The 142,308-nt window shown below is 41.9% G+C and overlaps 5 protein-coding genes and 1 long non-coding RNA gene across 8 annotated transcripts; 5 read left to right on the top strand and 1 right to left on the bottom strand.

The window, feature by feature from the left end:
- Positions 1 to 17,525: 17,525 nt before the first annotated feature.
- On the top strand, positions 17,526 to 18,906 carry LOC146753064 (obscurin-like protein 1). Its single transcript, XM_085531081.1, has 2 exons — positions 17,526 to 17,655; positions 18,572 to 18,906. Exons 1-2 carry the CDS (start codon positions 17,568 to 17,570, stop codon positions 18,904 to 18,906), a joined length of 423 nt encoding a protein of 140 aa, XP_085387207.1. The 5' UTR covers positions 17,526 to 17,567.
- Positions 18,907 to 29,174: 10,268 nt separating this feature from the next.
- On the top strand, positions 29,175 to 50,800 carry LOC146753063 (AF4/FMR2 family member 4-like). Of its 2 annotated transcripts, none has more exons than XM_085531216.1 (18): positions 29,175 to 29,248; positions 34,461 to 34,497; positions 36,218 to 36,266; positions 37,579 to 37,599; positions 38,152 to 38,206; positions 39,219 to 39,256; positions 39,595 to 39,757; positions 40,273 to 41,208; positions 41,890 to 41,978; positions 43,070 to 43,307; positions 45,182 to 45,279; positions 45,852 to 45,915; positions 46,064 to 46,200; positions 46,603 to 46,674; positions 47,783 to 47,876; positions 48,391 to 48,434; positions 49,273 to 49,493; positions 50,070 to 50,800. In XM_085531216.1, the coding sequence occupies exons 5-18, from the start codon at positions 38,153 to 38,155 to the stop codon at positions 50,186 to 50,188; spliced, it is 2,367 nt and encodes a 788-aa protein (XP_085387342.1). In that variant the 5' UTR covers positions 29,175 to 29,248; positions 34,461 to 34,497; positions 36,218 to 36,266; positions 37,579 to 37,599; position 38,152; the 3' UTR covers positions 50,189 to 50,800. The 2 variants fall into 2 exon arrangements, with proteins under 2 accessions (XP_085387342.1, XP_085387343.1); XM_085531217.1 differs by lacking the exon at positions 29,175 to 29,248 and adding an exon at positions 32,382 to 32,604.
- A 5,057-nt stretch (positions 50,801 to 55,857) lies between these two features.
- On the bottom strand, positions 55,858 to 56,931 carry LOC146753062 (uncharacterized). 2 transcript variants are annotated; one of them, XR_014940254.1, is made up of 2 exons: positions 56,503 to 56,931; positions 55,858 to 56,238 (listed from the first exon to the last, which is right to left on the bottom strand). It is a non-coding gene; the product is annotated as an uncharacterized LOC146753062 (long non-coding RNA). The 2 variants fall into 2 exon arrangements; XR_014940255.1 differs by having other exon boundaries at positions 56,524 to 56,931.
- Positions 56,932 to 66,446: 9,515 nt separating this feature from the next.
- Positions 66,447 to 84,997, top strand: LOC146753061 (kinesin-like protein KIF20B). Its single transcript, XM_085531244.1, has 18 exons — positions 66,447 to 66,467; positions 66,678 to 66,969; positions 67,927 to 68,193; positions 68,674 to 68,975; positions 69,746 to 70,012; positions 70,642 to 70,876; positions 73,076 to 73,343; positions 73,839 to 73,900; positions 74,104 to 74,223; positions 75,451 to 75,646; positions 78,088 to 79,291; positions 79,732 to 79,870; positions 80,600 to 80,722; positions 81,120 to 81,180; positions 81,422 to 81,547; positions 81,811 to 81,950; positions 83,170 to 83,590; positions 84,866 to 84,997. The coding sequence occupies exons 6-17, from the start codon at positions 70,712 to 70,714 to the stop codon at positions 83,308 to 83,310; spliced, it is 2,745 nt and encodes a 914-aa protein (XP_085387370.1). The 5' UTR covers positions 66,447 to 66,467; positions 66,678 to 66,969; positions 67,927 to 68,193; positions 68,674 to 68,975; positions 69,746 to 70,012; positions 70,642 to 70,711; the 3' UTR covers positions 83,311 to 83,590; positions 84,866 to 84,997.
- A 918-nt stretch (positions 84,998 to 85,915) lies between these two features.
- LOC146753060 (kinesin-like protein KIF20B) lies at positions 85,916 to 88,719 on the top strand. Its single transcript, XM_085531243.1, has 4 exons — positions 85,916 to 86,009; positions 86,738 to 86,861; positions 87,402 to 87,544; positions 88,559 to 88,719. The coding sequence occupies exons 1-4, from the start codon at positions 85,971 to 85,973 to the stop codon at positions 88,637 to 88,639; spliced, it is 387 nt and encodes a 128-aa protein (XP_085387369.1). The 5' UTR covers positions 85,916 to 85,970; the 3' UTR covers positions 88,640 to 88,719.
- A 3,456-nt stretch (positions 88,720 to 92,175) lies between these two features.
- Positions 92,176 to 98,771, top strand: LOC146753059 (uncharacterized). The gene is made up of 6 exons (XM_085531079.1): positions 92,176 to 96,163; positions 96,836 to 96,913; positions 97,336 to 97,407; positions 97,499 to 97,600; positions 98,309 to 98,452; positions 98,707 to 98,771. The coding sequence occupies exons 1-6, from the start codon at positions 96,073 to 96,075 to the stop codon at positions 98,769 to 98,771; spliced, it is 552 nt and encodes a 183-aa protein (XP_085387205.1). The 5' UTR covers positions 92,176 to 96,072.
- Positions 98,772 to 142,308: the final 43,537 nt, after the last annotated feature.

Here is a 142,308-nt window from a genome sequence, read left to right as displayed (position 1 = left end):
CGTGTGGAAACCTGAGAGTACAACCTAAATAAAAAGGGTTTTTTTAGCCTGTACAATGAATTAAACATGGTGCTGTTTGTAAAATTGCCTGTTCCATCTGGGATGCAAGTACTTGTAAGATTCGCAATTCCATCTGGGATGCAAGTGTTTGTAAGATTCACAATTCCATCTGGGGTGTAGGTGCCAAAATTCTGACCATACCACATCTCATAAAAGTACCAGGCAGGTGTCTCCATCAGTATCCACCTTATTAGGCTATATACCTGCACAATTCCACAACACCAAATTATGGTGTTAATAGTTGACCAATACTTTAAGAAGATCATAATTGCTTTCAATCCCTTAAACAGAGCAACTGGGATGAAGAGTGGATTCATAGCTGGCAGGCTCTGTAAAAGTCAGAGCTAGCTAGCTTTGCTCTAAGGGAGAAAGAAATCCCTTTGTTTTCTACACAAAAGTTAGATAGCAGTGCTGAGAATGTACAGCAGCCCTTAATGCTGACAATTTGTCTGGTATTTCAAGGTCACGTTCTCAGTGAGCAGCTACGAAAAGATAACACTCCCCTAACGAAGCTCTTTAAGAGTAAAGAGAGAGTCGTTCTAAAAGCTAAAAAGCTCTATGCCCGCATTCTCCACCAAAAAATCTGTCACGGGTTACTTAGATTTACCTATGCCCGTGACAGGGGAAGCCACCCCGTGGCCCCACCCCCCCCCGGGGCCCGGAAAGGAGGGGGAAAAAGGGAGTGGGATAAAACAGCGACAATCTAAGGAGGAAAAACTTATTTTACTAAATATGATACCGAAATACAAGATAACACATATAATATAATTGAGGCTAACAAATCGAACGAAACAGAGAGAGAGAGAGAGTCCCCGAAAACCGAGAGGCCTACTGTGAACTCTAGGCGACACGGCTGTAACGCTTCCCACTCTCCGAGAAGTTCGAGAGAAGAAGGAGGGCACTCCAGCCTGGAAATGAGATTATATAGAGTCCTGGTCCCGTGACTTATCATTAACCCTGTTGTTCTCTGGGATATGTAGTCTTCTTCTGTGGACTGCACATTCAATAGAAGTATCCATACTTTACATGATGTTATGATGTGGAATACTGATAGCAAAATTACAAAATTACAAAACCATGACAACTGGTCATTACATTTACAGAACATGGAACGAATGGTCGTCAACGTGGGATTCAACAAGCCAAAGGCAAGTGCAATGCCTCTGACTAAAAGTTCTTAGGACACCAACAACCAAACCTCAGTGCACCCACAGTAGAGAACTGTAACTACTACTGTTGAAATATCAACTGGTAGAGCAGTGTTGCACATTGTATAAATCACAGTTGGACATCTATGGACAGCTCATTATAAAAGTAGTCGTTGGGGAAGAGCTGGATGAAACACTGTTAAAAACAAATAATCATTTTAGCTGCACGTTTGTAAGCATTTCTTTTCATCCTCCCAAAAACAGTTTCATGGCAGAATCAAGAGGACACATTCACACAGACGTTTCCACAGCCAGACTATGGAATAATCAAAGAATATCAACCAAAATGTGTTTCCTACCAGTTACATGAATCTTGAAGGTGAGTTTCTGGCCAGCAGCCTCGCAGCTGTACTCCCCTGCATCTTTCTTCTCCACCTGGCTCACCACCAGCCGACGCTGTTTGCCCTCTGACTCAGCCTTGAACTTCTTGCTCGAGGTGATCAGTTTCCCCTCCTTGTACCACTTCACCTCTGTCTTCTCCTGGGCCACCTCGCAGCTCAGCGTGGCATTTTGAGTCAGTACAGCCTTCACCTCTTTTTGTACCTTGTCCTTGTTTGTAAACACATCTTCTTTCTCTGCAGGGACATCACAACAGTCACACCGTTTTGCTGTAGTCTGCTGCAGAGCTAACTCCAGTTCCCCGTTTTCACTATACTTGCCCTTCACAGAGAGCATCGTGATGCCTCATTAAGACAGGAAAATACTTTCCCCTCTATTTTGCCTTGGGAAATGATAAGCATATCATTTCATATCACATCATATCACATCATATCACAAAGCTAAACATTTCTCAGTCTGATAGCAGATTTGGACATGAGATTTAGAACACCTGCATGCACTGCTGAACCTCCTCCCTTCTCTTTTTTTCTTCTGATGTCTCTCTACATTTCCAGAAAATCAGAAGGGAACGGCCCTCTAGAACAGGTTGCCCAAGGAGACTGTGGATGCTCCATCCCTGCAGGCATTCAAGGCCAGGCTGGATGTGGTTCTGGGCAGCCTGGGCTGCTGCTTGGCAACCCTGCACATAGGAAGAAGGGGGTTGGAACTGGATGAGCACTGTGGGGCTTTGCAACCCAGGCCATTTATGAGTCTGATTAGTGGCATTTTCCACCTAATTGTGTCATTAAAATTTTGTAACCAGACCTCTTCAAACACCTCCCCTTTTCTCACTCCTTGCATGCCTGGTGTGCTCTTGCACTGTAACCCTGCAGACACCAGCTGACTACAAGAACTGCACAAGTTACCCTCCTTGCCTATTGTTTGTTGCAGTAATTCATTCCTCGATGGAAAAGCACATGTAGAAAAGAGTTGCTATGACACTAGATGACAAAGAAAGTCCTATAGCCAAAATGTTTTGCACCAGAGAGGCTGTCAGTTGATCCTCCCAATGCAAGACACACCAAATGAAGCGTTCCTTTATCTCTGGGATTCCAAGCATTTTCTCACCTCTCACTTTCACTTGGAATGTTGCTTTGTCATCTTTTGTTTCACAGCTGTAGCTCCCTTGGTCTTTCAGGGTCACATATTTGACCATGAGCTTGAGGTGCGTCCCCTGGGAAATGATGGTTGTCCTCTGGTCCTGCTTCACCTCTGTTTGATCTTTCTTCCATACGACAGCTCCGCTTGCAGCTGACACCTCACACACCAGCTCCAGGTCTTCAGAAGGAGTGACTGATATTTCGGGAGTCGTTTTGGACTTGCTGACAAGATTAATGGCTTCATCTGAAGAAAAAAAGAGAAAGTGGTTTACATCCTGACTCAGGCTTATTCAGCACAGCATGAAGATACAGTTAGAACTGATTGTAATGTCTCTGCTCATTACATTTGGGTGATTGAGTTTCACCTCTGGAGGTACTCACATACAAACATCTGCTTGATTCTCCTGTGTAAGGAAAGAGTAAGTTCTATGCAGACAGTTCTTATTTCTTTTAATCAATTCTGTATTCTGCACATGTTCTTCTGAAGCTAAAATGAAGGCAGCTAAGTAACCTGTTTGCAATACATGAACAAACCTATTCAACACCTTGTCTCTAAGCTAACAAGCAGCGTTTGATGAGCACATCAGTATTTCATGCCCTTCATTCCATCCACACAGAACCTGCCTGAGGAGCAAGCTGATGGCTGTTAGCTACAGGCAGACCTAGCTTAGTATTGCATTTCTTAGAGCAACAACTGTCGCTTTCAGTCACTGAATACACCAAGGCCAATTGCTATGCCAGGCACATTTATGGCATCAGTGAACAAATAATTCGTTAAAAATTGTAATAGACAGGAGCCATGTATTCTTTTAAAACTAGATGACCAAAGAAGAACAGTCCCTCTAGAGTCAAGCTGTGAAGAACTAATAGCACCAACCAATATCACATAGATAGATTACTTCCCTGCCCTAAACCATCTTGTGACCATTTGGTGCTATTAATTAAGCCCTCTTGATGGCATTTTGTCTGAGCCATGTGACATTTTGTGATAGGAGTTACTGCTAGTGTTCCCTTAACCCAACACCAAAGTAGGAGGCATCCATTCTCAGGGAATCATGCAGGCTTCCTCTGTATTTGATGCTCAGAGACAGCCCCAGAACTTTTAAAATCTTAGCTTAGCTCTCATCCAATAGTGTTCATCAAACAGTGCAACTTGTCCTTTGGGGATGCCTTTGTTCTGCATCAACCAGTTCCAACGGAGTCTTCTTGGCTTGTTTTAGATCAGTTTTTCAACAGATAAAGCCAGGGTCTTTGAATTACAAAGTGAAATTGCAGAATGCATGATTCTCAACCAAACAGAACAGCAGGTGGGATGCAGGGTGAACACCTGAGCCAATACCACCTGCAAGCAATCCTTCAATATCTTAGGAATCTCTAGCCATCCCAAATCCAGTGTTGTGCTTGATCTATCATCTCTGCTGAGTTTTTAGCTAGCTGATGGTGAGCATCATGGTGGTGATGGGTGAGCAGTCGGACTAGAGGGTCTTAATCAACCTTAAGGATCCTGTGATCAGAGGAATGTGAATGTGCTGTTAGAGGTCACAAGCGCTGTACTGCAGCATGAGCATACACAGCGAAAGGCTTTCAGTAGCGCTTCAGTTCATAAATGAAAACTGGGTTATGGAAAAGAGGCTCAAGATAGAAACCAGAAAACAGATCTTAACGCCAGGTTCTGTGAATGCAGCCAGCTGAATTTCACAGATATTGAATTTCAATGACAATTTCTTGTGTTATTTTACCCTCCAGCTCCACCCTGAACAGGAACATGTCAGTGACAAGCATTACTCCTCCAGGCTTGACCTGACAGTGCTTTACTTGTACTATGAGCTAATGCCAGGAAGAGCAGGAAAAGAGTTTCATCCACGTGCCTTCTCCTTCCTTAGTAAAACCAGTGTGAAACTGCAGCCATGTCAGGCTGAAGGAGACGTCTCAGATGTCCTGCCCGGATGCAGGAGGTCACGTGTCAGAGGATGTCTGGCACGTCAAGTCTCATGGCAGTGCAGTGCATGACAAACTGCAACAACACTTTCCTGTGGGCTCCTTTGGGCACGAGGCCCAGCGGGTGACACACCTATGGCTGCAGCTCTTCAGAGCCTCCCAACAGCCACGTGATGCCCATGGGAGAGACACAGCTGACCCGCACAGCAGATGATTTACCAGCTAGCTCTGGTTTACAGCAAGAGAAGATACAAGTGGCGATGCTGAATGGTGAAATACTGCGAGTGTGTGGCATGGGTATAAGATTGGTGAGCCTGAGGATGTTCAAAGTCAGGCTGGACAGGGCTCAGAGCACCTGATGGAGCTGCGGTGCCCCTGTTCATTGCGGGGGAGTCCAACTAGCTGACCCTTCAGGGTCTCTTCCCTATCTATGAGATACACGAAAGCTGATTCTGCAGTAACCAAGCTACCAACAGCAGTTGTTTGTCTTACAGCTTGCCAACACAGGTTTTAAAATAATAGCATTGATTACTCATTTGATAGTCACATTACAGTGCAAAGCACATGGAAACGTCCATCAGCTAATTCAATTAATTCTGGGGGCAGACCTGCCAGTATGAAATATTATGCTAACATGACCAAGAGAGAGAAGAAAAACAAAATTAAGACTAGCTGACAAGCCTTGGCAGGAAGTTCTGCTCTCCATCAATTTAGTCCCATTATTCAATTCTGTTGGGAGCTGTCTCCATGCCTCTCTGCAGTTCGTTCTTTGAGAAGAAGCAATTAAGTAAGCTCTCCAATGCCAAAGTGCATACACTACCCTAGGGCTTTGTTGTTTCTCCATGGACCAACAAGGGTGACAAGCCAGCAGAATATGATGAAGAGCCTCATGCATACTCAGTGTAAAAAAAAAAAAAAGGCAATTGTTGCTGGGAAGAAGGTGCATTTGCATTTGTGTCATCTGCAGAGGGTACTGCAGAAATGGAAAGTCTTCCACTGGAGCAAACAAAGGGCTCTCATTTATTGCAATCAAGGCCCAGCGTGTGGATCTCAGAGATCAGACCTACACCCTGCAGCAAAACAGAGACCTGCGTGGGAAAGTTCAGTTTCTCTCTACATCTGTGTAAGAAAAAGCCCACCATGGAATGACAGCTAAGTAAACATCCCTGTGACTCTTCACAGGTCTCTTCCACATTTGGGATCATTGCTACAAAAAGAGCTGTTGACATCATCTCTTGTGGCCACCCTGACTGAAGAGCAGGAAGGCTGGGATGCTCTTTTTCCTATCTTTCCCTTCATTTCCTCTATATCTTAGGGACGAATCACAGGACAGAACACAGAAATCAAATGGCTCTACAAAGCAGATTGGCCAGTTCAAGTCAAAACAGCCACTGAAAACACCCCAGATGCTGTCTGACAACAGCTGGACTGTCGGGGACTCAGGTGAATGCAGTCTGCTGGCCCTGGGCAGGAAGAGGACAGCCCAGACTGTCACATACCTTTCACTGAAAGCTGATAGAGCATTTTATCCCCCAAACAGATGCACTGACAACTTCCAGCATCATCCATTGAGACGCTGTGAATTTTCAGGGTGTGTTTCTTCCCCACAATTTGCAGTTCCTATTTTTCACTGGCCTTGAGCTCTTTCCCATCCTTCATCCACTCCACAGTAGCACCTGTGTCTGAAAGCTCAGCCTGCAGTTTGGCTTCCTCACGCAGCCGAGCGGAGATCTTTTCTACATCTTTGCTCTTCTTGGTAAATCTCACTGCAGCACCTGTCAGGAGCAAAGGCCGCGTTATTTCAATTTATATCAGGCTAACGTGGTCAATGTTTGCTGCAAGATCTCTGAAAAAGTATCACCTTCTGTTCCTGCACTTATCATTGTGTCAGTGCTGAGCAATTCAAGATATTTCATTTGGTCTTCCTGCCGGATTTACCAAGTAAAAATCAACCAAACATCTCCTTCTACTGATTAATAATGCTCTAAACATGCTTCTGCAGAGGTTTCCACCCAATGACAAACAAGTCCTCCCATAATGAATGTTTATTTGTAATATTTTGTCATGCAAAGCTGATTGATAGAGATATTATTGGAATGATTGCTCCTCTACTTCTAAACTATTCCAGTGCAATCAGAAAGGCTGTCTGAACCTGGAGCTGAAAGTACTGCTCTATGGTGATGCAGTGGTAAACCTGCTGACTGAATGCACTGGCCAATAGCTGTGAACTGCAGACATTCATCAGCTGGCATGAAGCAATCTGGTTCAGATACCAAGCAGCTGGGTAGATTGGCTTAACCCTACACTCAGTGCTATCGTGTTTAGGTCATTACCAGGACTCACGTCAGTCCATGGGATGCAATTTCAGGTATTTGGTACAGTCAGTGAATGCCTGCAGCCCCAGTTCTAATCATCAGATCACAGCAACTATGCCTTGACTGTAAGAGGAAAGGAGAAGGATCAAAGCAAATACCTCTCACTCCCATCTTGGTGCTGACATCAACATTTTTGGCAACAAATTTCACTTCTGCTCCATCATCGTTCTTGGTGACGTTCTTTATGATTAGGCTGGGAGTAGTTTGGGTTCTCTTGATGATCCAGGTCTCGCTTTCCTGTAAGACTTTACCACTGAGGTACCAAGTGCCGCAACACGTTGTTGTAAGGTCAATAGTAAACATGGCATCCCCTCCAGGTACAGCTTCACCAGTTGTTAGGGGGGATTTCACAACCAGGACTGGTCCTGAGGAAGAACAACATGGATGTCTTAATGCTCTTTAGATGCAAGTCTGGTATCTCATTTAGAGATGGAAGATTAAATCATAGAGGCACTTCTACTTCTCCCTTTGCATGAGTGCTGGAAGAAGCACTTCTGTGCTTAAGATCTGTTACAGAAAGTTCTGCCTCTTGCACATGTGAGATATCAAAAGATAAGGATATTCATGTCTCTGTCACAGAAATAGAACTTGTATCACTTTAGTGGTAGCTGGAGGTTGATATGAGATTGGAGAACTACGGATAAAGGAAAGCCTTTGGTGTGTTAATGCACTACTATCCTTAAAGTCAAAGGAAACATCTTGAGGGAACCAACACAGCTGCTCAGCACACACTGACCCATTTCCATTGGGGTTTTTGTGCTTACCAAGGTGCACACTCCCTGGGAATTCCAGAGACGGGCTCTGTCCATGCGCATTGACTGCAGACACTCGGAACTGATCATCAGCCTCTTCAGACAGATTGCTCACCATGAACTCTGGGACGGGGACATGAGACTCGTGGCACCTCACCCAGGTGAAGCCAGTTAGTTTATTGGGTTCCACAATGTAGCCATCAATTGGAATGGGGCGGTGCATCTTCGGAGGGGACGATGCCAGCGTCACTGAGGTTTTTGTTTTATTTTCCACCACGGGGTCAGCTGGGGGCTGGGTTGGAGCTGAACAGAAATAAATTTCAGAAATATTAGCAGAAGGTCATGTAGGCTGGAAAAGACCTTCAAGATCAGCAGACTCAACTTTCAGCATGACCTACTGAGTCCCATCATTAACTACTGTGGTACCTGAGGACATACATGACAAGCTTATTCCTGCAGGTATTTGCATAGTGAATATATTGACCCTCTGGTTGCTTTGGAACATTTTAGAGGCTAAAATCCCATCAGACTTTTTCACTGTGTGCAGCCACTGATACAGGCAGGAGGCTGGGAATTACCTGATGGGCTCTAGTTACAGACTACTGACACAGTAAAGGATTGATTTCATTTAATTTTGGCCATCAGAAAGTTTGGTGTCTGGTTTGAGTCAACCATCTAGACTCTGATTATAATCACATGGAGCACAGCACATTCAGAAGAACTCATCTTAATAAACCTGAATGAAATCACAGAATCATAGGATCACAGGAGGGCTTGGGTTGGAAGAAACCTTAACGATCATCGAGTTCTAAACACCCTGCCATGGGCTGGCTGCCCACTAACCAGCTCAGGCTGCCCATCACCCATCCAACCTCGCCTTCAACACCAAGGACAGGCACCCACAGCTTCTCTGGGCAGCCTGAAATGGAAGCAATGAGCCACATGTTGAAGATACTCAAATATTCATGACTGTAGAGAGAGCCAAATACTCCATACATATTGCCTGCCTGGTCAATGGTATTAAAATGCCAACAACAGACTCATCCAGCTCATAGAAAATGGTGTGAACATGGCGTACAGGATTCTTCCAGCAGCTAGTTAGATCTGCAAAGAGAAAAAACAGGAAATCTCAATGCGATACAATTTTCCCTCATAACATAAAGAGACACATAACTGCTTTGGGGTGCACTGTTACCAGCCTGTCAGTTGCTGTTGGTCAATGCTAGATGCCAAAGGTCCCACTAACATAGCATGAAGCCGAAAGCTAGACGCTGGAATCAGATCTCCTGACCTTACCATCAGAAATTGAGATGTCATATTTTGCTCAGAGGTGCTTGCTTGTAGGAGGGACAGCTTCCGAGCTTTTTCTGCTCCAGGAACCAGCTCGAGCTTCAGAATTTAAACAGCAGTCAGAAATTAAACTGAGCTTTGTCACCTCCATCAAATAGAAGGAGTGGTTGGGTGGTACAGCTTTCCAAATCACTTAGAAACTGTCACAACAATCAGATGCCTACCTTTTCTTTTTTAACTTGTTAATACATAGAGCTTAATAGCATCAGAATGCCCCAAGCACTTCAGACAACAGGACAGCTGTAAACCCTTCTTTAAGGATTCCTTTGTTTAACCACTGAGTAACTGTAATTCAGTGGTGCTGGTGGGAGAAGGGAAGTCCTAATCTTCCCAGATGGAGAATAGAGTTGATGTTCACATGCAGACTGGTGCTGAAGCAGAGCCAGAAACCACTCATCTGGGAAACACAGCACCAAGAAAACAATGTGAATAGCTTCATAAAATCAGGCAGCTTCACCCAAATTTCATGTCAGGTCCATTATTCTTCCTATTTTCAGGAAGAAATGATTTCCCTTTTTCTTGTAGTTTTATTTTCTTTTCCTTTCCAGCAAGCAGCTTTGTAGCTTACAAATTGTTTTCTAATCACCTCCTGGTGTGGACAAATCACACAGGTCTGACTCCATGTTTTACATAGTTAGCATATTATATTTGTTCCAGTATGGAACTGTACAGTCATAGAATGGCCTGGGTTGAAAAGGATCCCAAAGATCATCCAGTTCCAACCCCCTGCTATGTGCAGGGTTGCCAACCACCAGACCAGGCTGCCCAGAGCCACATCCAGCCTGGCCTTGAATGCCTGCAGGGATGGGGCATCCACAGCCTCCTTGGGCAACCTGTTCCAGTGCGTCACCACCCTCTGAGCGAAAAACATCTTCCTAAGATCCAACCTAAACCTCCCCTGTCTCAGTTTAAAACCATTCCCCCTTGTTCTATCACTGTCCACCCTCATAAACAGCCATTCCCCCTCCGGTTTATACGTTCCAATCACGTACTCAAAGGCCACAATGAGGTCTCCCCACAGCCTTCCATTCTCCAGGCTAAACAAGCCCAGATCCCTCCACCTTTCCTCATAGGAGAGCTGCTCCAGCCCTCTGATCATCACAGTGGCCCTCCTCTGGACCCCCCCCAACAGCTCCACATCCTTCCCAGGCCTGGACACAGTGCTGCAAATATGGCCTCACAAGAGCTGAGCAGGAGTGGACAATCACCTCCCTCTCCTGCTGGCCACCCCTTTTTCAGTGCAGCCCAGAACACACATGGATCTATCTTTTCCATACGGATATTCCCATCTGTGTACATATATATACCACACCTACACCCCCACAATCTGCTACAACTCCATAGAATTTTCAAGGTTGGAAAAGACCTGGATGATCTTATGATCTTATGATCTCAGATCTTATGATCTGGATGATCTTATGATCATCCAGTCCAACCATCACCAATACTTCCCAGTTAAATCACATCCCTCAACACAACACCCAAACTTTTTGTGAACTTCCCAGGGTCGGTGACTCTACATGAGAGAAAAGGGCACTCAGATAAGGGATTCTGCATTTGCTATTAGCAGAGGTGGGATGAGACCGACCACTGCCCCAGCTCCTGGGATAACGCAGAAGGGCTGAGACCTTCCAGCTGCTTCCACCCAGGGTCACACAGCAAAGCCGACCCTGCAGGAGTCTGCATCATTCTTTGCATGGCATTGCTAAGAGGAAGATCCCCCCCCTACCCTTGGCTCTACACTCCAGCTGCTGTCTGCCATCTGTAAAGCCACCACAGCTCTCCTACTGGAGTTCCCATCTGCACAGTGACAGCTTGGTTTCTTCTTACTGTCAAAGCAGCCACAGCCTCAGTGCTTCTAAAATCTCCCCTTTTCAGCTGATTTCCTCTTTCTAGTGGCTGGGCAATTCCTCCCTCTCACAGTCATCCCTCTGCCCCACTCTGTGCCCACAGACCCACAGAGGGCACACAGAGCCAGCCCTGTCCCAGCTGCTGCTGCTTCACATCTGACAGTCTCAGGAGCTGAGATCCAGGCCGAGACAGCAATGCCCAGACATGGTTTGTAGGACGTTTGTGATAGGAAATAGGGAGGTTTGTGATTAAACCTGCCCCCTAAGGAGGAAGGCAATGCTGCCTGCAGCCCCAGCAGGCATTACAAAACATCCCCATTTACAGGAGGGTTTTAAATAGCACAATTCAGGAACTACACTGCACAAATTCCCGCATGCCCTGCAATAACTTTGGGAATGGACAAGGTTCTACCACCTGTGCAATGCCATAGAAAGAACAACCATCCACCTGTAAACCTCCATCCTCTCCCCTGCTGCACAAAGGGAAGCTCAACAGCAGTGCACAAATGTCCCAGCAATGTCTGAGCACTGCTCTGTGCATCCCAACCTGCTCATCCCATCCACTCCTGGCTGGGCAGCAGGATTGGGGTGGCACATTGCAATGGGCACAGAGGAACATGGAAGCCCCACACATGTGAGGAAGGGGCTGGCTGTGCTCCACACTCACGTTATCAGACGTGATTTGCCCTTCTGTGGGGAGCCTCTGCTCTTTCCCAGCTCATCCTCCAGCGTCTGGGACTCCAGGATCTCATTCAGGCTGTTGTTGGCTGCGGGGCAGCTCCATGAAGAGCCGCCCCTCCACCGACCGGCACACAACAGCCGCTCCCGCGCACTGCGGCTCAGCCAATCGGAGCCGGCGGAGCTGCCGCTGCCCGATGGGACCCCCCCCCCCCACGTATTGACCCCCCAGACGAGGAAGAGGAGGAGGAGAGCGACGAGGAGCTGCCGCAGGAGCTGCCGTTGGGGCGGGGGGGCAACGCGGGGGGGGGTCGGCAGTGGGGGGTGGGGTAGGGGAGGGGGTGGGGCAGCATTACCCCCGGACCCCGTGGACCCCCCCCCCCGCCAAAGTGCTGCTCTCCGACCCCCACGGGCTCTTTGTGCAGCCGCTGCCCTCCAGTTAAAGACCCCTCCCCAATTTGTGCCCACCCCACCATATTGCGCTTTGCCCACCCCCCCCCAACCCCGGAACCCCCCCCTTCCCCACATCGCCCCCTCCCCTTCCCCGGGTGGGGTTATGGGGGTTGGGGGTGGGGTCGACGATGTGCCGTAAGCCGCGCCGGGGTTGTGTTACAACCCCCCCCCCCCCCCATCAAGATGAATGGGGAGCTGTCGGGGGGGGGCTCAGCCGTAAGGATAAAGCGGGGGGGTTAATGACGGGGGGGGGGCAGCGCTATAGGGAACGCAACTAATCTAAGCCCCCCCCCCATTAACACCCCATTGTGTGTGGGGGTGGTGGGGGTGGGGCACACAATAACCCCCCCAAAGGCCAAACAGCCCCAACCCCCCCCCTCAAAGCCGCTGCCTTACGCTGTGCCCCCCCTGCATGAAGGGGCCCCCCCCCATCGATTGAGCCCACGCCAATCCCATCTATAGTTGAGAGCTGTGCTTTTTGTAACCCCCCCCCTTTTAAAGCCCGACCCCCCCCAATGTTGTGCACGTTGTGCTGCCCCCCATGAGCCCCTGACCCCCCCCCTTAAAAGATGGGGTGTGGGGGGGTGGTCTAGGACCCCCCTCCTTTAAACGATGGGGTGGGGGGGGGATTGTCACTGCCCCCCCCCCCACCAAAATGGACACCCCCCTTTTAAGGGCTGGGGGGGGGGGGTGAAGGTGGTCTCGCCCCCCCCCCATTAAAACAAACCCCCCACCCCTTTAAAGGATGGCTGGGGGTCGGATACGGGCCCCCCCGGTGCTGTGTGTGTATGTGGCCCCCTCCCTGTTTTGCCCCCCCCCCGTGTCGGAGTGTGCTGGGAAAGGATCTCTGTGTGGAGATTGCTTCTACTAGAGGTAGTTCTATAAGACTGTTATATAGAGCTGTGCAGGGGCTGTAAATCTGTCTGCAGAGGCTGATGATCAGTTCCGAGTGTCTGCAGTCAATGCGCATGGACAGAGCCCATCTCTGGAATTCCCAGGGAGCGTGCACCTTGGTAAGCACAAAAACCCCATGAGTAGCTGTGTTAGTTCCCTAAAGATGTTTCCTTTGACTTTAAGGATAGTAGTGCATTAACACACCAAAGGCTTTCCTTTATTCTTAGTTCTCCTATCTCCTATCAACCTCCAGCTACCAGTAAAGTGATACAAGTTCTGTTTCTGTGACAGAGACATGAATATCCTTATCTTTTGATATCTCACATGTGCAAGAGGCAGAACTTTCTGTAACAGATCTTAAGCACAGAATTGCTTCTTCCAGCATTCATGCAAAGGGAGAAGTAGAAATGTACCTATGATTTAATCTTCCATTTCTAATTGAGATACCAGACTTGCATCTAAAGAGCATTACATGTTCTTCCTCAGGACCAGTCCTGGTTGTGAAATGCCCCCTAACAACTGGTGAAGCTGTACCTGGAGGGGATGCCATGTTTACTATTGAACTTACAACAACGTGTTGCGGCTCTTGGTACCTCAACTGTAAAGTCTTACAGGAAAGCGAGACCTGCATCATCAAGAGAACCCAAATTACTCACAGCCTAATCATAAAGAACGTCACCAAGAACGATGATGGAGCAGAAGTGAAATTTGTTGCCAAAAATGTTGGTGTCAGCAGCAAGATGAGAGTGAGAGGTGTTTGCTTTGATCCTTCTCCTTTCCTCTTACAGTCAAGGCATAGTTGCTGTGATCTGATGATTAGAACTGGGGCTGCAGGCATTCACTGACTGTACCAAATACCTGAAATTGCATCCCATGGACTGACGTGAGTCCTGGTAATGACCTAAACATGATAGCACTGAGTGTAGGGTAAGCCAATCTACCCAGCTGCTTGGTATGTGAACCAGATTGCTTCATGCCAGCTGATGAATGTCTGCAGTTCACAGCTATTGGCCAGTGCATTCAGTCAGCAGGTTTACCACTGCATCACCATAGAGCAGTACTTTCAGCTCCAGGTTCAGACAGCCTTTCTGATTGCACTGGAATAGTTTAGAAGTAGGGGAGCAATCATTCCAATAATATCTCTATCAATCAGCTTTGCATGACAAAATAGAACAAAGATTCATGATGGGAGGAGCTGTTTGTCATTGGGTGGAAACCTCTGCAGAAGCATGTTTAGAGCATTATTAATCAGTAGAAGGAGATGTTTGATTGATTTTTACTTAGTAAATCCGGCAAGAAGACCAAATGAAATATCTTGAATTGCTCAGCACTGACACAGTGATGAGTGCAGGAACAGAAGGTGATACTTTTTCAGAGATCTTGCAGCAAACATTGACCACGTTAGCCTGATATAAATTGAAATAACGAGGCCTTTGCTCCTGACAGGTGCTGCAGTGAGATTTACCAAGAAGAGCAAAGATGTAGAAAAGATCTCCGCTCGGCTGCGTGAGGAAGCCAAACTGCAGGCTGAGCTTTCAGACACAGGTGCTACTGTGGAGTGGATGAAGGATGGGAAAGAGCTCAAGGCCAGTGGAAAATATGAACTGCAAATTGTGGGGGAGAAACACACCCTGAAAATTCACAACGACTCAATGGATGATGCTGGAAGTTGTCAGTGCATCTGTGAGAGGGATAAAATGCTCTATCAGCTTTCAGTGAAAGGTATGTGACAGTCTGGGCTGTGCTCTTCCTGCCCAGGGCCAGCAGACTGCATTCACCTGACTCCCCGACAGTCCAGCTGTTGTCAGACAGCATCTGGGGTGTTTTCAGTGGCTGTTTTGACTTGAACTGGCCAATCTGCTTTGTAGAGCCATTTGATTTCTGTGTTCTGTGCTGTGATTCGTCCCTAAGATATAGAGGAAATCAAGGGAAAGATAGGAAAAAGAGCATCCCAGCCTTCCTGCTCTTCTGTCAAGGTGGCCACAAGATATGATGTCAACAGCTCTTTTTGTAGCAGTGATCCAAAATGTAGAAAACACCTGTGAAGAGTCACAGGGACTAAATTGATGGAGAGCAGAACTTCCTGCCAAGGCTTGTCAGCTAGTGTTAATTTTGCTTTTCTTCTCTCTCTTTGTCATGTTAGCATAATATTTCATACTGGCAGGTCTGCCCACAGAATTAACTGGCACAGGCTGCCCAGGTAGGTGGTGGGATCCCTGGCGTTGTTCAGGAGCTGTCGAGATGTGGCCCTGATGGATGTTATCAGGGGGCATGGTGGGGTGGGTTGGGGTTGTAATCAAAGGAGGACCCCCATGTATTTCATCAGGAAGCACTACTGGTAATAAGACCTTTGGAGCAAATCCTGGTAGGGCCACGCTCAGCTGGTCCAGTCCGGAGGCTGTTTCTCCTTACTGCAGTATCTGCAGTGAAAACCAGCAGCTGCTTTTGTGTGGTTGGGCTCACATCCAGCAGTGGTGACGGGACTACAATGATAAGAGACAGTTCCTGAAAAAATGAATGAAATTTGACTGTATGATAGGATGGAGTTAAATGTATTGACAGGATCTCAGTCATCCCAGTGTCCATCAGCTGGCTCTCGAGCTCCTAAATACAGGCATTCTGTAGAACGTTGTTGAATTTGTATTATACATGCGTGTTCTTGGAACTGCAGAACAAATGCATGCATAATCCAGACTTTGATTTTAGCAGCTCTGACTGCGCTGTCTCAACAGACCCAACTCAGTTGTGTGCGCTGTTTTGAAATGATATGTTAACAAGAAGTTGGAAAACAAGCTCAGTTACCCTCAGTAAAATAGGACCGTGGACTTAGGCTTAAACTTTTGGCTAAGACAGTGGTGAGATTTTGAATCTTTGAAGTGAATTATTCCACTGTGTGTTAATAGGGGCCAGTTTTATCATCTAACTTTTGCGCTCCAATTAATTTCCATAAAGGAATTCTGTTTTTCTTTTCAGTCCTAAGTGATATCTCTATCTTTTAGGCTCGATTTGTTTGCCAGGGGGTTACAGTGCAGTAATAGATACCCCCTCCATTGATTTCCTTCTAGTTTGCTTGTTCCAATTCTTTCCTCAGTTTTCCTATTTTAGACATTTTCTTGAAGCCTTGGGCTTCTTCCTTTGGCTCTGTCCCCTGTACAGTGTATGTCCTTCAACTTGTGGAGATAAGGTAATCTGGTACGTGGTTTATAAAAGCTGCCAATTTGCCAGCTTCTGAATTAGAATCTAGCAATTAGAACTAGGATTAAACGTGCACGTTTGATCTTATGATAAATGAATGCCTCATGGTCACCAATGTCCCTGCAGTTCTTTACCATCATATGTATTTTGTGTGTCCATATTTTGTTTCAGCACTGGCAGACTTCGTAATCAAAGAGACAACTGGAGGAGTAATCAGGGCCGTTGCTGGAAAACAAGCTGAATTTGTTTCTGAGACCTCTGAAGCCAATGTCATGGTGAAGTGGTACAAAAATGGCAAAGAAATCACGACCAGTAAGAAATTCACAATGGAAGATAAAAAGAAACTGCATAAGCTTGTGGCTTCAGCTGTAACGAAAGAAGACGAGGGAACATACATCTACACAATTGGAGATGACACTCTGATTTTTGATTGGAAAGTCTCAGGTAAGTTTGTGAGGCAAACATAGGATCACAATCCATGTAAAGCACTTCAGACTTAATTCATTTTATTTGTCCAACGCTGTGGGTTTCCAGTATTTAGGACAAAGATTGCATAGCTCTATTGAAGCAATTCTGACCTTCCTGTTGTCCCTATGCAAATCCACAGTATGAGCAAATAATCTAACTGTGTTGTGATGAATTCAAGACAGCCTTAGCTCCAACTGACGCTGGAGTCACGACTTGAGCCCTGACATCTGGGCTTCATTCATCTAGTTCATGTATTGCCTCAGCACTTACATCATCTTTAAACCTATGACTGAAATGGTCCTAAGTTCTTAGCATGGGAATCCTGTCCTTCTTTGGACAAATTAAACTCCACATTTGGAGAGTTGAGTGTCTCCTGCTGTACCCGAAGGACACTGTGATCTCTGAGGTGTCTCCCTGAGGTGCTGTAAGCACAGCCATTAGCTCACAATACAAGTAAAGCACTGTCAGGTCAAGCCTGGAGGAGTAATGCTTGTCACTGACCTGTTCCTGTTCAGGGTGGAGCTGGAGGGTAAAATAACACAAGAAATTGTCATTGAAATTCAAGATCTGTGAAATTCAGCTGGTTGCATTCACAGAACCTGGCGTTAAGATCTGTTTTCTGGTTTATATCTTGAGCCAATTTTCCATAACCCAGTCCTCATTTATGAACTGAAGCTCTACTGAAAGCCTTTCGCTGTGTATGCTCATGCTGCAGTGCAGCGCTTGTGACCTTTAACAGCACATTCACGTTCCTCTGATCACAGGATCCTTAAGGTTGATTAAGACCCTCTAGTCCGACTGCGCACCCATCACCAGGAAGCAGGACCAGAGGACAACCATCATCTCCCAGGGGACGCACTGCAAGCTCATGGTCAAAAATGTGACCCTGAAAGACCAAGGGAGCTACAGCTATGAAACAAAAGATGACAAAGCAACATTCCAAGTGAAAGTCAGAGGTGAGAAAATGCTTGGAATCCCAGAGATAAATGAACGCTTCATTTGGTGTGTCTTGCATTTGGACGATCAACTGACAGCCTCTCTGGTGCAAAACATTTTGGCTATAGGACTTTCTTTGTCATCTAGTGTCATAGCAACACTTTTCTACATGTGCTTTTCCATCCAGGAATGAATTACTGCAACAAACAATAGGCAAGGAGGGTAACTTGTGCAGCTCTTGTAGTCAGCTGGTGTCTGCAGGGTTACAGTGCAAGAGCACACCAGGCATGCAAGGAGTGAGAAAAGGGGAGGTGTTTGAAGAGATCTGGTTACAAAATTTGAATGACACAATTAGGTGGAAAATGCCACTAATCAGACTCATATATGGCCTGGGTTGCAAAGGCCCACAGTGCTCATCCAGTTCCAACCCCCTTCTTCCTATGTGCAGGGTTGCCAAGCAGCAGCCCAGGCTGCCCAGAACCACATCCAGCCTGGCCTTGAATGCCTGCAGGGATGGAGCATCCACAGTCTCCTTGGGCAACCTGTTCTAGAGGGCCGTTCCCTTCTGATTTACTGGAAATGTAGAGAGACATCAGAAGAAAACAAGAGAAGGGAGGAGGTTCAGCAGTGCATGCAGGTGTTCTAAATCTCATGTCCAAATCTGCTATCAGACTGCGAAATGTTTAGCTTTGTGATATGATATGATATGATATGATATGATATGATATGATATGATATGATATGATATGAAAATTAATGAAATGAAATGATATGCCTATCATTTCCCAAGGCAAAATAGAGGGGAATGCATTTTCCTGTCTTAATGAGGCATCACGATGCTCTCTGTGAAGGGCAAGTATAGTGAAAATGGTGAACTGGAGTAATCTCTGCAGCAGACTACAGCAAAACGGTGTGACTGTTGTGATGTCCCTGCAGAGAAAGAAGACGTGTTTACAAACAAGGACAAGGTACAAAAGGAGGTGAAGGCTGTACTGACTCAAAATGCCACGCTGAGCTGCGAGGTGGCCCAGGAGAAGACGGAGGTGAAGTGGTACAAGGAGGGGAAACTGATCACCTCGAGCAAGAAGTTCAAGGTGGAGTCAGAGGGGAAACAGCGTCGGCTGGTGGTGAGCCAGGTGGAGAAGAAAGATGCAGGGGAGTACAGCTGCGAGGCTGCTGGCCAGAAACTCACCTTCAAGATTCATGTCACAGGTGAGAGAAATGTATTCGACTGTATTGAAGCCCCCAACAAAGAAGGAAGGGAAAGTTAAGTGGTTTAACACATTCAACCCCAGCATTCAGTGATGTAGACGGTGCTTAAATTCTGTTTAATTCGTGTACTTTCTGTTTGCCTTCTGAAGCTATGAACGCAGAGGACTTGGGTAGCCTCAGCTTAAGACAGGCTGGAAATAATTGGGGAATTTCCCTGGGGATCTCAAGTAGATGCAATGATAGCAAAATGAGAAGTCAATAATTACAGGGGAAATTAAAGAATATTAAAGATATCTTCAGGGCACAAGCACACCCCTGCAAATGCTTCTTCCTAAATAGTCTCAGAGACAGCATTTGGTCACAATGCTAGAAGGCGGCATTGGTGGTTTCTATTAAATTAAAGAAACCTGCAACTAAAAAGGTTTTCCTGTATTTTCTTTTGTTTTCTTCTCTATAGCAGGTACAAAACAAATGCTTAAAAATAGAAAGGCTTCAAGCTGGTGCTTTTCTTTCCAGAAATGGAGGAAGACAGGCGTTCTATTTATTAGGAGAGTCTGATAAGAAAGTGGAAAAAGGCTTTTTACCAGGGTCTGTAGCAACATAACAAAGGGCAATGGTTTCAAAAGTGAAGAGGGTAGACTCAGTTTGGACATGAGAAAAGTTCTTTATGATGAGGGTGGTGATACACTGGAACAGATTGTCCGGTGAAGGTTGTGGGTGACTCATCATTGGAGTGTCCAAGGCCAGGCTGGATGGGGACCCTGGGCAGCCTCATTTAGTGAATGATGTCCCTGACCACGGCAAGAGGTTGGACTGGATGATCTTTAAAGCTTCCTTCTATACCCAAATCGTTCTATGATTCCGTAGGGGAAACCATTTTATTACTGCATCTGAAAACTCAGGAGATATTAGAATTTTTTCAGAAATAAGTAGGTGAGAAAAATACATTTCCTCACTATGACTTAATCACAAAGAGAATTTAACCTTGACCCTCACCTGCCTTTTGCTGGCAAAGCAACTTACAGCTGTCAGCTTGTTTGGACAATTTAATGCCTGTCCCCTTGTATGAAACAGACTTTTCAATGACTGCGTATGCTGGTGTGCTGCTGGACAGTGGGGAAAGGGGTGTTGTTTTCTTTTTGAAGATTCTGGAACATGATACTGGTGGAAATGAAAACAAGTTTAGGGCTATCTAAGCTGTTTTAGTCTGGCAGAGAGGAAGTTCTTCACTGGCAATTGATATAGTTCAGATGTTGGCATTCAGTTCATAGCACTGTCAGGAAATGTGAGTGGGAAAGCTGTCCTCAACGGTACAGTCCAAAGACTAATTTGGGCATTTGGGGAAGGCTGTGTAGAAAAGATTCATGTCTTAAATTTGCCTGTTTGCCTTCAATTCCAGAAGAAGAAAATGCCTTTATCAACAAGCAGAAGGTGCAGAAGGAGGTGAAGGCTGCTCCAACAGAAAATGCCACGCTGAGCTGCGAGGTGACCCAGGAGAAGACGGAGGTGAAGTGGTACAAGGAGGGGAAACTGATCACCTCGAGCAAGAAGTTCAAGGTGGAGTCAGAGGGCAAACAGCGTCGGCTGGTGGTGAGCCAGGTGGAGAAGAAAGATGCAGGGGAGTACAGCTGCGAGGCTGCTGGCCAGAAACTCACCTTCAAGATTCATGTCACAGGTAAGACAGGTGTTGTCTGAAATACAGCAGAGAACAGTAAAGTAAAATCTAGTTTCTATTATACAGTGATCCAGGTGCAGTAGTCTGTGCTGAGGTTTTTTCCCTATACTTGATTGCCTGGGTTTGTAGCAAGTATGTGGTTTTAGTATGGCACAAAGACCTGTTTCAGTCTGTAGAATAATAATTACTGATATATGTACAATGGAAGCAATATACAAGATATTATTCAAATCTCTCCTGTGCCTGAGATCCCAAACTGTAATTCTTGTTCACCTAAACATTTGACTAAGATAAGTATGTGCAGTGAGGCTGGAGTGCATGTTCTACGTGCAGCCTTTCGTGGCAGGAGAAGCAGGAACTTCTCCTAGTAGTACACTGCCTTTTTACTATGCCTTTATGTTGGAGGCTGCATCTGGATAGGTGAGTCTGCTACTCACAGTAAGAGACCTGGTAGAGCTGACTATTCCCAGAGCTCAAAGTAAGATAGATATCTGCAAATCACACACAAAGAACAAAGGACTGCGTTGGTGAGCATATTTCCTTTGTGCCTTTGACAGTCACAGTTGTGGCAATGGTAGAGACCATGAGGAGTCTGTTCAGGAAGCCAGGAGTACTGTTCTGGGTCATGAAAAGGCAGCCAGTGGTTTGACTATCACATGTTTATGTGTTTTGATGTTTCACAGTGGGTCTTAAGTAAAAGGAACTCAGGTTTTGGTTGCCTGCAGGACTGATGTTCTTTTGGGTTCAATATGTTTGCGTAGTGACTTGCAACCATGGGACTGGTGTTCAAGGACCCTCTTGGTTCCTTCAGTTCCTAGGTTCTTTCTTGCCTAGATTTGACACTTTGTTTCAACAGAAGAGCTGATATTCTCTAGTGAAGGCTATTAGTTTGGGCACAAGTGGTAACCTAAACCTGTTCCAACCTGTACATACAGACCTGCAAGTTGGTCTCATTTCAGTCCCTCAGTCAATACTTTTTCTTTTCTTCCCTCAGAGCCAAAACCTGTGTTTATAAACCAGGAGAAGGTGCAGAAAGAGGCGAGTGCTGCCCTGGCAGCAAGTGCCTCCCTCAGCTGTGAAGTAGCACAGGATCCAAGCGAAGTAAAATGGTACAAGGATGGAAGACTGCTTGCCTCCTCCAGAAAGTTCAGAATGGAATCTGTGGGCAAAACACGGCGTCTGGTTGTGGAGCAGCTGGAGAAGAAAGATGCTGGAGAATACATCTGCGAGGCTGCTGGCCAGAAGATGACCTTCAAGTTGGAAACAACTGGTGAGCATTCGCTTTGGGAGCACTAAGCAGCTGTTTATGTGGCTTAGAGGAAGAGGAAGTGAGCCATGTCAAAGGGAAGGTAGTGTGGCGCAGGAATGCAGTTGAGATCAAACCCAGCAAACGTTTCCAGATTGATGAGGAAGGGGTCAGAAGAACCCTGACAATAACAGGGGTCCAGGCTGAGGATGAGGGAGAGTACTTGTGTGAGTCCAGAGATGACAAGAGCAGCATTACCATCACCCCCAAAGGTATGTCTCTGGAAATGAAGGCTGACAGTGTGGAAGGATCCTTGGCTTCCCTCATCAGCCATTACAACACTGCAAAGCTGAGTTCATCTGTGTGTTTATGCTGTTCTCTGTGTTAACAACCAAGTACAAAACTTGTCTTTCTCTCTAAATAACTGTGGAACAACTGCTTCTGAAGAGCACAGCTGTTAAGTGGGCAAATCAGCCTTCAGGGCTGGAATTAAGCATCCCAAATGTAAGATGGGATTTATTTTACCCCTTCTTTGCCTCTTCTTGCATCTTTGTAGATGCAAGGAGGATCTCCTCTACAGGCAGGAGATGTGAGTGTGAGTTATGGTGATCACTTACTGCGAGTCATAAAATCTGATGCTTCCAATAAAATCATTGACTCTGTTGGCTCTTTGAAGGTGCTCATATATAATATGATAGCAGGCTTTGAGTATATAAAAGGCTTTTAGAAAGTGGAAGCAAACAATCTGTTCTCTGTGCAGAAATAAGGGACTTCAATTGCAATGACAAAGATGCAAGTTCTACAACAGAAAAGCTTTTTAATGGTTGGATGACTGGATAAGTCATTTGGAGGGGCTTTGAAGCCTTCACGGTGGGATTCAGAAAAGGTTAGTGAAATATCTGTGTCACAAAGAGCTGAGCATGTCCTGGAGCAATGGAGAAGGGCTGGATGATTTTTGTGGGTATTTTCAGCCATAGAATTTTGTGTTCTGGTGGTGTCAGTACATTCCTTCGTACAACATGGACGGGTTGGTTTGTTGCATTGGTTCAGACTTTTGTACTAGGAGCTCAGCAGTGGTTAAAGCTCACACTTCTGCAAAGTAAACAAGCTCCTGCAATTCGTCTCTACTCTGTTTTAGCTGTGGATTAGCTTGACAGTTCCCTTCCATAAGCTTTATGGTTCCCTTCTGTAAGTCTACTTACATAGAGTGAGTTGCTTAACTTTAAGTCTAGCTACAGGATTTTAAGCATATTATTAGCAAAAAATATCACAAATAATTTCACCAACAATTCTCCCCACCCATCTGTAGCTTTCTTTTTTTTCACTGGAAGGTTTTACACTGGCAGATAGGGTGGGCATGTAGAAACAACCCCATTAATTCTGACGAAGCTCTGATGTCTCTGACTGGCCTTTGTTTTGTGATTCTGCATGCATGCCCTGTAGCTAAAGCCTGGATGTCTTCCCCAACACCTTCAGTCTCCCATCCTTACTTAAGTTACTCCATTGTAAATCTCTCTGCTAGTACAGGAGAGTTTTTATTTTACCCCTTCTGTGAGGCAGCAGCTGGATGGGAAGGATGAGATGAGGACTAGGTTGTTTGGGTGGCTTTTTTTTTTTTTTGCCTAAGAGCCAACTGGGAATCAAAGATCCCAAAAATTGAAGACAAACTGTGTCATACCGAGCAGGGTTTGTCAAATCACTGGCATGCACTGTTAGGACAGCTTCATCATCAACATATTCTGGGCTGACAGTTGTCACAAAATTCTGCTTCTGTGTCCCAAAATGTGCACTTATCACTTCTATTGGCAGTTGCTCATCTTTTCTCCAAACTGAATGGTTGTAGGAAATAAAACAGACAAGCAAACAAACCAAACAACCCGCAGATATTAACTTGCAGCTGATTGTCAGTGCTGATCGTAGGGCCATGTGCAGCACTTCACATGCTTCTGCGGCCAACAGACATTGGAAAATACAAAGACCTTCAGAGACTACTTGAATTTCTAGATGCACTGAATTACCCTCTAGAGTGTATTTCTGAATATAGAAGGAACCATGGGTGACTATGATCCTGATTTATATCTAGGTTCAGGCTTACTGTTTCAGTTAGGTTAGATGAATAATAGTTCCAGAGAAGATAGGGAAATACAGCACTTCATTGATACCACATGTCGGAAGAATGCAGCTCAGTGCTGGGCAGTTTGCTGCTTCATTCCCTCTTACAAGTTGCACCCAAGGCTGGAAAAGACCACTGAGATAGCTGAGCCCAACCCCTGCCCACCCTCACTGGACTTACTAACCACGTCCCCAGTGCCACATACCCGTGGCTCTTGAGCACCTCCAGTGACTGCGGTATATCAGCGTGGTTGCTTCAGTTGTGTGAGTTTTCACCACTGGATGTTGTTCTAGCGAGGCAAAAAACCCAAACTGATGGAACAGTGTCTATACAGGAAGCAACTGGCTGTCCTGATGGCTGCCAACAGTTTTGCACAAGGTGTGTCATGCAAGCTTGCATGAGTCTGGTTTAAAAACTTGCAGTTCTGATGGAAGGAGAGGATGTTGGTACAGGATAACTGCGGGATTTGTGCTTTCTCGACATCCAGTTGCAATCCCAGCTTATTGTTGCTATAGAAAACAGCTTCTCTGTAGACAAACTGAGTTAGTACCATTAAGTGGCTGAACCCCTAAGTGATCCAAGGTGAAGCATGATCCAAACTGGAATTTAGCTAATTGTAGTTGGGAATCCAAGCCTTAATGAGCTGAGTTATTTAAAGTATGAGTCTTCCATCTAAAACAGCATTGAACTGTTACCCTGGTTGATGATAGAAATGAGAGTTGAACAGCAGAAGTCTGAAGTTATGCTCCATATTTCTCATCACTCAAGAGAATATTTGAATATGTGAATTCCTTTGGCTATGTTAGAGCTCATAATGAGGTCAGCTGATGTTCTTTAAATGCTCGGAGTCTAGCAATGTGGGCAAGTGGACTGCTATTTGCTGTTGAGCTTTAGGCTAAGAAGCCTGATTTTAGAGGACAGTGGACTTCCCCTTTCCCTTCCCCTCTCCTCCCCTTCTCCCTGGACTGATCCCGCATGGTTTGTGAATGATTTCAGAGCAAGGTAAATGAGGAATAGCCATGTGAAAACCTGTTGTTTTACTGCACTGTAAAAGACACTTAGTCAAAAGACAAGTGTGTGTTCCAAGCTTGAGATTGCTGGAGATCCTAGAAACAACCCAGCTGCTCAAACCTGTAGTCTGGCTGAATATTTTATTGTCAGTTATGGTCAGGAGGAGATGCTTGAGTAAGACAAATAAAAGGTCATGGGTAAGTTGGTCCTTCTTGTGATATACTTCTAGGCTTTCGTCAGGGAAAAGCTTAATTAGTCCAAATAATTATAGCAGAAACCACACCAAGAACATGAGAGTGAAATTTCAACTTTCTTGACGTGACGGTAAATTTTACCCCATTCTGCCATTCCCCAAATGTTTGTTTCCTTATGTTATGGTTTTGCAATTTGGTTGGTGTTGGTATTCCACATCAGAACACCATGCTAATAATAGGAGTAAAGGGGACAAGTTTTTTTTTCTGTGAACTGCCTTAATGGGCATGTGGGGTGGGGCACCGGAAGGGAAGTGAGGAAGGGGACGGGGTTGCTGGCCGGCTCCCTGCGAGGAGACAACGTGGTCAGAGCTTCCTGCCTTCCACAGCTCCACCGGTGAGATTGGGGACTTGGTATTCTCTTTGTTGAAACTCTCTTGTTGTTGTTTAGCATTATTAGGTTATTAAACTGCCATTCGTTCTCAGATCACCTTTTTTTCTCCCTCATTTTTTGTTAGACCTAATCGTAATCTCCCTTCCCTTCCCCGTCTCCCTAAACGCACGTGGCCGGGCCGGGCCGGGCCGCGTCGCCGTGCCGCTAGAGAAAAGGGGGGGGGGGGGGCTTTTGTTCCTGCTGCCCCGGGTTGTGCCCACTGTCCCGGAGTGAGCTCTAGAGAGAACTCCGTGACACCTACAACAGCAAAAATAACTTCTAGTTCTAATTTTCAATCTTTAAAAGTTGCCTTGGCGTTTATAATAAGGCATTCCCATTAGCTTTGGAGTGTTCACCTGAAAGAAGTGATTGCTTTTTCCTCAATTCAGTCTCAGACTAAATATGTGCTACACTTTTTGGCATTTCTGGGATCGCTTTTGTGAAGGGATCTTGAAAACTATCCTAGTCAGTTACACTCCCTAATGGGTTTGTTTGTGTAAACACACACAAAAAAGCTTTCTCTGTCTGGTGTTCTGCCCTGATGTTGTGTGCTGGGCGCTGCACTGAGATGAGGCAATTGAGCTTTTTCCTATAGACTGAAGCCAAAGGTGTCTGTGATCTCTTTGATATTTCAGATGCTTTAGTTTTTATTTACACACTTTGTCACTCCGACAGGAAATTCTCCAATGACTCAAACAGTTAAATACCATTAGTAGGATTTAAAGCTTTAAACAAAATCTTTCCATCTGACTGGGAGCTAACTCAGGCCCAAGCTACTGAGATTTCAGAATGTTTTTAAATTGTGGCATAATAAATATCCAAAGACATTTCTCATTTCCCAAGATGGTCATGTTTTACAAATGTTCAGATTCATCTTGATTTGCGCAGAAATGTTAAGGTCCTAGTTTTTCAATTTTAATTCTGCAGTTTTATAGGGTTTAAGTCTGAAATTCCATTCATTTAAGGAGGGTCCACAAAAGGAAAGATTCAGAATATAATTTTCTACAGGTATTCAGTTGGTTGTTTCCCAGGAAAACACTCAGCTAGCAGAGTGCTGTAGGTAACAGAAGAGTCCTACTATCTTTGTACTTCCATCTTATTCACTCTATATTACCATGTGAATTAATACGTATTTAGCAGTGTTTTGCTTTAGGTGGTGTGGTGCTGTACATGCAGAAAAGGATAAAGGGTATGGCTTACTCTCCTCTTTGTACTTTATGAGAAATATGGCTGCAGGAAAAGCCCACTTAAAAAGGTTAAGTACAGCTTCATGTTCCTTTATGCTGTTACAGAGTGTTTTTGTGTGCAGTTAAGCAGTTGCGATGTCCCACCCCAAGAATCCTACTTCATTTCACTGAATGAAAATTCATCAGGATAACAGAGGCCAGGTCAGGGTAGAAGCACTTAGCTGCACTGGCATGCGTGCTGCTTGGAAGTGTTCACCCAAATGTTCACATGCTGTGGACATGACTCTGTATACAAGCCTCAAGACAAAGTCTTGGCTAAATATCAGATATTTTTCTCATTGTGAAGACAGGAAATCCTGGGAACTAAAATCATATTCTCCTATGACATTTGTAAACACAATGGTAATTTTGAAGGTTGGCATGGATGATTTTCAGCTTTCAGCTCTGGATCATTTCATGCATTTTTGATTTTTTAAGGAGCACTTCATTGCACAGATTCATGGCAGGCATTTGCTGCTTCTTCGCTCTGAAGAAGTTATGACTCTTTAACTAGGAATATAAATGTAGCATAATGCATATTGAGAGACCCAAGTGAAATGTACTGGGAGGAAAAAAAGGATAACAGCATATTAAATCAAATTTTCCGTCTGTCTTGGGATATTTAGTGGAGAGCAGATTTAAACTGTTTTGACTCTTTTGACCTTTTTACTCTTATACTCAAATAGCACTGTAACTCCCTTTATATTTGTTTTTATATCTTTGTATAGTACACTTGTTTTTTTCAACAGATGTTGATACAGTTTTGAAAGGTGATGCTCAGTGAAGATCCTCGTGTTAAAGTGTAACTCTCTACTTGTAAAGTGTAATTATCTTCTAAAGGGATAGCTGCATATGATTCATTATCTTAGTGCTTTTTATTGAATGAACTACCCACAGGTAGGTGTAGATACTCTGTTCCCTGCCAAACATTTTGCCTTTGATAGTAAAATGGCATAGATCCTAATGGTTGGCTTTAACAGGTCACTATCTGTGATTAAGCCTGACATTTGTTGCTGTTTAAGTCTTGGATGTACAAGAAATCTGAAGGAGGAAAAAAGAAAAAGCTGTTTATACCTCCAACTTTCAAGGCAGGTTTACGTTCTGCCATCACTGTGAACATTGGTTGTAGTTTGTAGCTTGGCTGCATTGCAGCGTGCAGGGCCCTCCCTCAGCTGGCAGACTTGCATTCACTTGCAGTTGCATGAGTTCAACTGATTTTAGCACAATTAGAGAAGAAGTGATTTTCATATGTACGTTAAAAGTTAGCACATTCCTAGGCTCGATGTCAGCGTCACGTTGGATGATGCTGATGCTTTTAGCTTGCTTACAGTGCAGGTATCTCAGGGAAATGCAACAAACTCACACCCTAAAGCATCACACATTTAAACTTACACCGGGGATTTCTTCTGGTTTTGATGTGCCTGTGGGCAGAGCAGTAGGAAAAAATGAAGCCAAGTGAGTAAGAAACTGCAGTGAAAGGCTCAAATGATTTTAAGGTGAAAAGCACAAATAATGTTTTTTTAAAAGCTGAGTGGTAGGTGGAAGTTGTGCCCAGAATGGAACAGCTGGTTTCATAGAGCTTTCAGATGAGCTCTGTGGCAGGATTATGATGCTGTATTTCTAATAATCAGGCAGCTGTCTGAAAATATGAAATAATGACTTTCTGAGCAGACACCTTTTTCATTTTACACTTAAATTGGAATAGTATTTATGTTCTGGATGCACCTACCATCATTTTGTAGATCAAGAAGCCACTTTTATAAATCTCTTAATGCAAAGTACAGCATAACACGTACAAAAAAGAGTTAGAGACCTTATTTATACCTTATTTTGTTTACTCCTGTAAGTCCTGGTGCTTTATGAACCTCAAAGGAAATCATTGCTGACTTGTTTGTGGATTTTGCATTTCTGCAATTTGACACATTGCTGTTAATGCAAGCAGCAAGGCCAGGCTTCCAAGGAAGATTTGTAATATGTGAGATTTCTATGTTTTTGATCTACATTTTTGCAGTAGAGCACTGTAATGTGTGCTGTCTGTTGGGCTACCAGAGGGGCCGATCCTTCTGGATTTCCTGGAGCCTGGACAACTCCTGACTGCTGCATCGCAGTGCCAACAGAGCTGAAGGCTCCAACTTCCAGTTGTTTGCCTGAGGACTCTGTGATTTATTTATTTAAGTGCATAAACTGTCCCTGTCAGGAACAGATTGTAGGTTATAGCTGCTCTAAATGTGAAATGTTTTAAGCTGGACAAACTTCTTTTCAGTTTTGAGGAGCTGCAGTCAGCGGGGGGTTCTTGCCTGGGATCTCTTGCAGAACAGGGTGTGCTTCCATCCTCCTCTTTCCTTCTGTGACCAGGGAATTGTTGGTTGTTTTTTGCAGCAACATGAACCGTGAAGACCGAAATGTGCTGTGTATGAAAGAAAGGGAAAGGCGAAATCAAGAAATCCAGCAGGGTGAAGAAGCCTTTCCACCCAACTCTCCTCTCTTTGCTGAACCGTACAAAGTTGTGAGTTTCTGCCATTTGTACAAATGTGTTTTTTGTTTTGTAGTGGAAATTGTAGGGAAATATGTGCTACAAATCTGTTTATATCTGAAATCTTTTCAGGTCCCAGTTGTCACCTTAACCAGCATTTAAGCAAGTATTGAAACTAAGGATGGACAGTTAGTTACTAATCATCTCCATAGGCAGATTTATGCTAATACTTATGAAGCAGGGACTATTTTCAAGGGAGGAAAGGGATAATGAGACAAGATAATTTATTTTTTGAAAAAACCTTTTTTCTGCTTCTGCTGCAGTGGTCATTAAGTGGTACCATTGAAGGTTTTCATTATACAGTTCAAAACTCACTTTGAAAACAAAGCCATTCCCTTATCTCTGTTTTGTTTGCGGGAGGTCAAACATTGCAGCTGAAGACTTTTCTCCCTCAGGAGGGAAGTTGCGAGTTTTTTGATTCCTGTCTTCCCTTCTGTTTGCTGTGCCTGATAACTAAAACCTACAAGTATGAAGCTAACTAAAGCTGGTTGGGATACAGTAAAACTGATTTGAAGGGCAAAAAAGAAACAACAGAAAAAACCCCAACTGGTTTTTCAGGAAAGAACCCCTATAACTGTGTTGGCAACAAGTTATTCCAGTATAAATACCAATTAAAAATTACATAACTGAGTGGTGAGGTTGAGCTGATGTTATTTTACTGCTAAGTAAAGCGTTGTCTGACCAATACATTATAGACTTTAAGGTGACAATGTCTACAGTTCTTAAAGTCTTCCATGCAGCTCACCTATACATTCTTTGAAGCACTGGTTAGTGTTTCAACTATTCTTGGTCAATTTAAGTGGTGCTGTACAGAAGTACTACTTAAAATCCCAGTTGAAACTTGGCTGAAGGCCTAGAATTTGGCTGCAGATTAAATAAATCCACTTTCTTTGCCCAGAATGAGAATTGGAATATAAGAAAATAACAGAACTGAGTTTGTGAAGTGATTGATCCATTTATTTGAAGTCAGCTGTAATTCATCTGCCTCTCAGGGGAAAGAGGAAATTTGAGGGAGAAAAAGATGAGCAGAGGGAGGGAAAGAACTGCATTACTGTGGTTGGTTGGGGAGAATTGGGTCACTGTGACTCTTTGTAGGGGTTTAAGATACAGGGATCTTCAGGCCATTTAATTAGTATTTTTCACTTGTGTGGCTGCTTGCCTGTTTCCTTCACCTTCTAATGCATGGGACTAAAAACTCTATTGACTGTGTAGATTTTAACAACAGCTTCATTTTTTAGAGAATAAGCATGGATTGGGCATCAATAGACACTTTTCATTTGGCTTTCTTTCTATCAAAATAAGTGTAAACTGTCAAAATAAGTATGAAGTATTGCAAAGTATTTTGGTCTTTTTCCTTCTCTTCTCTGCCTGTAGGGATTTAGTCATTATTTTCTATGAACAGGTGTCTTCTCAGCCTCTGCTAAGACAGTGGTAATCTCCTCTGTATAGGAAATCCTATTTGACGTGCAATCAAGAGGGCAGTTTTAAAGGGGCCTGTATGCAGAAGAACACATAGAAGTGGTTTTTTATTTGCTAATGGCAGTTCTTTCATTCAGCCCTTGGTAGTCTTTGATAAATAGATATGGCTGACATTTTAGTTTGCTTCCTTTCACCTGCCTCCCTAAAAAGCAATGCTTTAAATAATGCTTTTCTTAGAGTTCTGTGTCCTGGGTGTTTTTGTGTCTTCCCAGGCTGAAGGATAAATCTTCTTCACAGATACTTTGTTGGCCATATGAAATAAAATGAGAAAATGATAACTGGGCAAAGTTGCATTTAAATTTGATCAAAGATTTTAATAGAGTTGTTAGTTACTTCTTTGTTTGAAGCACACAGACAGACTACTTTTTAAGTTATCCAGCTTTTCAACATTTAAGAATTCAGAGCAGTGTGTGAATGGAGCTTTCCAAAAGGCTCCGACTACAACTCATGGTTGCTTTTTGGCCAAATGTTCCAGGCTGTGTGTTGTAAGTGCACATCCACCAAAGTGCCACAGGCTGACAGAAGGTTGGATGGTCCTGGTACTGTCACTGCCTGGGTAGCCCAGAGCTATGGGCAGCTTTGGTGTCAGCAGCCTGTGTTGCCTACGTTCTTCTCTCAGTGGCTGTTTGATTCAGGGGGGGAAAGAAAGTGTGCAGAAATACAAAGGCCTTTGTGCTGCAGATAGGAACTGCATAATATTGCACAGCCTTGTTGACGTCTGAACACAAAAGGGAGGCTGTGTTTTTCTTTCTGAATCTGTCAACCTTGGATTGTGTTTCTTCACAAAGTTTGCGAAAAAATTCCATGTATGGCTGCCCTGAGCCTTTCAACTTTCTGCCAGCCTATTTATTTTGTGTGCGTACATCTTAGCCATGGAACTTTGTCAAATTCTCTGTTTCCAAAGTCTGTAATTTCCTCTGCCTTCTCCCCTCTGTCATTCTTGGCAGTGGGATTTCTCCAAATTCCAGCAAGTTAGTGAGCCGTAGGCTTGTACAGCCTAGACCCGGAACAGAATTCAGAAGGCTGAACACAGCGCTGGTTTACTTGAATCAAGCCACACTGTTCTAGAAAATCTTATTCTCCTTAACTTTCTATTTATTTACAAGTTATATGCTGCAGCATCTCACAGCATTTCTCTTGTGTGCAGAAGTCTGGTACACTTTGCCTACATGTAGAAAATGAGGCTCGTTTTGGTGGATGGGTGGATTTTATGTCTAAGATTGCTGGCATAAGATCATTTTCCTTGTGTGCAGCAAGTGTTTGCAGAGACCCAAAATCCTGACTGGGGCCTGTCTGCATTACTATAAATATATCTTATAATTATCAGGAAGTCTTTGAATCAGAAGATAAAACTTCATGAAAATAGGTCATAAAAAGTTTTATGGGTGCTGTGAAAAACAGATTCCTGACTCTTGATAAAAATGTTATCCCATCACCTAACGCTCTGTAATTTCATCCTGAGTAAGTCTTTAAAGCCAGGGGTTCACAGTCAAAAAATGCAGAGCAGGAGGACTGGTGTGTTTGTAAAATATATTCAGAAATGCAGCTGTTTCTTATTGGATGGAATCTTTCCATCATAGAACAGGGAGTGTGATGTCACTGACAGCTGTTATGTCTGTGTACCTGAGCGGTGACCTGCAGACATCTCTGAAGAGGTGCACTGGTCTCTGGGTTTGCTCAGTGTCCCGTGCTGTAGTAGTTGTGAAGGCAGCAGTCAGTTGCGTCGATCCCTTGTGATCCTTGTGATCCAGAAACTTTATTCTGAGAATTAAAAGTGAGGTCTGACCTGGGTTGTCAGATATTAAATGGAAATGGATCCTATTCACCACAGCCAAACCAAAAATGGACAGGTAAGAATTATGTACCTGACTACCATTCTAATCACCATTTTGTGTCAGAGTCCAAGCAATGGTTTCTTACCTGTTGAAGTGTCTTCCACTTAACTTCAGCAATCTGCTGTGCTTTTGTGAAAAGCATTTCCATCCTTCAAAATGTTCTTAATTTCTTCTTTCTCAAGAAATTGGACTTGAAAAAATATATATTTCTGTTTATTTCTTTATTAATCTTTGAGTTTCTGAGAGACGTGTATTCAGAGGCAAAATAGATGGTGAGTTATTTGGAAGAAGTTGCACATTTAAGCATAACACCTCGTTAAAGTGCCCTTAACTGGAATACTGCCTTAGAAATAGGAAGCTGGCTGAGGTAAGCACTGAGGCAGACACTTTCTGTAGAATTTATGGTATGTACATTGATGAGAACAGTCCCAGTTACTCATCTTGTGCTCAGCACAGCGCAGTCGTTCTGCATATGTGGTATTTTGATTACTGTAGGGTCTTTTTTTTGGTTTTACCTACATTTTATCAGGTACTTTTATCAAGTATTTACCTACTTGTCTTAGTTGACAGGAAAAAGGAAACTGAGGAATCATGCTTGTACTCATTGAACCTGTGTGAAAGATAAGAATCAGTTTGTATTCTGAAGAGAGTACGGCTTTTGCTCTCTGTTGAAGTAAGAAGACTTCTGCAACTTGATCTTGACTTTGCAGTTTAACCATAGGTTGATTTTAATGTCTCTTCTTTCAGTCAGTAAAGATGAAGGGCATTGGGAACATCTTAAAGTTCCCTAAGAGGTTTTGTTTTTGAGAAAATTGCACTCTTTCTCCATTCCACTGACAATACTCATTCAAGTCATGATTTCAACTGCTGCCACTTTTGAAATAAAAATGTTAAAGGAAGTCAGATATATGTAAGTATGCCTTGCCATGTAGAGCTTTTGTGTGTTTATGAAGTTACAATTGGAAACTGCATTTATAAATTGCATCACGTCACTGAGCTGGCTGTTTGTGAAGACTGCTGTACAGCAGTGCCCCAAACCTCTGCAATTCACTGTCACAGAGTACATCTATCAGCTTGGTGAATTGACTCAAACATTCTCTGTTTTTATGCGTAAGGTCAGCAGTTGTCCTCATTTTAAAAGGAGGTCAGGAAGGTCCTATTTTAAAATGGCACACTAGCTTAGAAGTAGGTTTTCAGTAACACAATACTCTCTGATTATTTGTTTATTTATTTATTTTTTAACATTTCAAGTGTTTGATAACGTACTGTGTTTCAGGAGGCAGAATTGGGTTTTCTGGAACAGGAATACAGAGATCTTACCAGTGCTAGAATTGGCGAGGCTCTGTCTTTCAAGGCTAGTTTCATAGACAGCAAATCCACTGTATATCGAGGCAGGTATTTATCACTGTCTGTTGGCTTTTATACAGCCAGGTTGCTCAGTTACATGAGGATTTGGATGAAGGTGAGAAAGGGAAGATAGGGTTTGCAGAAGTTGCACAGTTTCTGGAGATTCAGGTACTGTGTATGACAACTGCACGTGGCCCATCTTCCAAGCAAGCAAGCAGGGACAGATGGGTCAGTGGGACAGATGAGCTAAGGATGCTCTTCCCATGTACTCGCTGCTCTGTCACTGCTGGGGAAGGCAGCTTGGGCCCAGGAAAGGGCTCCCTGTTTCTGTTTGGTTGTTACCACTGGGTTTTGTTTTTAGCATGTTGGTTTTCTTTGGGAGTAGGTGTTGGTTTTGTTTTGTTGTTGTTTTTTAAAGGATATGTGCCATCCTTTAAAGTCAGAACAATAGCTTGATTATGGCATGATTTTTGAGATGTTAAAATTCCCTTTGAAAAAACTCCTGTGATCTTTTGTTCCCTTAGGAGTCTCAACAGTCCAGTTTTGGCACTGGAGAACAGAGTAAGTACATTAAACTTCCTTTCCTATGTGCAGTGTTTTTGTTACAACTGAGTATTCTTAGTACCCCTTAAGAAGTCAGGCCATTAGATCATGAGACCTCTCCAGGCTGGTAATGGAAGGGGTTGCACGTAAAAGTTGTCTGTATTTTCTCAAGACTTATGAAATAAACACTTGATTTTATTTGTGGCTTCTTGCTGAGAACTGGAAAGTTAATAACTGTTGTGTAACTCACTCATAACTTCTAGAAAAGGGGAAAAAAATAAAATTGTTTCTTTAAATTGTTGTTATTTTTTTAATTCTCGAAAAATAGGCTTCCTTGGTTGATATGATTGAAAATAGCTGAGTGTGAAAACACCCACAGAGAAAACCCCTGGGTATGCTGGAAAGCAACGAAGTTCATATTTTAATAGAAAAAGCACAATGCATTTTCTTCCTTTTTCTTGTCCACTTTCGCATTATGGATATGAAAATTGAAGAGAACTGCTCAAGAATTGTTAATATTCTTGAGTGTATTATCCCAGAATGTATTTCCAAAGTCTAGACAAATGCACCTTTTATTCCTATTTGACTGTGTCTTCATTTTGAATATTACTGAAATGAAGCATTTAACCAGGTAACATATCTGGCAAAAATGAATTAGATTTGTGCTGTTGCCTTCCAACAGTCTTACCAGTCCCTGTCAAAGTGATTAAACAGATTAAATAGTAAAAGCGGAATGGTTTATTCTTAGGTATTCACAAGCAGCTTAATCTAAACTCCTAATACAGTGGGGAATTAAGGAAACAAATTAAAACTTAATTCCATAAGGCTAGCCAATAGGTTACATTCTGGAAACAGCTGATCTTTAGGTATGTCATCAGGGAGGCCAAATAGATAAAAACACAGAACCATTTCTCAGCTCCATTTTCAGTTTTCTGTGACACTTCCAACAACCTCAGATATTGTTTCTGTTGTGCTATGTTTAGTAATTTACTAGAACTAAAGAACAGGGAAGGAAAAAGAAGACAAACCAAAAAGCAGATTATATCACAGTGTTCTAACTGTAGGGTTTGGTTTATGAGTTTGCTTTTTGGATTTAAAGACTTTTCATTCACTAAAAAGCTGCGTAGGAATGCTGAAACAGATTAAAAACTTGATTTAATTGATCTCCTCAGCATGTAGAGGGTAATAGAATAATTTTCATGGGAGGGTTTGGGCTCTAAGGTCCCTTAGATGCCATCCAGTTCCAAGCCTCCCCCCAGACCAAGCTGCCCAGGTCCCACCCAGCCTGGCTTCAGGGATGGAGCACCCACAGCTCTCTGGCAGCAGTGCCAGGGCTTCCCCACACTCTGACTAAAGAATTTCTTCCTAATATCTAAGCTAGACCTATCCTCTTTTACTTCAGGATTGTCACTTGTATCCTACCTTGATAGAAGCAGAAGTTTTTCACACCTTCAGAAACATATTAAGTGTGTGTTGGTTTAGACAGCAACGATTTAAAAAAGCCTTCTAGATTTTCTTGATTAAGGTCATTGCTTCTCTTGGCAGTCTGTCTCTGCTCCTCTCTCACTTGGTCAATGTGTGAGAGGCTGCACCTGACGTCAGCTGGTCTCTCTTTCTCCTGTTCACTCCGCCATTCTTGAGTTTGTTTGGCTAAGCCTGTTTAGTTCTGTCCACTTTGCAGTGACTGTTTTGCTGTCTGTGTCCAAAAGAGTACAGCGTTATTTCTTTTTCCTTCTAGAACGATATAATCCTTCATCAAAAACATCCAATGGCCATCAATCCAAATCGTAAGTAGCAGTTGAGAAAACATTTCTCACGTAACAGTCAACTTTTAAAAGATTCTGGAAGTAGCTGTTTCTTTACCAGAATGTGTCAGTTCTTGCACACTCTTTGTCATGCTTTACACTTAACTGACAGGAGAGGGAAAAAAAAGTTGATTTCAACCTATTTTCAGGAACAGTAGGGCAAATAATGGCACACCGGTGTAACAGGTGCGCTATGCCTTCCTTCCATCCCCCTGCTTTCTTCTCAGCTGTAGGATACTGAGCAGGAGTTTGGCCCTAGGAATTGGCTGGTGAGCTGGAAGTGTATCAGTGTGTGAGAATGGGCAGGATGGGACAGGATTTACTAAACGTGCATTGCTAAGCTGTCAGCTGGAAGCAGCTTGTTGCAGTTGCACAAATAGGATGAGGAACTGTTCTGTTATTAGAGGAGACAGTAAATTAAGTTTGAGATCTAGTTAAGTTTGTACGAGTAGTTACTCATTCTCTTAAGTGACTGACAGGCATTTTTATTAGTTGCGTACACAGACCTAACATTATGCTTCATTAATCAGACATCAGAAAGAAAAAATAAAAAAGCAGCAGGAAGAATCTAACTGTCTTCTGCCCTATTCATACCTGAAAATTGATTACATTCTGTTTAAATACAATTTCCAAACAAAAAATGCCCATTCCACCTGATGGAATGTTTACTGAAAGCAACTGCAGATTCTGAAGGTATTCTAAGTTAGTATTTGCTGTGATGCAGTTACGAAATGAAGTTTAGTTTTTCTGTTTACATTTTTAGTATTAATAAGATTAAAAAACAAATCATCTGTGAGAAAGAAATGGGAAATAATTGAAGAGTGGCTTGTTCATTTATTTATTTATTATAGACTATGTCAGTTCCTTAAAACATGAGGTTTCAGATGTTTATACACAGCCACTTCAATAAGTGGTAGCAGTAGGAGTTCATCATTTGGCTTTTCTTTTGTTATAGCAGTGTAGTCCTCTATGAAAGGGCTGTGCTGGTTCCAGAATGGGAGGGTGTAGGAAGGTGCAAGAACTGGAGTTAGCACTTCACATTAGTTAAAGTGAGGTGCATGGGAAGAGGGGTGAGGAGATGTTTGCTGTGTCAATAGAATTTCCGATAAAGCGATTGTGCTCTGTTAAGAAAGCGTTAAAAAGTGAGATAAATGCATCTTTTGATAAGGGTAGCAGCTGAAAATAGATGTCTAAGTAGATTCTCGAGGTTGCTGTTTCTTTTCAGATTATAAGTAGAACAGCTGTACTGTGAAATTGGGAAGTATTCTAATCCTTTCTTATCTTCTTTCTCCAGATGTGAATCGAACCAGACAGAGTAAGACGTTTTATTTTTGTAACGAAGGTGTTTTTAAATAAGCACAAATACCCCACTATGTTTTCTTTGTGTTCCTGTACTTTCAGTGTCATGAAATAGTATGTGTATGTATGACTACCCTAAATAGGAGCAATTATACCTTTGAAGAATAGTAGAAAATTTATGATGTCGAACAGTTGGGATTTTGCCACTAGACATGAAGCAATCACATTTCTTAATTCAATGGGAAACAGTATTCTTGTCCGTGGTGTGTAAGAGGTTGAACGCAGATGTTTTAGCTCCACCTGCATTAGTAAAACGTGTCAGAATTCCTTTCTAAACTTTAAAGAACGAACAAAGGAATCAAAGCACTACAGCCCGTAGTTTTCTTTAAAGAATGACTTAACTTGCCATTCTTAGACATTAAATGTTTTAAATGGTAACTTGTGGATTTCACCCACACACCCAGCTCTGTAGCATAAACAGTAACTTGTTGGAATATAGAAGAGTGCTTTGAATGTAATTAAATTACATGGAAAAACTTGTCTCACTTTCTCCCTTTTACTTACTTAGTATGTTGAAAGATGACTTAAAACTTAGCAGTAGCGAAGACAGCGATGGAGAGCAGGTATGTTCACAAGATACCAAAGATTCAGTAGAATAAACCAAGTGTATTGATGGTTTGTTACATCAGCAATGTTCAGTAGTCCAACAGCAAACTGAACAGCTGAAGGAGAATTTGCAGTTGAGCTACGAAAAACAATTAGCAAGTTTTCAAACAAACTTCAGGTACTCTAAAATGCAAATGTGAGGAAAATGATCTGGTTTTGTGAGAACAGTACTTTTTTTTTTTTACCTAGGGACTCATGCTTTGATGATTTCAAATGGGCTTTCTCTAAATGTGGAATGGAAACAGAGTCAGTTTCCTAACACACACAATGGGCTGCCACCTAAGGGAGAGCCCCTCTTGTTCTGTGCTGGCTAAAGAGTGCATGGCACACAGATGTCCATGCAGCAACTGTTCGGGATAAGAGCTGCTGTGTGTGTCTTTTACTCCCAGGTTGTTTCTGTAACTATAAGTCTAGCAGCTCCTTTATTTTTATCGTATCTTTTGCTCCTTGGCAATATTAACTCTGTGCATCTCCAGCCAGAGATGGTGTTCAGCCTGCTGAATTAAACATACCTCTTGAGTCTGTGCTACCCAGCAGAAGTCCATGCTGCTTTTTTTGCTGTTCTCAGTTCCGCTGTTTGTTATTTTTTCACATGGAAAACTTGAAGATGGTGCATTTAGTTGTTTAATTACTGGGGCATGGAACATTTCTGGAATAGCACAGTAAAAATTTGTATCATCTGGTTCTAAAACATGGCATGGGGGAGTGGAGAAAATAGGAAATCTCAGAACTACTGTCAGAATATGGAGGGTTCTGAGATGACACGTTTGTGGTAAAAGCTTGGATAAAAGAACTGTGATTTATTTTTCCTTTTGTACAAGCCAAAGGCAGGCAAATTTAAACCTCTGTATTTCTGAATTAGAGCACTCTTCAGGCTAAGTATTTAGAATCTTTAAGACTTGATATCAATACTTTGCAATGTAATTGCATATGCTTCTAGAAGCCTCATGCTCTTCTTCTTAATTGCAGGACTGTGATAAAACAGTTCCAAGGAGCACACCTGGAAGGTAGGCATTCCTTTACTTTCTATGCTGCAATCCAATGGTAGTGATGTTTGGTCCAGTCAGCGCTTCTGGCTTGATCTCGTTTCTAAAATCAGTGTTAGTTGTTTGTCTTTGATTAGACCAGAAGGTGATTAGAGTTTAATCAGTGGCCAACACATATTCTGCAAATATTATACTGACAACATTGTTAAGGGGGAGGGGAACAAGGTGAATTGTGCTCAGTTGAACTCTTTAGCAAATGTTAGTTAAAATATTACATTTTATCCTTCCTAATGGAAGAACTTCCAGGATGCCTTTGCACTGAGTAATGTTTGTTTATTTTTCTTCCTTTTTGTTTTCAGTAGTTCTGAACCTTCACAACATAACAGTGAAGGAGCAGATAATTCTAGGGATGACTCAAGCAGCCACAGTGGGTCTGAAAGCAGTTCAGGATCTGACTCTGAAAGTGAAAGCAGTTCCAGTGATAGTGAAGCTAATGAACCATCACAGAGTGCATCCCCTGAGGTAGGATTTGTCACGCATTTGGGCTGTCATCAGGCATTAATCCTGAGTTTTAAAAGCAGAAAAAAATGAACATGTTCTCGGTCTCTTTTTTTTTTTTTTAACAAAAACTTGTCAAGTGTAGAATTATTTCCACATATTTCCACATATTCTTTTGCTAAAGTACCTGTAATTTGACATGATAACTATATTTTCTATAAGCACACATTTGCTATTTGAGGTGATTTTTACCATAGTTATCTGTTGGAGTGCAGAAGACATGGGAACAGTAGCTTAAAAACCAGTAACTTTTAGTCTGGAATGCCATGGCAGCAAGTGCTTCCTGTGGACTGCAGTTCTTCTGATTGAAGGAAAAAGCAGACCTGCTATCTGTAGTTATATGCATTTTTCATTAGTTACTGACCTCAGATGCTCGAGTGCACCGCTTGCTTTGGCTTGCAGCACAGTAGGGCTGCAGAAAAGATGGAAGCCACGTGAAACACTGTATCTAACAGTGCTTTATTGAAATTTGTTTTTAGCCGGAGCCACCGCCAACAAACAAGTGGCAACTGGATAACTGGTTGAACAAAGTTAATTCACATAAAGTGTCACCAGCTTCTTCTGTGGACAGCAACATCCCATCCTCACAAGGCTACAAAAAAGAGGGACGGGATCAGGGAACAGGAAGTGGGTACGCTGATCAAAGCGGATCCAAGGACTCGATTACTTCAACACCAGGGCGAGATTCCAAACCCACCCAAAAGGGCTCAGAGAGCAGTCGTGGCACGCAGAAATCACCTGCCCAGAGTGACAGCTCAACACAGAGGAGGACCGTGGGTAAAAAGCAGCCCAAGAAAGCAGAAAAGACATCTGTTGAAGAGCCTAGAGGAGGTCTTAAAATAGAAAGTGAAACCCCAGTAGACATGGCAACAAACATACCTTCAAACAGGCATAAGGCAGCCACTAAAGGTTCCAGAAAACCTAATATAAAGAAAGAGCCCAAATCTTCCCCTCGGCCTACAACAGAGAAAAAGAAATACAAGGCTTCAAGCAAATCTGCCCAGAAATCCAGGGAATTCATAGAAACAGATACCTCATCCTCTGATTCAGATGAAAATGAAAGCCTGCCTCCTTCATCACAAACACCCAAATACTCCGAGAGCAATAGGACTCCTGTTAAATCTTCCATGGAGGAGGATGACAGCTTTTTTCGGCAAAGAATGTTCTCTCCTATGGAAGAGAAAGAGCTTCTTTCACCACTCAGCGATCCTGATGAAAGGTACCCACTTATTGTGAAGTGGGTACCTTCACAAAATGGATACCTGAGCCTCTTATCAAGAATACCAGGGAAGCCTTACAAGGATGCTGATGTGCCCAAAGTGGAAAAGAAAAATGTGCCAGAGAAGCATGCAAGAGAATCTCAGAAGCAGCCTTCTGATAAGAGTTCCACAAAAGGCAAAAGGAAACATAAACAGGTAACAGTATCGTAAATAAAATCTTGCCTGCTATCTTAGCCTTTTAGTATCTTGCTAAAGGGGTTAAGCATATGGCCCAGTAACCAATGTCATACCTCACTGCAGTGGCTCAGTAATTTAGGAGATTACTTTGCCTACCTATTCTATGTAGAATAAATTGATCCTTCCTGTGCCGTTGTAATAGGGAATATTGGAGTTTTCATTCATGAAAGGCAGAGGGTTGTACCTTTAGATGTGTTAGCACTGTAGCTTGCATTCCTGGTAGGTAGCACAGATTGTGTATCCTCTTAAACTCTTCAACTTTAGGATTAGGTTTATATAAAAATCTGGTCTTCGACATCTCTTACAGACTCCATGGGTTTTACAGTTCCTGGCATTCATAAGACACCTGTGTTTGACTCCCCAGCATAAAATCTGATTTCGTACCAAAGCCTTTGGCAGATTTTTGTTATTTCATAGTGATATGCGTGTTATAAAATGAACAACTTGAGACTGCCACTTTTCAAATATATGATACAAGGTAGTTGCTTCAGGGGATGTTTCTGTAGCCTGTACAGGTATTATTCTGTACGCTGCAAGACGCCCACTGAATTAAATCCGTTAAATGTGAAAAATTACTGTCTTCGTGAAGCTGTAAATGTAGACATTTATCTGGATGTGTTTCTTGTTTGCTGTATTCAGAATGAGGATGAAAACAGAGCCAGTGAAAGCAAGAAAACAAAACTGGAAGAAAAAGCTCCATCAGGACACAAGACTTCTAGCAGTAGGGAGTGAGTATCTTGCCTGTCTTTTCAGCACTGAAGGCTCAGAGTGATCAAGGAGAAGACTCATGCCTGTATCCATCTCTCCCTTACCTTCTTCTCCTTCCTCCACAACAAAATGTCTCCTTACTAATCAGTGGGTAATATTTCATGGTTTCTGATTCTTCAGTTTGAAGTTTCCATTAGTTGTTGGTGGAAATTCATATCCATAACTGAAAATATTGACTAGGTAAACCCTACTATGAAGGGTTCACCTTTTTCAGATCAAACAACAGACAGCTGGTATAATTATATCATGGAAAAAAAATTCTCTACAGCGAATATTTGTTGAATTACTGATGTGTGAGAAGCTGCAGCTTCTGGCTACAGATGCTAGAAGTCTTTCTGAATTAAATGCCTTCTTTGTTTCTGTTAAGAAATGTAGAAAAAATGGATGCTCGTCTGTCATGTTTTTTTTCCTTTAGTCCTGATATTTTGTTTTGTTGCTGGTGTGATTTTCTGAAGGGCACTTGGTTAAATGCAACAAGATGGTTTTTCAAAAACTTCATGTAAATAGTTATTTTGTGTACTGTTCTCTGTGAAAAGGGATGCCAGAATTAGCAACTGGAATCCTCAGCAGCCAAGGTAAGACTGTACCAAAAGGCCAATGGCTTCTAGAGAACAGTTATCTGGGCCATCTTTTTTCTGAGCTGTTAGGCTGACTTGTCTGCAATAGACAGACTGGCGCTAACGCTGGCATTCATTTCTAACATTACAAGTGTTTAGGGTGTTTTTAAGAACTGTTGAGGGATGTGGTTTTATGGTTAGAACTTGCCTTCTGCGTTTTCAGGTCAGAACAGATAAAGTGGTGAAAACTAGTTTAATCAGGCTTCGTAACGTTTAGTTACTGTGGTGATAATTTGCTTCCTCTGAATCTGTCTTGCTATGTTTAACATTAAAAATCTTGTTTTATTATTTTTTTTTGGGGGGGGGGGAAAGGAGAGGGAAAAGGCTTAAATGGGGGAAGGGTGTGGAGAGAAAAAAAGAAGTGATGCTGGATTTTTGTTTTATTTCTATTTTGAAAAGTAAAAAACAAAACTGAATGTATTCATTTTGTCCAGGTCTTTAAAACCAAGTGCTGTTAAAGAGAAGGATTTACTGCCATCTCCTGCTGCCCCAGTCCTTCAGAAGGATTCCAAACAAGAGCACGGGTCCCGGAAGAGGACAGCCAGTCAGTCATCATCCTTGAAGTCCAGCAGCAATGTTAGTAAGGACAGCAGCAGTGGCAGTAAAAGCTGCTCATCTTCTAAACAGAGGAAGATAGAGGGAAAAGGTTCTGGCAGTGCTAAAGAAACAAAGGTAAAGGGCTTGTTCTGTGAATGCCTTGAACTTATTTCTTGGCTTTGCATTTTGACGTGCAGTGTCATCTAAATAATTTGCAGTTGTTGAAATGTAATTAGTTTCAGATTTGCCTTGTTTCGTACCATGGTGCTTAGACTCTAAATTGGAAAATAACTTAGGAGAGATTGTCGAATGCTAATGTTTATTCCTACCAAATATTTATGTTAATTACTAAAGTGCATTTAGTCATCTTTTGATGACAGATGCTGCGTATTTGCTGTTTAATTTGTTAATGAGAAATATCACTACAGATCTGCTCACACTGAATGAATAATGAGGTTACTCTTATGTCGCTGGAGCAAGTACAGATCTTGTCCTCGTTTTAAGGAGAACAGGAGCTGGGTCCGTGCACAGTGCTGAGATACAAAGCTGTGGCTCTCATTTTTCACCCTAGGATTCTAGAAAGGTTCATCTGATTCCAGATCAGGATGGTACAGAGCTCTCTGTGGTTAGAGTAGAGAAAACACTGTGGAAAAGGTGATGCAGAAAGTGTTTTTTAAGCAACTTAGATTAAGAACATATGTAGTTGAAGGGTTTCAAAAACATTATAAGATGATGATAGTGTAAGGTCATGATATGTAATGTGCTTTTTCGTTAGTATATAAATGTGTATTACTGGACAGGAGTAAACTTGTGAGCACATCTGGGTATCTTCATAGAGTAATTTCTGTTGTATAACCAGATTTGAGTGTAATATGTTCAAGTTGGAGGGATTTCACCTTTATCTTTGGGATTCCAAATGTACCATTTCTCCTTGATTGCTCTGAAGTGTTCAGGAAGGGTAATTGATTTGGGGAGGAGTGAAGCAGCAAATTGCCATCGGCAGTGGCAGAAAGTAGCTTAGTCATTAGGGTGGAGTCCATGCAATATTTAAACTGGGAGACCTGCTGGATTAATTTACATGCCATTACTGTGAAATTTTAGAAACCTGGGAAGGTTGTGTGCATCGGTGTCTGCACTTACAGGAAGCCTGTAGATAGCAGATTTGCATCATAGACTGCTGCTCTGGCCTTTCCTTATTCATCAGCATAGAACTGTCCCTAAACCAGCTGTTAACTTGTTTGATGATTTTCTTTTCATACTTTGGAAATGCTGCATTTCCCTGCATGTTTTGGTGGTGTTTTATGTTACACTGGTAGTTAGGGCATTGCTGTGCAATTGCAGTGCCTCGCAACTTTGAGATCCTTCTAATTAGCAAGGATCTGATAAAGGCAGGTTATTAAATACTCTGTGTAATTGGCCTTTGGTCACAATGACTCCAAAGAACTGAAAGCACACTGAAGCTGGGAAATTGCCTTATGCTGTTGATCTAGTGAGAAGAGATTCACTTAGAATTCACAAGATGTTTTGATGTCCCTTCTTTAGCCTGAAGTGTCACATTGAGCCATGTAAAATTAAGGGGAGCAAGGGCAGCATGTTGTGAAGACAGCTGTTATTTCTCCTTGAAGTTGGTGTTTCTGAAATACTAATCTTTTCTACCCAGAGTCATTCAGTAGTTTATTGTTGAAAGACATGAGAAGTCATAGAAGTATATATAGCCTCTTTGTTCAGAGTGGAAAATCATGATTTAGCAATAAGGGAGATCTCCTAGTGTAGTAGGGCTCAGCTTAATTATAGCCTCTGTGTCATCCCCTGTGCCAGCATGAGATGAAAGCCTCAGGGAAACTGTGTTATTGTATGGTGAATGGCAGCTAAAGCAGCTACTAAACTGAACTTACTGCTTACAGAGTGTGAAATCATGGGAAAAATGTGTACAGTAAATTCCTCTTTGTCTTTGAGAATATAAAAATAAAAAAAGTCTTGACATGATTCGGTGACCATTTTCCTTTCAGGAGAAGATTCTGAACAATTCATCGAACTGCCCTCCTGTTTCTGCTCCATCTACAGAGAGCTCAAAGTCCAGAAGAGCAAAACTTGTTTTTGATGACAGGTAAGAAAAGCAGAGGGTGCCTTTCCCTTTTTGGGGGTGCTAATCTTGCAGCACAGTGAGCTCTTCTGTGGAGAAGGGTTGTCCTGTTTGCTTCACAAAAGATGCTGAATACTAGTTCATGCTCTGGAGATCTGCATGCTGTTCTGCAGCAACGTGCTTCTCTGCCTGCTTTGTGCACCAAATATTTGGCAGATGGTGCACTCCTTGAGGAGAAACTCTAGTCTGCCCTGTGTGTTCCTGCAGAGCGTGGATGGACCAAACAGTAGATCTAAACAGTCCAGGGTTGTCCTGTTTTTAAGTGTTGATGTATCCATCACACACTTTCAGGATATCACTGCTGCCTGTTCTCTTTTAACAGAGTCTGCTTTGCCCATGGTGAGCAGTTGTTGTCTTTGGTAGCAAAGAGGAGCCTTCATTTTTTGAACCCAAATGGGATTGTGATGCAGTACCTCCTGTTATTGTAACTTGAGTTAGAGGGGGATGAAGTGAAAGCTGTAACATTAACAAACTTTTGTCATAAAAGGAAGTACAGAGTAGGTGGTCTGACTCCTTAAATGTGTCTTCTATTGTAGGACTTACTCAGCTAATCATTATTTACAGCAAGCAAAGAAGTTAAAACATAATGCAGATGCATTGGTAAGCAAATCTACAATGTTTATCCAGTATTTGCACATTATGCTGGAGTTTGTTTACTGCTTGTGCTGTGTTGCTGCCTGTCTGTACTAGAACTTTCTGGTATTTCCTCTCAATATTTTCCTTATTTTTTTTTATCCAATCTTCTCAGTCTGACAGGTTTGAGAAGGCTGTGTACTACCTAGATGCAGTGGTGTCATTCATTGAGTGTGGGAATGCATTGGAGAAAAATGCTCAGGAATCCAAGTCCCCGTTCACTATGTATTCAGAAACTGTGGAATTAATCAAGTAAGCGCTGTAAAGCACACACAGAACTCAGATGGTTGGGGAAGAGGGCTGGAAATCAAAGCTTCTGCATTTTACTCATGTTCTGCCACTAACTTTTGGAGTCCCTTGCTCTACACTAAGAACGGATCACTAGCCACTTTGTTCCAGTTACTGAAGCTTCAAGTGTGTTCTTGAGGGCTGAGATCCTTTATTCCAAAGTTTGTGATGTCTTAACAATTTGTGACATGTGCAGAGCAGAACTATTCCAATTATTGCCTAGCCACATTCTGTTTAGGGTCTGAGGGAAAGACCTGAAACAGTGAAGGAGTTGAAAGTTGAATTTCATAAGAACTTGGTGGCTGATAAATGATTGTATAATGTTTCATTTACTTGATAGTTTTCTTGTTGGTGATTTGTTTATAGGTACACTATGAAACTGAAGAATTACTTGGCACCAGATGCTACGGCTGCAGACAAAAGGCTAGCAGTGCTTTGGTACGTGTATCCTGAACTTTATATTACACACTGATTAATTACACACACAGATTTCAGTCTGTGAAATGCTGTCTTACACTGAGTTTTCAGGTGTTTTGAACCAAATAGGAGTTTTCTGTTTGACTGTTCAGTACCATTGATGCTATAGATCGATTACTGTAAGGGCTTGTTAACAACAGCAAAGTCTTTCAGCTATTAAGAAAATGACTGACTGACTTCAACTTTGACTTCCATAACGTTCTGTCAGTTCCTGCTTTTATTTTAGAACGTGATGTCATTGGTAACTTGTCGCATGCAATGGAATTGTTAATATGGCTAAAAATGATAGAGGTGCCTTTGTGAATTTCATTATCCTTAGTGTTTTGATAAAGTTACTGTTGATGAACTGAGCTCTTCATTTGCTCTCTTTGTAAATTATAGTGTTCCAAAATAACAGACTACTGTTGAGTTGGTTGCATGGTCAGCTGATGTTGGGCTGTGACCTAAATGCTTCGGGAAACTTTGAGATTACATTAACAAGCAAACTGTTGTCTGGTCTTGGCTTTAATTTTAGTAAAATCACATAATCAGAGCACACTGCTTTACTCATTTGAATGAATTTCCAGTTCTGTTTTGAAACTTTCTTGGAAAGGAAATTATCTATTGGATTTGGGAGGAGTAGCAGAAGGAGGGTTTGGGGTCTTTGCTGTGTGTTCACACAGTGATATGGCAAAACTTGAAACAGCTGTTAAGAATTGTCATTTGCCTTCTGGACTAATTAAATGGCTGCAGCAAGCAGTTGAACAAAGCTGACTGTGTCAGGTGGAAAAGGGAGGGGGGACTATAGCAGCATGCACCAGATTCAGTGTGTCTTGACATGAGAAAAAAGTGAAGGCTGTATCAGTAAAGTCACTGCAACCTAGTTTCAGCTTAAGGCACAAAACTGTTCTTTACTTTCTTGAGAAGTAAAGGTGGTGTGGGACTTTGTCTAGTTACAGTTTGACAGTTGGCTGTTTAGTGTTGGGAGAGAAAAGCTTTTAAAAACATGGGTACTCCATTTTTGACTTTTGGTATGTTGTGATAAGCTTGACTTTAACTGGAAATGTTTTGTTGTTCTGTCTTTGGTTAGTCTTCGGTGCCAATCTCTACTATACCTAAGGCTTTTCAAACTGAAAAAGGAAAGTGCATTGAAATATTCTAAAACTCTGACTGAACATCTGAAGGTAATTGGATATATATTTTCTTCAAATATTAAAAAACTAATCAAATTGAAGCTCTACATTACTTAAAATTCCTCTGCCTGGTATTCAGATTGCTGCACGTGAACTTCCAGTATGCCCTAATTTAGGAATGGACCTTGAAAGTACATTCAAGCTGAGCAGTTTAAAGCTGGGAGGATACAGCATGACTATGATGTCATCAACCCATTGGTCCTAATGATAGCTTCCTATTAATATTTTGGTGCAGCTTTTAGTAAATTTAGTTGGCTTCAAAGAGAATTTTAATTTTGTTGTTGATATAACAAAGTTAAAACTTTGCTGATTTGTGTCTTAGTCATCAGTGAAATGGATGCTTTTCCCAATTTTGAAAGTACTTTGATATTATTTAGGATATTTTGATATTATTATATGCTTAAAAGAAAAGCCATGAGAACTCATGTTCAGAAATGAGCAATTAAACAACCAGATAAAATATAATTAGCTGAGGTATAAACATACGTTTACTTTTTCCCAACAGAATTCCTATAATAATTCTCAAGCACCGTCACCTGGTATGGGAAGGTAGGTAGTAAAAGTTTACCTGTATTTCTATGTTTATAGCTCATTCTCCACATAAACTGTGAGTTTGAGGTGCTCAAAGAGCAGCTTTTACTTTCTTGAGCTTCTGTTGTTTTTGTTCTAATTTCTAATTGTACTAAGGTCTAGATTTTGATCCCTTTGTTCAGGTAAGTGTTCTGATAAGAGGTTGAGAAATGTGCTGTACAGAGATATTCTCAGGCAACTCCTTGTTGGGAGGAATGAACAAAAAACTTCTCAGTGTGTCCTTAACACACAGGTCACTTGTCTCAGTGGTTTGTTGTTTTATGTAATGCTTTTGCTCTCAAAACAATAGCTTTATTAGTGCTGCAGTGATGCACTTGTAGCCCAGATGGCTACAAGTGCTTTCACAGTAAGCTCTTCCATGGTACAGCAGTTTACTTCTGTTCTTGAAACCTGACAACAGACTTTTTATAGATTACTCTATCAAAACAAAACAAAAACCAGAATTTTAGGAGGGCATTTCAGATATGCATCATGTTATTTGAAAATACAACAGCAGTATAATTGCCTTGCTTTAATTTTTTCATTATTACTATGTGAGGTTCAATTTATTTAAACAACAGATTTGATTGAAAGATGCTGCATGTTGATTTGGCTGTGAGGCTAAAATACAGGAGCTGGAGGAACATGAGAGGTTTTCAAAAGCTCACTTGTTTTAGGGCCAGTCCTGAGTTCTCAGTGTGTGAAGTAGGAGTGCCTTAGCATCCCATGTTCTGAGCTGTAGGAAGACATTTGCATGACACACCTGACATATCTGTGTGCGTGTTTTACAATGTAATGTTTTCCTTTGGATAAGCAGCAAGCCTGTTGGTATGCCGTCTCCAGTCTCTCCAAAGCTGTCTCCAGGGAATTCAGGAAATTACTCCTCTGGGGCAGCCAACCCTTCAGGGAGTGGGTCTTCGGTGACGATCCCCCAGAGGATCCATCAGATGGCAGCCAGCTACGTCCAAGTTACATCCAACTTCCTCTATGCCACTGAAATTTGGGACCAAGCTGAACAGCTGTCTAAAGAACAGAAAGGTAAGGGTAGGCAAAGGCAAGTTGTAACCTAAGATGTATACATTGTGTTAAATTCTAACAGGTTTTCAATTTTGGAGTTAACAGTGCATAATGATAAATAATTGGGTCCTTTGTAAAAGAAAGATGGAAAGTAATTCCTTTGGTGACAGCAATGCTCTGGGCTGGCTGTCCTGGTTGTCAGGTGGTGTTGGAGATCTAACATTTCCTACCAGCTATGCTTAAAATAAATAAATAAGTCTTGCATTTCCTGCAAGTTTTTCTCTTTAGGAAGTAGAACTTGGTGCATTTCCTTTTCTGAAATCCTGGAGTGAATATACACATTCGAGGGAGAAGGCCAAGAATGCTTTGTAACAGTTAGGCCGCAGTGTAATTATGCTTACCTTCTGCAAAACAGTAAAGAAATGGGCTTAGAAAGGATCTCTTTCTCTTTCTTCTGCCATCTTCAGCCATCTTTCATTTCTTTTGCCTTGATCTGCAATGTTTGTGCTGAGGTGGTGTTCTTTTAGGGAGAGCAATATTTCACTTACGGCAGCCAATGAGAACGACTGTGCCTAATTTGTGTTTCTGTTGTTTTAGAGTTCTTTGCCGAACTGGATAAAGCTATGGGCCCTCTGGTTTTTAACTCGAGCATCATGACAGACCTAGTGCGTTACACCCGTCAGGGACTACACTGGTTGCGCCTGGATGCCAAGTGATACTTCGAACTGAAGGAATGGAAAATTGAACACATTTTTCTCGCTGCCTCTGATTTATCTCCACAACACTGTGTCATGTCAATAAGGAAGACTGCCATAACACACTGCTTAGTTGAAACTAAAAACAAAGAATGCTTTCACATGTCTCCCATCTTGATTTGTGTTTTGTGTTTTAACCCAAAACGATCTTGTTAATGAACTCCTTCAGTATTCCCTTTTTAAGTTATTTAAATATTTTTAAATTTGCGACATATAAAGGTGTAGCTTGGCTAATCTATCATGGATGGATCAGTCATTGGAATTCCCATCACAATACGTAAATAGTCGGTTTAAATCCTATTTATTTTAATTTTTTTAATTTTAATTTTGAAAAGCCCAGTTTTTGGGTAGTTTTTAGCTGTTTCTTCCCTAAATTTTACCCTTCCAAGTACTTAGGAAAAATTAAACATAGACACTTTATTTAAGTACTCTGTGAGCTTTGTTACTCTGTAATGTCTTGTGGTGGTAGAACCTGTAAAAGGAATTAGGATTGATAGGTTCTAACGTGTAGAAACACCATACTTTTCATGCCTAATGCCTATGATCAACTAATAAATGACAGCTAGAGTTTTATTATTGCAGAATTTGTACTAAATAGAAAAAAATCCAGATACTCTTCTACGTATTAAAATATTTCATTTAAATGAATTTTAAAGAAATTTATATGGAAAAATATTTAGCTGGTTCTGACTTGGGTTGCTTTCAAGGCAGTTTCAAACCATTGGTTAACACTATAGCAAATCATGAAACAATTTGCATTCAATGTAATATCAGAGTAATGGTGTAGGAATGAACTTCGGTCTGATAGGAAAGGCATATAGGAAAGGTTTCTGAAATGGACAATCTTGTGCTTTTTTTTTAATCTCTCTTCATTTAAAACGCATTTTGTTTGTCATTTTTTGACACTTGCAAAATCAGCAGTTTTGTGGTGAAAAAAACCAACAGTAGTTAAATTCCTACCAGAACTGCCATTTGCAACTTTCTCATTGACTGGAAAATCAGGAATCTTAAGTAGAGACGGAGGTCCATTTTTTTTTCTGCCTGAAAAAATGTCTGGTGGTTAATGGACACTACAGCATGACAGTGCAACAGCCATTGTGGGGTGGGGGAGCACACCTGCTATTACAGGGAAGTTGTCTAATCGTTTTGATGCAGAATGGATTTAAAACTTGTATTTACCCCATGTTAATGAAGGTCCCATTCGTGTTTGGTGAGCAAACAAGGTGAGGTGCTTGTCTGAGTCAAAGGTTTAAAATGCTACTGCTTTCAGTATTGCTTAGTGCCCCTAACATGTCTGGTGTGCCTTATGCCTTACTTTTAGATGAAGATTTTATGAACTGTTTACAAGATGTTTTACAGCAGGACCAGGTGTACTGTATGCAGTGGTCTTCTGCAGTACTTGGGTAAAATTCCATTTCTTTTTCAAAAGTACCAGTGTCTGTCATGCAAACTGACTTCTCATTGCAGTGGTCTTCTAAAGAGTCAAGCTCTGAATACTTTAGAGTGCGATTGTGGAATGCTGCTTTGTTTTATCTCCCATTTAACCCTTAGTTCTGTACCAGAGATGAACGTGCACGTTCAGGAAAAAATATTGCACTAAAGTTTTGTGTCGTCGTGGTTAAGTGCCAAAATCATGGCAACCTCGAAAGAAGGAATAGAATTCTACGCTACTTAGTACTGCAGTATGTCCTATGGGCTTTAAGAGTTTAGAAGTTTTGAAATGAGTAACCTACTAAAAGGTAGCTGCATATTCGTAGAGCTTCCTTTGTGTTCCAGCGTGTTTTGTACTTCCAGAAGAGCTTTGCTACATACGAACCAACATGTGTTTGGTTAGCGGACCTGTGACTTTTCCCGTTAGAGCTGAATCACTGATCAGGTCTGTTGGTTGGAGCATCCTTTTTATTAAATCACTGTGCAAGATCGCATTCTTTTCGTGTTTGCTGATAGGGACAAAACTCTGTACCCTCAGATTCTGCATCCTGGTTAATAGGACACTGTCAACTAATTTTTCCTTTAATACTCTAAAGTGCCTAGCACTCTTTTGACGCTATATAAAAAATACCTTTGTAGGAGTTGCATTCATAGTTGTTTTTTTTTGTGTAGTGCTGCACCGGCTGGTGCGGCTGCTTCCAGCTTGCTCCTTTGTGCACCGTGACCATGACTGTAAGCAGGAATGGTCTCATCTCTGGGAATTTATTTTCTCTTTTTATTTCCTTAGAGTCCCACAAATACCTTTTGGTGTTACACGCAGTTGTCTCTTACAAAAATGTTTTGCTTGTCCCCAGGTCAATGGGTCTTTGGGTAACTGAAAGACTTCTTACATTGTGTTAAAATGTGGACCTGAAATGGCTGACAGAATCCGTCACAGGGAAACATTCCCTGGAGTGCTGCCCAGGTTTTCTGTCTGTATGGGAGATACACAGTGGTCTTGTTATTTGAAAAATGCCTTACTCATCTGTAGCTATTTCAATCAGAGACACTTAAATTTCACGCTTCCAAAAGCATATCTGATTTGGGCTTTACCATTGTTTCTAAGACAGAAGTTGTGTACTTTGTCAGATTTCATAGCAATTAAAAAAATGCAAATACTGAATATGCTTCCATCCCGGTGCCACGATGCAGACTAACAGTCCAACTCTGTCCTTTTGTTAACCTCTACACAACAGCAGTGGAAATGCAGACAGCGTCAGCACTAAGGCAGGCTGCGCTGGTGGCTGAGGAGGGGATCCCTCACTCCCAGCTTCCTCAACGATTCCCTAGACGATTGGATCTTAAGCACATATCAACACTGAGATCTTAATTCCCTTACCGAACGTGGTCCCAGTTGGTGAATCTTAAAAATGGCTTAATCAGACTAGGCTTGCTCAGATATCACTATTATTTGGATTTGCTGTGAAACTTGCAGGTTCCTAGATGGTAAGGTGCAACCATTTATACTTATAAACAAATCTTCAGGACACCAGAGTAAAACAGCCCGATACTTTTATTTTGATTTGAAACTATTAGCCATAAAGTAGAGCGTGTGAATGGCTCTTCTTGGCTTTTGATGGCAGTATGCAATTTGTATTGTATGTGTCTTTTAATATATATGTATATATATATGAAATCAGTCTGTCCAAAGTATATGTTATACTTGTTTTTAGATTATGGTGCAACTGACTATATTGATATATTATTTATTGAGTGCTGAGTCACCATCTTACTGGTGATAAATCTTGCATATTATACAGGAGTGCAATGTATATTCCTTTAGATTGCTGAGGCTTGATTGCTGTGATAACAAAGGAAAAGAAGAAGAAAAAAAAAAGCCCTGAAATGTATTTATGAATGGCCCCAACATACAGAGTCAGTACTTTATGGGAATGATGTGCTTGCCCGGGGCAAGTAAAATAAAGCCGTAGGCAGATAATGATGTAGTTTTCCAGAATGGGAAACTATTGGAAAAAGAGACTACCTTTGCTGTATTTAATATTTCAGTTACCTAACAGATATTTACTGTCACCGCAGCGTTTATGTTAAGGGCCTGAGCAAGTCAAGTTTGAATTACCCATTGGGGAGTAAGCAACTTCCAAATTTCTAGATTTCTGACAAAAATTTTGGTCAGGGTTTAAATTATTCCATCTAATGAAACAGTGTTATGGAAACCTGTATGTTAATGCTGGATATCTTGAAGTGTGAAGACTAGCCAAAGCTTTTGGTGGCCAACTCAGACAAATACAGAGCTGTTCCAGGAGGCAAATCTCCACAGTGTGAAAGTTACCTAAAAGCAATCAATCAATCAGGGAATCATGATGTGTGTCAAACTCCATTACTTTTCAAGGAATTGGTTTCTGATGCCATGATGCCATTTGAAAGCAGCCGTATTGGGGGTGGGGGGAGGCAGGGAGGGAGGGCTTAGCGATGTAATAAGTACATTTTTCTCTCAATACGAGCTCTGGTCGTTGCTAGATCAGCTATCGACAGCATTAGTTCTTTGCTCTCTGCCGATCTCAGCTGAGTTTCAATCGAATACACTATACTGAACAATTTGAAACGCTGTGTTACAGCGTTAGGGTTTATATAGGCCATCTTTATGTAAAAGTTTTAATTTCATCTGGAAACTTAATGGAAACGTACCTACTCCTGTCATACCTCTCTGCGTTTGCTATTGGAGCTGATACGGGCAAATTGGAATGCAGTGTTCCCCGACTTGGTTTTTATATGCAGCCCGGGGAATCGGTGCTGTTGGGTGCACAGTACTTCTGCAGCGCTTCTTTTCGGCTGCATTGATGTTACACATCTGAAAACTCAACTCTAAGGACCAGGCGTGACTTTTGCAAGCACAGTTCCTGACATTTGTATCTGGTCCCCCCTTTTAAATTGTCTTAAGAAATTTTGTATATGGAGGATAAAGTGCTTATATATTTATTAAAAATCCTTTATCTTAATTGAAATTATTATTTGATGAAGAAGGGTTTTTTGGGGGGAGGGTTTGTGGGTGAGGGAAGGTAACTTTTCACCTGTCTCTTATAAATGAAGCCCTTGTGAATCATACAGAAAGGTACTGCTAGTAACTAATGGGATGTCTCTGTTTCACACTTTGTACATGACGAGTCCATGTGTTACGTTTTGTTTCTATGGGAATATTTAGGCGTCCGTCTTCAACCAAAACCTAAAGAAACACACCAACTGTGATTTTATTTGTTGCAATACATTTGAAATTTCAAAGGGTACTTTGGGGCTCAAATTAGGATTTCTAAGTCAGTATGTGCATTTCACGTAATAAAGCTGCTAATGGTGAGCAAAGTATTATATACTAACTAGATTTTTTCCACATCTGTATAGTATATTCTATGTATTTTGTGGTATTGAGATTATAGAAAGTTTAGTGTCTGAAACATGCGTTTAATGTGTATTTTTAAACAAATTTATGGCAATTAAAATATTTGGAGAAAAGGGTATCACATTTCAGTTTGTAAAGATCTTTTTAACTACTGTGTCATTAAAATGCTTTGTACAATGCAAAACTGTAACTGGAGAAACTAAGTTTAATAAATATCAAATAGATTTTCTGTATTAAACTTCAAAGTGGTCCTGTCTGTTGAAAGGGCTGCATGCTCCCTGCTGCTGTATTTTTAAGCAGAGGTTTCTTTTTTGACCCCAGCACTCTGCATAACAAGGGAAGATACCGTCCAGTATGTGAGGTATGTTGAAATAATGGGATTATTCAGACGGGGAGGTCAGCTTGGGACGTAGGCAATTTTGATTAGAAATAATTTAAAAGTAAATACTTCTTCCAGTTATCACCAGATATATTTAGTATATTGAATCTGCTAGCACTATTATTATCAGTTTGTTTGCTCTCTCTTCTAACAGGCTTTTATTTGAAGTCTGGCTCAGAGTTCAGCTATTGAGACTGAAATGAGACAGAAGCGTGATCAACTTTACACACTTGCCAGGTTGAACGATAAATGTCTAAAGTCCACTGTGAAATAAGCACTTCTGCTTGAAGTGCCTGATGTGCCGTCAGCAGACACTGTGGTCACAGGATGCAAGGAAAAACCCAGGTAGTTTGCGGAATATAAACTTTTAATACGCACCTTAAAATAAATATATATATATGAACAATTACAAACAAAACAAAACAAACATGAGATGCAGAGTCCTTTTATTGAGCTTGGCCATCCTCAGTGCGTGCTGCAGAGGTACAACCCCGGTGAGCGAATGCTCTCCATCTTTTTGAAGTCCTTTTACCAGTTCCTGTGGCAGGAAAGTCGAATGTACTTGTTGCTGATTTGCTGTCGTGGCTTCTGAGTGGTCAATAAATACGTCACAAGTAGAGCTGAGCCGTGGCAGCAGTAACAGCAGTGGGTGTTCAGAATCACAGAATCACAGAATCACAGAATCACAGAATCACAGAATCACAGAATGACCTGGGTTGGAAGGGACCTCAAGGATCATGTAGTTCCAACTCCCCTGCCTAGCAGGGCCACCAAACATACACCTTTACTAGATCAGGTTGCCCAGGAGACCTCATAGATCCCCATAGACACCCCATAGATCCCCATAGAGACCCCATAGATCCCCATAGATCCCCATAGACCCCATAGATCCCCATAGAGACCCCATAGATCCCCATAGAGACCCCAAAGACCCCATAGATCTCCATAGAGACCCCATAGATCCCTATAGAGACCCCATAGACCCCATAGATCCCTATAGAGACCCCATAGACCCCATAGATCCCCATAGAGACCCCATAGATCCCCATAGACCCCACAGATCCCCATAGAGACCCCATAGATCCCTATAGAGACCCCATAGATCCCCATAGAGACCCCATAGATCAGGTTGCCCATGGCCCCGTCCAACCTGGTCTTGAACACCTCCAAGGACGGGGCATCCACAACCTCCCTGGGCAGCCTGTTCCAGGACCTAACCACTCTTCTAGTAAAGAACTTCCCCCTAACATCCAACCTAAATCTTCCCTCCTTCAACTTAAAACCATTTCCCCTAGTCCTGCTATTATCAGCCCTTTCCAAGAGTTTACTCCCCTCCTGGCAGTAAGTTCCCTTCAGGTACTGAAAGGCTGCAATGAGGTCACCCCGCAACCTTCTCTTCTCCAGGCTGAACAAACTCAACTCCCTCAGCCTGTCCTCATAGGGGAGGTGCTCCAGCCCCCTGATCATCTTCGTGGCCCTCCTCTGGACCCTTTCCAAAATCTCTATGTCTTTTTTGTACTGAGGGCTCATGCAAAGGGAGAAGTAGAAATGTACTTATGATTTAAACTTCCATCTCTAAATGAGATACCAGACTTGCATCTAAAGAGCATTAAGACAAACATGTTGTTCTTCCTCAGACCCAGTCCTGGCTGTGAAATCCCCCCTAACAACTGGTGAAGCTGTACCTGGAGGGGACGCCATGTTTACTATTGACCTTACAACAACGTGTTGCGGCACTTGGTACCTCAATGGTAAAGTCTTACAGGAAAGTGAGACCTGCATCATCAAGAGAACCCAAACTACTCACAGACTAATCATAAAGAACGTCACCAAGAACGATGATGGAGCAGAAGTGAAATTTGTTGCCAAAAATGTTGATGTCAGCAGCAAGATGAGAGTGAGAGGTATTTGCTTTGATCCTTCTCCTTTCCTCTTACAGTCAAGGCAGAGTTGCTGTGATCTGATGATTAGAACTGGGGCTGCAGGCATTCACTGACTGTACCAAATACCTGAAATTGCATCCCATGGACTGACGTGAGTCCTGGTAATGACCTAAACATGATAGCACTGAGTGTAGGGTAAGCCAATCTACCCAGCTGCTTGGTATCTGAACCAGATTGCTTCATGCCAGCTGATGAATGTCTGCAGTTCACAGCTCTTGGCCAGTGCATTCAGTCAGCAGGTTTACCACTGCATCACCATAGAGCAGTACTTTCAGCTCCAGGTTCACACAGCCTTTCTGATTGCACTGGAATAGTTTAGAAGTAGGGGAGCAATCATTCCAATAATATCTGTATCAATCAGCTTTGCATGACCAAATAGAACAGATAAACATTCATTATGGAAGGACCTGTTTGTCATTGGGTGGAAACCTCTGCAGAAGCATGTTTAGAGCATTATTAATCAGTAGAAGGAGATGTTTGGTTGATTTTTACTTAGTAAATCCTGCAAGAAGACCAAATGAAATATCTTGAATTGCTCAGCACTGACACAATGATGAGTGCAGGAACAGAAGGTGATACTTTTTCAGAGATCTTGCAGCAAACATTGACCACGTTAGCCTGATATCAATTGAAATAACGAGGCCTTTGCTCCTGACAGGTGCTGCAGTGAGATTTACCAAGAAGAGCAAAGATGTAGAAAAGATCTGCGCTTGGCTGCGTGAGGAAGCCAAACTGCAGGCTGAGCTTTCAGACACAGGCGCTACTGTGGAGTGGATGAAGGATGGGAAGGAGGCTCAAGGCCAGTGAAAATTATGAACTGCACATTGAGGGGAAGAAACACACCCTGAAAATTCACAGCGTCTCAATGGATGATGCTGCAAGTTGTCAGTGCATCTGTGAGGGGGATAAAATGCTCTATCAGCTTTCAGTGAAAGGTATGTGACAGTCTGGGCTGTCCTCTTCCAGCCCAGGGCCAGCAGTCTGCATTCACCTGACTCCCCGACAGTCCAGCTGTTGTCAGACAGCATCTGGGGTGTTTTCAGTGGCTGTTTTGACTTGAACTGGCCAATCTGCTTTGTAGAGCCATTTGATTTCTGTGTTCTGTCCTGTGATTCGTCCCTAAGATATAGAGGAAGTCAAGGGAAAGATAGGAAAAAGAGCATCCCAGCCTTCCTGCTCTTCTCTCAGGTTGGCCACGAGAGATGATGTCAACAGCTCTTTTTGTAGCAGTGATCCCAAATGTAGAAGAGACCTGTGAAGAGTCACAGGGATGTTTACTTAGCTGTCATTCCATGGTGGGCTTTGTCTGACACAGATGGAGAGAGAAACTGAACTTTCCCACGCAGGTCTCTGTTTTGCTGCAGGGTGTAGGTCTGATCTCTGAGATCCACATGCTGGGCCTTGATTGCAATAAATGAGAGCCCTTTGTTTGCTCCAGTGGAAGACTTTCCATTTCTGCAGTACCCTCTGCAGATGACACAAATGCAAATGCACCTTCTTCCCAGCAACAATTGCCTTTTTCTTTTTTACACTGAGTATGCATGAGGCTCTTCATCATATTCTGCTGGCTTGTCACACTTACTGGTCCATGGAGAAAAAACAAATCCCTAGAGTAGTGTATGCACTTTGGCATTGGAGAGCCTACTTAATTGCTTCTTCTCAAAGAAAAAACTCCAGAGAGGCGTGGAGAGAGCTCCAAACAGAATTGAATAATGGGACTAAATTGATGGAGAGCAGAACTTCCTGCCAAGGCTTGTCAGCTAGTCTTAATTTTGCTTTTCTTCTCTCTCTTTGTCATGTTAGCATAATATTTCATAATGGCAGGTCTGCCCCCAGAATTAACTGGCACAGGCTGCCCAGGGGTAACTATCACATGTTTATGTGTTTTGATGTTTCACAGTGGGTCTTAAGTAAAAGGAACTCAGGTTTTGGTTGCCTGCAGGACAGATGTTCTTTTGGGTTAAATATGTTTGCATAGTGACTTGCAACCATGGGACTGGTGTTCAAGGACCCTCTTGGTTCCTTCAGTTCCTAGGTTCTTTCTTGCCTAGATTTGACACTTTGTTTCAACAGAAGAGCTGATATTCTCTAGTGAAGGCTATTAGTTTGGGCACAAGTGGTAACCTAAACCTGTTCCAACCTGTACATACAAAGCTGCAAGATGGTCTCATTTCAGTCCCTCAGTCAATACTTTTTCTTTTCTTCCCTCAGAGCCAAAACCTGTGTTTATAAACCAGTAGCAGGTGCTGAAAGAGGTGAGTGTCAGCTGTTCAGGCTCAACGTGGACGTCAAGTGGTTCAAGGTATGGCATGTAATGGTATTTTCCTTTCTGACTTCTCTGGAAATGAATGAGAGCCTTTAATTTCACTTCCAAGTGATGCGAGTCTGAGCTTTTGCTTGATAGCTTTTGCATTGCTCTCTTTTCTTTATGCTCTTTTACTTGCCCAGATCAGTACTCTTTGTTATTATGTCCTGAGTTCATTTATCAAGTAGAAATGGAAGTTTGCTTTGGGTTTCTTGTGAACTCCTGAGGTCTTGCTGCACAAAATATTGTTGGTTGGAGCACAGTCTTGAGCTTCAACTCTAACACAGAAATTCTCAGCCAGGATTTGTAGCCTTGTTGTGAACTGGGTTTTAGGGTGAAATCTCAGTTTTCTTTGCACCTGACAGTGTGAGAATTTGCTCTGGCACTTTGTGTAACTCCCCGGTGCTCAGCTGTTCCTTCCCTTACTTGGGGATAACGTCATTTATTCAAGGTGATGTCCAAACGAGCTTGTTAACAGTCCTCTGCAGTGCTTTAAGCTGTCATAGGTCAGCCAGAATTTATGCATGTTCTATAGCCATTCCTACATGTTGAAAACACGGCACTGTGCTTAAGCTTCAGCATATGTTCCAGTAAGCACAGTTCCATTAATTCTAGGGGAGTGGGTGAATTAAGCATAGATCTGAAGGCTCCCTTTGCTCAGTGCAGAGATGGAAGGACTAATGGAGATCTGACTTGATATTTTCCCTTCTAGGATGGGAAGGAGCTCTGTCAAAGTAAAAAAGTGGGCATTACTTCCCAGGGAAATAAGAGAAGTCTTATTATTCACAAGTGTGAATATGAAGATCAGGGAACATCCACATGCTGAGCAGCCTAAGACAAGACATCAGCTACCCTAAAGGTTCATTTTATGTTTAACTGAAAGAGCAAATAAATCCTATTGTGGTATTTTGCACCACAGGAAGAAATGCTTCATGGGCAGTTTGGGCATTTCTTGGTTAGTCCTTTTGGATACCTTTCTCTTTCTTCTTTATGCTCAAGACAGATTTTCCCTCCATGTGTTGCATTGGTTAAACCCCAGTTTGTAGCTCATCATTGGGCTCTGAAGCATCAGAATGGTTACTGAACACATGGGTCTGCTGTGCCCTGGTAGATGCCACCTTCCCAAGGGACGTATGAAATGATGCTTTTTTCTGATTTCCTACTAGATGCTGTCCTCATGTGGCCACTTGGGTTCAGTGTTAGCATGAACATGAACATGTGTCCTGTCCCATGACTTTGGTGAACTCTCATTTTCTCTCTCATTCTGCAACCAGGTTGGGTTGCTGTTTCAGTACTGGCTGTTTTATGCAGCCATTCCATTTGTTCTGGTTTACGTTCTTTTTTATTTTCTTTTTTTCAGGCATCATTTCTATACAGTAGACAAAGCCAGCCTATTACATTTGATTTACAGTTTTTAGCTTTTGCTGGTAAGCATTTCACCTCTCAGGCAGTTTTACCAACAGCTTTGAAGAGCTGAAATGAACCAGCCTGGACACGATGGTCTGTTTTTGTTGGTGTAATGAATTTATGAAGTTAAACTGATTGACCCCATAAGGTTTTACAGTGTATGACTCACGTCTGGCAGAGTTATCACAGCAACGAGTTTATATATTTAGCATTTCAGGAGGCAAATGGTTGGGGATACTCTTTCATTTGCTTGCATCTCAGAGTGAATCACTAGTATGTGAACCATCCTTCATCTCCTTTGTATTGCTTTTGTGTGTGTCTGTGTGTGGTTTCCCCTGTGAATTTCATCCTTTCCAGTTATATGGAAGTTCTCTTTTGAGCAGTGAAATTAGATGTTCCATCAGCAGTCATAATGGTAAAGCTGAGTTGCCACGTTATCTGTGTCCTTTCTGTCTGGCGTCTTAATAACTGCTGCCCCACCACAATATCTGTCTAATACTTCAGCTCCATGGATGCCTCCTTGTGCAAACTGAGAGCCTGTATTTGGTGTGCATAGATCTGGGCTTACATCTGTGCTGGTAAATGCACTAGTGCATGGGCTAAGCAGTCCTGCCTCCTGTGCTGTGGGCATTGAGATGGGGCTCCTACAAGCTGCCCATTGCAAGATATTTAGAAACTAATTTCTGCGGAGGTTTCCATCCTCTTTTCAGACTAACTAAAATTTGGTTAGTGGGATCAAAACAGAAGGGGCAGGGAGGGAGAGCTGACCAAGGACTACTGATGGAACAACTATGAATCCTTGGTTCCTCAGGATTCCCTGCATCAGCAGTTGGCAACAGGAGTAAGGGGGCTCAGGAGGACACTGTGGAGTAGTGTGAAAAATGAGCGAAGAGAGTTACTAATTGATGCCTCTTGGAAAGTAGTCCAAGAGTGGTCCTCTTCCTAAACTCTCCTCTTGTGTGTGGTTTTATCTTTATGAGGTGTTCATAACAAGTGATGTGTAGATCTCCCTTATCTCATAATGTCTTTGCCTGCCTGCAGTGAATATGCAGGATACTGGATCATATACCAGCTTCTTTGAATTACTGCTCATGTCAGGAGATAAAATCTGCCTATTCTTTGAACTAACACTGGCGAGGGTTAGTTATTCTGGCTACCGAGAGAATGACACAGCAGATTAAACTCTTTCATTTCCTTCTTTGTCAAATGCCTTTTCATCTAACTGTGTGTCCCATAGAAATTCAGAGCAGTGTTGGCTGAGGGAAGTGGAAATATTTATCTCCTGTGTGTATCTGCCACCCTATTTAGACATGCTGGCAGAGCGCAGAGATTGGAGGAGTTGGATTAGGCAGTAGTTTCCCTATTGCTCACAGAACCACTTTTTCTGTGGTCTCCCAGCTACCCTGTGCCCAGTGGCCTATGCAAGATGGAGCGGAAAAGGCTCATTTTATGAACAAACAGGAACCTTTCTGGTCAGATTAATACCTGTGCTCTTTTAGAGAGATTTAGATACTAGAGATTTTAGGTACTGGAATAGGCTCCCCAGAAAGGTGGTTGAATCACCATCCCTGGTTGTGTTTAAGAGCCTTTTGGATGTGGTACTCAGGGATATGATTTAGTGTAGGGTTTTTAGAGTTAGGGTACTGGTTAGGCTGCGGTTGGACTTGATGATCTTCAATGTCTTTTCCAACCTGGGTAAATCTATGATTCTATGCAGGAACTCTTCTCCTGAGGTTAATCCAAGTTGTATCCAGGCCCTTCAGAAGGAAAGGGATATAGCAGCACAGAAATATGGCCTGATTCTGACATAACTAAATGCAGACCTGGAGAGTTAAAAGGGATTGTGTGATGTTCAAAGGATTTTGAAGCAAAGATGTCCCCTAGGTAAGATTTGTGGCTGACATTCCCCATACATTGTTTGTAGGCACACAAGCTAAGGAGAGACTAGTGATGAGCATGCAGAGAAGCCTATGGTTCAGACAGGTTTGTAGTGACACAACACTGTAGAGTTCTGTCTAGTTCTCCTTGGCATAGTTTGGAAAATAAAGATGAGGTAATTGGTGGTAACCAATATGGCTTCATCAAGGTCAAGCCATGTCTGACAAACTTGGTGGCCTTTCATGATGGAGTAACAGCATCAGTGGATAATGGGAGAGCAACTGACATCATCTACTTGGACTTGTGCAGAGCATTTGATCCCGTCCTGCATGACATCCTGGTCACCAAACTGGAGAAAAATGGTTTTGATGGATGGACCAGTTGCAGGATAGGGAACTGTCTGGATGGTCACACTCAGAGAGCTGCAGTCAATAGCTCAGTGTCCAGGTGGAGGGTGGTGTTGGGACCAGTGTTATTTAACATTTTTGTAGGCAACATGGAGAGTGGAATCAAATGCAGCCTCAGCAAGTTTGCAGATGACACCAAGCTGAGCGGTGCTGTTGATGTGCTAGAGGGAAGGGATGCTACTCAGAGGGACCTGGACAGGCTGGAGAGGTGGGCCCTTGGCAGCCTCATGAACTTGAGTGTGGCCAAGTACAAGGCCCTGCACCTGGGTCAGGGCAATCCCAAGCACAGGCACAGGCTTAGAGGAGAATGATTTGAGAGAAGCCTTGACCCTGAGGAGAAGAGTTGGTGTGGAGGGAGGTGTCCCTGCCTATAGCAGGGGGACTGGAACTAAATGACCTTAAAGATTCAGTCAGTTCTATTGTTTTTCTACCCTTAATTTTGCTTGAAAGGTTTTAGAATAAATGAGATTCTGGTTTCCATGAAAACTGTTTGCAGGGAGCTCCATTGTAGCTAGTAGGTCTGTCTTTAAGTTCAAGGGCAATAATGCATTGACTGTGTTGAAGAGAGAAATGACTCAGGAATGGATGATGGTTTAGAATAAAACATAATCCTACTTATTTTCTATGCAAATATGTGTAAGGAAAAGATGCTGCACTCAGTTCTGGAAATACCCTGACAAATATATCTCTACTGTTTCACAGCTGGAGATATCAAGATTGTTAAAGCACTGGAAGATGTGGAAGTGAATGAATATGGGAGTGCATCTTTTGTCTGAGATTTCACACGATGAGGTTCAGAGCCAGTGGTACAAAGATGACAACAAGCTGAAGGCTGATGACAACATCAGAATGCGGCAAGATGGTAGGGCGTAAGAGGGAGATCTTTCTCCTGAGTGGGGGGTGGGTTGGAGATCAAGCATATAAGACATCTGAAATGAAGTGAAGAAGGTTCAGAAGGGAGTTCCCCTTTTGTTTTGGGACTGAGGTTAGGGTGGAACAAGTGACATGGACCAGCTAACATCATTTGCAAGAATGTCAAAAAAGTTGAACGCCATCAGGACCTTTCACAGAAATAAAAACTCCTACCTACCTACCTTTCTGCCCACAAAATATCCAGCTTGTCTTTTGGGTTTTACTTTTGCTAAGTAGAACAGATTATTTTCTTATGAGGTTGATTTTCTACTTTTAAACTTCAGATTTGTGTTTGAACGTTGAGGGACAAAAAACATAGCTTGACTTTTGCTTCATTTTCTCTTGCTGTTTGAAAAGAGCACAGGGTTGTTTTTGGTTTTTTTTTTTAATATATACAATGTTAGGGTATATATATGATGTTAAGTGTGATAAAGAAAAGGGAGACATTTGAGTTAGCACACTACTCAAGAGTTCAGTCCCCAGTTTTGCCACTGTTACTATTATAAGGGCAAGAACTTCCTGGAAAATGAATTTCTCCTAAGTAGAGTCATTACATTTGAGCTACAGAGACCTTTACTAGGTGAAAACTTGTTGTTCAGAGCTAAGTTGCTGTATTTAACCAAAGTAATTATCAATGTCCGTGTTTCATTGAACCTCTTTTCCATTTCGTAATGCGAGGAGTTTGATATTGGGATGGGAAGGTCATGGTTTGATTTAGATGTTGGACTGGGAATCAGAAGATCTGGGCTCTTTTCAGGTTGTCAATCTTATTGTCTGACTTCTTAACAACATTCCTTTCTTTCTATTATTTTTTAATGATGTTTCAAGGCATTCTGAGCTGATAGGTGTAGTGTTCATGTGCAGTAATGCTGACGTGAGTAAGTGGGGTGATAATGTAAGTGTTTTTTACATTCCTTCTAAATCTCTGCTTTCTCTTGTTCCATCCTTCTTAAAGAGCAATCAGTTAATATTGTAAAGGAGCTGTGTGATGAGGATGTGACTGAGCCTGAAGAAGCCAAATTTGAATGCGAGATATCCATTCCTTCTGTGAAACCTCCCAAGTGGTATCTACGTGGGGAAGTCTTACAGGCTGGCAGAAACCTGATTATGCAGCAAGAAGGCACCATCCACCAGCTGACCATACCGAAAACCACCACTGATATGACAAGCACCATTCAGTTCTCAATTGGCAAATCAAAATCCACAGCCAATCTGCTTGTCAGAGGTAACATATCCTGGCTTGGTTTACATCATGAAGATGAAGAATTAATTAACGTACAGCCTTCCTTCACTGGGGTCTTTGAAATATTGTGTGTGTGTCTGGAGGGTCTGCTCCATTTCCAGTTCAAAGTCATTGGACACTAAATGAGACAGCTGCATCTCAGTAAAAGATCTGTTTGAATAGCTGTGATGTGCTTACTATTCAGATCTACAGAGCTGAGGTTTTGTCCGTGGCTATAGCAAAGAAGTCAAATCAGGTGAAATTAATTGTATTTCTGAACTAGACAAAGTTAAGTTTGGTAGCACCTAAATTTGATGCAGTTTGTCATTGATTTCATCTGAAAGAAACTTGCAGGCTTTTTATCTGCTGTTGTCCCCAGCGTAAGAGTCTCCATTCACATCCTAAAGTACTTGTTATATTTTCAACTCACTCTTATTTGAATAAAAGCCTCAACAATTGGGAGCAATTTAATAAGCACAGAACAGGAGCTGGACCTTGCATTTGGTAGATAATATACAGTATTACTTTATAGAAATGTAGTCAATGGCATTCCCTATAGACAATAGTTTGTTTTATCTTTAGAGTCGTTCAAAGAACCATTGTGAACATGACATTAATTGGAATGGAATACACGCAAGAGACTTTCCTCTTCTTCCAATTGTCCTCATCCTTTCTTCTCTTCCACCCCTGCTTTGCAGATTACCATATACAAATCACCAGGAAGTTGGAGGACAAGACAGCTTTGGAACGTCATTCTGTCATCCTGTCCTGTGACTTCAGGCCTTCTCCAAAGGTTGTGAAATGGTTCAAAGGCCACACACTCATCAAGCCCTCTGAGAAGTACAAGATCAAGAGGGATAAGCATTCAGCAGAGCTCAAGATTCTGAAGCTGAAGCCCGATGATGCTGGTGTGTACAAGTGCAAGGCAGGAATTGCAGAGACTGAGGCCACGCTGACAGCTGAAGGTATGAGCAGGGAGGGTGGCCTCTTCCATGTCCTATTTCACCTCAGATTTCTCTTCTTGGGGTTGATTTCTGCCGTTCTCTCCTGCTAACTTTATAAATGTATAGTCTTCACTGAGAAGATTACACAAAGATCATCTAGTCCAACCATTCTACCACATCCCAGTATGATTTATAGTAACAGTGGTAACAGTTCACCTTGTTTCCCCACAGCCTGCAATGTAGAAGTAACGAAGCACCTGCAGGATGTAGAAATTGAAGAAGAGAGCTCTGCTGTCTTCTCCTGCGAGCTGTCCCATAATGACGAGGACGTGGAATGGTTCCTGAAAGGCAACCTCCTTTACACCGACAATTACAGTGACATCAAGAAAGTTGGCAATTGCTGCACACTGACAATGAAGCAGGTTAAGCCTGAGGATGCTGGCACAGTGACAGTGAAGTCAGACAAGGTGTCAGAAAGCGCACCTGAAGGTGATAGGTGGGCCTGATCACACCCCTCCTGGATGTAAGAGATGCTAAGGAGCTCCAGTTCATTCTATTGTGCAGCAGTCCTGCTTCTAAAGCTCACCTCTCTGGGGTGACAAGTCATCAGAGGCTTTCTTCCATTGGAAGGTTCCATTGCAGCAGATATCAACGAAGGAGGATGGTTTTGGTGTCCTGCCAAAGCATTCCATTGCTTTCTATCATCATTTTATTTAGCACAAGGAGAGTTACAAGAGCAGTTTCTTTTACTGCTTCAGTAACATGCAGTGTCAATGCTGTTGTCTCCAAGGATTTATGACTGCAGGGAGAGATCATTCAGTGTGTGTTTTGCCTCTGGGATGACTAATGACCAGGCTGTGAGCAACCTGATCTAGCTGTGAATGTCCCTTTTTATTGCAGGGGAGCTGGGCTAGATGGCCTTTAAGGGTCTCTTCCAATTCTAAGGGTACTGTGATTCTAATCTGCTCTCCCCAGCAATTAAGCTCTTTTACTCTATGCGCTCAGAGTTTGAAGGATTTCCTCTTTCTCCTTTCTTTTGCATTTGGTGGAAGTTTTTTCCCCAGTATAAACATCTGATGTGTGAAATAGAAGATAGATAAAAGGAGTCAATAAAACAGGAAAATCAAAAGTGTTCAGCAGCTTATCCTCTTAATCCTGTGGCCTGGTGTATGAGCTCTGCTCCATGTGAGGGCAATGCCAGCTCTCCAGCTTTAGAAGAGCTGCATCCCAATTACTTCATATGATATCAGTCCCACCCACGGCAATGCAGGCTGTCCCTCCTGTTCCCTGTATTCTCCTACTGATTAGTTCAGAATTACATAAAGTGCATTCAGTCAACAGACATGAAACCGCTTTATGTTCTATATTGGTGTTGTCAGTGCTGGTAAAGATTTATTTATCCCTCTTTAAAAATCTGAAAGGAACTGGAAATGTCTCAACTTCTGTATCACATTGTTCTGTTTTGCCTTTTTAATTGCAGAGAAGCCTGCTGTCTTCATGAAGTCCTTGGATGATGTTTTTGGTGAGGAGCGGGGTGTGATTAAATTGGAATGTGAAGTCTCTAAAGAGAAGGTCAAACCAGTGTGGAAGAAGGACGGTGTTGTGCTCCCTTCTGGCAACAAGTATGAGCTGGTACAGTCTGGGAAGACCCTATGTCCCCTTATCCATGACTTCAAGAAGTCAGATGCAGGTTTCTATACCTGTGATATTGGCACTGATATTGCCAAATCAAAGGTCGGCATTCAGGGTAAGTACTGTGGAAAGTAAAGGAGTGCTGAAAGCACATTCAGTGTGGTCACTATGTCTTACACCTATTCCCGCACGAGCCTTAATAGTTTCTACAATAGAAGTGTATTACTGCAATTTAGCACAGTGATGTCTGGAAAATTCCCATTGCTTTTGATGTAAATGTATCTCATTTTGCCATGAAAATCACCAAACACATCAAGAATGTCCTGGAAATATTTCCTTTCTAAACATCCCTAAAATGGAGAAATGGTTTGAATACCAGTAGGGTTAGGATGGTAACAAATTAGCTAATAGAAACATTTAATTTCTTGTCATAGGCAAAATTCTTTTTCTCACACAGCATCCTAGAGTTGTCCTCTCTGTTAGGTTGTTCCCTCTGTAGCTCATTGAATCTTCATTCTGCTCCATGGACTGAACTGCTCGCCTTGTAGTTCTTCCAGAGCAAAGACAATAGATTCACATCTCTTTTTTTTTATAGCTTTCTGGTAATTCTGAGTGGAGAATGTCTTACAGAATACATCAGTAAGGAATGCAGCCATGTTCTGCAAATCCTGAGTTAAAACACCAGTACTGCTACTCATGTCAGTCACAAATGCCTTTTCTCCATATAAACCTCATTCTAACCTATCTCTTACCTTCCGGAGCTGAATAGTGGCATTACCAAACGGCTGAAAAACACTGAAATCCAGGAGGGAGAAGATTGTACTTTTGAATGCATTCCGTCCCATGAAAGCATTGATGAGTTCAACTGGACACTGACTGGAAGCAGAGTGGAAAGTGGTGGGCGATTTAAAGCTTCTAACGTGAGTCGGAAATATACTCTCATTATCAAAAGTGTGACTCCTACTGACACTGGGGAAGTCGTTTTTTACTGCCCGTGGTCTAACCTCCAAAGCCTCTCTGTCTGTGAAAGGTAATGAGATGGGAGAGATTCTGGGGTCTGATTCCTTCAACTGTCTTCTGATAAGATTGTCGTGAGAGCTAACTCATAATATGGTTAAAGTGAATAGCAACCTTCTACTTGAACCTCGAAGCACTGAGAATTTCTCTTAAAAATAAGTAAAAGGAGGAAACATTTTACACAAATGTGAGAACTACCCAAAGCACTGGGGTAGTGTTGGAAATGGGCATCTCACTACAGCTTGTTCCATTAACAGTAAATCAGGAATGATCTGTTGAGGGAACTGTGGGAGCAAATATCCTCTAAGTATAAGCTGAAGGCATGGCCTTCACATCATCTAGCTGTACAACAAATTCCTATCTAGAACATGTGCATCTGAGAGCATCATCCGAGGCTCCCAGTGTGATGAGTGGAGAGAAGAAAGAGGCAGTTTTCAGACATGGTTCATCATCCTCAATTGGGTAGATTTAAGAGAGAATAAATGCTGCCTGGAATTCTATTGTCTGTACTTTGCAGATTACTGCTGGCTGTAGGATGGCGTCTGTTGCAAGTGCCTCTCTAACTTATCTCCAGCATGTAGATGCATGTATTTTGAGAGAGGCATCCTACCCTAAGTGTATGTTACTCAAAAAGCAATGTTTTCTTCCAGGAAAACCTACTGAGGTTTCAAAACAGCTGGAGGATAAGACAGCAGCAGCAGGGCAGGACATCAGCCTGAGCTGTGAGCTGTCAAAACCGGATTTGAACATCAGGTGGTACAAGGATGGCAAAGCAATCAGAAAAAGCCAGAAGTACAGCTTGCAGCAGGAGGGAACTGGGGACATTCTGATCATCCATGACTCTACTGCCAAGGACAGTGGGGAGTACCCCTGTGAGACAGAGGACTCCATAACAAAAGCCAGGGTCACTGTGCAAGGTGAGTTGAAAAGCACACTGGGGATGGCATGTAGAGAAGTCGAGGTAAATATCTGCAGCCTGTGGGTGATGTTTTTCTCTTCTGTTTCCTTGAGCAGGATCAATTCTTAGTTTTCAGAAAATATGATGGATTAAAATCTTTTCCTTAAAATAATCTGGAAACTGAATGATTCTCCAGTGTGATGTGGATCTGGGCAGCCTGGTCTGGTGGTTGGTGACCCCTTGGAGGGGGTTTGAAACTAGATGATATTTGAGGTCCTTTTCTACTCAGGCCACTCTATGATTCTGTGATCATTCTATGATTCTATGATCTTGGGTGTTAGTGAGCCAAGAAAAGATGGCAATCTGAATTAGTCTCTATTGAATATGTGTAATCAAAACTATATGCAGTTTATCAGATGAGATCCTACCAGCGCATGTATAATGGTATTGAACTTTCCAGATATCTACTGGAATTATCAAACCTATGTAAATGGGTGGACTCTGTGGTCTTCTTAGACTCTTTGCATCTCTATGTGATATTCTGAAATGAGGGCAAAGGAGATTCAGGACACCTCTGTATGCTTGGGACTTGTTGGGGTAACAAATCCTTTTGTCCTACACCCTCATCCTTTTTTTTTTTCCTTCCAGAAAAACCTAATTACTTTATCAAGGAACTTTCAGATGTGAAAATTGAAGAAAGTGGAAGTGCACTTTTTACATGTCAGAGCGAGAAAGCCACATCCTTCGTCATATGGAGGAAAGGCATTGCTGTGCTCAGGCCTGGCAGGAAATACAAGAGGGCACAGAAAGGAGAAAAGTGACAGTGACATGTACACCTGTGACATTGGTGATGCCCAGTCCAGAGCCAAGCTGGTTGTACAAGGTATGTGTGAGAGCCATATGACTGCGCATCCTGTTTCTCCACTACCAAGACATTATCCTGGTAGAATTTGTACATTTATGGCAGGTCTTTGGGGCTGCAGCTGTCTGGCCTGAATAGCGGTTCACAAGCCATGCACAGAGCAAGCTGCATGGAAAGGGAAAGAACTACCGACTAGAGCAGTGCTATTGAGAACTTTATGTATCATTTAAAAACCAAAAATGCTGATGTATGGTGAGGCTGGTGACCCAGAAATCAGTGTGAACTTTCTATCTCTGACCTTTCTGAGTTAAAAATAGTCCTCCAGAGTTCTAGGCAAAAATTCCCTTATGCTGCATTCTGGGTAGTTGTCACGGTTTAAACAAAAATCTACCTGTGTCTGTGACAGGGGGGCCACAGGCAAGCGAGGTGCTAGAAGGAGCTGAACCTCTGTCCCAACTACTTCAGAAGCAGCCCAAACCCCCTCATACATGGCTAAGATCTCCTTCTCAGTTGGAGTGTAGCACTCCTCAGACCCTCTATATGCTCGACTCCAAAGTCCCGGGGGTTGGCCTTGGGTGTTGATGAGGCTGCCCCATCTATAAGTTTGGACTCGAGAAATTCTCGTAAAGAAAATCTAGCTTTTGGCTCCTCTTCAGACTCTGACCCTGACCCTGACGCTTGTGTTATTTCCTCCAGGTAACCCTCCTTCTTTTTCCTCTCTCCTAACTTCCTCTGCTCCTCTAAATTCTTCTGCTCCTCTAACATCTTCTTATTCCCCTCAGACATCCTCTGCTCCTCCAACTTCATCTGCTCCTGAAACTTCTTCTGCTCCTCTAACATCTTCTTATACTGCTCTAACATCCTCTGCTCCTCTAACTTCTTCTGGTCCTCTGACTCCCCCTGCTCTCCTGAGTCCCCCTGCTCTCCTGAGTCCCCTTGCTCTTCTGAGTCCTGCTCTCCTAACTCCCTCCGCTCTTCTAACTCCTTCTGCATTTTCTCTAACTGAGTTGAAACTTGTTTTGTCTTTTGCCCTCTTACAGGGGCAACCAACATTGTATCTGGTGTCCCCGATGGTTGGTCCAATCGGACTACATGTGCCCCCAGTGGCTGGTCAGATTGAACTACATGTGCCCCCGGTGGCTAGTCAAATTGGACTACATGCGCCCCCAGTGGCTGGCCAAATTGGACTACATGTGCCCCCAATGGCTGGTCAAATTGGACTACATGTGACCCTGGTAGTTGGTTAAATACATTCAGCTCACCCCGGAGGGCACATAGCTGGTCTCGGAGAGCGTTCCGCTCGAACTGGACAGCACCGAACTCAGTCTGGAGGCTGTTGTAGTTGGACTGAAGAGTGTTGTACCCGAACCGGAGGACGTTATGCTTGGACTGGAGAGTGTCGAGTTTGGATTGCATACTCTCATTCTCGGCCCTGAGACTCTCTCTCTCAACCTCCAAATCTTCCCTCTCAGGAATGGTATTGAATAAGGCCCGATAAGCATTAGCTAGGCCCCAAGTCATTTGTGCCTCCTTAGATCTGCCTGAGCCACAACATTCCTGTCTCAAATATGCAGTCAAACTCTCAGGATTCTTTAAGTGTTCAGGAGTAAAGCTCCATGACACTAAAGATGTCTGTCCTCTAAAAGCCTCTCCAAAGTTTCTCCACACTCCCTGCCACTCAGTATTCTCTGACTCTAAGGAAGACTTCCTCCTGAGGTTATAAATCCAGATACCGAGTGAGATCACTACAATAACCAACTGCAAATTGAGGGAGATTAATACGATTGACAGTGTGGTCCACTGGGACAACTGGTCAGTCGAAGACTGCTTAAAAGATGCAAAGAAAAAAGGAAAAGCATGCTCAAAAACCACCATATCTGTACTATTGGTTGCATTAGTTGCATTAGTTGCTCCCTCTGGAGCTGCATGCAAATACCAAATAAGCGTTGCTAACCATGCTTTCAATCTATTATACATTCCTATAACTTCATAGGAAAAATAGGCTAGCTTAAACATGGTCCAATATTTTTGGAGCATCATAAAAGAGGAACTAATGAAATGTCATGTTGTATGTGAATTTGTGAGGTGGGTTTTGAAGCTGAAATTAAAAACTTCTTGTATGGCTGTCTTCATAGTGGCTATCCAGACTATCTGTAGAAATAACAGCTATTATGTAGTCAGCTATTCAGCAGTTTTAACTGATTATAAATTACGTTTCAGGGTGGAGAACATAGCATAGTGCCTGACACCTGTGTTGATCCTGAGGGCATTCTTGATTCTGTGCATTATGATGTCATGGATATTAAAGAGCAAGCTGAGGCAGCACATAGTTCCATTGTATCCCTGGGGGACCCGAAGGAAGATATTGGCTGGTTTGAAAAGCAGCTGGAGAAAACTAACTTTGAACTGATGGAGACCAAAGAAGAGCTAACAGGGAAAAACAGCAAACTACTTAAAACTGAAGAAGAGCTGATGCAGAAGAACAAAGGTGAGTTATGCGATGTGAAAGGTAGAAGACAGAAATAGTTCATTAATCTAAAAGAGAAATAACCAGTTTGAGTAGGAATTAGAGGAGATGTTCTACCTTTGGAACCATAGCCTGTAGATAAGTGATAGTTTGTTCCTTGTGTATATTCAGGTTCAGCAATTCCACGGTTTTTGGTTATTTCTTTTCTTTTTTTCCCCCTCTCCTTTAAACTGCAACTAGCAGCTTTACGCTTTCGTAAGTATGGGGTTAAATGTCTATATCTTGATTTTTACTTTTATATTGTAATCTCTACTCTTCTTTATGTCTTGTTGATGCAATGTTTTCGTTCCAAGAAATATAGAAAACTTTTGAATCACTCCCAATAAGTGAAGACCACATGCAAATTAATTAATCTGTTCAAAAGCTACCTAAACATTAGAATATCTGGAAAAATTGATTACTTAATAAACTATCTATTGGCTACTTATGTAATACAACCTTTTCTGTGTGTTACAGACTTTGAAATGCAGGTGATTAAATTGGATGAGTCTGTTGAGCAACTTAAAGAAGCAACTGAGGTAACTTTATCAAGAAGATGTTGTGTAAAATTGTTTTAATACCAACTTGTGGTAGCTTAAAATGCTATTCCAGTAGGCTCCATTAATAGATTTCTTACCGAGCTTAGCTTAACTGAATTTGCCTTTAATGCATTGTGTAATTCAGCTACTTAACACTACATTAGAAACTGATGACTGAATTTTTTTTATTTTTTATTTCCAAGAAAATGAATGCACAAAATGAAAGGATTCGAGAGCTAATGGACATTGTGGTGCAGAAAGATGACATTATTACAGAGCTACAAGACTTAAAATCTCATTTAGAAGAAAAAGTAAAAGATTATGTGAGTTTTACACATCTCCGTATCCTTATACAAAAAAAGGAAAACACTAATTCTATGCTTGTAATCAACACATTTTTGGAAAACTGATTTTCTGTATGTAGCTGGTACTCGCTTGAAATTGTAAACAATTCAAATTTATCTGAAGGTAGTTGTTGTTAACACAAACAACAAAAATATCAGTGTGTTCCACTGACTCCTGCCTCACACTCCTACATCAGAGGAAGAGCAACAGTAAAAGTATGTTGAGTAGAGTTGGAAGTACGAGTATGAATGGTCAGGATATCTCCACGTTCTATGCAGTCCATAAAACTTTATCCTGACTAATGTACCGCGAGCTACTGAATATGTGAAGACTAGCTTGATTAAGTATGTGTGCATACCACTTCTGGTGGTTTTTGTTCATTTTTTGATGTTTGGTAGCCTGAAGTAGCTCTGAAAACATATAAATGTTTTCAGTTAATTCTGTCACTCAGATCTCTAACCTTGTAAGCTTAGCAACTTGACCCTTCTTAGTCTTTGACTGTCTGCATCACTGCAACTTAGTATTTCCATGGTATTAAAGCTGACTGTGATGAGTAGTCATGTCCTCACCTATTACTTCTTCCAAGAACAAGGCTCCAACTCTATCTGTGAGATTGTGTGGCCTGAACACTTCTGAGGCTTTTCTTTTCATAAGTTACTAAAGATGAATAATCAGTCCTTGGCAGTGCCAGCATGGCTTAACAATCGTCATCTTGTAAGTAAGGAAGCTTCACTTGTGGTTAAGGACACAATCTAAAATATGCGTGACAGAGCTGACTAAGCTTTAAGGTTGGATTATATCTGTCACGATGAAAGTGATTTTAGCAGCTTAGCAGAAGTGTGATGTGATGAACTTGTATGAGAGCTGACCATTTGCTCTTTGACCATGTTTGTAATTTTGTTGACTTCTTGGAAACAGGAAATTCTTTGATAAACTGGTAAACTGTTGATTGTGTGCAAGTCTTTTACTTTGTAACCTGCTAGGCTCTTGCTTTCCCTTGTATACTCTACCGAGTATTGCACTTGTCATTATCTGAAGGTCTACTTGTTCTGTCTGCTATTGAGATTTGTAACTGATGTCTATAGAGTCACCGGGTAAATATTTTAGCTGTATGGTTTTGTGTAAATATTTGCCTACAGAAGATTACTGAGACTTAAGTGCTCCTTTTGTTAAGCTTCAATGTAACTGATCTTATATCAATACAGGAAAAGACTACCTACCATTTAACTACCATTAAAGCAGAACCAGCAGAAGAGAACACTAATAAAGGAACTGAAAGCAGCCAATTTTCAGTGCTTTCAGTTAAAGCACTGAAACAAGAGAAAACTGAGTTGGAAGTGGGAAGAAAGCGCAGTACTGATGAAGATAAGCCTACTGTGGAAGAGCCACCTCCAAAGAAAGGTACAGTTTCTTCCATCCTTGAACAGGGTGTCTTCCAAAACAATAAATTGCTTCCTATTCCGGATAGGAAGCAAAAGGCTGTGAAGCGCGTACCTTATGGTATAAGGAGAAAAGCCACTGTGTTAAACTGTAAATAGAAGTAACTGTTATGTAAATATCCCTTTTTCAGAAGGTCCTATGCTGTTCATTTTTGAATGCTTAAGAATAAAAGATTTTTGCACTATTTTTTTCCTTTTTGCTGCTTTTTCCTCATCAGTTGATGCACTTGCAGATTTGGTAATAGTTTTAAAGCAGTTTCTTTAGGATTGTTTCAACTGCTGTTGCTGATCTTCTGAGTAGCATCAGCTGCTCAAGTGCTTTTTTTTGTTTGTTTGTTTTGTTTTTCCTGAAGCAACTATCAAAATTGTTGACGACCTGCTAATTGCTCGCTCATGGGCAATATTTGAGCAAAATGGTTTGGATAAGCTCTGATGCATTTAACTTCACTTCTGGGCACAGCTGAGCATCAGTGTTCCTAGAATTACGAAAGGCATATACAATATAGAAGGGAAAATCTAAAACTTAGCTGTATTCCCTTCCTTTCTTGTATTCCTCTTGCAAAATATGTGCAAGGGAGAAAGTCAAGGCCTTCTTTGGATGAGATGCTGTTCTTGGATGATTTGTCCCTGCTGCCTTTATTTGGCATAAATATTGAATCCTAATGTGACCACTGAATGGCATCACATATAAGCATCTTACCAGAGACTGAGGGAGGGATGTGGACTCCTCCATACTCCAAATAGTAGTGGGTTTGTTCTAATCATATGACCAAAGCTCTCATTTAAAAATTAATGACAGCAATGCTCCACATAGGAATTAAAATGGGTAGCTGATAGTCACAATGTCAGCATGAAGTTTTCTGTTAAGAAGTACTGAGTATTCAATCATGTTAAAATTTTCTTCTATTTGTGAGTATTAATAGCGTCCAATTTCAAAAACCGCTTAATATATATTCTTTAGCTATGTTAAATATACACAGTAGAACAATGAGCACAGGCATGTTGTGCTGGTTCTTTTGTAGAATTAGTTATATAAGTAGCACGAGCAAAAGTGTTTTAGGAGATGCTAGGTTATCTCAGCTTCAAGTTCAGGGTATTTACACCATTCTCTGAGCTTTTAGGTCTTGTTTCCTATGCTCTGTAATAATGCTTTTTCCCTACTTCCTGTGTAAGGAGCTTCTAGACTGAACATTACACATCTTCTCCCTAGTCTTATTTATCTTGCTTTAGTGCTTGCTTGTTGTTTTCAGCATAAAGTGTTTAGATTACTTATAAATCATATTCCCCTCACTAGTGTTGCTGGGAGCAGCAATCAAAACCAAAACCTGGTTTGGGGTGGAATATGCCACTGCTGTTTCTTCAGTATGACTTTTAAATCAGTTGAGGGCTGTATATAAAACTCCTTAGATGAGTTAAGAGGCTGTTTCCATGCAGTACATGTGAATCTGTATGTAATGCAGGCTGAACGTGGGCGCTATAAAATTCTGCATTTCTGTAGTTGTAGTAATAAAAGGACTGTACAAGAATCACCATGGAATATATTGCTGTGGTGACACAATCCCTAGTAAGTCTTGACTTATATTTATTTTTTCTAATACTTAAAGTATGCATATTATGGAATGGACATAACTGGATTCTAAAGCAGTGATGAAATACAGCAGAAGTTGCTTTTGATAGAAAGAAAATGCATGTGATTTTAGCTAATTGCTCACCAGTTAAAGAAAAAAACAGCCCCAAGCTAATGGAATATTTATGGAAACTTGAATCTGCAAATTTGTACAACTTTATGAGTGAACTTTATATGCAAAAGAGTAAGTGTGGACAGAAGTAGGAATCCTCATATTTTGTTTAGAGATCAACTGAATAAGAGAGACAGATATCAACACTTAAGTGATCAACTTGTCCAGAGTTTTATCTTTCTTTTGAAAGTAAGAGGACTGTGAGTTTGAATGAAATTTCTTAGAGAACTGTTTATCTACCATTTAGATGTTGATGGAGTGATTCCTGGCTGCCTTATAGGGATTGCTGAAGCACGGAAGATAGAAAGAATATAGCTGTGAATTATCTATCTCGTTCCCATGTTTCTTAAATCTAATAAGATTTTCTACTGGTGTGGAGTGGAAGGTTTGAGTAGTGCCATGGTAAAAGTGTTCTTCCAGACTGAAAACCTTTTGCTGTTAATTCTGTATAGAAATCTGAGGCACCTGATTACGTGTTCAGAGGACTTTAATTCCTTCACTAGTATCAAATACTATGTGATGTGAGGGTATGGCTTGCATATTACGACAGTGTTTCACTTAGAAGTTGCTACTTGGTGTTGTGAACTGCTATGTAATAATGATTTTAATCAATCTGAGCTACATTCCTTTTCCCTTTTTTTTTTTTTTTTTGTTTGTTTTACAGTAGTTGTAAATGAGAGAAAGAAAAAGAACACTGTAGAGCAAAAGAAAATTGAACACATGAAACAAAAGTGCTCCGCGTACCGAAAGGAAGTACTAGCACTGAGGGAAAGAACTGAAATCTTGGAACATCATTTAACTGTGCTTGAAGAACAATGCAGAAGAGAAAAAAATAAAAAAGAAGATTTCAGTAAGCAGGTAACAAGCCTGCGTATTCAGCTTTCTTTTTCTGAAGAAACAGCTGATGTCCTCCGTGAACAAATTCTGCAGGGTCAAGCTGACTATCGGGAAATTGCTTCTGAACTGGATGAACAGAAATCTATAAATATGACACTTGAAAACAAAAATGCCCAACTAACACACAACATAGAAGTTGCCAAAGAATATATAATTGATAAAGCATCACAAGTAAAAGAAATGTGGACCAAATTAGATGAATTATACAAATGTCACTTAGAGTTTCACGCCATCGGTACTGACTTTGTCAGTGTAAAGGATTCCTCAGACTCTGAAAAAGCTGAGCCAGGGACATCTCAAATTAGTTCTGCATGCATTCAGTCACAGACTTCTTCCATCTCAGATCTTGTGCAGGACCTCTCCTTTAACTATAGTCTTGAAACGATTTGGGAAGTATGCAGAAGTATTGTTGATGTTTCCTCACAAAAACATCAGCACATCAAAGCACTGCTTCAAGACAATGAAAACCTAAAGGCGGGACTGAATAATGCTGAAAATCATAATCGTCAACTTGTAATGAAGCTATGTGAGATTACAACTCACACTAGTCAGGAAGATGATCTTGTGAATCAGTTACATGAGCAAATAGAAAAGAAAACTCGGGAGTTTGAAGAAAAGACTGCAGAAGATCAGAGAGTGATTGCACAATTTCAGGAGGAAGTTGCCAACTGTGAGGTAAAAATAAGAGAGCTTGAATATCTCCTGGAGGCTTCCAAGACAATGGAAGACAATGTGTCAAAACTCAATGAATTACTTAAAGAAAAAGAATCTATTATTGTTAATCTGGAGACAGTTACAGCAACTCTGCAGGAGAAGTCTGCAAATGCAGACAAAATGTTTGAAGAGTTAAGTAGCAATGAAGCAAATCTGATTCAAGAAGTTATGCAGCTGAAAAACAGCTTGGAGCAGATGAAACATTCTCTTCGGGAAAAGGAAAAGAGTGAAATGGAGAAAGTGCAACGTATAGAATCGTAAGTAACCACTGAGTTAACTTAGAGCCCTTTGAGAATGAACTAGAGTTTAAAATAGTTAATGGGAACATCTCTTCGACTTAATGCATCTGCATGCTTATCAATGGCCAAACTACTACTTTAGGATGCTTTGGTATGCTACTTGAGTTCCAAGGGAAAACAGGAGTGTGCAAGGAAATGAAGAATAATATGGGGATTTCTGGTGGTTTTGTTGTACATCCCTCAGAATAGCATCTGAATAATTTATTGCTTCAGCATCTGATTATGAGAAGCAAGCTGAAATTCAGAAGTAATTGTTTAAATCTTGTCACTGTTCTAGATAGATTTAAGAGTCTATTTACAAATAGAAACCAACAGGCAGGGCATGGATTAAGCTGTAATTGCTGTTTCCATGAGACGTGTAACAGTAATGTTCTTTGTCTCTTTATTTTTAACATAAGGCTAGAAAATATTCTTTCTGAGAGTTCTGCCCTTGTACTGAATTTGAAAAAAGATTTGCAGAGGAAAGAAGAAGAGTATGCAGATCTAAAAGACAAACATTCTGATGCCGAGAAACAAATTCAGGAAGTACAAAGCGAGGTTTGTAGTCAACTGAGCTATTTTTTTCTGTAAGATTATGCTTGGCTTTCTGCTGTTAAAACTTGTCAAACTTTAACTATGAAGCTGGAAATTTCACACTAGTGTGGCTAGCAGCAAATCTTAGGTAAAGTTGCCATTGAAGCTCTAGAGGGGACCAGAAGTTAAAACATGGTTTCACATAGATAATGAACAGAGGAAAGTAAAGTTGGTTAGTAGTCTGGAATAAGGTTTGTGAAGAGAATAGCTAATCTGCCTCTGGAGGGGACTTGTTATTATCTCTACGTTACTGGTGACTTGCCATTGGTATCCGTGGTAACTCCAAAGCCTAAAACCTAAGTCTTGTGAAAAAACACTGATAACTGGGAAGAAGAATGCTATTTACTTGAAGAGAAATAGACTAATTTCCAGAGGCTCTTTAATATAAGCATGTATATTTTTTTTCTTCAATTTCAGCTTCAGTGATGTTAATAGTTAAAATTTAATTATTAAACAAGAAGATATCTTAAAACCCATTTTGCAGGAACTTAGTCTGAAAGTTTATTGGGTGTGCTTGGGGTGGAAAATTGAAGCTTAAAAATGAATTCATGTCTTCCTTGGTAACCTTGCACTTGCTGTCGTTTTCCTACTCAGCACTTGTTTGTGAATTCCTCTTTATTTAACAAAGAAGTATTTGGCCAGGTTGGATTACAGAAGTCTTTTAATTAACCGTGAGCTGTGCTTACATTACAGGTGTCCACGATGCGTTCTGTGGAGGAATCCCTCAGGAACAAGATGGAAGAACTTGAAAGGATTAATAACCAGTTTAAGGATGAGCTGGATTATAAAGACTATACTATCCAACAACTTAAACAGGTATTTTTCTTGCTCTTAATTTTTATTAAATTAATGATGCAGGTTTTCCAAGCAACAGGAAAAAGGTCAAAAAAAAAAAAAAATTGGAGCAAAATGAAAGTGGCCAACTGAAATTAGTGGTAGACCATGAAAGATATTCAAATAATTAGTCACTACAGAGCACTGGCAGATTGTTTTCAATACAATAATCTGCATAGTAAATACATATGTAATACATGCATATAACCTGATCTTGTTGAGTGACATCATGATATGTTAATTGAAATGTCTTACCATAAATTCTTTTTATCAGCTTGAGTCCTTATTTATGCTTTATGAAAAGCTTATTAATTCTAGGCTGTCTTAAAGATTCTGCTTGTTTTTACTGTGTATGCTTTTCTTTCAACATGAAATATAGGAGCTGGTGGAAACTGAGAGGATGGAAGATATCTCCAAAGACTATGACCAATTATGTGACGGTCAGCCATTATTTGTGTGTGTGTGTGTGTGTGTGGAATATCCGTGTAAACGTTGTCACATTGCTAATGACTTTGAGTCTTCTGTGTTTCGATTTTAAAACATGTCTGCATGTATTTGTATGTAAATATTTCAATGGAGATGCTCTATTTCTTTTAAAAGAGCTTTTGGTCATGGGAGAATCTTGATTTGAGAATAATGGGAGCTAGTAGGGAGTTCATCTGTAAATTTTCAAACCTTCAGATCTGTGTGCAAGGGATAGAACAATTGAAGTTATGCGGATGGCATTAGAAGAACAAGAGGAAATGCAGCTTGAACAAGATGAAATGCTTCAAGCTCAGTTAGAAGAGAACCAAAAATTAGCTTCAGGTAATCTTTCCAGGGAAAGGGAGCAGGGATGCAAAAGGGGTTTAGACGTACTGTGATAGCCACTTCCATTTTCATGTGACTGTTACTTAGGCATTAACGTTCCATAGTAAACAACAAATCTCTTGTAGTTAAAGGCTTCTGTTATTTCTTTATGTCTGTAGCAGATAAAACCGAAGCTGCTTTAGTAAAAAGTCATTGGTGTGGTATTTCAAATATATATTTGAAATGATATGCTATCTAACCTCATTTTGTGTATTGAGTAGAACTGATTGCATGGAAACACAAATACAGTGAACTGGAATACCAGAGCAATGGTGACTGGCAGCAAAAGAACAACGAAAGTGATGAGGCAAATTTGAATGAAAACAGTACAGAATTAATAAAGCTGCAAAAAGAGCTGGAGGTAACTTAACTTCAAAGTTGTAACTTGATAAAGTAAACTGTTATATTGATTACAGAAACTTCCTGTAACACCTGCAGTGCAACATGCAATAGGGACCAGGTGCAGCTTTTTTGTGGTACGTTAAGAATGGCATCACTGATGCCCCCATAGTATAGGAAGTGCAGCCTTCCCTACATTATGCTGCCATGAGCAGTGCTTCTTTTGCTGGCCTCTGAACAGTTAGTTGTCTTATCCCATCTGATGTTATTTTTTGTTATTGTTGTTTGTTTGTTTTTTTAAATAAAAGTAATGGGCTGGCAGTGGGAGTTTTCTAAGTGAGTATACAATAGGTTACATCCACTCTGTTAGTGGAATGGTTCTGAGCTTCTTTCCTCCTTCACCTTGAGTAAGCTTATTCATGATATTTTTTTTAATGCGCAGAGCCAATTCCCTTTTTCAAGAAGAGGGGAAAGTTGAACATTCATTGCTTCATTCTATGCCATGTCAATGTGCTATAAGCAGAGTATACTTATACAATTGTTGTTTGCAAGAAAGGAATACTAACTCAAAGCAAATTGTAACTTACGGTGTATTTGTCAAAACTGTTTTCTGTTAGTTGCTTGGGCAACTAATATAAGCTATCGAAATCATCATCTAACTTTATCACCAGAAGCCTTTTTTGTTGGGCTGCGGGTCTACTAATTTTCCTTGGTTAAAAGACTTTTATTTTTTCCAAGCAGTTTCTCAGGTGCTCTGTCCTATATATGAGAATGTCTGCCAGTAGGTTTGATAGGAAAGGAGACTACTCCTACAGTGTAAACTGTGTTGCTTTTCTTTGTCTTTCAACCCTGAAGGAGCTGCAAGTTTTTCTACAACTGCTGCAAGGCAGCGTAAAGTGTTAGAAGTTTTTAAGTTAAAAGAGTTTTTCTTATACTGACTTTTGGTGTAAGTTCTGTAAAGCTTGTGTGAACATTTATAAAGAAAAAGAGATGTTTTATGGAGGCTCTGCAGTCTGAATAAGAAATACTGGAAATGATTATTTTTTAATGGAAAAGAACTAATGATTATCCAATACCTGCCTTTGGGAATATTCTGTAATAAAAACTGCTAATGTTTCTGTTATCTTGCAGAAACAAGTCTATTTTATCTTGCAGAAACAAGTGTATTTAATGATGACCTGGCTTTTAAGACTTTTATTCCTTAATGACTCACTATTTCATTTTTGGTTTCTTTGAAATAGGAAAGTGAGACTAAGTATCAAACTGATAGAAAAAAGTGGCTGGAGGAGAAAGAAGAGCTCCTAAATCAGATAAAAGAAGCTGAGAATCTTCGCAACAAAGAAATGAAACAATTTGCTGAGGACCGACAACATATATCATAGATCATACATTTACTAAGACTGTAAAATGGTGCTAACTACCGAAGTGTTAGAACAGTTCAGTGTGTAGTAGGTGATGTTCACTGTTCATCTGTTCTTCTTTTAGGAAAGACTTGTTGCCCAGCTGGAGGAAAAGGACCGTAATCTTCAAAAGTGGCGTGAGGAGAGAGATCAGTTAGTTGAAGCTTTGGAAAAATAGCTCAAAACTTTGGCTTCTAATGTCATACAAAAAGAGACAGAAATAGCAGAACTGAGACAATCTGCCTTAAAGGATTCAAGCAAGGTCAGCTCTCCTTTCCTCCTACCTGATTAGCTACCCATAAATTCTGTAAGACTCCTGTACCTGATCTTTGTATTCTGGGTGTGGTTCTGTTCTTGAACACTGTCGTATTGACATCATGTGCAACTAACCAAAAAAAGCACCAGCTTTTATTTTTGTTCTTCAGAAACAGAATTTCTGTTAATTACTAAAATTTCAAATTTTTCAGTAGTTCAGATAAGCAGATGTCAGTTTGGTGCTTATGATCCTACAATCAGACTGGACATCTGTAGCTTTTTCTGATAATTCACAGCATTTCCGGAACCCAAGCTAGGCTCAATACTCAGACAGTAGTTCTGTCTCAGGTTTCTTACTTTCTTTGCTTTCTCTGAGGTAGTATCTACAATGGCATGAAAAGACAGAAGGGGACGTGGAGAGAGATTAAGGGAAGCATCAAAAAGCAGAGGGGGGATGATCTCTGGAAGTTGCATTTCTTATTTCAACATCCAGCTTTTAATCAGGATAGCCAATCTAAGCCGTAGCATAGAATTTCAGATGCTAAACAGAAGACTAAATGAGTTGTGCTGTTTTGAGAATGTTTGGATTCACTTTCTCTGAGAAGAAAGATGTTCTCATAGCAAAACTTCCCCTACAACTGCCGACTTTCTCACAGTACCGAGGATTTGGGAACAAATAAAAGCTCAGGTTATTATATCTTAAGGGAGATGAAGGCTGAAGCACATAAGTAAAATAGAAGAATCAAAATATATTGTATTACAACTTACTACATATTCAGTGATGAGTACTTGTTGGTTCTTTTTGTCTTCCACTCAAACATGAGCTCTCATCTTCTCAAAAATATTTTATTTACTAGAACACCATCTCTCTGTGTACATTATGGAACTTTTCCATGCAGTTTTCCATGTATTCGTATGTGGATGCTGAAGATTAGGCAGAGGTTTAGCCTTTGGTTCTAACATAGCAGCTGTGAGCGTGCAGAGTATGGGGGGAATGGATGACAAAACAACCAGCATTACAGATTTTGTCCCTAAATAATGTCTCGCTTTCTCTCTTTTGGAGGCAGAATACTGCCTGAGACTGTTAGTGAGACCCAGTAGGGTGTATCTGAAGATCACACAATGAATAGATGTTACTACCTTCCCACACTTGTGCTGTGTTTCAGCTTACGTGTTCATGTGGCGTCTGAGCTTGAGGTTTTACACTGTAACTTTAGAAAACTCGAGATATTTTGGAGGTCTAATGCATAGCCTAATCTTTACTCCTTTTAAATATTTACAGCCTAGGAAACAACAAAGCAAAACTAAAACTGGAGAAAGTATTCCATTAAGATGCAAAGCTGAAGACAATTATTTGTCACGTCGATGTACTAGGAGCCTCACTTCATTAAATGAATCTGAGGTTAGTATGAAACTTCAGATCTGAAAATGTTGTGATTGTATTGCTTTTGATAAGGAATGAGTAGGAAAAGATCTCATGTTCTCTAAACAATTCCCAAGTTTTAATTTATTTATCCCTTTCAAGGTGATCAGATCACCTGTTTTTATAGCCTTTGATAGGAATAAAAGCTGTTGAAACAATTGTGTGATGAATTTTTGTCAGGTGCTGTTGAAAACTCTCCTCATGTTAATGCTTATGAAGTGGCTCATGATTAGATAAGTTACTTGGAAAAAATCCATGGAGCCACTGAAACGGGCACAGCAAATTGAACTTATTTTCTTCCTCTGCGGGATTTCTGGATATTGTTTTGTTAGCAGATGATGTTAATCATTCCTATATAAGTTTTTAATTGCTAACTTTCATAAAATAGCAGTTACATATATTTTAAAAACAAAGTATTTATTAACCAACTTAATTCTTGGAAATACAGTGGGTGGTGATACTCCATTCAGATTCTTAGCAGAGCCTGATAAAGTGGCTCTGACTACTTTTTGTCTTTCTACAATTAAAAAAAGCATTAAAAACAAGCATTAAAAAATGCTATTTCTACCTCAGTAAAGTAGTTGAAGAATTTAATCAATGAACTGCTTTAATGAACAAAACTAACAGCCAAGCTCAGTGATAATGGTTTAAGAGAAGGGAATTTCTCTTAACTTCATTGTGTATTTTCTTTGAAACCTGTAGACATAAATCAGCTTTTTAGACATCAAGAGATGTCTAATACTGATATCTTATTGTCCTGTTTTTATAATTGAATGCTTATTTATTATTTGATTTACAGTGGAATAGTTACCACTAGCAAATACTTCCCTACTATTAGCAAAGGTGTTTAAAGTGTTCACTTTTGTGACATCAATTGTTCTTTCCAAAAGAATCATGGCTGAAACTTGTCTTATTTTCCCAGGATTTTGTGAAAAGTGAGAACACGAAAAATACAAAATCTGTCATGGCTTTTAATTCACCCTCTGCAAGTGACGAGAAAATGGTTGGTTTTTGTTCTAGTTTTGAAGCTAGCTTGGGACTTCCTGTAATTGTGTGGTCACACGAAAGAAGCAGTGTCTTATCCTTATGTGTATACCTGAATGGGAATCTTACATGCTTATGAGCTCTTCCTATTAAATTCCATAAGCTAACCAAAGGGCAAGTCAGTCTGTCCCCAGAGCGTGTAATGGCTGTACTGTGTAATGATTTGGAGGGAAGGATATTGCACACTGAATAGTTGGGAAGAGAAGCTTTAGTGTATTATCGTGTGCTTTTGTAAGTGAAGCCTTTGTATTAAACTAAGGTTCATATCATTAATATGCATGGCAGTTATTAAAAACAGATGTTCACATGTGATAGCAGTATCCTTGGCATGGTCAGAGTATGAGTAGTAGATTTTTCCCATCTGTTGTCTTCTGTTTTGTATGTTTGTTTATTTTATGTAATTAGAACAGCTTATGTAAGAAACAACTCCACAGCTTGGGAGCTACTTTTAAAGAAACTACTGCCTTATTAAGAAACTTTCAGAAACGTATGCCTTGAAATAGCTGAGATTTTGACAACTCCCTAAAGGGTATAAAATTGTCTACATTACTTGCCGTTGTGGTATCATCAGCATAATGAACAGAGGTGTCAGTAGTAAAGCTCAAAATGTCAACTTAAAATAACGTTGAACTAAAATGAAGTTTAAACAATGCTCTTGTTTCACATGTTCACATCTCTGTTGAACAGAAATCCGGAAAAGACTACTTCCTGAGAAAGCGAGTACATGCTTCAAGACTGACTAAAAAGAAGGATGAAACACTGCAAAAAGTTGGAGATTTTATTCAAAGCTCTCCTATTATACACTCTAAAGGTTGGTGTAGAATAAGTTTTATTCCATGTTTTCTAGACATTGTAGAATGGCTTGTTTCTGCTGTAGGCTATTAATGTATGTGTTCTTAGAGAACTTGTCTGCCATGTTAAGTTGTCCTTTGATTTATGAAGTAAATGCATTTATTCGTCTCTTCAGAGATTCATTATTACATTTGTGAAAACCTACAAGTATACAGAGAAAGTTGGTTCTGTCTTGTGCTTCTGTCAGCACGAAAGTTAGGCCTGTTGTTTAACTCCTGCTGAAGTTTCTGACTTCCAGCGACTTCTGAGCCATGATTGTCTTTCATACTCCATTTTAATGCGTGCTTTAAGCTGCCGTACCTGAAGCTATAAACTGTTTCAGCTATAGAAGCAATAAAGAGCCTCGATGAACAAATACAATTTCTGAGTATTTTCACTTAAATTTTACGTGTCATTTATAAACCAAGTTTGTTACGAAGCTTTTTTTGCATTCATTGATTTAAAGACTCACAAAACCAGTAAGTTGATTGGTTTATGTATCAAAACAAATTTCTTCTAGCCAAGAAGCTGATGTCAGCAGTAAGTTCTCCTAAATCAAACGAACCTGAAAGTCTCGAAGAAGGAGAGACCAAGCCAAAACGATGCAAAAGGAAGCTGTATTCCACTGTCGTTTCTGGCCCTCTAGATATACCTGCTTCTTCGGTAAGCGATTATACTGTAGTCTTGGCTTAAAATAAACTACTAAGGAGTCCAAACAGACTGGAGGTTTCATCTATTTTCAGGGGGAGGTTGAAAGTACTGAGGTATTTCTTTATTCTACCAAGTCATTCTTGTTGGTATTCCTGCTGTTCTGTTTTATTTTGTCCTCAAAGATCTCTGTGTTTGGCTGGCTTACAGTTTACTAAGTAGGTGATGTAGCAATCACGGAGATGTCTTCTAATTTGGAATCATAGATAATTTCAGTGTGTCGGAGTGGGATTATTCTACTACACGCTTTTCTAGAGCACAACTTAGACAGCTTTTTAGGTATGCTTAAACTATGATCTCCTGTCTAAGCCAACTTGCAAAGGATCTGATGTGCCAGTTTCATGACTCTGTCGGCAGCTATTGTGCTAAGAACATTCTTGCTCTGTTGGAACTGCATCTTTTAATTATATTAGAGTCCTTTTTCTGTTCAGCATAGTGATCATTTGCCCATACTGTAATATCCCTCTGAATTTTTTGATGATTTGACGAATGATAGGGGCAGAAACCAAAATGTTATATTTTTTTTGTTAGAGGATGAAGAAGATGAGACAATTTCTTCTCTCACTGTAGTTCTGAGAACATGGAACTGAACCGAGAACTGAAATTCTGGGCAAGTCATAGCTACAGGGATTGAGGCTAAAAATGTTTTCTGAACGCTTCATGTTTCACAAAACAAGTATTATAATACTCTTTTGAAAACAAGTATTTCAAAATGAAAGCTGCCTTCAGGCTTTCCTCAGATGTGTGTGCTTTTTTAAGATAAACAGGATTTTGTACATTCTCCATATTTGTTCCTTGTGATTAAGCTGCATTAAAATGATCTCGGTATCCCATAGTTTTCTGAATAAAATATAATAAGCAAATGCCATTCTGAAATCCATTTAGGGGAAGAAATATGTTTGCGTGGGTCAAGAAGAGCTTGTCAGTCTTGTGTGAAAAGATGAGTAACTTTTGAAATGTTTTCTTCAGGAATCTGAGGAACAAAAGAAGGAAAGTGATCATCTGATCATCAAGCGACGGCTGAGATCCAGAACAGCTAAAAAACCTTGAAGAAGCGTGTTTGTTCCCCTTTCTCAGGACATACTTTTATCGTAGTATTAAAACTGGTTGTTAATAAACAGTAACAGTTACTCCGTTGGGTTCTTAAATTTGTATATAGGTGTACAGTGTCTCTCTGACAGTTTCAAACTGACTCCATTGAGGCTGAAATAAATACAAGCTTTCTTAAACTGGGTTTGGATTTTATTGTGGTTAAGGGTTTATTTATTTTTGTCTTGCCTCCCCTGTATAGGAACAGTATCTCTAGGACTGATTGCTATTTACCCATTGTGCAGTAATAACTGTACTTGTTCAGGATGGCCTGGCTTGCTTTTTTCACGTGACTGGTGTACTTAGCAGAACTCTGGCAGAGAGAAGAGCATGAATACACATTAATATTTATGTATACTTAATTTTTGGGCATTTTAAAAGAATTTTCTTTGGAGAGAAGATGGTGCCAATTCCTCAGTGTGGAAGAAAGGTGCTTTCCCTCACTTGTGCAAATTCAGCTTTAAATTAATAAACTTAGAAAAATAAACCCAATACATTTGGGGGGAATTCTAATATCCCAAATACTGTTCTCCCCCTCAGTGAGCTTCGAACCTTTAGATGCTGTTGGATGAATTAGCTGAAAGGTTCTCAGCTGGCAGTATGTCCTTGTGTTGTCTCCAAGTCCAATAGTTCCTATAGATTCAATTGCTCAGGAGGTAAAAACATGGATTAAAGCCGACTTGGGTGAATATTTGAGAGTTTGATGGGAGTGAATTGCCTTAAAAGCAGCTGGTGATAGAACAATATACTGATTGTATTTAAAAAAACCCACAATCGTACTATTTGTTGCTGTGCCGATAAGCTGCATGTGGATGTCAACATGGAGGCTTTTATTGACCTGGAGTAGAAAACAGCATTCATACCTACCAGGTGAGATGGGCAGCTACTGCACAGGTACACAGAAGAAACTGATGGAAGCATAAGTACTTGAAATCACCCTCCCTCCAATTTATTGACCTATGTATGTGAATGCCGTGCATGAATGCCTCATAGCCAGATGTCAAAATGAAACAATGCTGCCTGAAGTGGTTGGTGACAATATGGAAGACGGTTCTGATTAGCTGCAGTTTGCAAATTACTTGCAAATATTTCATATCCAGAAGACTGCAATTTATCAGCCATGCGATATTGGAGGCAAAGTCATTGCAGGGGATGGGAGTGATCTACTTGTTCCAGAAGCTGTTAATAGAGCTCTCGTTGCTACTGGGTACATCATGATATACACTTAATTACACTACTTTTCAAATGGTATTTTTATTATGAGAACAGCCTCATTGCTGCCTGCTGCTGCATGGGAAAAGTAGTTGCACACTTGGTATAATTATATGTGGTTCTCTGCTGCAAAACTGACCTTTTACAAAATGTCACATGTGGTGTTTGGTGAGTCTCAGGCTTGCCTAATTTCTGTGCATTTTCGTAAGGCACAGCAAGTGCAGAAAACAGGTTGCTTTGTTTAGGGAAAAGAAAAACCAACCACAAATGTTTAGCTGACTTGCGGAATCAAACTCTATAATCCAGAGATGGGTTGTAAAGCAGGTATGTTTACTCCAGTGTTGCGCAGCGCCAGGTGCAAGGGGGATAGCTCCTCCATACCTGCACACCGACTTGTAAAGCCGTGATACAGAAAGCAGGCAGAAGAAACATCCTTCAAATCCAGAAGGTAAACTCCACCTATTCATTCCTTAACTGGGTTAATAAAGTGCATGGATTTGCCACCACTGAGTGTATGCATTCAACAATTCTATTACTTGCCTTCAAGTGTTGTACCAAACTACAGCACTTGCTATCAAAAATTTTTGCAAAATTGGAGTCCAAACTCCAGAAAGTCTTCTATCCTTCTACAGTTATGTATCCTTATAGGGTACCACTTTACCCTGACTGGGCAATCTCTTGCTTTTAACTTCTATTCAGGGCTTCATGTTTGGCCCTGATGCCCACACCCCTAAGTGCATCATGTTTGATATTGCTGTGACTCCTGGGGTACAACATTGTTTTTCCCCATTTGTGCTAATGCCAGACTTACAGTTTTTAAACAGTCAATATTGTTGGACCCTTAGCTCCAGTTTTATTAAATTTCTTGCCAGAGCAACCTGGCAGGTACAAGAATTTCTGTATTCCTACTTAGTTTATATTTAATTAATCCAAAAAAAACGTAAACCTTTTCTTGTTGGGCAGTAGCTTCTATTACTGTTACAAAACCATCTATGAGTAGTAAGAAGCACCCATATCCACCAGAAAATAAGTCTCCTTATCCTGCTTCCCTAGATGCAATTTCCCGTTGCAGTTTGCACACTGCTTTCCTTTCAGTGGGGCGGAGCCCTCCCTGGGCACTTCAAGCCCCCATTCCCCCCACCTCTCCCTGAGGGGATCTCTGGGTCCTACGGCCCTATTCTGGCACCACAACAGTAACAGCTGTTATTATCACCAATTCCCTTACTATCTGTTTGTCAATCAGTTTTGTTTTGTTTTCATATCGTTCACCTCTTTTCAGTCCTGACATCCCTGTTATACCTTGCCAGTCCTTACTCCTCCAACCTGTGTCTGTCCCAAACTCTCTCACTTTCCAAACTCTCATCATTACAAAAACTACTAACATCCTATTTCAGTTTCACCTCCTTCTCTCCAGGTGTCCAGTGCTAACACTGGGATTTCAGGTTTCCTACACCTCTGCACATGAAGGCTATTCTCACTTCCATTGCCCCCTCCTCCCCACCTCCCCCCTTTGCTGCTTACAGCAACAGTCTCCGTACCCGGCTCTCTCTCACTCCAAGAGTTATTGCAAGGGGGGGGGAAACAATACAGGGGGTTGCTCTCATACCAGCACACATAAACTCACTTTCTCTTTAACTCTTTTTCCTTTGTACACAATTTTACTATTTGTACCTTCAGTTACACTTTGACACACCCTCAATTATACTTCTGTATACCAATAGCAATTACACTTTCTTATACCATCAAAGCAGTTTGTCCCATTCCCTTCAAAACCCACAGATCAAACAGTACAATTTTTCAGTTTCCACAAACACCCTTAATACCATATAACTTTCCCTTAGCAATCCATATCATTCAGTTCCTTGGGCTGTTCCACCCTTATCTTTATGGCCTTATTTCATGTTTTTCTTGATTCCCAATTTCATCTTTATCCCCTAGTTTTAATACAGTATTCTCAAAAAGTGGTACTGTCATCCCGGTTCTCTCTACCCCTGTTATCTTTAAGGCCTCATTTGTTAATTTGAGTCCTGACACCTTACGGGCCAGTGATGAACGAGCTGTCCCAGTATCAACTAAAACCACAACTTCTTCCCCCTCAGGTCCCACTTTTATATTTACCAGGGGGTCCTGATGGGACCAAAGTTTTGAAAGCCCCAGAAATTGATCTAATTGTTCTGCTACTCTTATAGAATCTTCAATTAAAGATTTCATTTCCTTCTTAAAATTTCTAATTTCTCCACTAGTGAGTGGGGAGTTTACATAGCATATTTGTCCTTGTCCCAATGGGACCTCCCATAAGGGGTACACTGAGGTGCTGGTACAGCTAGTGTCTGGGAAAGGAGAAATTTTTATGTCCCTTTTACATTGTTTTAATTCTCTCCTGAGCCCAGCATGCCCCTCTTTTCTGTGAAATGTCCCTGTGTGCTTTACCATTTCCTCTTACTGGGGCACTGCCTGTCTCCCTTTGTGCTACATTGGGGTTATATGGGGGGGAGATTCTCAGGAGGGTCCCATTGATTAGTTCCTTTTTCTAATTCCTCTCCTTCCTGGTCCGGGCCTTTTTCTTTTTACTAATAACAGGCTGATTTCTTGTATCCAACAGGCAGCATATTCTGATTCCTCCTTTGAAAAGGGGTTTTGTTCTTTACATATAAATTCGAGATCTGACAAACCCAACCTTCATCAGATCCATATTTTGGCCAAATATTGATTTTCCCTGTAGTGGATCTCTAGGCCATATCTAACACAATATTTAAACATCTTTTCCCTATCCTTTTTCCTGGTTTTGGGATCATTTTAACCCGTCCTCCAACTTATATACTAACCACCAATGATTACATTATTTGATGAGGGTGTTCTTGCTTAGAGTCCCTCCCGGTTCCCCAGCAATATCCCTCCGATATGCCAATATACATCCTAAGAGATTTTCTTAGGTATCTCTTTCCCTTATGTTCCTACACAAACGAGGAGGGGGAGCAATGGTTCAAAAACAAATTTCGTAAAGTTAACATGTTAAAGCGGAGGTAACACAACCCTATTGTTTCTCTAATCTGGATCATTATCACATTTAAACCGCGGTATTTTCTACAACAAAAGCAACAGGGTCTCGATACTAATTGTGGTTTGCCTTTTGTGGGCTTTTACCCCGCAGGATCATCTGCTTCTGTCTTTAGTGAAAGGACTCTCCCTCAGCAATAGCAATCCCAGACCCTGGAGGTTGATGAGAGAGTCCGGGGAATGGGAGATTTCCCTTTAGTCGGGGAAGAGGAGGTCTGTGAGTGCCTAGGAAACATTAAGGTCCACAAATCCATGGGACCTGATGGGGTGCATCCGCGGGTGCTGAGAGAGCTGGCGGAGGTCGTTGCTGAGCCGCTCTCTGTAATCTATCAGAGGTCTTGGAGAACTGGGGAGGTGCCTGAAGACTGGAGGACGGCCAGTGTCAGTCCAGTCTTCAAAAAGGGCAAGAAGGAAGACCCGGGTAACTATAGGCCAGTCAGCCTCACCTCTGTCCCAGGGAATGTGATGGAACAGCTTGTGCTGGATGCCATCTCCAGACAACTGGGTGATAAGGAGGTTATCAGCAGTCCTCAGCATGGGTTCACCAAGGGGAGGTCATGCTCGACCAACCTGGTGGCTTTTTATGAAGATGTCACTAGCTGGGTGGATGGGGGGAGGGTGGTAGATGTAGTCTACCTTGATTTCAGTAAGGCTTTTGATACTGTCCCCCATGACATCCGTATAACAAAGCTGAGGAAGTATGGGATAGATGAGTGGACGGTGAAGTGGGTCGAGAATTGGCTGACTGGCAGAGTGCAGAGGGTTGTCGTTGGCGGTGCGGTGTCTGGCTTGAGGCCTGTAACTAGCGGCGTCCCCCAGGGGTCTGTACTGGGTCCGGTCTTGTTCAACATCTTCATCAACGACCTCGATGAGGGGATAGTGACCACCCTCAGCAAGTTTGCTGAAGACACGAAGTTGGGAGGATTGGCTGACACGCCTGAAGGCTGTGCTGCCATTCAGTGAGACCTGGACAAGCTGGAGAGCTGGGCAGTAAGAAACCAGATGAGGTTTAACAAAAGCAAGTGTAGAGTCTTGCACCTGGGTAGAAATAATTGCATGCACCAGTACAGGCTGGGGGATGAGCTGCTGGAGAGGAGCTCTGCAGAGAGGGACCTGGGCGTCCTGGTGGACGACAGATTGACCATGAGCCAGCAGTGTGCCCTTGTAGCCAAAAAGGCCAATGGCATACTGGGGTGTATTAAAAAGAGCGTGTCCAGCAGGTCGAAGGAGGTGATCCTCCCCCTCTACTCTGCCCTGGTGAGGCCTCATCTGGAATACTGTGTCCAGTTCTGGGCTCCCCAGTACAAAAAAGACAGAGATCTCTTGGAAAGAGTCCAGCGGAGGGCCACTAAGATGGTGAAGGGCCTGGAGCATCTCCCCTATGAGGAGAGACTTAGGGAACTGGGTCTGTTTAGCCTTGAGAAAAGAAGGCTGAGAGGGGATTTGATCCAGGTTTATAAGTACCTGAGGTGTGGGAGCCATAGTGGTGAGGCTGGTCTCTTTTCAGTAGTGCTTGGGGACAGGACTAGGGGTAATGGGATGAAAGTACAGCATAGGAATTTCCGCACGAATGTGCGGAAGAACTTCTTTACCAGTGAGGGTGACGGAGCACTGGAACAGGCTGCCCAGGGAGGTGGTGGAGTCTCCTTCTCTGGAGCTATTCAAGACCCGCCTGGACGCCGAGCTGTGCAACATGGTGTAGGAAGCCTGCTTTGGCAGGGGGGTTGGACTCGATGATCTCTAGAGGTCCCTTCCAACCCCTACAATTCTGTGATTCTGTGATTCTGTGATTCTGTGAAGTCACCTCACCACCCAGGCAGGACCGCTGAAATCAGTGGGGTGCACCTCTCCTGTCCAGGAACCCGAAAGAGGTGATAATAATCCCAGGCCAGCAATTGTAGTATTGATATGATGATTTTATTCAAAGTCTTTGTTAAACAAAGAGGGAAGGAAGGGAGGGGTGCGCTGGGGGGGGAATGGGAGGGGTGGAGGAGGGTTGATGTCAGACTGTGAAATCAATTTTTTTAATCTTAATTCTGCTTCAGAAACAACATCTGATTCCCACGCTCTCTGCTTGGTATTTTGTCTTTTGATGCAAACACGTAAGCCCCATTGGTGCCTGGTTCAGCAGTTCAGCTTCCTTTGCGCCCTTTGCCTGGTTGTAGGGAAGGTGGCAGGCTCTGATTCAATGATGGTGTTGTATGGACACAGTATTTATCGCCATGTATCCAAAGGTGCAACAGTTTCTGGAAACCCAGGTGGGATCCTATAGGTGATGGTTCTCTCGCCACCAAGCATCCAGTTGCCAGCAGTGGGTGAGTTCACTGGGACTTTGGGGATGGGAGGTGCCAACTAGCAAGCCTTCAATATCTGCTACTAAAATCAGACTTGGAAGCACGTTACACGTGGGAAATACACTTGGTGCAGGAAAGGGGATTTCCTTAGCCATCAAAAAAAGATGAAACTGCAGATCTATCAACAAAAATGTAAGCACGTGACACTTGACTTGGCGGGTCTGTGGGAAGGTCAGCTTCTCCGTGTTTGTATTTCAGCCATCATCCTCCACACTGGAGAGGATTTATCCGCTTGGCTTGCTTAATTGCAGCACGTTTCACACGCGTGGATAACCTGTGCATATTGCGTCACTACCCCTGTGGCCTGAGGTGGTGCACCAGGCTGGAAATAATGCCTTCTTGGGGTTGTTGAAGCTCTGCAAAAGTTTGCCAAGCAAAGTTGTGGATGCTCCATCCCTGGAGGTGTTCAAGGCCAGGCTGGATGGAGCTCTGGGCAGCAAGACTCTGTGGGTGGCATCTCTGCCCGAGGCAGTGGGGCTGGGGTTCTGAGTTCTTCACTGTCCCTTGCAAGCCAAGCCATTCTATGATTCTGCATTTCTATGATGTAAGCACCAGCCCCACACAGCCCTGGTGCAGTGCATCACAAGAGCAGCAGCCTGCGGGGAGCCACCACCCGGAATCACAGAGATGTGAGGTCACAATGCCCCATCCTATGACTGTGCTGAGCTGCGTCATGAGCTCACAAGGCCTGGCTGCAGGCTTGGCTCAGTGCGACACTCACTGTGGCTGCAGCGGTGGTGTTGGAAGCGTGGTGCAAGTGTGGGGGCGGCCATGGACCCTGCCCGCCTTGTCCTCTTCCTCCTATTGGTGGCCATGAGTTTTCAGGAGAGCTGTGCTGCTCCGTGGCGAGCACGGGGAGCAGGTGAGTGGGTAGAGATGGGACCCAAACTGAGCAGCGCTGGGAGCAAGAAGTCAGGCTGTGTCCCCACGGCCCTGTAGTACACTTGCCTGGGGCCTGCCTTCCATGGGGGTGTTGCTGGGTAGGGGGTGATGGGCAGCACTGCAGGAGCCGGGCAAGAGCCCGTGGCTGCGTTGCTCCCCAGGGCTGGCTCCAGCCATGCCAGGCTGTAGCTCTGCTAATTGCTGGCTGCAGCACAGCCTTCGTCCTGGGAGATGCCCGGGGAGAGTTCAGAAGAGGCGTGCTGGGCGTGCATGAGCATTTCTGCTTCAGGCTCATGGCACTCCCCAGTTTCCAAGCCAGAGCCCCAGTCCACAGCCCAGGGGAAGAGACAGGTGTGCTTTCCTCCAGTGCCTCAGTGTGACCTTGCTGTCCATCAGAGGCCTCCCAGTAAGAAAGCCCTGGGGGGCTGCATCTTCTTCCACGTAATCTGTGAGAGATGTGGCACGTGGCCCGGAGAGAGCACTGCATACGCTGCCAGGTGCCACCCTACGGGCCATCCCGTCCACCCTGCAACTTTGGAAATCATGACCTGAGTTATTCTCCCATGCCCCACATCCAGTTACTGAGGGAGAAGGAGATCACACCATATAGTGCATATAAGTGGGAACTTATCTCATCTGTTCTTGATTCTAGATGATGAGCTTCGTGCTCCCTTTCCGGATGCTCCTTTGGATCCGGACTTCATGCCTGTGCCTGGGGGACAACCCAGGGGTAAGTTGTGAGTGTCTGTTTCCTTGGAGGCTGAAACGTTCATGCTCTCATGGTTTACCTGGGTGCAATTTTACTGGAGATCCTCTCCAGGTCTTCCAAGCCTGTTTGTGCCCGGAAGGGTTTGCACAGATGAGCCATGAGTATTTTTTCTCTCAGAGAGCTGCCACGTTTCAGTGGGAAGGTTACCGCTGCCCCTCTGCAGCTGAGGGAGCCCAGACCTTTGTATTTGGGCTGTGGCATTCCCCAACCACCGCCAGACCCTACAGGTCACTCAGGGAAAAGGAGGCCCCCACATGTGCCGGAAGCTCTCCTCACCTGTGTCTGATCACACTTGTGTCTGCAGGCCCTGTCCCCTGTACGCTCTGCTACTCAGTTGATGCTGTAGTGTGTGACTAAAACTTTTCATGGGTCTTTGGTTGCAGAAGTGCCCCCAGTGTGGGCCTTGCCCGGTCATCGGTTTCCTCCTGTGCTGGAGCCCAGCTGGAATCCCAGCAGTGAGTACTCTGTCTTCACTGACTTGGCTGACTCGCCGCTGATCTTCAGATCTTCATGCACATGATATTTAACTTCATACATTCTGTTAAGGTCCGGAAAGAGAAGAGGATGAATCCAATCGAGGAAAATACTCTCAGGGCTCATCCCGTCTCCTGAAGCGACTGCTGAAGGAAATGGAGAAGGCAGAGCGTGGTGGGTATACTTCAGTCTGTTCACTGTGGGACCTGGGAAGCTGAGGTGTGATATACAGGTGTGGGCAGGCTGTAGCCTGCACAGCAGGAAGGGATGGGTCAGAGCCGTGCTGCAGCCGTGTTCCATGTATCACCTTGCAGGTGCTGTCAAGCACCAGAGCTGGTCTGCTGCCAGATGGTCTGCATCCAGCCAAGACCCAGAGGCAGCTGCTCCCCCAGCACAACCATTACTTGTCAGAGCTGCTTTGTGCAGTCATTCGCACCCAGATGGCAGCAAGTGGCAAAGTGGCAAGCGCTGTGCTTCTGTTCATCCAAAGCCCTCCGTGCAGCTGAGCAAGTTCAAGGCAGGAGGAGCATCCCGAGCAGGGTTGGCTGCCTTTGCTAATGCTGGAAATGAGGTGGAGATGCTAATTCTGATGGCTTGGACTGTGTGTTAGAGCTTGGATTTCAGCCTGCAGCTACCTGGCTGTGACGGGCTGGTGACAGCACAGTATGTGAGGGCCTTGCACAGGAGCTGATTCCTCAAGAGGTGTGAGGGAGTCAGCATTGTCCAATAGCTGGGAGGGCCCAAATGCCCTTGGGTAACAGAGGGGCTCACAGTGTACTTGGGGGGGAGCCTGGACTTTACCTGAGCTCGGGATTGGAGAAGCTCAGTTTTTGATGAGGGCACGTGACATCCCAATCCTACTGCCCTGCTTTCTTTCTAAAGGAACGGACCAACAAAGTGAGAGGGACGCACTCCAGGAAGGTGGATATCCCACACTGCCAGTCCCGGATGCGATGCAGGAAGGCGGATATCCCATACTGCCCGTCCCGGACAGAGGAATACAGGCAGCACCAACTGGCATGCCAGGTAATTTCTGTCCTATGATCATACGGTGTCACGAACCAGAGTCACTGCATGCCTGCAGGCTCTTGCTGCCAGCTCTTGCACACCAGGTCAGCAGCCAGACCTGAGTGTGTGAGCATAGAGCACATGTAAAAGAAGCCAGGGGTGGCTCTCTGAAAATGGCTGGCCTTCGTGGGGTGTGGAGAGTTGTTCCAGCAATGTGCCAGGGAAGGTACTTGCAGACCTCTGTGACCCTGCTCAGCTCCCACCGCTCCCAGATCGCAGAGTTTGCCCTTTTGGAACGAAGCCACCTGAGGGTGATGAGCAGGGTCTTGCGTGGTAGGAGCCTGCAGGAGTGTTTCTCCCCTGGGCTGGCTCTGGCTGTGCCCTGTGCTGGCTGAAGCCTGACCTTCAGCCTGGGGGGCGTCCCACAGGGGGAGCTCAGGACACGCATGCCGGGAAAAGCGTGAGGGATTCTGCTCTGTAGCTCTCCCCACGGACCAAGCCCAGACCCCAGAGTACAGCCACAGCTCTCGGCCCAGAGGAGGACACGGGTAGGGCCTGTGCAGCCTCTCCGTACCCAACGAGAGGTGGAAGCAATCCTTCTTGTCCTCCGGTGCTTCGGCACCAGAGACGGAGGCACCCACTGACAAAATGACCTCTTGGGTCCATGAAGCACACTGAGAGATTATCTGTAGCGCAGCTGAAGGTAACGTGGGACATTGTCTCATTTCTTCCAGGGATGAACACAGGCAAAAGCACAGAGGCTGCTGCTCACACATCTGTGCGGAAGCGCCGCATTCCGATGACGGTCTCAGTGATGCTGCTGCCTGCGCTGGTGCTGGCCGTTGGTACTGTGATATGGGTGCTCAAAAACTACCTGTGAGTTGGCCTTTCCCCAGAACACCTTATTGCTGCATTTGGCAATGAAGCATTTGTGGTGCCAGGATCCTGGATGGCCAAATCAGCCGCTGGCAGTACACTGCCAGGACTTAGGTTGCAACGTCTTTCAAGTTTCCCCTTATTTCCTGTCACTGAGTAGTGCTTTCTGAAACTCATTCTCACAGAGCACGCAAGAGGGAAAAGAGAGCAGCAGAAGCAGCAGATGGAGCTGGGGAAGGCAACGAGACAGACTCTGACCCAGTCAAACAAGAATCTCCGTAATAGCTCCAGTCCGTTCCATTCTGCCATTGAAGAGGCCCGAAGTCTTCAAGGTCATCTGGAAGACTCGGAGCTTGAACTCAAAGTCATGAAAGAGATCCTTGGGAACAGTCCTGAGTGCTGCCTTCTGTCAGAGGATGGCCCTGAATGTGAGAGCAGAGCTTTTGTCCTTCATCCTGCATACTCCAGGACAGGTATCATCAGCAGTTTGAAGATTCTTAGCTCGACACAGCTACATTCCTGTTGAGGGTCCTAATGAGGACCCAGAAAACGAGCTTCCTCTGACTGCTGGACAAAACGTAATGTCTTTGGAGATGTGGGTGAGAATGGCTGGTTTCAGGGAGAGCTGACAGATGGCACAAGAGGACTGGTCCCTTCCAATTTGGTTGCGGAGCTTTCAGATGATGAACTGGATACACCTGGAGATCCTGTCAGAATTCCTGCATTGCTCCATCTGCAAGACTACCACTGCTCCACTCAATGGAACAACTCGATGTTGAGCAGAATGTGGTTGAGCTCCTTCGGGAACTCTCTGAGGCGACTGACAGCAGAACTGCATAACTTTATTGTATATTAAAAACAACCAAACAACTGTCCCCTCCCTCTCCCTTCCCCTCGCACCCCTACGCCCCTCCCCCCCAACCCCCCTCCCCCCCCAAAAAAAGACAAAAAAAAAAAACAAACCCAAAAAAACAACAAAAAACAACCCACCCCCAATAAAACAAAAAACCAAAACCAATTAAAATCTCAGTGCTGTTCTTTTTCTGGGATACACTGAGGTGACGCTTCTTCTAGCTTAGAGTTTGCAATGAGTTTGTGTCACGGAGTTCTCTCTAGAGCTCACTCGGTGACAGTGGGAACAAACCCAGGGAGAGAAGGAACAAAGAACCTCCCCTCTCTAACAGCGCGGTGCGGCGCGACCGAGAGGGGAAGGGAAGGGAGATTGTGAATGGGTCTAGGAGGGAAAAAATGAAAAAAACCCAACGATCTGAGAATGAACAGCAGTTTAACGAACCCAGTGACACTAAACAACAACGATGTTGCAGAACGGCGGGAGAAAAGCAGACGACCACACCTGTCATTGACATGATCAGCGAATCTCGTTTATTCCTTGGCTGCGTATACCTTTATAATACGGATAATTAGCTCATACATATTGCAAAAGTGGAGCTCATCATTGGTTCCCAATTACATACCATCCCCGAGTATCTTAACAGCTTGTTGTTATCAACTGAAAGATACTCCCTTGCTGAGTTCCCAGAACCATGGCTAGTTTCTAACCATCATAAGGCATACTGATGTTCTCACTATCCTTGCAGGTGTTATGGCTGCTTGATTAACCTCACCGTGTTTACGACCCTTCTCAGCTAACTAGCTGTAAAAAACACTCTCTACAGGACCCCACAGATTACCTTCAGAATTCAACAGTTAGTTCTGTTTCCTTTCTGAGTGCATAACAACCTGAGCACATGAATTGAATGACGTGGCTTTTTAGTCTGGTACAAACTCTGCTGTACACTGAAACTTGGTCCATTTGTAAGCAGGACTTTGTCCATCTCTGCAGGACAGCAGAAAACCCTTTGTGCTAATCATGATGCCAAGAAGCAGAATGCAGCAAATGGCAGATGATCCAACTGCTTCAGGTGTTCATTTCCTTAAAACTGAGAATAATTTTGGACTGAGAGTTTGTAAGCAGAACGGAGCTCTTAAAGCTGTCAGAGATTATTTCTGCACTGTTCAATTCTATCTGCATAACATACATAGGATCTCAGAACTGCATTGCTTGAATTGGTGGAAATTGTTGAAGTGAACTGGGATGAGCAAGTTTTAGAACTTAGTCAGAGTGCTGTAAAAAATGGATAATCTCATGAGTATTAAGGTACAGGATTGCTATTTCTGCACTGAATTTGTTTTTATTTTACATGGCTGTGATCTGAAAGTTGCTTGAAATGCAGGCACCTAGGCACTGTTGTGTAACTGAATTTCACACATGATAGGTCCTGAAATATCCTGGAATCTAAAACTCTGACTTGTTTTAAGTCTACTGCTTGAGTATAATCAGGGTCATAGTGTCTGTGTGCAGTGTTTCTTTCCCTGTAATGCTCCACATCATTTCATTTCGGGAATATTGAAGGAAATGGACTATGTGCCATAACTGTTGTTAGAACAAAGTATGTCTGGTGTGATCTTATGCATAGGTTCTGTAACTGCTCTTCACAGCTCAGGTGTTTGACCTTCCTTTTGGTGAAGTGATGAAATACTGCTAGTTTCTATTTGTGCTTCTAGGCATCTTGAAGCTCTGAGGAATAGAACAATTGTCTCCAGTTCTTTTCAGTGATATCAGTAACAGCTCGAGTGCTGCTGCCCACTAGGTAGACCCAAAGAAGCGGATTACAGTGAAACAACACACGAGCTGGACCTGCACGAGGATCACTTTCAAGACAGTGGCTCTGTTGCTTGAAGCCTATTTGCTTCTTCCTGCCGCCACTCTATTACCAAGTATCAACAGCCTCTTTCATGATTCAACTTGCAAACGTTTGACACTAACCCTTGTGTTTCTATGCCTTCCTAGGTGATTCGAGCCCTTGTCAACCCCAGAGATCCAAACCAAGTAGTGATGTGCAGTGTGTTTCCATCAATGGAGAGTTCTTATTAAGCACGAATCGCTGCAATTCAGATGACAGCCTTCCACATGGTAACAGTGATGGACACAAGGGGCTCATCCACGTTCATGCTCTCATATCTCCTGGCTCTGCTGAAGATGCTGACCTGAGCCTGCCAGACACCACAGTCACCTGCCTGGATTGTGACCCAGCGCCTTTGCAGTGCTGCCCATCCCAAGCACAGCCCGAGTACCCCAGCAGCAGCACCACCATGCAGGAGCAGGTCAGCATCATTGAGGTGAAGCTGAGCATCTTAGATGGGGACTTAGAGTCAGGCTGCCAGTCCCAGGCACCAGGCAGCAGCACCAGCTCTGAGCCACTCTCATCTTGACAAGAGGGGTCCCATCTTCACCCTTGACCTCTCAAGCCCTCCTGTCTTTTATTGAATAAAGTCACTCTCATGCTCAGTCATCGCCTTGACTGCATTCCGAGTCTTCATTCACAGGGATTGGGATGAATGCAACAAACAGCAAGGCAGCTCAGCTTGCAACACTCTGGCTGTGGGGTTCGTGCAGGCAGAGCTCTGGGTTCCCATTTTGCCTGGCTTTGGGATGTCTGCAGCAAGATCTCTACCATTTTGTATGGGAGCAAATAATCTCTAGCATCCAGGTTGCTGCTCATGATAATCCCAGTCTTCCTGGCTGTTGCTTTGTGATACTTTTCAAAGCCTTTTGATACTCTTTGATGCCTTGGCTGCTCCCTAACACCTCTGTCCTCCTGCCATGTTGACTCACGTCTCCCACTTTTAAGCTGGCTTTGCAGATCATCTCCAGCCCTGTCATCATCACGCTGCAGCAGGAGGTGCTCACCTGGCCCAATGTCTGGCAGTGCTGCTTGTTCTGCAGATGAGCAGCTGCCTCCTCATCTCTTCAGCTACAGTAGTTTTTCTCAGGGCAGTTAGATGCAGTCATGCTCCTCTGGATTTGGTGTGTTAAATCCATGCTGCATGGCAGCAGTCAGTGCAATACAAAGGTGTTCTGTGTGCCACAGCATTTCTCCAGGGGCTGCCAAAGGTAGAAGCACAACACAGCACCATCCTTCTGACAGTAATGTCTGTGAGTTTTAGACATGTGAGCACTGCATCATCCCCAGCATGTCAGTGCTTTTCCACACCAACCTGACTCTCACACTCTGCACTGAATGTAACTATGCTCTTGTGGAGACAAATGCTTTCTGTCACATCCTCCATCCCTGCAACCATTTGCCGGTAGGCAGCTCTTGCAGAAGAATCAAGCAGCAGAACCTTTTGCTCACCCTACAGCATGCAAATGCTATGAAAGCAGAAATAACCTGGCATGCTCTGGGTCTGCAAGGCTGCACAGATGGGAGAGGTAGATTGTGTTTTTGCAGTGGAAGTTTCCAGTATTTTCAGTACATAGTGTAGGCCCTAACTGAATGTATAACCCTCTTGTAAAACAGCTGTATAAGTAGTTCTTCCACCAAGAAAGTTGCTGAACAGAGTTAAGTTCAGACTGGGGGCATTCTGACATGGGGAAAATTGAGACAAGCACAAGATAAATACACAGGGTGGGTAGAGCCCAGCACAGGACAGAATGAATGTACTGACTTTTGGAAACATTCCCCTTCTCTCTCCGCAGAAAAGTACAAGGCAGACCTAAAAACAAGAGGTTGGTAATTGACCTTATATGGAAATGAATCCTAGCAACAGTCTGGAGGAGTCTGTGAGCCTGAGATGCTCAACCAATGAGAGCCATGAGAGCATCACCTGCATTGGGTTTAGGGCATAGAACAGAATTGATTTCACTGACTGGTGTGCAGTTTCTCCCTTGCCAACAGGGGATGTGCGCGCAGTATTGCAATAATGAATAAGCACTGCTGCTATCGCTGCCATCTTTGCCTAACTAGAAATCTTTGACTTTGAGAGTTTCTCACACAAGGGGAGAGGGTAAGAAAGTAAAGAGGCACAGAAAACTAAGGAAAACTGCTCTTCTTATCTATAAAAATTGATACAATTGATGCTGTCGTGCATTTATTTATTTATTTTTAATTTTTACCCAATGTCAGTTAGATTGTTTTAAAATATCCACACACCAAAATCTGACTACCAAGCAAATTTAATGAAAATGAAATGAAGGTGAGTTAGCGGGAACCACAAGGCCATATTATATTGGGCTCTAGCAAATTTACAGGCAGTCACTGCACGAAGAGGTAGATCTGAGTTGCACATTATATGATTCCCACAAAGACTAAGGAAATCTGAAGCTTTCAATATATTTTTTTTATTCTTTTCTCATTTCATTTTTTAAACACCTGACCCAGACCCCAACCCTCACAGGAGCTTTAAAGATAACAGCAATAACCCGCAATGTAACTCTAATCCTAACCCTTACCCTGATTCTAAAATCGTCCCTAACTCCAAATGTAACAACAAAAATGATGCTAGAAGTTTGTAACAAAAGGAACCTTAACCCTGATCATAATCCAAAAAACAATCATTAAGGTAACAATAATCTTTACCTTAAAAGTAATATTAATCAGAGCCCAGATGATGCCTGCATCCAATCAGAAGCATGCTTTGTATTATTTAAGAGTTGTATTTTTTCCAATGAACTCTCTCTATTATCACTTTTATAAAGTAACAGAGTCTGTTCTTTTTCTCCTGACACTATGCCTTACTCCAGACATCCCCTGAAGATGACCCAGATAGGGCACCATCAAAGTAATGCTAATAGTAATGTCAATCCTAAGGGTATCTCTAGACTCAGTGTTAATGGGATGCTAACAACAATCCCAACAGCCTTAAACATTCTGGTGGTGTGAAAGAGGTGCTGCCTTGCACATGCTGGGCAGTCCCATTGCCTGTTAAATGCAGGCGGCAGCGTAGAAACATGATGCCCGTGGTCAGAATGCCCTGTGGCAGATCCTGGCACCGGAGAACTGACCGGAGAACCATGAGAGAACTGACAACAAATCACTCGACATCAGAACCGACCCAGTGGTTATTTACAAGCCTTGGGTGACCCAGACAGGATCTCAGAGTGGTGAATGTAGGTACAGAAGTTGTTACTACTCTGTTTTCTTCTAAAAGCTGCTCAGCTGCTTTGCGTTTCAGACCATCCCTGGCTTCACTGTGTGCATCTGTCCAATTGATACCAGGTGTTTTTTCATCTCGGAAGTTGGGGGGGGCGGGGGAGAGGGGAAACAGAAATCAATTCAATTACTCATTTATTTATTGACAGAGATTCACGTTTGCTACATTTGGAGAAGTTTTTATTTGTTTGCTGTGGTTTGTTTTTTTCTTTTTTTCTTTTTTTCCCCCCCCTTCCCTCCTCTTCCACCTTTGTGTTCTTCCCCTATAATCAAAACAGAACGGATCCCCAGGGTCTGTCCCGCAGACGTTCTTTCCGTGGTCTCTGCTGCCACCTGCTGGCCAATACACGGAACTGCCACTGTTGGGCGTTTGGTGCCGCAGGAAGCACAACGCAGATCTGAGTTCTGACCGGTCTACGCAGCAAATCCGCCAATCTTTATTGTGATAAGCCCTCCACATGGCATTGCGCATGCACTCGAACACGCAGCAGGCACAGATTTCTCCTAACTCCTTGAGGAGCAGGCAAGCAGAACAACTGAGCGCACCACTGCTTGTGATTGGGCCACCCCCATCATAGAGATGTGTGTTAGATCTTTTACCCACCCCTGGACTGGCCTAGTTGTTTTAAAGATAACCTCTGAAATCTGAGTTACTGGTTCTACCACCTGTAGTGTAGAATAGGTAGCCAATAAATGCTTTTCAACTGTGATGTATCTTTATTCTGCTCCATGCCAAACCTGTGACCAAAACCTCATAGGGGTTCACAAAGAACTCTGGCTCTGCCAGAGCCCCCATCCAGACCCTTCTTGAGTTACATTCACATCTAGTTTGGCTGAAAAGGTTGGACTATAAATACTCAGTGCTTGGGCCTGTTTAACAGATATTTTTTCCTGATTATGCTGTCCATCGATCTTTTTAAACTGAACTCCTGCTCTAATCTGGTCTTTAAACATTTGTTGTCTCAAGACCCTAATGGGTCCAGACTGGATTACCTTAGGGGCTGGACGCCTAAGTCATGGCAGCAGATGGTTCTCTGACCTTATCACCACCATTCAGAGCCTGCATCCGGCCGTAGGCACTCTTGTCTCCCCATCACTTGGGCAGCCTGTTGTATTACAGCACCTGAGGGCCACTGGGGGGTTCAGTATGGATAACATAGACCCATACTGATGTAAAGGTGATGGCTGTAGGATGAGATCCCTCGTTCCTGATGAAAAATTTATTGACTGGGCTCTCAAAATCATCTTCATAGATTGCCTCTTTCATGCCTAATTCTCTAATATAATTTTGTTAGTCCTCCGTAGAGTACCATAGGCTGATATTTAATGGTATGTCATTCTTATTTGGCCATGTTATATGACACACAGCCATAAATCATTCACTGATCAAATGGCTATCCTCATTATGTTGGACAGAGCATACTGTCTTTGCCTGAGGGCAGGGTGAGTAGTAATGGATGTCAGTTTTGAAATTTCCAGTCCATTCACCACAGCGCTTTCTGTCTCCATGTCCCATAACCAGAGCAGCTATGCTGGCATGCTCTCTTGGTTTCTGTCTAAATCACTGTACTGTATCCATCAGTTCAGCTGCTGTATTATGGGCAGCAGGGTTTGGGGGGTTGGACACTGGTCAGGGCACTCCCACCAACCTATCCTGCATTTATCTATTTATTCTTTTCATTTTTGGGTTACAATCAGTCAGATCTCAAATAGATCTAGTCCAAATGGAACCTCAAAATCTGACCTTTTAGTGCCTTCATTTACAGAGTCCATTTTATACAGATTCCCTTGTACAGGGTCCCCATGGTCTTCCAGAGAGATGTTCCTGATCTTCCATAGGAGAATGATTGAATTAGGTTTTTTCCCCATCAAAACTGCCACCTGTCTTTCCAGTTTTTCAACACTGTCATTCAATAGCTGATTTGCATCAGCCTGAGCCTCTTCAGTTATGTTCAGACAGTTCAAGGCCATCAGCAGTGGCCATGCCACCATGAACGCAGCTAACTGTCATTCTCAAGTTGTAACTATGTCTTTTCTAAGACCATGGAAATACTCAGTCAGGTGGGCCAGGGACTCATGGACCCTCCCTCCGTCCCACACAGGGCCCCATTTTTCAGTGACAGAAGCAATGCTGCATTTTGAGGATCCTAGGAATCCCAGGACATGCCCTGACAAAAGGTCATTCAAAGGGGTAGTCTTTCCCCATCCAAACCACCCCATGATATTCACAGAATCACAGAATTGTAGGGGTTGGAAGGGACCTCCAGAGACCATTGAGTCCAACACCCCTGCCAAAGCAGGCTCCCTACACCATGTTGCACAGCTCGGCGTCCAGGCGGGTCTTGAATATCTCCAGAGAAGGAGATTCCACAACCACCCTGGGCAGCCTGTTCCAGTGCTCTGTCACTCTCACCGTAAAGAAGTTACTGCACACATTAGTGCAGAACTTCCTATGGTCCAGTTTCTGTCTGTTTCCCCTTGTCCTGTCTCCACACACTGCTGAAAAGAGTCTGGTCTCACCACTTTACCCCCCTCACCTCAAACAGTTATAAACCTTGATCAAGTCCCCTCTCAGCCTTCTTTTCTCAAGGCTAAACAGACCCAGTTCACTTAGTCTCTCCTCATAGGGGAGATGCTCCAGGCCCTTCACCATCTTTGTGGCCCTCTGCTGGACTCTTTCCAAGAGATCCCTGTCTTTTTTGTACTGGGGAGCCCAGAACTGGACACAATATTCCAGATGAGGCCTCACCAGGGCAGAGTAGAGGGGGAGGATCACCTCCTTCGACCTGCTGGACACGCTCTTTTTATTACACCCCAGGATGCCATTGGCCTTTTTGGCTACAAGGGCACACTGCTGGCTCATGTTCAATCTGTCGTCCACCAGGACGCCCAGGTCCCTCTCAGCAGAGCTCCTCTCCAGCAGCTCTTCCCCCAGCCTGTACTGGTGCATGCAATTATTTCTACCCAGGTGCAAGACTCTACACTTGCTTTTGTTAAACCTCATCCGGTTTCTTACTGCCCAGCTCTCCAGCCTGTCCAGGTCTCGCTGAATGGCATCACAGCCTTCAGGCGTGTCAGCCAATCCTCCCAACTTCGTGTCATCAGCAAACTTGCTGAGGGTGGTCATTGATGAAGATGTTGAACAAGACCGGACCCAGCACAGACCCTTGGGGGACGCCGCTAGTTACAGCCCTGCAGCCAGACACTGCACCGCCAACGACAACCCTCTGCACTCTGCCAGTCAGCCAATTCTCGACCCACTTCACTGTCCACTCACCTATCCCATACTTCCTCAACTTTGGTATAAGTATGTCATGGGAGACTGTATCAGTTATAGAGGTTATAGAGTTCAATTCCTGTAGTCAATTTGGCGGCCCAGGTGGGACCAGCTCTGTTCGCTGCAGGACCAGCTGAGAGGGAGACACTTTTGGCACACCCTGAGATTTCTCTGAAGGACTCCCTTCCTCACCTGATCACTGCAGGGACAGACAAGGACCACCCATAGGTGGACCAGGTATGTGTATGGTAAGTGGAGCCCATATGTCTTGAGGAGACATCCTACACAGTTTACAGCCATACGTGCTGCTCCCAGGGAGGTGAGCTCATGGCTTTGGTTGCCAGCTGGGGTAGGAAGACTCCTTGGGTGAGTTCCTATGAACGGGAACTGTATGTCATATGAATGGAAACAAGAACAAATACTCTCTCCCAGGTAGTTGACAATAGGAGGGGCCTAGGTTGGTCTCTCCTACAGGTATGGGATATAGTGGATAGCCTGTCAAATGGTAGCCTGGGTTCTCCAAGTTGTAATCACGGGGCTTATAGGTTGTATGTTCAATATTATCATCTGCTTTAAGTGTTTGGTACCGTGTGTCAAGCCGACTCTGGGAAAAACATTAACGTTTGCAACTGGTCGACCAGAGTATGAGTGTTATTAAGATTCCAGCTGGAAAACGTTGTCAGCATTGTGTAGTATGAATAAACCATGGTTTTTGATCTAAATGTCAGAGTGAGTGTGGTGTGAGTGAGACACAGAACAGCTGCAGGGTGAGTGCCGAGTCCCGACCCATGTTTCCTTCCTCCTGTGAGGGAAATGGCCAGACACGGACAAAGTGAAAGACTGTGTTGTCTGTCCACTCATATGTACTTTCTGCTTGTATGTAAGAAGACGGGAGTTTGTACTCTGTAGATTAGTAAGATTGTCCTGAGGAGAGGTGTACATTCCACCTGACCAATGAATGTCAACCCATTTATGTAATACTATGTACTTCTTGTGAGGAAGTGTGTGAGGGAGGTGGTTCAATCAGTGCTGGTTCTGTGGCACAGTGTTTATAACTGAAGAATACAGACTGTATTAAGGGAGTTTATGTGAACTGAAGAACTGTACTGTTTGACAAACTGTTTTGATGGTATAAGAAAGTGTAATTGTTAATGATGTTTGCCTTTTGGTACCATGGCAATCACCTAACAGACTATAACTAGTGATTGAAGGGAAAATGAAGGAAAAAGGGTTGATGGATAGGATGGCAGAAAGTCCTTAAATACACTGTCGGTCAGGTTGCACCTTCAGGAAATAAAAATGCAGAGAGGCTTTTATTGTAAAAGTGAGGCTGTAGGGATAATATAACAGAAACTATCAGTGCCTTGATTTGTTTCCTTTGTACTTGCTGTGCTGGAGTCATTTCTGAAAAAAAAAAAATGATGTCTTTTATTTTTATAGCATTCCCTTCCCTTGTAGCCTGGTGTAAAAGGTGCAGCCAACACCAAGGTCATCCCTTCCCCTTCTTGACCAGCAGGAGACAGGGTAGACTGTAACAAGATTAGTGTCTCAGCTGCTCTGTCATTTTGTAGTGTTGCAGGTCACCCCATCGGAGCTGGGGAATTTGTATTGCGGCAGAGTAGGAGTGTGTTTGGTAGAGCAGGCGTTGAAGGCCGTTCTTGAAACGCAGTCCTGTAAATCCTGGCCTCTGGCAGCCCAAGCTGTTTAGTTATGTTTTATGAATCAGGTCATATCGTGTCTGTCACAGCTTCCAGATGCCGAACTCCTTCTGTGACAGCTTTGTCAAGTGTTTTGAAAGGGCAAAAAAAAAAACAAACAGCTCGAGGGTCACCGTGGAGGGTAATGCAACGTGCAGGAATTGTTTTTCACAAAGAGCGACTGGCCAGGGGCAAAAGAAGAGTGAGAAATATGAAGAAAGAGGGGGCCTCGGTGGCTGTGGTGCCCTCACTATCCATCATCTCCCGTGTTTAGCACTAACAGACTGTGAATGAGCAATCCACGTAGTGACGTGGAGTCTCTGTACTAACATAGGTGGCGGGCCTGCAAGCAATGCAGAATGTGGATAGACTTGAAACAGCATCCCTGCTCTTAAGTGGTGACTTGCTGCTTAATTTCCTTTACATCTTCCCCTTGCAATCAGAACGCTCTCTGGGCCCACCTTCAAGCTTGTCAAGTGTCTTTCCCACCAGTTGGGATATTACTTGCAATGCAGATACTGTGACCTTATTTGTTAGCTTGTCAAGATATAACTTGAAATTGGGCTCAGCTAAGATACAATAATTGCTGTTTGCACAGGGGGTGATGCTGGCGAGATGCTCCCCATGAGGCCATCTGCTAACCTGTCTCAAATGTAATTTAATAGAAGTCAAATAAAATAAATCAAATTAAAGCATGCAGCTAATGCATGCAAGCTCTGAAATGAATTTGGATTACAAGCAGGCAGTGAGACTAAATAGTTGGTTTCTTCATCCATGAAGAAGGCATGCTGGATAAGACAGTAAACAGAAATAATTGAAGGAGACTCTCAGATTTTGAGGTTGATGGGATATTAGATGACAGGGAGAGATTACTGATATAAGAAGGTTTTTGTTACTAGTATATTCTTGTAGTTAGAAATCGTGAGTTAGAAGTCTTTACAAACAATGTGTTGATGTGCGAAGCTTTGTTAGATGTAGCAGGAAGATAAATCATCTTTGCAGTGCTTGCTGTTAGCTTGTCACGACTGTGATTTACAGGGATTTTCTTTTATTTAAATAAGTGTTTCCTTTAAAAGCATTCCGATAGTTTACAGAGCGGAAGATGAAGTGGCAGCGAATGCTCTGAAATAGAACTGTTTCATTGCAAGTGCTTCATTTCAAGTAAGGATTTGTTCAGACTGTGAAGAATGGCTGAGCTGCAGTGGAAGGATTCCTTGGCAACATAAATTGGAAGAGTTCTGCTAGGAAAATGTTGGGTTGAATATACAAGGAGGCACCAGAATTGGAGAAACATATCAGGCAGTATCAGCTTCACAAACATATAGTGTAAGTCTGCATTGTTTGTAGTAGGCATCAGAAATTCAAACTGATCAGCAGCCATCATTCATGCTGTTAAATTATTTGACAAAAAAGAACCTTCTGGAGATTGTATTCAAAACAGAATATCACTTATGAAGATAGGAATTAAAGAACAAACTGATCTCTTGTGTGAAAACTCCCACTTTAATGATACATAGCGTGTTATTAAGGAAAAGCAATTGGGTGCTGGACATTGTGTTCACTTCTGTTAGTTTTCCTTCTGGAGCTGATAAGACTGTTTCACAACCTGACTCCTTTATTCAGGTATACCTTTATTCCATGCTTTGTAGCAACTTCTGGGGCAAAAAATTATATATATATATATATATATATTTCATTTGTCCAACCTTCCTACTAGTAGACCTAAGAGGAGACAGTTTTCCTCTGCCCAGTAGTCTTCCTGGCTTGATGTTCCACTCCCAATAGTGATTGATGTAGAAAGGTGTGATTCATCAGAAATCTCTTCACTGAATGGAAGATCTTCCTGATCTCATGGTGGCTGCACAGTGTCTTGGCATACACACACTGGTTGAAATTTCCTCATGCTATCTACTTTATTGCAATGGCGAATCTTGCTTTATCTATCTTTCTGCCAAGTATGCTGAGATTCTGATTATGCCATAGGATCTCAGTTGCCTGATCATCTTGATGATATGTAAGTATTGCTTAGTTCTGAGCTTGCCTGTGAGCTCCAAGGTTCATCCGTGTTCTCTTGGAAAACTGATGTTCTGTCCATGATCTAAACAGCTACTGAGGAGCCTTTGATTTGAGGGTTTGAACACAAGCTGTTAAAACACTGCAGTGTTTCCAAGTCGCTCTTTAGCCAGGGGAATACAGATTAGGAGCAGCCACTAACATTGAATTGACAGTTCTCCTAAACACTTTTTTTTTTTACGTGCGTGATCAAGTTCCATTAATCATGTTTTAGACACAAACACTGGCTCATTCCACTTAATTCTTTATCAAGACAACACTGTATATCTAGAAGTAAGCTTGTCCAGGCTGAAGGATACATCAGTCCTCACCATTGGAGGGTGGGCAGCAGGACTCCCTGAAAGACCTTCTACGTTATTCCCCTAATTTCAATTTCTTACTCAATTCTCTGAGTTCATCTGAGCTCTTGCTGTCAAGATAAGATTAATTGTTATGAACTGGGAGACAGTTCTTGCTTATTAGTCTCTTTATATGGGAAGAGAGAATTGCTTTTGGGATATTCTACAATATGGGGTAGGTAGACTTGGACAGCAGTGATTCCCCAATTGAGGTCCTTTATTGAGAAGCTCTTGGTGAAATGAAGTGTTAGAAGGTGTATTTTCTAGACTTTGTTTTCTTTCCTTTTTCTCTTTTCCTATGAGTTTTTTAGGTGTAACAAGACACACAAGTTCATACTCTCCCAGCTTGCTAACTGAGGAGAAATGCAGGATAATATTTTAAGAAACATTCCCTGTCAGAATATTTCTAGAGCGGTGGAGTGATAAATATCAAATCAACTGAAGACCAAGAATTTAATTTTTCCCATCTGAGCCAATCTACGATGCTTTTTATCTTGACAAAAAATTGATATTTTATCCCTTTGATAATGGGAGGCTCTGATTTCACTTCCTTTTAATATATCTCATTTCTTATGAGCCATTCCCTGAGGAAGACCTCAAGTCAGAGGCAGAGATGGATCTGTACCTCTTAAAGACACAACCCATGTTTAAGAATGAGCACTGCTTTATGCTGCTGGTGGGATTAGGTGGGTTTAAATTCTTCTCTTTACTACAGAATGTGTCTCACGTAGAGCAGAAGAGCTCGAGGGACTACACAACACAGCTTGTTTCCCTGTTAAATTTGGCTGGTAGTCCCAATGGTGAAAGAAATAGTGACAGGTGCTCTGTTTTCCACGCCCATCGTAGGGCCAACAGGTATCATTTCATGTCCCACGCTGATCTTAGCTTCATGGAGTAAAGAAACACTGGGCAAAACATTGAATCATTTGCACACCGTTCCTCACCTGCCCAGATTCCCACAAGGTGCTTTTCCAGAAAAAAATAAGGGCTTCAGGGGTAGATCCATAGGAATGAGTAAGAAAACAAATGCCTGTCGGGTTATCTCTGTCTCCAGCCTCTGTGAGGCTGTTATGTACAGAATGGCTTCTAGTGCTCAGGGCAATGTATATTTAATGTTAACTTCTACTTCTCCACGGGGGAAACTCTTCCATATAATTCACTGATATTCAACTTCTGCAAAGTTTCGTCCTGTTAACCCTGGCTTCGCCATAGTTGAGTGTTCTAAGCAACTACTTTTGGTACTGTGCCTGTTCTCTGAGTGATGGCAATGAAGGGCAGGGGAATGCTGCACTGGGGTGAAGGCTGTCTCTCATAAGGAGAAGAAATGGGTTGAGGTGTAAGTCAGCGTGAGAGACGTTTACTCCTGGAGTGTGCCCTGGGTGCATCCTATTGTTTGTGATCGCTACTGCAGACTGTCCATCTGCTACCCTTGATTTCTACAGAGAAGCTATTAATGACATCCACAGAGCTGGGGATGTGGCCCATGGGCAGCTTATGGCTCAGAATTCAAAGCTCTGCTGCTCTGCCCTGAAGATGCAAAGTCAGCTTGATCCCTTTAGGGATCTCAGATAGGCAGAGGTTTCTCTAGCTGAGAATGTCACCAGAAAGTGCAGAGGAGTTGTTGTTCTCACAATATAGAAATATGCCCTGCAAATGAGATAGATGGGCTATGAGTGAGCAGTGTATGTGTAGGATAAAATGCAAAATAAAGGGTGAAAATATTGCTGTTTTGAGGCTGAAACCTTATTAAAGTCCTGTCTGTCCGATTTGGGCAAATTCTTTCTAAAGTATCATGTGTCACCAAAATCCCATTAAACTGTCACATAAATTATCAGAGTTTCCTTTTCCCATCAGCGTGGATTACCCAGGGAGATATTTTTATGACAATGGAAACTTTCTCAGTCTGCTTCTCCTGCCTGATTTCATTTCAGATGAAATCCTTCTCTCAGAAAATAGCCAGTGGATTTCATAGCTCTGTGGATTTCTTTGCTTTGCCTTTGCAGCACTTATCCTGCAGGTCTCTGCTGCTCTCGTGTCCTGCCTATACTTCATTTTACGTATGGGACAGTTTAGGGCAATGGTTCCACTGCTTTGCTCATCCTTAATGAGCATATTGTTGCAGTCTGTTTTATGGATCTCCAGTGTCTTCTGCATCTGCTGACTGCATCTTCTACTGTTTCTACAAGGCAATCTATGTTTTTCTCACATAGACTGAAAAACATATGGACTGATGATTAGTAGTAGAAAATACATGCTAGTAGGAAATACTTGGATACCTGAAATTACCTGGTGCTGCAGGAAAAAAAATAATCTCAAGCCAATCTCAGGATCCAAGAGTTGGTTTCAGTGGTATAGAGGGCATTCTTGGACCTAATTTCTAAACCTGTAGCTAGGATGACCTATGTGATAATAGACTTAGCACTGATTCTACTCTGAGCTCTGTGGTGGAGTATCTTCATACAGAACTTTTATAGACAAAGACTAGCGGGAGGGTAGTGTAAATATGGAGGCACACATGAATGCAGTCAAGTTACTGTAGATAGGTTTAGCAGATAGACAATAACACTGTTGTTTCTTCTCTGTTCATCTTTCCTTTTCTAGCTTAAAATCCATTTTCCCTAATTTTCTTAATACATTGTTAACACCAAACATGTTATCGTTCCTTAATGGCTTTTTCACCAGTTTAAATTTTTAAACTTTGGTGGCCAGGAGTAGACACCATACTTAAGCAAGTTGTTTTTGTTCATTGGGTTGAACAAGGTGGGGAAAAAAAGACCAATAGAACAGCATTACTTGTGTTAGCTGAGACATTGATGTTAGTGTGTCCCAGAAGGAGAAATGTCATTTTTGGGAATTTATTTACATCATCAGCTCATCCAGTATAATCCCCAGTTGTTTTTGGCAGTAATCCTTGCTAGCCAGCTGTCCTCTGTCTTAATTTGATTCCGATGGAATTTGTCTCAATACTCTGTCTCTGGATATTGCCGCCAGGCTAGACTGAGAATGTGTGGCATGCAATCGTGGATGGGAACGTTCTTACCCTACAGTAAATGCAAGGTTAGTTTGTGATGAGTACCTGTGAAGCTAACATTAGCAGCAATATAATAGGTATGCAGTTTAAATTTTGAAACTCAGTTGTATATGCATAGCTCAGAGGACTGGCAGAGTGAGATAAAGAATGCCAATGAATGTTGAGTTGCATATCTGGTTCAAAATGCAGTGGTTGTAATATCATGCTATACTAATGCAGATGCAACTGCTTAGATGGAGATGTTAGTTAAAAACTTAAACAGTATTCAAAGCATTGAGGACTTTAAGCACTGTGGTTTCTCAGCAATGAGATTCCTAAGCATTGAGGTTTCTAACCAATGAGGATTCTAAGCTAAGCATTGAGGATTCTACGCATTGTGGTTTCTAAGCATTGAGGATTCTAAGTTAAGCATTGAGTATGCTGAGCATTGAGTATGCTAAGCATTGAGGATTCTAAGTATTGAGGTTTCTAAGTGTTGAGGATTCTAAGCTAAACATTGAGGAATCTAAGTACTGAGTATTCTAATCATTAAGAATTCTAAACATTGAGGATTCTAAGCTAAGCATAGAGAATGCTAAGCGTTGAGGTTTCTAAGCATTGAGGATTTGAAGCTAAGCATTGAGGATGCTAAGCATTGAGGATGCAAAGCACTGAAGATTCTAAGCTAAGCATTGAGGATTCTAAGTATTCTGTATTCTAATCATTAAGGTTTCTAACCATTGAGGATTTTAACCACATAGGTTTCTAAGCAATGAGGTTCCTAAGCATTGAGAATTCTAAGCAAAGCATTGAAGATTTTAAGCATTGAGGTTTCTAAGCAATGAGGATTCTAAGCATTGAGGTTTCTAAGAATTAAGGTTTCTAAGCAAGGAGGATGCTAAGCATTAATGTTTGTAAGCATTGAGGATGCAAATCATTGAGGATGCAAAGCATTGCGGTTTCTAAGCAGGGAAGTTTCTAAGCATTGAGGTTTTTAAGCTAAGCAAACAGGTTGCTAAGCATTGATCTTTCTAAGCATCAAGGATTCTAAGCATTGAGGATCCCAACCTAAGCATTGAGGATGTTAAGCATTGAGGTTTCTAAGCGTTGAGTATTCTAAGCTAAGCATTGACGATACTAAGCATGGAGGTTTCTAAGCATGGAGGATTCTAAGCATTGTAGATTCTAAGCTAAGCATTGAGGATGTTAAGCATTGAGGATTCTAAGCATTGAGGATGCTAAGCATTAAGGCCTTTAAGCATTGAGGTTTCTAAGCATTAAGGATGCTAAGCATTGAGGATGCAAAGCATTGCGGTTTCTAAGCAGGGAAGTTTCTAAGCATTGAGGTTTTTTAGCTAAGAAAACAGGATGCTAAGCATTGAGCTTTCTAAGCATTAAGGATTCTAAGCATTGAGGATTCTAAGCTAAGCATTGAGGATGTTAAGCATTGAGGTTTCTAAACTTTGAGTATGCTAAGCATTGAGGATTCTAAGCACTGAGTAAGCAAGGAGATTTCTAAGCATGGAGGAATCTGAGCATTGTGGATTCTGAGCTAAGCAATGACGATTCTAGGCATTGAGGTTTCTAAGCATTGAGGAATCTAAGCATTCAGGTTTCTAAGCATTGAGGTTTCTAAGCTTTAAGGACTTTATGCATTGAGATTTCTAAACATTAAGGACGCTAAGCATTGAGGATTCTAATCATCAAAGGTTTCTAAGCATTGATGTTTCTAAGCATTGAGGATGCTAAGCATTGAGGATTCTAAGCATTGAGGATGATAAGCAATAAGGACTCTATGCATTGAGGATTCTAAGCGTTCAGGTTTCTAAGCATTGAGGTTTCTAAAAATAAAGGACTATAAGCATTGAGGTTTCTATGCTTTAAGGGCTCTACGCCTTGAGGATTCTACGCCCTGAGGATTCTACGCCCTGAGGATTCTACGCCTTGGGGATTCTACGCCTTGGGGATTCTACGCCCTGAGGATTCTACGCCTTGGGGATTCTACGCCTTGAGGATTCTACGCCTTGGGGATTCTACGCCTTGGAGATTCTACGCCTTGGGGATTCTACGCCTTGAGGATTCAACGCCTTGGGGATTCTACGCCTTGGGGATTCTACGCCCTGAGGATTCTACGCCCTGAGGATTCTACGCCTTGAGGATTCTACGCTAAGCATTGAGGACTCTAAGCATTGACGTTTCCAATCATTAAGGATACTAAGCATTGAGGTATCTAAGCAATGAGGATTCTAAGCATTGATGATTCTAATCTAAGCATTGAGGATGCTAAGTTTTGAGGTTTCTAAGTTTTAAGGACTCTGTGCATTGAGGTTGCTAAGCACCGAGGATTCTAAGCATTGAGTATTCTAAGCTAAGCATTGAGGATGCTAAGCATTGAGGATGCTAAGGATTGAGTTGTTTAAGCATTGAGGATTGTAAGCAAAGCATTGAGGATTCAAAGCTTTAAGGTTTCTAAGCATTGAGGATTCTACCCAAAGCATTGAGGATGCTAAACATTGAGGATGCTAAGGATTAAGGATTCTAAGCATTGAGGTTTCTAAGCATTGCGGATTCTAATCTAAGCATTGTGGATGCTAAGCATTGAGGATGCTAAGCATTGCGGATTCTAAGCATTGAGGATGCTAAGTATTGAGGCTGCTGAGCTTTGAGAATGGAAAGCAATGAAGATTCTAAGCATTGAGGGTTCTAAGCATTGATGATTCTATGCTATGCATTGAGCATGCTATGCCATGAGGTTTCTAAGCATTGAGGTTTCTAAGCTGAGCATTGAGGATTCTAAGCATTGAGGTTTCTATGCATTAACGACTCTATGCATTGAGCTTTCTAAGCAGTGAGGTTTCTAAGCATTGAGGATTCTAAACATTGACATTTCTATGCTTTAAGTTTTCTATGCATTGAGGTTGCTAAGCATTAAGGACTCTATGCATTGTGGTTTCTAAGCTTTGTGGTTTCTATGCAATAAGGTTTCTCATCGTTGAGGAATCTAAGCAATGAGCTTTCTAAGCATTGAGGTTTCTAAGCTTTGAGGTTTGTAAGCATTGAGGATGGTACACATTGAGGATTCTAAGCTAAGCACTGAGGACTCTATGCATTGAAGTTTCTAAGCATTGAGTTTTCTAAGCATTGAGGATTCTAAGCATTGAGGGTTCTAAGCATTGAGGGTTCTAAGCACTGAGGACACTATGCATTGACGTTTCTAAGCATTGAGCTTTCTAAGCATTAAGGACTCTTTTCATTGAGGATTCTAAGCATTGGGGATTCTATGCATTGAGGATACTAAGCATTCAAGATGCTAAGCATTGAGGATTCTAAGGTAAACATTGAGGGTTCTAAGCATTTACGATTCTAAGCACTGAGGATACTAGGTTAAGCATTGTGGGTTCTATGAATTGAGGTTTCTAAGCATAAATGTTTCAAGCATTAAGGACTGTGCATTGAGGTTTCTAATCATTAAGGATGCTAAGCATTGAGGATGCTAAGCATTACGGATTCTAAGACATAAAGATTCTATGCATTGAGGATTGCAAGGTTTGAGAATGCTAAGCACTGAGGATTCTAAGCATTGAGGTTTCTAAGCATTAAGGACTCTAATCTTTGGGGATTCTAAGCATTGAGGATTTTAGGCATTGAGGATTCTGAGCATAGCATTGTGGATTCCAAGTATTGAGGATTCTAAGCATTAACGACTCAATGCATTGAGGTTTCAAAGAATTGAGGGTGCTGAGCAATGAGGATGCTAAGCAATGAGGATTCTAAGCTTTGAGGTTTCTAAGCCTTAAGAAGTCTAAGTACTGAGCTTTCTAAGCATTGAGGATTCTAAGCATTAAGGACGCTATGCAGTGAGGTTTCTTAGCATTAAGGATGCTAAGGATTGAGGTTTCAAAGCAAGAAAGTTTCTCAGCGTTGAGGATTCTAAGGAATGCGGATTCTACGCATTGAGAATTCTATGCATTGAGGTTTATAAGCTAAGCATTGAGGATGCTGTGCATTGAGGATTCTAAGCACTGAGGATTCTAAGCTATGCACTGAGGTTTCTAAGCATTAGGGATGCTAAGCATTGAGGTTTCAAAGCAATAAGTTTTCTCAGCGTTGAGGATTCTACGCATTGAGGATTCTATGGAATGAGGTTTCAAAGCAAAGAATGGAGGATGCTAAGCAATGAGGTTTCTAATCATTGAGTATTCTAAGCTAAGCATTGAGCATACTAAGGATTGAGGATGCTAAGCATTACGGTTTCTAAGCATTGAGGATTCTAAGCTATGCAGTGACGATGCTAAGTATTGAGGTTTCTAAGCTTTAAGGGCTCTAATCATTGGGGGGATTCTAAGCATTGAGGATTCTAGGCATTGACGGTTCTAAGTTGAGCACTGAGGATGCTAAGCGTTGAGGATTCTAAGCATTGAGGATTCGAAGATTAAGGATTCTAAGTATTGAGGATTCTATGTATTGAGGATTCTAAGGTATGAATTGAGGATGCTATGCATTGAGGTTTCTAAGCATTAAGGTCTGTACGCATTGAGGTTTGTAAGCATTAGGGATGCTAAGCATTGAGGTTTCCAAGCAATAAAATTTCTCAGTGTAGAGGATTCTAAGGTATGAGGATTCTACGCATTGAGATTTCTAAGCAATGCATGGAGGATGCTAAGCACTGAGGATTCTAAGCACTGAGGATTCTAAGCTAAGCATAGAGCATACTAAGGATTGAGGATGCTAAGTATTGAGGTTTCTAAGCATTAAGGACTCTGTGCATTGAGGATTCTAAGCATTGAGGATTCTAAGCATTGAGGATTCTAAGCTAAGCATAGAGCATACTAAGGATTGAGGATGCTAAGCATTGAGGTTTCTAAGCATTGGGTATTCTACGCATTGAGGATGCTAAGCACTGAGGATTCTAAGCATTGAGGTTTCTAAGCAGTGAGGATTCTAAGCTATGCACTGAGGATGCTAAGTATTGAGGTTTCTAAGCATTAAGGACTCTGTGCATTGAGGTTTCTAAGCATTGAGGATCCTGAGCTTTGAGGATTCTAAGCTAAGCATTGAGGATGCTAAGCATTGAGGACGCTAAGCATTGAGGATGCTAAGCATTGAGTATTCTAAGCATTGAGGATTGTAAGCTATGCATTGAGGATTCTAAACATTGAGGATGTTAAGCATTGAGGATTCTAAGCATTGAGTTTTCTAAGCTAAGCACTGAGGATTCTAAGCATTGAGGATTCTAAGCATTGAGGAATCTAAGCACTGAGGATTCTAAGCATTGAGGATTCTAAGCATTGAGTTTTCTAAGCTAAGCATTGAGGATGCTAAGCATTGAGGATTCTAAGCATTGAGGATTCTAAGCATTGAGGTTCTAAGCATTGAGGATTCTAAGCACTGAGGTTTCTAAGCTAAGCATGGAGGAGTCTAAGCATTGAGGATGCTAAGTATTGAGGATGCAAAGCATTGAGGATGCTAAGCATTGAGGATGCTAAGCATTGAGGATGCTAAGCATTGAGGATTCTAAGCATTGAGGATTCTAAGCATTGAGGATTCTAAGCTAGGCATTGAGGATTCTAAGCATTGAGGATTCTAAGCATTGAGGTTTCTAAGCAAAGCATTGAGGATTCTAAGCATTGAGGATGCTAAGCATTGAGGATGCTAAGCATTGAGGATGCTAAGCATTGAGGATTCTAAGCATTGAGGATTCTAGGCATTGAGGATGCTAAGCATTGAGGATGCTAAGCATTGAGGATTCTAAACCAAGCATTGAGTTTTCTAATATTTGTTGTTTCTAAACATTAAGGCCTCTATGCAATGAGGTTTGTAAGCATTAGGGTTGCTAAGCATTGAGGTTTCAGAGCAATAAAATTTCTAAGCAATGAGGATTCTGCGCATTAAGGTTTCTAAGCAATGCATGGAGGATGCTAAGCATTGAGGTTCCTAAGCAGTGAGGATTCTGAGCTTTGAGGATTCTAAGCTAAGCAACGAGGATGCTAAGCAATGAGGATACTAAGCAATGAGGATGCTAAGCATTGAGGATGCTAAGCATTGAGGATTCTAAGCATTGAAGTTTGTAAGCTAAGCATTGAGGATGCGAAGCATTGAGGATTCTAAGTATTGAGGTTTCTATGCTAAGCATTGAGGATGCTAAGCACTGAGGATGCTAAGCATTGAGGATGCTAAGCATTGAGGATTCTATGCAATGAGGATGCTAAGCATTGAGGATGCTAAGCATTGAGGATGCTAAGCATTGAGGATTCTAAGCATTGAGGATTCTAAGCCAAGCATTGAGTTTTCTAATCTTTGAGGTTTCTAAGCATTAAGGCCTCTATGCATTGAGGTTTGCAAGCATTTGGGATGCTAAGCAATGAGGTTTCAAACAATAAAATTTCTCAGCATTGAGGTTTGTAAGCATTGAGGATTCTAAGCATTGAGGATTCTAAGCTAACCATAGAGCATAATAAGGATTGAGGATGCTAAGCATTGAGGATTCTAAGCATTGAGGATTCTAAGCTATGCATTGAGGATTCTAAACGTTGAGGATGCTAAGCATTGAGGATTCTAAGCATTGAGGATTCTAAGCTATGCATTGAGGATTCTAAGCATTGAGGATTCTAAGCATTGAGGATTCTAAGCATTGAGGATTCTAATCTAGGCATTGAGGATTCTAAGCACTGAGGATTCTAAGCATTGAGGATTCTAAGCATTGAGGATTCTAAGCATTGAGGTTTCTAAGCTAAGCATGGAGGATTCTAAGCATTGAGGATGCTAAGCATTGAGGATGCTAAGCATTGAGGATTCTCAGCATTGAGGATTCTAAGCATTGAGGATTCTAAGCATTGAGGATTCTAAGCTAGGCATTGAGGATTCTAAGCACTGAGGATTCTAAGCATTGAGGTTTCTAAGCAAAGCATTGAGGTTTCTAAGCATTGAGGATGCTAAGCATTGAGGATGCTAAGCATTGAGGATGCTAAGCATTGAGGATTCTAAGCATTGAGGATGCTAAGCATTGAGGATGCTAAGCATTGAGGATGGTAAGCATTGAGTATTCTAAGCTTTGAGGATGCTAAGCATTGAGGATGCTAAGCATTGAGGATGCTAAGCATTGAGGATTCTAAGCATTGAGGATTCTAAGCTATGTAATGAGGATGCTAAGCATTGAGGATTCTAAGTATTGAGGTTTCTATGCTAAGCATTGAGGATGGTAAGCATTGAGGACTCTAACTATTGAGGATTCTAAGCAATGCATGGAAGATTCTAAGCAGTGAGGATTCTAAGCAGTGAGGATTCTATGCATTGAGGATGCTAAGCAGTGAGGATGCTAAGCATTGAGGATGGTAAGCATTGAGGATTCTAAGCATAGAGCATACTAAGCATTGAGGATGCTAAGCATTGAGGATGCTAAGCATTGAGGATTCTAAGATATGAGGATTCTAAGCATTGAGGATTCTAAGCATTGAGGATGCTAAGCATTGAGGATTCTAAGTATTGAGGTTTCTATGCTAAGCATTGAGGATTCTAAGCATTGAGGATTCTAAGCATTGAGGATTCTAAGCATTGAGGATTCTAAGCTATGCATTGAGGATTCTAAACATTGAGGATGTTAAGCATTGAGAATTCTAAGCATTGAGGTTTCTAAGCTAAGCATTGAGGATTCTAAGCATTGAGGATTCTAAGCATTCAGGTTTCTAAGCAGTGAGGATTCTAAGCTAAGCACATAGGATGCTAAGTATTGAGGTTTCTAATCAATGAGGATTCTAAGCATTCAGGTTTCTAAGCAGTGAGGATTCTAAGCATTGAGTTTTCTAAGCTAAGCATTGAGGATGCTGAGCATTGAGGATTCTAAGCATTGAGGATTCTAAGCATTGAGGATTCTAAACATTGAGGATTCTAATCTAGGCATTGAGGATTCTAAGCATTGAGGATTCTAAGCATTGAGGATTCTAAGCAGTGAGGATTCTAAGCATTGAGGTTTCTAAGGTAAGCATTGAGGATGCGAAGCATTGAGGATTCTGACTATTGAGGATTCTAAGCAATGCATGGAGGATGCTAAGCATTGAAGATTCTAAGCATTGAGGATTCTAAGCATTGAGGATTCTAAGCCAAGCATTGAGTTTTCTAATCTTTGAGGTTTCTAAGCATTAAGGCCTCTATGCATTGAGGTTTGTAAGCATTTGGGATGCTAAGCAATGAGGTTTCAAACAATAAAATTTCTCAGCATTGAGGATTCTAAGCATTGAGGATTCTAAGATAAGCATAGAGCATACTAAGGACTGAGGATGCTAAGCATTGAGGTTTCTATAGAATTGGGCATTCTACGCGTTGAGGATGCTAAGCACTGAGGATTCTAAGTATTGAGGTTTCTAAGCATTAAGGACTCTGTGCATTGAGATTTCTAAGCATTGAGGATCCTGAGCTTTGAGGATTCTAAGATATGCATTGAGGATGCTAAGCATTGAGGATGTTAAGCATTGAGGATGTTAAGCATTGAGTTTTGTAAGCTAAGCATTGAGGATGCTAAGCATTGAGGATTCTAAGCATTGAGGATTCTATGCATTGAGGATTCTAAGCATTGAGGATTCTAATCTAGGCATTGAGGATTCTAAGCATTGAGGATTGTAAGCTAGGCATTGAGGATTCTAAGCATTGAGGATTCTAAGCATTGAGGTTTCTAAGCAAAGCTTTGAGGATTCTAAGCATTGAGGATTCTAAGCATTGAGGATGCTAAGCATTGAGGATGCTAAGCATTGAGGATTCTAAGCATTGAGGATTCTAAGCATTGTGGATGCTAAGCATTGAGGATTCTAAGCATTGAGGATTCTAATCTAGGCATTGAGGATTCTAAGCACTGAGGATTCTAAGCATTGAGGATTCTAAGCATTGAGGATTCTAAGCATTGAGGATTCTAATGTAGGCATTGAGGATGCTAAGCATTGAGGATGCTAAGCATTGAGGATTCTCAGCATTGAGGATTCTAAGCATTGAGGATTCTAAGCATTGAGGATTCTAAGCTAGGCATTGAGGATTCTAAGCACTGAGGATTCTAAGCATTGAGGTTTCTAAGCAAAGCATTGAGGTTTCTAAGCATTGAGGATGCTAAGCATTGAGGATGCTAAGCATTGAGGATGCTAAGCATTGAGGATTCTAAGCATTGAGGATGCTAAGCATTGAGGATGCTAAGCATTGAGGATGGTAAGCATTGAGTATTCTAAGCTTTGAGGATGCTAAGCATTGAGGCTGTTAAGCATTGAGGATGCTAAGAATTGAGTTTTGTAAGCTAAGCATTGAGGATGCTAAGCATTGAGGATTCTAAGCATTGAGGATTCTAAGCATTGAGGATTCTAAGCATTGAGGATTGTAATCTAGGCATTGAGGATTCTAAGCATTGAGGATTGTAAGCTAGGCATTGAGGATTCTAAGCATTGAGGATTCTAAGCATTGAGGTTTCTAAGCAAAGCTTTGAAGATTCTAAGCATTGAGGATTCTAAGCATTGAGGATGCTAAGCATTGAGGATGCTAAGCATTGAGGATTCTAAGCATTGAGGATTCTAAGCATTGTGGATGCTAAGCATTGAGGATTCTAAGCATTGAGGATTCTAATCTAGGCATTGAGGATTCTAAGCACTGAGGATTCTAAGCATTGAGGATTCTAAGCATTGAGGATTCTAAGCATTGAGGATTCTAATCTAGGCATTGAGGATGCTAAGCATTGAGGATGCTAAGCATTGAGGATTCTCAGCATTGAGGATTCTAAGCATTGAGGATTCTAAGCATTGAGGATTCTAAGCTAGGCATTGAGGATTCTAAGCACTGAGGATTCTAAGCATTGAGGTTTCTAAGCAAAGCATTGAGGTTTCTAAGCATTGAGGATGCTAAGCATTGAGGATGCTAAGCATTGAGGATGCTAAGCATTGAGGATTCTAAGCATTGAGGATGCTAAGCATTGAGGATGCTAAGCATTGAGGATGGTAAGCATTGAGTATTCTAAGCTTTGAGGATGCTAAGCATTGAGGCTGTTAAGCATTGAGGATGCTAAGCATTGAGTTTTGTAAGCTAAGCATTGAGGATGCTAAGCATTGAGGATTCTAAGCATTGAGGATTCTAAGCATTGAGGATTCTAAGCATTGAGGATTCTAATCTAGGCATTGAGGATTCTAAGCATTGAGGATTGTAAGCTAGGCATTGAGGATTCTAAGCATTGAGGATTCTAAGCATTGAGGTTTCTAAGCAAAGCTTTGAGGATTCTAAGCATTGAGGATTCTAAGCATTGAGGATGCTAAGCATTGAGGATGCTAAGCATTGAGGATTCTAAGCATTGAGGATTCTAAGCATTGTGGATGCTAAGCATTGAGGATTCTAAGCATTGAGGATTCTAATCTAGGCATTGAGGATTCTAAGCACTGAGGATTCTAAGCATTGAGGATTCTAAGCATTGAGGATTCTAAGCATTGAGGATTCTAATCTAGGCATTGAGGATGCTATGCATTGAGGATGCTAAGCATTGAGGATTCTCAGCATTGAGGATTCTAAGCATTGAGGATTCTAAGCATTGAGGATTCTAAGCTAGGCATTGAGGATTCTAAGCACTGAGGATTCTAAGCATTGAGGTTTCTAAGCAAAGCATTGAGGTTTCTAAGCATTGAGGATGCTAAGCATTGAGGATGCTAAGCATTGAGGATGCTAAGCATTGAGGATTCTAAGCATTGAGGATGCTAAGCATTGAGGATGCTAAGCATTGAGGATGGTAAGCATTGAGTATTCTAAGCTTTGAGGATGCTAAGCATTGAGGATGCTAAGCATTGAGGATGCTAAGCATTGAGGATTCTAAGCATTGAGGATTCTAAGCTATGTAATGAGGATGCTAAGCATTGAGGATTCTAAGTATTGAGGTTTCTATGCTAAGCATTGAGGATGGTAAGCATTGAGGATTCTAACTATTGAGGATTCTAAGCAATGCATGGAGGATTCTAAGCATTGAGGATTCTAAGCATTGAGGATTCTATGCATTGAGGATGCTAAGCAGTGAGGATGCTAAGCATTGAGGATGGTAAGCATTGAGGATTCTAAGCATAGAGCATACTAAGCATTGAGGATGCTAAGCATTGAGGATGCTAAGCATTGAGGATTCTAAGATATGAGGATTCTAAGCATTGAGGATTCTAAGCATTGAGGATGCTAAGCATTGAGGATTCTAAGTATTGAGGTTTCTATGCTAAGCATTGAGGATTCTAAGCATTGAGGATTCTAAGCATTGAGGATTCTAAGCTATGCATTGAGGATTCTAAACATTGAGGATGTTAAGCATTGAGAATTCTAAGCATTGAGGTTTCTAAGCTAAGCATTGAGGATTCTAAGCATTGAGGATTCTAAGCATTCAGGTTTCTAAGCCGTGAGGATTCTAAGCTAAGCACTTAGGATGCTAAGTATTGAGGTTTCTAATCATTGAGGATTCTAAGCATTCAGGTTTCTAAGCAGTGAGGATTCTAAGCATTGAGTTTTCTAAGCTAAGCATTGAGGATGCTGAGCATTGAGGATTCTAAGCAATGAGGATTCTAAGCATTGAGGATTCTAAACATTGAGGATTCTAAGCAGTGAGGATTCTAAGCATTGAGGTTTCTAAGGTAAGCATTGAGGATGCGAAGCATTGAGGATTCTGACTATTGAGGATTCTAAGCAATGCATGGAGGATGCTAAGCATTGAAGATTCTAAGCATTGAGGATTCTAAGCATTGAGGATTCTAAGCCAAGCATTGAGGTTTCTAATCTTTGAGGTTTCTAAGCATTAAGGCCTCTATGCATTGAGGTTTGTAAGCATTTGGGATGCTAAGCAATGAGGTTTCAAACAATAAAATTTCTCAGCATTGAGGATTCTAAGCATTGAGGATTCTAAGCTAAGCATAGAGCATACTAAGGATTGAGGATGCTAAGCATTGAGGTTTCTAAGAATTGGGCATTCTACGCGTTGAGGATGCTAAGCACTGAGGATTCTAAGTATTGAGGTTTCTAAGCATTAAGGACTCTGTGCATTGAGATTTCTAAGCATTGAGGATCCTGAGCTTTGAGGATTCTAAGATATGCATTGAGGATGCTAAGCATTGAGGCTGTTAAGCATTGAGGATGCTAAGCATTGAGTTTTGTAAGCTAAGCATTGAGGATGCTAAGCATTGAGGATTCTAAGCATTGAGGATTCTAAGCATTGAGGATTCTAAGCATTGAGGATTCTAATCTAGGCATTGAAGATTCTAAGCATTGAGGATTGTAAGCTAGGCATTGAGGATTCTAAGCATTGAGGATTCTAAGCATTGAGGTTTCTAAGCAAAGCTTTGAGGATTCTAAGCATTGAGGATTCTAAGCATTGAGGATGCTAAGCATTGAGGATGCTAAGCATTGAGGATTCTAAGCATTGAGGATTCTAAGCATTGTGGATGCTAAGCATTGAGGATTCTAAGCATTGAGGATTCTAATCTAGGCATTGAGGATTCTAAGCATTGAGGATTCTAAGCATTGAGGTTTCTAAGCAAAGCATTGAGGATTCTAAGCATTGAGGATGCTAAGCATTGAGGATGCTAAGCATTGAGGATGCTAAGCATTGAGGATTCTAAGCATTGAGGATTCTAGGCATGGAGGATGCTAAGCATTGAGGATGCTAAGCATTGAGGATTCTAAGACAAGCATTGAGTTTTCTAATCTTTGTTGTTTCTAAATATTAAGGCCTCTATGCAATGAGGTTTGTAAGCATTATGGTTGCTAAGCATTGAGGTTTCAGAGCAATAAAATTTCTAAGCAATGAGAATTCTGCGCATTAAGGTTTCTAAGCAATGCATGGAGGATGCTAAGCATTGAGGTTCCTATGCAGTGAGGATTCTGAGATTTGAGGATTCTAAGCTAAGCAATGAGGATGCTAAGCAATGAGGATGCTAAGCATTGAGGATGCTAAGCATTGAGGATTCTAAGCATTGAGGATTCTAAGCTAAGCATTGAGGATGCGAAGCATTGAGGATTCTAACTATTGAGGATTCTAAGCTATGCATGGAGGATTCTAAGCATTGAGGATTCTAAGCATTGAGGATTCTAAGCCAAGCATTGAGTTTTCTAATCTTTGAGGTTTCTAAGCATTAAGGCCTCTATGCATTGAGGTTTCTAAGCATTTGGGATGCTAAGCAATGAGGTTTCAATCAATAAAATTTCTCAGCATTGAGGTTTGTAAGCATTGAGGATTCTAAGCATTGAGGATTCTAAGCTAAGCATAGAGCATACTAAGGATTTAGGATGCTAAGCATTGAGTATTCTAAGCATTGAGGATTCTAAGCTATGCATTGAGGATTCTAAACATTGAGGATGTTAAGCATTGAGGATTCTAAGCATTGAGTTTTCTAAGCTAAGCATTTAGGATGCTAAGCATTGAGGATTCTAAGCATTGAGGATTCTAAGCATTGAGGATTCTAAGCATTTAGGATTCTAATCTAGGCATTGAGGATTCTAAGCATTGAGGATTCTAAGCCTTGAGGATTCTAAGCATTGAGGTTTCTAAGCTGAGCATGGAGGATTCTAAGCATTGAGGATGCTAAGCATTGAGGATGCTAAGCATTGAGGATGCTAAGCATTGAGGATTCTAAGCTAGGCATTGAGGATTCTAAGCATTGAGGTTTCTAAGCAAAGCATTCAGGTTTCTAAGCATTGAGGATGCTAAGCATTGAGGATGCTAAGCATTGAGGATGCTAAGCAATGAGGATGCTAAGCATTGAGGATGCTAAGCATCGAGGATTCTAAGCATTGAGGTTTCTAAGCTAAGCATTGAGGATGCGAAGCATTGAGGATTCTAACTATTGAGGATTCTAGGCAATGCATGGAGGATGCTAAGCATTGAGGATTCTAAGCATTGAGGATTCTAAGCATTGAGGATTCTAAGCATTGAGGATTCTAATCTAGGCATTGAGGATTCTAAGCATTGAGGATTCTAAGCATTGAGGATTCTAAGCATTGAGGTTTCTAAGCTAAGCATGGAGGATTCTAAGCATTGAGGATGCTAAGTATTGAGGATGCTAAGCATTGAGGATGCTAAGCATTGAGGATGCTAAGCATTGAGGATGCTAAGCATTGAGGATTCTAAGCATTGAGAATTCTAAGCATTGAGGATTCTAAGCATTGAGGATTCTAAGCTAGGCATTGAGGATTCTAAGCATTGAGGATTCTAAGCATTGAGGTTTCTAAGGAAAGTATTGAGGTTTCTAAGCATTGAGGATGCTAAGCATTGAGGATGCTAAGCATTGAGGATGCTAAGCATTGAGGATGCAAAGCACTGAGGATTCTAAGCATTGAGGATTCTAGGCATTGAGGATGCTAAGCATTGAGGATGCTAAGCATTGAGGATGCTAAGCATTGAGGATTCTAAGCTATGCATGGAGGATGCTAAGCATTGAGGATTCTACGCGTTGAGGATGCTAAGCACTGAGGATTCTAAGCATTGAGGTTTCTAAGCAGTGAGGATTCTAAGCTAAGCAATGAGGATGCTAAGTATTGAGGTTTCTAAGCATTAAGAACTCTGTGCATTGAGGTTTCTAAGCATTGAGGATACTGAGCTTTGAGGATTCTAAGATATGCATTGAGGATGCTAAGCATTGAGGATGCTAAGCATTGAGGATGCTAAGCATTGAGTATTCTAAGCATTGAGGCTTCTAAGCAATGCATGGATGATGCTAAGCCTTGAGGATGTTAAGCATTGAGGATTCTAAGCTAGGCACTGAGAATGCTAAGTATTGAGGATTCTAAGAATTAAGGTCTCTGTGCATTGAGCTTTCTAAGCATTGAGGATACTAAGCATTGAGGATTCTAAGCATTGAGGATTCCAAGCATTGAGGATACTAAGCATTGAGGATTCTAAGCATTGAGGATTCTAAGCTATGTAATGAGGATGCTAAGCATTGAGGATGCTAAGCATTGAGGATGGTAAGCATTGAGGATTCTAAGCATAGAGCATACTAAGCATTGAGGATGCTAAGCATTGAGGATGCTAAGCATTGAGGATTCTAAGATATGAGGATTCTAAGCATTGAGGATTCTAAGCATTGAGGATGCTAAGCATTGAGGATTCTAAGTATTGAGGTTTCTATGCTAAGCATTGAGGATTCTAAGCATTGAGGATTCTAAGCATTGAGGATTCTAAGCTATGCATTGAGGATTCTAAACATTGAGGATGTTAAGCATTGAGAATTCTAAGCATTGAGGTTTCTAAGCTAAGCATTGAGGATTCTAAGCATTGAGGATTCTAAGCATTCAGGTTTCTAAGCCGTGAGGATTCTAAGCTAAGCACTTAGGATGCTAAGTATTGAGGTTTCTAATCATTGAGGATTCTAAGCATTCAGGTTTCTAAGCAGTGAGGATTCTAAGCATTGAGTTTTCTAAGCTAAGCATTGAGGATGCTGAGCATTGAGGATTCTAAGCAATGAGGATTCTAAGCATTGAGGATTCTAAACATTGAGGATTCTAAGCAGTGAGGATTCTAAGCATTGAGGTTTCTAAGGTAAGCATTGAGGATGCGAAGCATTGAGGATTCTGACTATTGAGGATTCTAAGCAATGCATGGAGGATGCTAAGCATTGAAGATTCTAAGCATTGAGGATTCTAAGCATTGAGGATTCTAAGCCAAGCATTGAGGTTTCTAATCTTTGAGGTTTCTAAGCATTAAGGCCTCTATGCATTGAGGTTTGTAAGCATTTGGGATGCTAAGCAATGAGGTTTCAAACAATAAAATTTCTCAGCATTGAGGATTCTAAGCATTGAGGATTCTAAGCTAAGCATAGAGCATACTAAGGATTGAGGATGCTAAGCATTGAGGTTTCTATGAATTGGGCATTCTACGCGTTGAGGATGCTAAGCACTGAGAATTCTAAGTATTGAGGTTTCTAAGCATTAAGGACTCTGTGCATTGAGATTTCTAAGCATTGAGGATCCTGAGCTTTGAGGATTCTAAGATATGCATTGAGGATGCTAAGCATTGAGGCTGTTAAGCATTGAGGATGCTAAGCATTGAGTTTTGTAAGCTAAGCATTGAGGATGCTAAGCATTGAGGATTCTAAGCATTGAGGATTCTAAGCATTGAGGATTCTAAGCATTGAGGATTCTAATCTAGGCATTGAAGATTCTAAGCATTGAGGATTGTAAGCTAGGCATTGAGGATTCTAAGCATTGAGGATTCTAAGCATTGAGGTTTCTAAGCAAAGCTTTGAGGATTCTAAGCATTGAGGATTCTAAGCATTGAGGATGCTAAGCATTGAGGATGCTAAGCATTGAGGATTCTAAGCATTGTGGATGCTAAGCATTGAGGATTCTAAGCATTGAGGATTCTAATCTAGGCATTGAGGATTCTAAGCATTGAGGATTCTAAGCATTGAGGTTTCTAAGCAAAGCATTGAGGATTCTAAGCATTGAGGATGCTAAGCATTGAGGATGCTAAGCATTGAGGATGCTAAGCATTGAGGATTCTAAGCATTGAGGATTCTAGGCATTGAGGATGCTAAGCATTGAGGATGCTAAGCATTGAGGATTCTAAGACAAGCATTGAGTTTTCTAATCTTTGTTGTTTCTAAATATTAAGGCCTCTATGCAATGAGGTTTGTAAGCATTATGGTTGCTAAGCATTGAGGTTTCAGAGCAATAAAATTTCTAAGCAATGAGAATTCTGCGCATTAAGGTTTCTAAGCAATGCATGGAGGATGCTAAGCATTGAGGTTCCTATGCAGTGAGGATTCTGAGATTTGAGGATTCTAAGCTAAGCAATGAGGATGCTAAGCAATGAGGATGCTAAGCATTGAGGATGCTAAGCATTGAGGATTCTAAGCATTGAGGATTCTAAGCTAAGCATTGAGGATGCGAAGCATTGAGGATTCTAACTATTGAGGATTCTAAGCTATGCATGGAGGATTCTAAGCATTGGGGATTCTAAGCATTGAGGATTCTAAGCCAAGCATTGAGTTTTCTAATCTTTGAGGTTTCTAAGCATTAAGGCCTCTATGCATTGAGGTTTCTAAGCATTTGGGATGCTAAGCAATGAGGTTTCAAACAATAAAATTTCTCAGCATTGAGGTTTGTAAGCATTGAGGATTCTAAGCATTGAGGATTCTAAGCTAAGCATAGAGCATACTAAGGATTTAGGATGCTAAGCATTGAGTATTCTAAGCATTGAGGATTCTAAGCTATGCATTGAGGATTCTAAACATTGAGGATGTTAAGCATTGAGGATTCTAAGCATTGAGTTTTCTAAGCTAAGCATTTAGGATGCTAAGCATTGAGGATTCTAAGCATTGAGGATTCTAAGCATTTAGGATTCTAATCTAGGCATTGAGGATTCTAAGCATTGAGGATTCTAAGCCTTGAGGATTCTAAGCATTGAGGTTTCTAAGCTGAGCATGGAGGATTCTAAGCATTGAGGATGCTAAGCATTGAGGATGCTAAGCATTGAGGATGCTAAGCATTGAGGATTCTAAGCTAGGCATTGAGGATTCTAAGCATTGAGGTTTCTAAGCAAAGCATTCAGGTTTCTAAGCATTGAGGATGCTAAGCATTGAGGATGCTAAGCATTGAGGATGCTAAGCAATGAGGATGCTAAGCATTGAGGATGCTAAGCATTGAGGATTCTAAGCATTGAGGTTTCTAAGCTAAGCATTGAGGATGCGAAGCATTGAGGATTCTAACTATTGAGGATTATAGGCAATGCATGGAGGATGCTAAGCATTGAGGATTCTAAGCATTGAGGATTCTAAGCATTGAGGATTCTAAGCATTGAGGATTCTAATCTAGGCATTGAGGATTCTAAGCATTGAGGATTCTAAGCATTGAGGATTCTAAGCATTGAGGTTTCTAAGCTAAGCATGGAGGATTCTAAGCATTGAGGATGCTAAGTATTGAGGATGCTAAGCATTGAGGATGCTAAGCATTGAGGATGCTAAGCATTGAGGATGCTAAGCATTGAGGATTCTAAGCATTGAGAATTCTAAGCATTGAGGATTCTAAGCATTGAGGATTCTAAGCTAGGCATTGAGGATTCTAAGCATTGAGGATTCTAAGCATTGAGGTTTCTAAGGAAAGTATTGAGGTTTCTAAGCATTGAGGATGCTAAGCATTGAGGATGCTAAGCATTGAGGATGCTAAGCATTGAGGATGCAAAGCACTGAGGATTCTAAGCATTGAGGATTCTAGGCATTGAGGATGCTAAGCATTGAGGATGCTAAGCATTGAGGATGCTAAGCATTGAGGATGCTAAGCATTGAGGATTCTACGCGTTGAGGATGCTAAGCACTGAGGATTCTAAGCATTGAGGTTTCTAAGCAGTGAGGATTCTAAGCTAAGCAATGAGGATGCTAAGTATTGAGGTTTCTAAGCATTAAGAACTCTGTGCATTGAGGTTTCTAAGCATTGAGGATACTGAGCTTTGAGGATTCTAAGATATGCATTGAGGATGCTAAGCATTGAGGATGCTAAGCATTGAGGATGCTAAGCATTGAGAATGCTAAGCATTGAGGATTCTAAGCATTGAGGCTTCTAAGCAATGCATGGATGATGCTAAGCATTGACGATGTTAAGCATTGAGGATTCTAAGCTAAGCACTGAGAATGCTAAGTATTGAGGATTCTAAGAATTAAGGTCTCTGTGCATTGAGGTTTCTAAGCATTGAGGATACTAAGCATTGAGGATTCTAAGCATTGAGGATTCCAAGCATTGAGGATACTAAGCATTGAGGATTCTAAGCATTGAGGATTCTAAGCTATGTAATGAGGATGCTAAGCATTGAGGATGCTAAGCATTGAGGATTCTATGCATTGCGGATTCTAAACATTGAGGATTCTAAGCCAAGCATTGAGTTTTTTAATCTTTGCTGTTTCTAAACATTAAGGCCTCTATGCACTGAGGTTTGTAAGCATTAGGGATGCTAAGCATTGAGGTTTCAGAGCAATAAAATTTCTAAGCAATGAGGATTCTACGCATTGAGGTTTCTAAGCAATGCATGGAGGATGCTAAGCATTGAGATTCCTAAGCAGTGAGGATACTGAGCTTTGAGGATTCGAAGCTAAGCAATGAGAATGCTAAGCATTGAGGATGCTAAGCATTGAGGATTCTAAACTATGTAATGGGGATACAAAGCATTGAGGATGCTAAGCATTGAGGATTCTAAGCATTGAGGATTCTAAGCTAAGCATAGAGCATACTAAGGATTGAGGATGCTAAGCATTGAGGTTTCTAAGCATTGGGGATTCTACGCTTTGAGGATGCTAAGCATTGAGGATTATAAGCATTGAGGTTTCTAAGCAGTGAGGATTCTAAGCATTGAAGTTTCTAAGCAGTGAGGATTCTAAGCTAAGCACTGAGGATGCTATGTATTGAGGTTTCTAAGCATTAAGGACTCTGTGCATTGAGGTTCCTAAGCACTGAGGATTCTAAGCATTGAGGATTCTAAGCATTGAGGATTCTAAGCATAGAGGATTCTAAGCCAAGCATTGAGTTTCCTAATCTTTGAGGTTTTTAAGCATTAAGGCCTCTATGCATTGAGGTTTGTAAGCATTTGGGATGCTAAGCAATGAGGTTTCAAACAATAAAATTTCTCAGCATTGAGGTTTGTAAGCATTGAGGATTCTAAGCATTGAGGATTCTAAGCTAAGCATAGAGCATACTAAGGATTGAGGATTCTAAGCATTGAGGATTCTAAGCATTGAGGATACTAAGCTATGCATTGAGGATTCTAAACATTGAGGATGTTAAGCATTGAGGATTCTAAGCATTGAGTTTTCTAAGCTAAGCACTGAGGATTCTAAGCATTGAGGATTCTAAGCATTGAGGAATCTAAGCACTGAGGATTCTAAGCATTGAGGATTCTAAGCATTGAGGATTCTAATCTAGGCATTGAGGATTCTAAGCATTGAGGATTCTAAGCATTGAGGATTCTAAGCATTGTGGTTTCTAAGCTAAGCATGGAGGATTCTAAGCATTGAGGATGCTAAGTATTGAGGATGCTAAGCATTGAGGATGCTAAGCATTGAGGATGCTAAGCATTGAGGATTCTAAGCATTGAGGATTCTAAGCATTGAGGATTCTAAGCATTGAGGATTCTAAGCTAGGCATTGAGGATTCTAAGCATTGAGGATTCTAAGCATTGAGGTTTCTAAGCAAAGCATTGAGGTTTCTAAGCATTGAGGATGCTAAGCATTGAGGATGCTAAGCATTGAGGATGCAAAGCATTGAGGATTCTAAGCATTGAGGATTCTAGGCATTGAGTATGCTAAGCATTGAAGATGCTAAGCATTGAGGATTCTAAGCATTGAGGATTCTAAGCCAAGCATTGAGTTTTCTAATCTTTGTTGTTTCTAAACATTAAGGCCTCTATGCAATGAGGTTTGTAAGCATTACGGTTGCTAAGCATTGAGGTTTCCGAGCAATAAAATTTCTAAGCAATGAGGATTCTGCGCATTGAGGTTTCTAAGCAATGCATGGATGATGCTAAGCATTGAGGTTCCTAAGCAGTGAGGATTCTGAGCTTTGAGGATTCTAAGCTAAGCAATGAGGATGCTAAGCAATGAGGATGCTAAGCAATGAGGATGCTAAGCAATGAGGATGCTAAGAATTGAGGATGCTAAGCACTGAGGATTCTAAGCACTGAGGATTCAAAACATTGAGGATTCTAATCTAGGCATTGAGGATTCTAAGCATTGAGGATTCTAAGCAGTGAGGATTCTAAGCATTGAGGTTTCTAAGCTAAGCATTGAGGATGCGAAGCATTGAGGATTCTAACTATTGAGGATTCTAAGCAATGCATGGAGGATGCTAAGCATTGAGGATTCTAAGCATTGAGGATTCTAAGCTATGCATTGAGGATTCTAAGCATTGAGGATTCTAAGCATTGAGGATTCTAAGCATTGAGGATTCTAATCTAGGCATTGAGGATTCTAAGCATTAAGGATTCTAAGCATTGAGGATTCTAAGCATTGAGGTTTCTAAGCTAAGCATGGAGGATTCTAAGCATTGAGGATGCTAAGCATTGAGGACGCTAAGCATTGAGGTTTCTAAGCTAAGCATTGAGGATGCGAAGCATTGAGGATTCTAACTATTGAGGATTCTAGGCAATGCATGGAGGATGCTAAGCATTGAGGATTCTAAGCATTGAGGATTCTAAGCATTGAGGATTCTAAGCATTGAGGATTCTAATCTAGGCATTGAGGATTCTAAGCATTGAGGATTCTAAGCATTGAGGATTCTAAGCATTGAGGTTTCTAAGCTAAGCATGGAGGATTCTAAGCATTGAGGATGCTAAGTATTGAGGATGCTAAGCATTGAGGATGCTAAGCATTGAGGTTTCTAAGCATTGAGGATTCTAAGCATTGAGAATTCTAAGCATTGAGGATTCTAAGCATTGAGGATTCTAAGCTAGGCATTGAGGATTCTAAGCATTGAGGATTCTAAGCATTGAGGTTTCTAAGGAAAGTATTGAGGTTTCTAAGCATTGAGGATGCTAAGCATTGAGGATGCTAAGCATTGAGGATGCAAAGCATTGAGGATTCTAAGCATTGAGGATTCTAGGCATTGAGGATGCTAAGCATTGAGGATGCTAAGCATTGAGGATTCTAAGCTATGCATGGAGGATGCTAAGCATTGAGGATTCTACGCGTTGAGGATGCTAAGCACTGAGGATTCTAAGCATTGAGGTTTCTAAGCAGTGAGGATTCTAAGCTAAGCAATGAGGATGCTAAGTATTGAGGTTTCTAAGCATTAAGAACTCTGTGCATTGAGGTTTCTAAGCATTGAGGATAGTGAGCTTTGAGGATTCTAAGATATGCATTGAGGATGCTAAGCATTGAGGATGCTAAGCATTGAGGATGCTAAGCATTGAGAATGCTAAGCATTGAGGATTCTAAGCATTGAGGATTCTAAGCTATGCATTGAGGATTCTAAACATTGAGGATGTTAAGCATTGAGGATTCTAAGCTAAGCAATGAGAATGCTAAGTATTGAGGATTCTAAGAATTAAGGTCTCTGTGCATTGAGGTTTCTAAGCATTGAGGATACTAAGCATTGAGGATTCTAAGCACTGAGGATTCCAAGCATTGAGGATGCTAAGCATTGAGGATTCTAAGCATTGAGGATTCTAAGCTATGTAATGAGGATGCTAAGCATTGAGGATGCTAAGCATTGAGGATTCTATGCATTAAGGATTCTAAACATTGAGGATTCTAAGCCAAGCATTGAGTTTTTTAATCTTTGCTGTTTCTAAACATTAAGGCCTCTATGAACTGAGGTTTGTAAGCATTAGGGATGCTAAGCATTGAGGTTTCAGAGCAATAAAATTTCTAAGCAATGAGGATTCTACGCATTGAGGTTTCTAAGCAATGCATGGAGGATGCTAAGAATTGAGGTTCATAAGCAGTGAGGATTCTGAGCTTTGAGGATTCGAAGCTAAGCAATGAGGATGCTAAGCATTGAGGATGCTAAGCATTGAGGATTCTAAACTATGTAATGGGGATACAAAGCATTGAGGATGCTAAGCATTGAGGATTCTAAGCATTGAGGATTCTAAGCTAAGCATAGAGCATACTAAGGATTGAGGATGCTAAGCATTGAGGTTTCTAAGCATTGGGGATTCTGCGCTTTGAGGATGCTAAGCATTGAGGATTATAAGCATTGAGGTTTCTAAGCAGTGAGGATTCTAAGCATTGAAGTTTCTAAGCAGTGAGGATTCTAAGCTAAGCACTGAGGATGCTAAGTATTGAGGTTTCTAAGCATTAAGGACTCTGTGCATTGAGGTTCCTAAGCATTGAGGATTCTAAGCATTGAGGATTCTAAGCATTGAGGATTCTAAGCATAGAGGATTCTAAGCCAAGCATTGAGTTTCCTAATCTTTGAGGTTTTTAAGCATTAAGGCCTCTATGCATTGAGGTTTGTAAGCATTTGGGATGCTAAGCAATGAGGTTTCAAACAATAAAATTTCTCAGCATTGAGGTTTGTAAGCATTGAGGATTCTAAGCATTGAGGATTCTAAGCTAAGCATAGAGCATACTAAGGATTGAGGATTCTAAGCATTGAGGATTCTAAGCATTGAGGATACTAAGCTATGCATTGAGGATTCTAAACATTGAGGATGTTAAGCATTGAGGATTCTAAGCATTGAGTTTTCTAAGCTAAGCACTGAGGATTCTAAGCATTGAGGATTCTAAGCATTGAGGAATCTAAGCACTGAGGATTCTAAGCATTGAGGATTCTAAGCATTGAGGATTCTAAGCATTGAGGATTCTAATCTAGGCATTGAGGATTCTAAGCATTGAGGATTCTAAGCATTGAGGATTCTAAGCATTGTGGTTTCTAAGCTAAGCATGGAGGATTCTAAGCATTGAGGATGCTAAGTATTGAGGATGCTAAGCATTGAGGATGCTAAGCATTGAGGATGCTAAGCATTGAGGATTCTAAGCATTGAGGATTCTAAGCTAGGCATTGAGGATTCTAAGCATTGAGGATTCTAAGCATTGAGGTTTCTAAGCAAAGCATTGAGGTTTCTAAGCATTGAGTATGCTAAGCATTGAGGATGCTAAGCATTGAGGATGCAAAGCATTGAGGATTCTAAGCATTGCGGATTCTAGGCATTGAGGATGCTAAGCATTGAGGATGCTAAGCATTGAGGATTCTAAGCATTGAGGATTCTAAGCCAAGCATTGAGTTTTCTAATCTTTGTTGTTTCTAAACATTAAGGCCTCTATGCAATGAGGTTTGTAAGCATTACGGTTGCTAAGCATTGAGGTTTCCGAGCAATAAAATTTCTAAGCAATGAGGATTCTGCGCATTGAGGTTTCTAAGCAATGCATGGATGATGCTAAGCATTGAGGTTCCTAAGCAGTGAGGATTCTGAGCTTTGAGGATTCTAAGCTAAGCAATGAGGATGCTAAGCAATGAGGATGCTAAGCAATGAGGATGCTAAGAATTGAGGATGCTAAGCACTGAGGATTCTAAGCACTGAGGATTCTAAACATTGAGGATTCTAATCTAGGCATTGAGGATTCTAAGCATTGAGGATTCTAAGCAGTGAGGATTCTAAGCATTGAGGTTTCTAAGCTAAGAATTGAGGATGCGAAGCATTGAGGATTCTAACTATTGAGGATTCTAAGCAATGCATGGAGGATGCTAAGCATTGAGGATTCTAAGCATTGAGGATTCTAAGCATTGAGGATTCTAATCTAGGCATTGCGGATTCTAAGCATTAAGGATTCTAAGCATTGAGGATTCTAAGCATTGAGGTTTCTAAGCTAAGCATGGAGGATTCTAAGCATTGAGGATGCTAAGTATTGAGGATGCTAAGCATTGAGGATGCTAAGCATTGAGGATGCTAAGCATTGAGGATTCTAAGCATTGAGGATTCTAAGCATTGAGGATTCTAAGCTAGGCATTGAGGATTCTAAGCATTGAGGATTCTAAGCATTGAGGTTTCTAAGCAAAGCATTGAGGTTTCTAAGCATTGAGGATGCTAAGCATTGAGGAAGCTAAGCATTGAGGATGCTAAGCATTGAGGATGCTAAGCATTGAGGATTCAAAGCATTGAGGATGCTAAGAATTGAGGATGCTAAGCATTGAGGATGCTAAGCATTGAGGATTCTAAGCTTTGAGGATGCTAAGCATTGAGGATGCTAAGGATTGAGGATGCTAAGCATTGAGGATTCTAAGCATTGAGGATTCTAAGCTATGTAATGAGGATGCTAAGCATTGAGGATTCTAAGTATTGAGGTTTCTATGCTAAGCATTGAGGATGGTAAGCATTGAGGATTCTAACTATTGAGGATTCTAAGCAATGCATGATGGATTCTAAGCATTGATGATTCTAAGCATTGACGATTCTAAGCATTGAGGATTCTAAGCATTGAGGATGCTAAGGATTGAGGATGCTAAGCATTGAGGATGCTAAGCATTGAGGATGCTAAGCATTGAGGATTCTAAGATTTGAGGATGCTAAGCATTGAGGATTCTAAGATTTGAGGATGCTAAGCATTGAGGATTCTAAGCATTGAGGATGCTAAGCATTGAGGATTCTAAGTATTGAGGTTTCTATGCTAAGCATTGAGGATGCGAAGCATTGAGGATTCTAACTATTGAGGATTCAAAGCAATGCAAGGAGGATTCTAAGCATTGAGGATTCTAAGCATTGAGGATTCTAAGCATTGAGGATTCTAAGCATTGAGGATTCTAAGCTATGCATTGAGGATTCTAAACATTGAGGATGTTAAGCATTGAGAATTCTAAGCATTGAGGTTTCTAAGCTAAGCATTGAGGATTCTAAGCATTGAGGATTCTAAGCATTCAGGTTTCTAAGCAGTGAGGATTCTAAGCTAAGCACTTAGGATGCTAAGTATTGAGGTTTCTAAGCATTAAGGATTCTGTGCATTGAGGTTTCTAAGCATTGAGGATTCTAAGCATTGAGTTTTCTAAGCTAAGCATTGAGGATGCTAAGCATTGAGGATTCTAAGCATTGAGGATTCTAAGCATTGAGGATTCTAAGCATTGAGGATTCTAATCTAGGCATTGAGGATTCTAAGCAGTGAGGATTCTAAGCATTGAGGATTCAAAGCAGTGAGAATTCTAAGCATTGAGGATTCTAAGCTAAGCATTGAGGATTCTAATCATTGAGGATGCTAAGCATTGAGGATTCTAAGCATTGAGGATTCTAAGCATTGAGGATTCTAAGCCAAGCATTGAGTTTTCTAATCTTTGTTGTTTCTAAACATTAAGGCCTCTATGCAATGAGGTTTGTAAGCATTAGGGTTGCTAAGCATTGAGGTTTCCGAGCAATAAAATTTCTAAGCAATGAGGATTCTGCGCATTGAGGTTTCTAAGCAATGCGTGGAGGATGCTAAGCATTGAGGTTCCTAAGCAGTGAGGATTCTAAGCTTTGAGGATTCTAAGCTAATCAAAGAGGATGCTAAGCAATGAGGATGCTAAGCAATGGGGATGCTAAGAATTGAGGATGCTAAGCACTGAGGATTCTAAGCATTGAGGTTTCTAAGCAGTGAGGATTCTATGCTAAGCAATGAGGATGCTAAGTATTGAGGTTTCTAAGCATTAAGGACTCTGTGCATTGAGGATTCTAAGCATTGAGGATTCTAAGCATTGAGGATTCTAAGCATTGAGGTTTCTAAGGTAAGCATTTAGGATTCTAAGCATTGAGGATTCTAAGCATTGAGGTTTCTAAGCTAAGCATTGAGGTTGTGAAGCATTGAGATTCTATTGAGGATTCTAAGCAATGCATGGAGGATTCTAAGCATTGAAGATTCTAAGCATTGAGGATTCTAAGCATTGATGATTCTAAGCCAAGCATTGAGTTTTCTAATCTTTGAGGTTTCTAAGCATTAAGGCCTCTATGCTTTGAGGTTTGTAACCATTTGGGATGCTAAGCAATGAGGTTTCAAACAATAAAATTTCTCAGCATTGAGGTTTGTAAGCATTGAGGATACTAAGCATTGAGGATTCTAACCTAAGCATAGAGCATACTAAGGATTGAGGATGCTAAGCATTGAGGTTTCTAAGCATTGGGGATTCTACTCGTTGAGGATGCTAAGCACTGAGGATTCTAAGTATTGAGGTTTCTAAGCATTAAGA

The sequence above is a fragment of the Coturnix japonica genome, unplaced genomic scaffold, assembly GCF_054131305.1.
Source record: "Coturnix japonica strain WE unplaced genomic scaffold, WE-NBRP24 Scf040, whole genome shotgun sequence".
Taxonomy (NCBI): domain Eukaryota; kingdom Metazoa; phylum Chordata; class Aves; order Galliformes; family Phasianidae; genus Coturnix; species Coturnix japonica.
This window is presented reverse-complemented; position numbering and strand designations above follow the sequence as displayed.

Coding starts and splice junctions, on each gene's coding strand:
- LOC146753060 (XM_085531243.1), top strand. CDS start 85,971: ATGGCTTTTAATTCACCCTCTGCAAGTGACGAGAAAATG. Junction 86,010..86,737: donor CTGCAAGTGACGAGAAAATG/GTTGGTTTTTGT, acceptor TCTGTTGAACAG/AAATCCGGAAAAGACTACTT. Junction 87,545..88,558: donor TAGATATACCTGCTTCTTCG/GTAAGCGATTAT, acceptor TGTTTTCTTCAG/GAATCTGAGGAACAAAAGAA.
- LOC146753064 (XM_085531081.1), top strand. CDS start 17,568: ATGGTCAAAAATGTGACCCTGAAAGACCAAGGGAGCTACAGCTATGAA. Junction 17,656..18,571: donor ATTCCAAGTGAAAGTCAGAG/GTGAGAAAATGC, acceptor ATGTCCCTGCAG/AGAAAGAAGACGTGTTTACA.
- LOC146753059 (XM_085531079.1), top strand. CDS start 96,073: ATGGACCCTGCCCGCCTTGTCCTCTTCCTCCTATTGGTGGCCATGAGT. Junction 96,914..97,335: donor GCCTGGGGGACAACCCAGGG/GTAAGTTGTGAG, acceptor CTTTGGTTGCAG/AAGTGCCCCCAGTGTGGGCC. Junction 97,601..98,308: donor AATGGAGAAGGCAGAGCGTG/GTGGGTATACTT, acceptor TTCTTTCTAAAG/GAACGGACCAACAAAGTGAG.
- LOC146753063 (XM_085531217.1), top strand. CDS start 32,560: ATGGAAATGGATCCTATTCACCACAGCCAAACCAAAAATGGACAG. Junction 34,498..36,217: donor TTTTGGCACTGGAGAACAGA/GTAAGTACATTA, acceptor TTTTCCTTCTAG/AACGATATAATCCTTCATCA. Junction 38,207..39,218: donor AAGACAGCGATGGAGAGCAG/GTATGTTCACAA, acceptor TCTTAATTGCAG/GACTGTGATAAAACAGTTCC.
- LOC146753061 (XM_085531244.1), top strand. CDS start 70,712: ATGTCAGAGCGAGAAAGCCACATCCTTCGTCATATGGAGGAAAGGCAT. Junction 79,871..80,599: donor TTCAGGAAGTACAAAGCGAG/GTTTGTAGTCAA, acceptor CTTACATTACAG/GTGTCCACGATGCGTTCTGT. Junction 80,723..81,119: donor CTATCCAACAACTTAAACAG/GTATTTTTCTTG, acceptor CATGAAATATAG/GAGCTGGTGGAAACTGAGAG.